General features: G+C 49.0%; 3 protein-coding genes across 3 annotated transcripts in view; 1 reads left to right on the top strand and 2 right to left on the bottom strand.

The window, feature by feature from the left end:
• Positions 1-4,643: 4,643 nt before the first annotated feature.
• On the bottom strand, positions 4,644-37,733 carry ZCCHC4 (zinc finger CCHC-type containing 4). Its single transcript, XM_060246214.1, has 12 exons — positions 37,610-37,733; positions 30,588-30,670; positions 26,321-26,596; positions 24,244-24,324; positions 21,690-21,762; positions 18,628-18,778; positions 18,011-18,111; positions 15,566-15,687; positions 13,299-13,374; positions 11,839-11,890; positions 9,472-9,616; positions 4,644-4,781 (listed from the first exon to the last, which is right to left on the bottom strand). Exons 3-12 carry the CDS (start codon positions 26,464-26,466, stop codon positions 4,697-4,699), a joined length of 1,032 nt encoding a protein of 343 aa, XP_060102197.1. The 5' UTR covers positions 26,467-26,596; positions 30,588-30,670; positions 37,610-37,733; the 3' UTR covers positions 4,644-4,696.
• A 7,107-nt stretch (positions 37,734-44,840) lies between these two features.
• On the bottom strand, positions 44,841-79,124 carry PI4K2B (phosphatidylinositol 4-kinase type 2 beta). Its single transcript, XM_060247280.1, has 10 exons — positions 78,872-79,124; positions 73,986-74,143; positions 63,493-63,693; positions 60,580-60,711; positions 57,781-57,934; positions 51,704-51,771; positions 50,734-50,833; positions 48,797-48,930; positions 48,254-48,313; positions 44,841-47,354 (listed from the first exon to the last, which is right to left on the bottom strand). Exons 1-10 carry the CDS (start codon positions 79,122-79,124, stop codon positions 47,181-47,183), a joined length of 1,434 nt encoding a protein of 477 aa, XP_060103263.1. The 3' UTR covers positions 44,841-47,180.
• A 10,097-nt stretch (positions 79,125-89,221) lies between these two features.
• The window catches only part of SEPSECS (Sep (O-phosphoserine) tRNA:Sec (selenocysteine) tRNA synthase), a 57,759-nt gene continuing 4,953 nt past the window's right edge, over positions 89,222-142,027 (top strand). The window contains exons 1-8 of the mRNA XM_060246217.1: positions 89,222-89,435; positions 94,362-94,516; positions 98,980-99,098; positions 99,597-99,755; positions 111,440-111,593; positions 120,316-120,418; positions 128,694-128,823; positions 128,975-129,066. Coding sequence (XP_060102200.1) covers positions 89,322-89,435; positions 94,362-94,516; positions 98,980-99,098; positions 99,597-99,755; positions 111,440-111,593; positions 120,316-120,418; positions 128,694-128,823; positions 128,975-129,066 — 1,026 coding nt within the window. The 5' untranslated portion in view covers positions 89,222-89,321. The remainder of the gene's footprint in view (positions 89,436-94,361; positions 94,517-98,979; positions 99,099-99,596; positions 99,756-111,439; positions 111,594-120,315; positions 120,419-128,693; positions 128,824-128,974; positions 129,067-142,027) is intronic.

Consider the following 142,027-nt stretch of genomic DNA (forward strand, 5'->3'; position numbering starts at 1 on the left):
TTAAGACCACCCAAGTTTTATTCAGAATAACAAAATAGGAGGCCACTTGCACCTTTAAGACCACCCAAGTTTTATTCGGAATAACAAAATAGGAGGCCACTTGCACCTTTAAGACCACCCAAGTTTTATTCGGAATAACAAAGTCGGAGTCCACTTGCACCTTTAAGACCAAAGAAAAAGAAGGGAAAGAAACTAACCCAGAAACTGGAGTAAGAAACCTAAAAGGTTAATATGCAATTAAAGGGCCGAACATTAAAAACAAAGTGTAAAAAAATCATAAATCAATGTACATGTATTTATTGTTGAAAGCTGAAACCATTTAAAGGCCCAACAAAGTTTTATTCAGAATAACAAAATAGGAGTCCAGTTGCACCTTTAAGACCAACTTAGGTTTATTCAGAACGTATGCTTGCTTAGAGCACACGAAAGCTGACGTTTCCTGAATAAAACTGAGTTGGTCTCAAAGGTGGCACTTGGCTCCTATTTTGTTCTACTACCAAAATGGCTGCCCACTTGGTTTTATTCAGAATGTCAGCTTTCGTGTGCTCCAAGCACACTTCATCAAACGAATCAGGTACAGTGCAGAGTTACATATAGCTGGTAGGCAGTGCCTCAGAATGCCAAATGGTACAAACGACAGAATAGTAAAATTAACAATTTGAGCAAACCTTTGATCTGGGCAGCATGAGTCTATGAAAACAATAAAACAGTAATATGCCAAAATGTGAGAATGTCTGCCCACCTAGATCGATCCTTTAAGCAAGGATCATTTTGTAGAAAAAGAGGTGCTGGTGCCCATTAACACAACTTATTTGCATCTGCCACACACCCGACATCACCGGAAGGTGGGCTCAATTAGATCAGCTCAGCATCTACCTGAAAATGCTTCTTGAATTATAATTGCCATAATAAAACCTGACTCCCAGCCAATGTTCCCTCTAAGCTGCAGAGTCTTGCGAGCAAAAATTCTACTTTGTGAGCTACTGGCATTAAAGCTGTGAGCTACTGCATAAATTATTCTGTGGGGTCATCCTTCCTAAGACAAAAATGTGTGAGCTGGAGGCTAAAAATCTCTGAGCTAGCTCACACTAACTCAGCATAGAGGGAACACTGCCCCCAGCAAACTTTTAAAATTACTTTCTCCTGTGTAGCCTATGAGAGTTGGACCATAAGGAAGGCCGAGTGCAGAAGAATAGATGCTTTCGAGCTGTGGTGCTGGAGAAGACTCTTGAGAGTCCCTTGGACTGCAAGAAGATCTAATCAGTCAATCCTAAGGGAAATCAACCCAGACTGTTCCCTGGAAGGTCAGATGCTGAAGCTGAAGCTCAAACACTTTGGCCACCAAATGAGAAGGGAGCACTCCCTGGAGAAGACCCCAATGCTGGGAAAGACAGAAGGCAAAAGAAGGGGACGGCAAAAGATGAGATGGCTGGACAGTGTTACTGATGTAATTAACACAAATTTGAGCAGACTTTGGAGAATGGTGTAAAACAGGAGGGACTGGCGTGACATTGTCCTTGGGGTCGCAAAGAGTCGGACTCAACTGTGCAACTGAACAGCATGTAGCCACAGTGGCATGAGGAAAAATTCCATCTGTCTGCTTTATATAGTTGGGTTATTTTCCCATTTTTTGTGGGGGAAAATAATATGTTTGTCAGATCTTAAGTTCAGCAAAATACTCACAGGGAGTTTGGAGCCCAGAAGCAAGTATTTGTTGGGGTGGTGGGGGGAGAAAGACGACAATAAAATTGAGAGGTTCTGGAGCTCAGCTCCTGCCCAATGAGGCCTGGTATCTATAAACCGGGACAGAGACTCCAAAACAGAACCTTTTGTAAAGACAGGATTTCCAGACTATGCGGTAAAGCAACAGTCTGCTCCACCGTTCTTCGGAGGGAAGCAAATGACCCTAACTTATCTCACATCTGTATGATTTCAAATAATTTACTTATTTACAAACCCCGTGGCAAGATCTGCAAGTGTTCGTTCTCTGTTGTGGCCTCTAACTTGTGGAATGGTCTGTCCAAAGCCATTTGGACTATGTTCTGACTCCCACAACAAACATGTAATTAATGGAACGTGATCTAGACAGCTTCCAGCCATATTAACAAAGACAGAGATGGACAGGTGGCCCTTATAGGATTGCCTACAAAATGTGTGAATGGACCACCTCTGCATCAACTCAAATTTATAGGTGGGCAAATGCTGGAACCAGTTTGGCGTAGTGGTTAAGTGTGTGGACTCTTATCTGAGAGAACTGCGTTTGATTCCCCACTTCTCCACTTGCAGCTGCTGGAATGCCCTTAAGAACATAAGAGAAGCCATGTTAGATCAGGCCAATGGCCCATCCAGTCCAACACTCTGTGTCACACAGTGGCAAAAATTTTTTGTGGCTAATAGCCACTGATGGACCTCTGCTCCATATTTTTATCTAAACCCCTCTTGAAGGTGGCAATGCTTGTGGCTGCTACCACCTCTTGTGGCAGTGAATTCCACATGTTGATCACCCTTTGGGTGAAGAAGTACTTCCTTTTATCCGTTTTAACCTGTCTGCTCAGCAATTTCATCGAATGCCCACGAGTTCTTGTATTGTGAGAAAGGGAGAAAAGTACTTCTTTCTCTACTTTCTCCATCCCATGCATTATCTTGTAAACCTCTATCATGTCACTCCGCAGTCGACGTTTCTCCAAGCTAAAGAGTCCCAAGCGTTTCAACCTTTCTTCATAGGGAAAGTGTTCCAACCCTTTAATCATTCTAGTTGCCCTTTTCTGGACTTTCTCCAATGATATAATATCCTTTTTGAGGTGCGGCGACCAGAACTGCACACAGTACTCCAAATGAGACCGCACCATCGATTTATACAGGGGCATTATGATACTGGCTGATTTGTTTTCAGTTCCCTTCCTAATAATTCCCAGCATGGCGTTGGCCTTTTTTATTGCAAACGCACACTGTCTTGACATTTTCAGTGAGTTATCTACCACGACCCCAAGATCTCTCTCTTGGTCAGTCTCTGCCAGTTCACACCCCATCAACTTGTATTTGTGGCTGGGATTCTTGGCCCCAATGTGCATTACTTTCACTTGGCCACATTGAACCGCATCTGCCACATTGACGCCCACTCACCCAGCCTCAACAGATCCCTTTGGAGTTCCTCACAATCCTCTCTGGTTCTCACCACCCTGAACAATTTAGTGTCATCCGCAAACTTGGCCACTTCACTGCTCACTCCCAACTCTAAATCATTTATGAACAAGTTAAAGAGCATGGGACCCAGTACTGAGCCCTGCGGCACCCCACTGCTTACGGTCCTCCACTGCGAAGACTGCCCATTTATACTCACTCTCTGCTTCCTATTACTCAGCCAGTTTTTGATCCACAAGAGGACCTGTCCTTTTACTCCATGTCTCAAGCTTTCTAAGGAGCCTTTGATGAGGAACTTTATCAAAAGCTTTCTGGAAGTCAAGGTAAACAACATCTATCGGGTCTCCTTTGTCCACATGTTTGTTCACCCCCTCAAAGAAATGTAACAGGTTAGTGAGGCGAGATCTTCCCTTACAGAACCCATGCTGAGTCTTCCTCGATAACCCGTGTTCATCAATGTGCCTACTCATTCTGTCCTTGAGAATGCTTTCTACCAACTTTCCGGATATTGAAGTCAGACTGACTGGCCTGTAATTTCCCGGATCTCCTCTGGAACCCTTTTTCAAGATGGGGGTGACATCTCTTGGGTCAGCCATAGCTCTTGCAGAGGTTGTCCTTGAAAGGGCAGCTGCTGTGAGCGCTCTCGCAGCCCCACCCACCTCACAGGGTGTCTGTTGTGGGGGAGGGGGAGGTAAAGGAGATTGTGAGCCGCTCTGAGACTCTTCGGAGTGGAGGGCGGGATATAAATCCAATATCTTCATCTACCTCACAGGGTGTCTGTGGTGGGGGAGGAAGGGAAAGGAGATTGTGAGTCGCTCTGAGACTCTTCGGAGTGGAGGGCGGGATATAAATCCAATATCTTCATCTACCTCACAGGGTGTCTGTTGTGGGGGAGGAAGGGAAAGAAGACTGTGAGCCACTCTGAGACTCAGAGTGGAGGGCGGGATATAAATCCAATATCCTTCTAATTGCAAAATGGATGGAAATCATCTAATGGGCATGCTTACAGGAGATATTCCTCTCTCTTAACCTGTCTTTCCCACCCATTTTCTGCCTTCTTTGCCCTGTCTTGATGGTACCCATGCAGTTCATGCTAAAAATCAGATTTTGGCTGGGATGGTATAGATTTATCCTTCTTGCTCTTCTTTGCACCCAACCTATTGCCTTTCCGGCTTGCTCTGCAATGCATTTCACCCTGCTATGGGGATGCCCTTTTTCAAAATCTCCCCCAAATCAAAATCCTCCAAAGAGATGAAAAGTTTTATTCAGTTACAGCGCTTTGCTTCTTAACAGCAAACCTGTCCTATGTGGAATAACAGACAGCATCCACCATTGCTTCACACATGTTCAGCCCTTCGCAAGAAGTCCAGCTGCTCTCTTTCGCTGACCCTAAATCTGGTGACATGTCCATTCTGTGCTGCAAAAGACAGGCTCACCTCAGTTGGATTCGGAATCTATATGTGAAGAAGACCAGAGGCCTCGGGTAAATACAACGACCAGTACTCTCCCAAAAAACCCATTTTATTTGAGAAGCTTTTTTTGATTTCTTCTTTCTTTATTTTGCAGCCTTAGCTTTCTTTCCATTTCTCATCAGGTTTCCTTTGAGCTTGTTCTTCTTCCGATTCAACTTCTGGCCACTGCTGCAAAACAAGAAGCACTTTGCTCAACCACCGCACTTGCTAATGTGCAAACTTTAGAAAAACATCAAAACGTATTCAACGGCGAATGGCTCCAGAAGCAGGAGGAGAACGCTTTGCAGAAACTGAAAGGGCGATCCATAAAAGCGCTTCCAAGGGTAGATCCTGATCCCCTCGTCTGATGAAATGTGCTTAGGGAGCACATGAAAGCTTACGTTCTGAATAAAACTTGGCTGGTCTTAAAGGTGAAACTGGACTCCTCCTTTTTTCAAGGGCAGAATCGCAGTACCAGCATCTGCTTGGGAGCAGTGAGGGCTGTAAAAACGGGAGGTGGAGATGGGAGTGGGTGTTTATCCTCACTTTTTGTCCTTGGCTACAATAACCAGATGCAGTCCCGGAGCTAGGGGTCACAGAGGGAGGGGGCCACAGCGGGGCCACTGGGGAGGGGCCCATGGGGGTGAGTGCAGAATGCTGAAGAGGCTGGGGGCCATCCCTCGCCCTCCAGCTGATTGGCGGTCCCTTTGAATGGCATGGGAGGGGCAGCGGCTGTACCTGCAAGCCCCTCCTATGCCATTAAAATCAGCAGCTCCCAACCTTTTTGGCACCAGGGACTGGTTTCCTGGAAGACCATTTTTCCAGGGACCGGTGGGGGGGGGGGCAGCGCCAGGGTTTTTGCTGCCCCCCAAGCCCCATCCCTTCCCCCCATGGGGGTCTTTAAATGGGGGGGGGAGACCGGGGCTGTTTCTGTCTCCTCCCCGCTAGGTGGCCAGGCAGCAGAAAGCCAATCTGCCTCCCTCTCCCATTTCAAGGTCCGCACTGATCGGCTGATTGGAGGGGGGTCTGTAAGTGAGGGGTAGGCTAAGGTTGCAGCAGCTGCCGCTTCCGCAGACCCGGGTTCCGGGCGGGTACCAGTCCACGGACCGGTGGTTGGGGACCCCTGATTTAAATCACACAGGAGGGGGTAGCCCTGGGATGGGGGTGAGCGACTCCCCTCCAAAACCTGTCGGGGCCCCTGCTTAGCTACAGGCCTGACCAGATAGAGGCAGTGGTTGCAGTCTTTAAATTAGGCCAGCCAAGGTTACAGAGCGCCTCCTTCAGCCTGCTTGGCTGCCTCTCCCTGGCCTCGATCTGCGAGTTCCACCCACGGGTTGAGACCACAGCCGGCCCTAGACTATACCCTGGTACCCTAGGCGAGGCTAACTGCTGGCACCCCCCCCCCCGCACTGATAACATCACTAAGTCATATGGGGGCACCCAATTTGATGCCCCCCAGAAGGCAGGCACCCTACGCGATTGCCTAGTTTGCCCAGTGGCAGGGCCGGCCTTGGTTGAGACTGCCTCCTCTTCTCACCTGCCTTGGGCTGCCCGATTGCCTGGCTGTTCATCTGCTTTCCCCTGCTCCAGAGGCTGGGTTAGCCCTTGAGGTTCTTTTGCTAACACAGGCTTCCATCCCACTGGTGAGTTCCTCTCTGGGGTTGCAGTGGCTTCCTTGCTGAGTGATCTCTTTCTCCCTAATTGGCCCACAAGGGACCCTCCTAGTGCACTGCTCTTAAGAACATAAGAGAAGCCATGTTGGATCAGGCCAATGGCCCATCCAGTCCAACACTGTGTCACACAGTGGCCAAAAATCTCAAGTGCCATCAGGAGGTCCACCAGTGGGGGCAGGACACTAGAAGACTTCCCACTGACCCCCCCCCCCCCCCTCAACACCAAGAATACAGAGCATCACTGCCCCAGGCATAAGAACATGAGAGAAACCATGTTGGATCAGGCCAATGGCCCCTCCAGTCCAACACTCTGGGTCACACATAAGAACATAAGAGAAGCCATGTTGGATCAGGCCAATGGCCCATTCAGTCCAACACTCTGTGTCACACAGTGGCCAAAAAACCCAAGTGCCATCAGGAGGTCCACCAGTGGAGCCAGGACACTAGAAGATTTCCCACTGTCCCCTCCCCCAAACACCAAGAATACAGAGCATCAGTGCACCAGACATAAGAACATAAGAGAAGCCATGTTGGATCGGGCCAATGGGCCCTCCAGTCCAACATTCTGGGCACCAAACCCAAGTGCCGTCAGGAGGTCCATCGGTGGGGCCAGGACACTAGAAGGCCTCCCACTGTTCCCCCTCCCAAAAAAAAAACCCCCACCAAGAATACAGAGCATCACTGCCCCAGACATAAGAACATAAGAGAAGCCATGTTGGATCAGGCCAATGACCCATCCAGTCCAACACTCTGTGTCACATAAGAGAAGCCATGTTGGATCAGGCCAATGGCCCATCCAGTCCAACACTGTGTCACATAAGAACATAAGAGAAGCCATGTTGGATCAGGTCAATGGCCCATCCAGTCTGTATCACACAGTGACAAAAAAAACAGGTGCTATCAGGAGGTCCACCAGTGGGGCCAGGGCACTAGAAGCCTTCCCACTGTCCCCTCCTCCAAACACCAAGAATACAGAGCATCAGTGCACCAGACATAAGAACATAAGAGAAGCCATGTTGGATCGGGCCAATGGGCCCTCCAGTCCAACATTCTGGGCACCAAACCCAAGTGCCGTCAGGAGGTCCATCAGTGGGGCCAGGACACTAGAAGGCCTCCCACTGTTCCCCCTCCCAAAAAAAAAAACCCCACCAAGAATACAGAGCATCACTGCCCCAGGCAAACAGATCCAGGTGGGCAGCTGTGTTGGTCTGAAGCAGTAGAACAAAGCAGAGTCCAGTCGCACCTTTAAGACCAACAAAGTTTTATTCAGAATGGAAGCTTTCATGTGCTCTAAGCACACTCCATCAGAAAGTAGGATGGAATGGCAAGCAGTCCTAAAGAGAGAGAAAGTGGGCAGTGATGCAAAATCATGAAAATGTCCCTTAGCAGATTAAAAGAGTCACAAGCCAGGGCCTAGCAACCGCCAGCCTGTGTCCACTGGGCTAAAAAAACAAAAACGGTAATAAACGCCAGAATAGCAGATTGCTGCCCATTAAGTATCCTGCAATAAATGAGAGTCTGCTCTAGGTTAAAAGCAGGGCATAAGATTCTCAGAGGCTTAATTTAAACATGTAACACACACATAAAAACATCATTCTAGTTTACCTTTTTTAAAAAAATGCATTAAAATAGTGGATTAGTACCTGTAATGAGATAAAAAGCCAATGTCCCTTATTTGAGTATGCAATACGAAAACATTTTTCTGATACACTATTCTAAAAGAAACTGTGGATATATAGCTATACTTGGTGAAAGTGTAATGAGTATATGTCATGAGGCAAGTTTTGCAACTGGGGAAGTTTCCATCTTCTCTTTTCTGTTCAGCAGGGATGAGTGGAACCTGTCTGCCTTTCCAGCTTGAAGCAATCTCGTGTCATGTGCCCAGTGCAAAAAAGGAGGTATGTGATTTCTGTGGAGTGGATCTCAGACTTACAATGTGCATGCTTCAAGAAACTGCAATTTATTCCCAAAGGGCTGCCATGTTAGATTCTTACAGCGACACACAAACGAGCTCCTTAAAGACTAACAGCTTTACAATGCAATTGTGTGCTGTGTTACACCAGTCTAACTCCATTCAAATCCACAGGCTATTATCACTGTGGCCTACAGCCCTACTTCATCGCATTCATTTGATGACATGGGCTCCAGGGCAGGAACTCCTCTGCATATAAGGCCACACACCCCTGCTGCAGCCAATCCTCCCGAAGCTTACAGTAGGCCCCGTACGAAGAGCCCTGTAAGCTCTTGGAGGATTGGCTACATCAGGGGGGTGTGGCCTAACAAGCAAAGGAGTTCCTGCTACTAAAAGAAGCCCTGCCTAACACTGTGAATAAACTTGTTAGTCTTTAAGGTGCAGCAAAGAAGCCTTTTGATGAATTGCACGTCACGGTTACTCAACCAACAGCAGAAATGGCAGGACAATAAGGATATGAATCCTTGCTGGACATGTCATTGGCCACTAATAATGATGCATTCATCTATTAGTCATAAACTGCAGAGTTTTTCTCCTTTAACTCCAACAAAAATAAAATACTCGTTGTCTGAGATGGCGGGCTTTTCTGCATTCTGATTTCCCTCGCTTCGGAGTTCCTGTTTCTTTGAGGTTCTTTTTTTCTTGTTGCACGTGTGTTTTGCTCCCTCTAGCGGTTGATATGATACAGAGGTCTATGACCAGCTTATTTCCCTACAGACGTAAACTGCAGGGTTTTATGCTGGACATAAACCTGTCTGATATTGAACTGACCGCAAGCGGGAGCAGGAGCTCCTTTGCATATTAGGCCACACACCCCTGATGTAGCCAATCCTCCTGGAGCTTACAGGGCTCTAAGTACACGTCCTACTGTAAGCTCTCAGAGGATTGGCTACATCAGGGGTATGTGGCCTAATATGTAAATGAGCGAGAATAAAACACACATAGAATAGAAACTCCCCCCTCCTCCAAAGAAACAGAAATTTACAAAGATGAAAATCAAAATGTGGAAAAGCCCATTGTTACAGTATATACAAGTAATAATGTGCACTTTTTACTTCAGGAGTGGGGAAACACCATCACACCCACCCCCAGTATGGAAACCAGATTAAGGACTCTATGGGATAATAAAATAGTATTACAAACATATCTGAAAGAAGTACAAAGTGTCTCTGTTTTGCATGAAGAAGCATCCGTTCTGTTTAAGCGAATGAACGCATCCACATGACCGACCTACCGGCAAACTCTCGTAGCTGCGTGCAGATTAGGACAGACGGTGCGCTTGTGATCTGCTGCTCCACAAACGAAACATCCGGTGTCCACGTTCTTACAAGAATGACTTGGAAGTGCACAGCGATCACAAACATGACAGTGAACCCAAGCTACAAAAGAAAAGATTGGAGGCATGCTGAAGAAGGCAATAATGAAGAAAAATACCTCAAAGAGAACTCCGAACATGGGGGGGAGCTACTTAAAAACACATTTGAAAGCTCTCTCGTTCATTCCTCTGTAGCACACAGGCTTTGAGACAAAACAATACAACAGTAACAGAGATGCATGAGCAAACAGGTAGCTAATGAATACATAATTTAAAATATTGATTTAAAATAAGCCACAAGATCACTGTATATTTAATTAGGCACTGAATTAATGGCAGTACCAGGGCTTTTTTGGTAGAAAAAAACCAGCAGGATCTCATTTGCACATTAGGCCACACACCCCTGATGTCACTATAGTTTCACAAAGGGCTTTTTTGTAGGAAAAGCCCAGCAGAAGTTCATTTGCATATTAGGCCACGCCCCCTACTGCCAAGCCAGCCGGGACTGCGTTCCTGTGTGTTCCTGCTCAAAAAAAATAGCCCTGGCAGTAACTCAGATTTTTAGCGTTACTCAGATATGTTTGACAACTGCCAGAGAGATGCAATTTCCACTTCTGGACTCCAAACTTGAAAGCAGAAAGGAGGAGGCATGGAAGCCAGCGTTCCATCTAAGGTGAGTTAGCGTGAGCTCGCTCACAGATTTTTAGCCTCCAGCTCACACATTTTTGTCTTAGCTCAGGAAGGATGGCCCCAGAGCACAATAATTTACGCCGTAGCTCACAACTTTAATGCCAGCAGCTCACAACTTTATTGCCAGTAGCTCACAAAGTAAAATTTTTGCTCACAAGACTCCGCAGCTTAGAGGGAACATTGATGGAGGCATGAACAATTCTTTACCCATAAGAAGAACGGACATGTGAGCACTACGAACACTTTCTATTACCACCACTTTCTAATTTGGAGTTTGGACTGTATACATTTCTATGGGCATTTGAGCCTGAGTTCGTTTAAAAATGTATTTATGAATTGTTGGATGTTGAGTTGAAATTTTGGTCACAGAGAAGCCCGGAGCATTAATATATATGAGATTCATATTTAAGAACATAAGAGAAGCCATGTTGGATCAGGCCAATGGCCCATCCAGTCCAACGCTCTGCATCATAGTGGCCAAAAAACCCAGGTGCCATCAGGAGGTCCATCAGTGGGGCCAGGACACCAAAAGCCCTCCCACTGTGGCCCCTCCCAAGCACCAAGAAGACAGAGTATCAATTGCCCTAGTCAGAGAGTTCCATCTATACTCTGTGGCTAAGAGTCACTGATGGACCTCTGCTCCGTAAGAACTTCAGAGAAGCCATGTTGGATCAGGCCAATGGCCCATCCAGTCCAACACTCTGTGTCACACAGTGGCCAAAAACCCATGTGCTATCAGGAGGTCTATCAGTGGGGCCAGGACACCAGAAGCCCTACCACTGTGGCCCCTCCCAAGCACCAAGAAGACAGAGCATCACTGCCCCAGACAGAGAGTTCCAACAATAAGCTGTGGCTAATAGCCACTGATGGACCTCTGCTCCATAAGAACTTAAGAGAAGCCATGTTGGATCAGGCCAATGGCCCATCCAGTCCAACACTCTGCATCATAATGGCCAAAAAACCCAAGCGCAATCAGGAGGTCCATCAGTGGGGCCAGGACACTAGAAGCCCTCCCACTGTTGCCCCTCCCAAGCACCAAGAAGACAGAGTACCACTTGCCCTAGACAGAGAGCTCCATCTATACCCTGTGGCTAAGAGCCACTGATGGACCTCTGCTCCATAAGAACTTCAGAGAAGCCATGTTGGATCAGGCCAATGGCCCATCCAGTCCAACACTCTGTGTCACACAGTGGCCAAAAAACCCAGGTGCCATCAGGAGGTCCATCAGCGGGGCCAGGACACCAGAAGCCCTCCCACTGTGGCCCCTCCCAAGCACCAAGAATACAGAGCAACACTTGCCCCAGACAGAGAGTTCCAACATTATGCTGTGGCTAACAGCCATATTTCTCAGTAAGTGGCATTTTCCATAATCTCCAGGTGGTGCTGGTGATCCCAGATAATTATAACTGTTCTTCAGGCAACAGAGATCCTTTCCCCTGGGAAAAATGGCCTCTTTGTCATTCCACTCTACTGAAGCCCCTCCCCTCCCCAAACCCCGCCCTCCTCAGGCTCCGCCCCCCAAGTACTTCCCAACCTGCAACACGGAAGAGCGGTCTCGGCTGCTTAATCGAGCAGAATGCAGAAGAAAATACTTACAAGGTTTTACACATGTCTTGCAAAGGAAACAATGCCTCCATCGCCTCCCATCCTATTCAAAAGAAGAAGTCAGGCACACATTTTAAGCAACAGGATTATTGGAGATGTTGCTCAGGGTTGCCAGCCTCCAGGTGGCACCTGGAGATTTCCCAGAATAACAATTGGTCTCCAGACTGCAGAGACCAGTTCCCCTGGAGGAAGTGGCAGCGTTGGAGGGAGGATTCTATGGCTTTGAAGCCTGTTGAGGTCACGTCCCTCCCCAAACCCTGCTCGCCCCATTCTTCCCTCCCCCCAATCTCCAGGTATTTCCCAACCCACAGCTGGCAATCCTACTGGTGATCTAGTTTTCACTATATTCACCCACAGGCAGTCCCTCAGATACATGGCCAGAGTGAAGGCTTGAAGGAAAAAGAAGAAGACCATAGATTTATACCCCCGCTTGTCTCTCTGAATCAGAGTCTCAGAGCGGCTTACAATCTCTTTTATCTTCTCCCCCCACAACAGACACCCTGTGAGGTAGGTGGGGCTGAGAGTGCTTTTACAGCAGCCGCCCTTTCAAGGACAACTCCTACAAGAGCTCTGGCTTACCCAAGGCCATTCCAAGAGATGCAAGTGGAGGAGTGGGGAATCAAGCCTGGTTCTCCCAGATAAGAGTCCCTACACTTAACCATTACAATCAAACTGACTCACCAACAACCCTCTACACTGGGCCAAGAAACAAGGGAAAGTTTACCACCAATCCTGTTCATTACTTGCTCAGAAACAAGTTCCAGAATGTGCTCAGGACTGCAGCCTACACTTCCCACCGGGGAGCTGCCTTTCACTCACCCCGTCTTGAAGTGACTCACATACAGTAGAGCAGGGGTGTCAAACTCATTTATGAGGGCCGGATCGGACATAAATGAGATATTGTTCGGATGGGCCCTGTGTGTCAGAAAATGTAATGCCAGGTAGCGGATATATAAACTTTATAAAGAACAAAGACAAACACAAAGATTTTTTTTAAAAAACTTAAAAGATGCTTAAAAGATAAGCATTCTTTGCAATATTTGGTTTATTTAACGGTCTCTGATTCCTGATACCTCTTGCTCTGAACTATTGCATCAAAATCCGGAGACAATGCCTGTGCTGTAGAAATCTCATGGTTAATGCTTTGAGCCTAAGACCCAGGGGAAAGAATGATATGGCTGGGCATTGTGAGCTTTTGCACATAAATTGCTCCATGCGCTGGTCAGCCAATGGAGAAAATAGAGGCTTTGCTCCGTAGCTCCTGTACAATTGAGCAAGTCTGGCAAAGTAAGCTGTGATGCAGAAAGAAGCAAAAGAGAGAAAAGGAAGCAGACGACAGGCTCATGAGCCTAGTAAGAGCCCTCCAGGTGCCTGATCCGGCCCTCGGGCCGCATGTTTGACACCCCTGCGGACAGTTATTTGTGCTCAACCTCTTTTCAAGATCCACTCACCTTGGATGTACATGAATTGCATGTTTCACAGTGTTGGTTCTCTGAGCTCACATATCGCTGACAAATGCAGCAAAACCTGGCCGAGAGGGAGAAAGTCGTTGAGATAATCAGGTAGATCCAAGAGATTCGTCACCAGACCCGGAGTCCCCAATCTTCTTGAGCCTATGGGCACCTTTGGAATTCTGACAGGGCACGGTGGCTGCAGCGGCAAAATGGCTGCCACAGAATGGCTGCTGCAGGAGGTGGAGCTGGCCACAAAACTGGCCACAAAATGGTTGCCAGTGCCACAGCAATATTTAAAAAAAATGCAGCCAGCCAATCAAATCTCCAATAATCAGTCACCTTGCTGGGCAAAAGCCTTACCTGGCCTCACCCGCTTCCTGGAAACACCTGGTAGGCGCCAGAAAATGCACCAGGTTGGGGACCCCTGCACTAGATACTCTTACAAACTGAGTTAACCCCCATAGCCAGGGCCGGCTCACCCACTAGGCAAACTAGGCAGTTGCCTAGGGCATCGGGAGGCAGGGGGCAGCAAATTGGGTTCCCCCCGGTGCCCCAGGGAAGCGTTTAGTTTGCCTTCCTCTCCCCCCGCCCTCAGCCGCCACGGCAGCCATCATGGCCACTAGCCCCCTCTGGCCCACCACCGCCCGCGTACTAAGGAATGGTGCTGCTGAAGTGCAACATTGGCCTAGCCCTATAGCGCTCAACTTAGAATGTGTCAAGAAAGGGTTTCTTGCCAATGAGAAGGAGGGAAGGACGGTGGCTCAGTGGTAGAGCATCTGCTTGGTAAGCAGAAGGTCCCAGGTTCAATCCCCGGCATCTGCAACTAAAAAGGGTCCAGGCAAATAGGCGTGAAAGACCTTCCCCTGAGACCCTGGAGAGCCGCTAAAGAGGAGTGATGGTGGCTCAGTGGAAGAGCATCTGCTTGGTAAGCAGAAGGTCCCAGGTTCAATCCCCGGCATCTCCAACTAAAAAGGGTCCAGGCAAATAGGCGTGAAAGACCTTCCCCTGAGACCCTGGAGAGCCGCTAAAGAGGAGTGATGGTGGCTCAGTGGAAGAGCATCTGCTTGGTAAGCAGAAGGTCCCAGGTTCAATCCCCGGCATCTCCAACTAAAAAGGGTCCAGCCAAATAGGCGTGGAAAACCTTCCCCTGAGACCCTGGAGAGCCGCTAAAGGGGAGGGACGGTGGCTCAGTGGTAGAGCATCTGCTTGGGAAGCAGAAGGTCCCAGGTTCAATCCCCGACATCTCCAAAAAAAGGGTCCAGGCAAATAGGTATGAAAAACCTCAGCTTGAGACCCTGGAGAGCGGCTGTCAGAATGAGTAGACAAGACTGACTTTGATGGACCCAGGGTCTGATTCAGTAGAAGGCAGCTCCATATATTCATGTGATCTTATGTCCAATGTTATATTCATATATATTCAATATTCATATGATCTTATCTCCAATGTTGATCTTTGATTCTGGCTACATATAGAATGATTTTGCCTTTTATAATGCATCTTGCTGACCAGATATGATTTTGCTTTGCTCTGCTCATTGTTTAACACATGTAATCTTATAATGGAACAGAGCACACAGCAGATTTGTAAGAGAGCCGCTTTCTCCCTTTTTCTTTGACCTTGGGAAACAGGTGAGTGTCCGAACTGCTCGAAAGAACGGTTTGGAGTTTCATTTCCAAAGAAAAGACATTTAACAACTGGGGGGGGGGGGGCGAATTGGACATATATATTTCAAATACTTTGCTGCTGCTTTTTTTGCACCTTGGATTGATTATGTCATGAACTGCCATGCCTAGTGTATAAGTACCTGGCCCTATCCTATGAGGTCAGTTCTAACAAGGAATGTCTTGCTGTGAACATGCATCTCTTCAATAAACTCCTTATTTGATTCAAATCAAAGAGGCTGAGTTGATGACAGAGTAGCACAGAACCCGGCAGAATGTTAAAAAAAAGAAGTTTGAGAAAGACCGCGTGGTGATAAAACGGCAAGGGGGGAAGTGTGGCACTACTGGAAGTGCTGCAGACATTTTTAACAGAACACGACAGCAATTCAGAAGCACAGAGAAGAAGTGAAAATGGAAGTCAGCAGTTTGCCTCAAGAACAGCTGCTAACTGGGTGCAAGTGGGCTTTGTGTGGAAAGGGAAATAAAACCCATAGTGACCGGCTACCAAAACAGATTGCAACTGCTGTCTGAATGGGGCCCAAGCGTCGACATGACATCACAGCACTCAATTATGATTACAGACAGGTGAACAAAAGATTTACCTATACCCTTCTTCCACAGGAAGCACTATCAGATGAGGTGAAAGATTAGTAAAAATACGAACAGGGGACTGTTTTCGGCCTGTCTTCCCATGCTTGTAGAGGGCATGGTTATCATAGTCCACCTAGAAAACAAAAGCACAGCACAGGGGTGAAAATATTAGCATTAGTTATCATCCTTCTGTTCTTAATGTACAGCCTGGCATTCTCGCAGAGACTCAAGGCAGGGGACAAGTGTGAGGAAATCTAGTCAGCCAATCAGCAAGCCAATCGTAAAATATAACAACATTTGACTCTAGCAGCAAAGATTTGTCGTAAAACAAAATAATGCAGCGGTGCTGGGACTGAAGAACTGGGGGTGGGGTGGAAATAGATATCGAGGATGAAGATGATATTGGATTTATATCCCGCCCTCCACTCTGAAGAGTCTCAGAGCGGCTCACAATCTCCTTTCCCTTCCTCCCCCACAACAGACACCCTGTGAGGTAGATGAAGATATTGGATTTATATCCCACCCTCCACTCCGAAGAGTCTCAGAGCGGCTCACAATCTCCTTTACCTTCTTCCCCCACAACAGACACCCTGTGAGGTGGGTGGGGCTGGAGAGGGCTCTGACAGCAGCTGCCCTTTCAAGGACAACCTCTGTCAGAGCTATGGCTGACCCAAGGCCATGCTAGCAGGTGCAAGTGGAGGAGTGGGGAATCAAACCCGGCTTTCCCAGATAAGAGTCCGCACACTTAACCACTACACCAAACTGCAAGCAAAAATATCTCGCTGCACACAATGATCGATGTACGGAAACTTTATCCCTGACAGAAGTCACCTCCTGAGCTGATCCACTGTGCCTCACATCTGTTCTACAAGAATACCTCCTAAATAACTCTGCTTTGCACATTTTACTGGGAGACCACATGCATTTGCCATCTACGTACACTATTTTTAGACGTGCCTGCTTTTTGTTACACTGATCTATATTTCTGAGGGACACAGCAACAGGGCTTTTTTTGTAGCTGGAACTCCTTCGCATATCAGGCCACACACCCCTGATGCAGCCAATCCTCCAAGAGCTTACAGTAGGCCCTGTAAGAAGAGCCCTGTAAGCTCTTGGAGGATTGGCTACATCGGGGGGGGGGGGTGGCCTAATATGCGAAGGAGTTCCTGCTACAAAAAAAGCCCTGCACAGCAACATTATGGTACACATTTGTCTGCTTTTACACAGGGCGTTTTCGCACTTACCTTAAGCCGGAGCGACGTCCCTCTTCACCACGCAGCGTCTGCACGGTTTTCGCACTAATTGCTCCGCAGAACCTGGAAGAGCCGCAAAGTCCTGCGGCTTTTGTGTCGCAAATGTAAACTGGTTTTTGGCGGTTTACATTTGCGACGCAAAAGCCGCGGGACTTTGCGGCTCTGCCAGGTTCTGCGGAGCAATTAGTGCGAAAACCGTGCAGACGCTGCGCGGTGAAGAGGGACGTCGCTCCGGCTTAAGGTAAGTGCGAAAACGCTCACAGGGTAAGAGAGGCCCAAATCCCATGTTTAAATCAACAGACTGGAGTCATACAGAACTCCTGTTGTGAAGATCCTGGGATCTCCTAGTCTGCTACTCCAGAAAGGCTGTGTGCGTGCTTGGAAAGAAGACTCTCTGTCTCCCCTGGCACCTTCCTTTGCAGCACGAGAAACTGCCATTAGCAAACCCAGACGCATACACAGGATGGTTTGGACTCATCGGATGATATAAAGCAGGCGTGTCGACCTCATTTGTTATGAGGGCCGGATCGGACATAAATGAGACCTTGTCAGGCCAGGCATGTGTATTATAAAATGTAATGTCATGTAGTGGAGATATACACTTTTATAAGGGGCAAAGACAAAAGCAAAGATTTTTTTTAAAAAATTAAAAGACGCTTAAAAGATAAACACTCTTGCAATATTTTATTTAACATTCTCTGATACCTGACACCTCTTGCTCTGAATTATTGCATCAAAATCTGGAGACAATGTCTGTGCTGTAGAAATCTCACGGTTAATGCTTTGAGCCTAAGACCCGGGGGGAAACATGAAACGGCTGGGCATTGTGAGCTTTTGTACATAAGGTGCTTCATGTTCTGGTTAGCCAATGGAGAAAAATAGAGGCTTTGCTCTGTAGCTCCTGTGCGATTGAGCAAGCCTGGCAAAGCAAGCTATGATGCGGAAGGAAATAAAATAGAGAGAAGGAAGCAGATGACAGTGAGTTGCTCGCAGGCCCGATAAGAGCCCTCCATCTGGCCCTTGGGTCGCATGTTTGACACCCCTGAATAAAGGAAAAGAACTAGCACCAGCATCAACACATAAACAAAATTAATGCTATTGCTTGCTTAACTCACAGAACAGACTCCCAAAGCTTGACAAAGCTTGTACTTCCTCCCCACCCAAGTTCACTACACTTCTACTGCGCTTTGTCCTGCCCCTTACCTGGTAATCCAGCATCCTGAAACTCGGGAAAAATTCAAGGATGCGTGATTCAAAAAAGTAAGGGAAAATCCAAAATATGGGTAACTCTTTACGGGTAGCATCTAGTAAGCAAAAGACAAACAAGGAGAAAATGATTTTTAAAACCGTCAGGACAAATGGATAATAAAAACCGGCAAACAACCTAACAGCATAGCACCTCACAAGCTGTTCGACCATGGATGCTGGCCCCAGCGCCCCCTGAATCTTCAATTGAAACTCCATGCAGTTAAAAGCTTGCAGCACTGTTAAACAGTCTGTTTAGAGCAGGAATGGCTAAACTGTGGCCAGCTTGGAGAAGGCATTTCTTCCTTTAAATCCCTTATCCAAGCCAAGCCAGCCAGCGGCTTGGAAAATGCATTTAAAGTTGTTTTCTGTCCACCTCTCTCCCCCTCCCCCATCTATTTTCCTTCCTTGCAGTTCTCAAATAGCTGCTGTTCATGTCTTGCGGCTCTCGAGCAACTCTGACCTCCCCTGGTTTGGAGTATTGTAAAGTATCTGAAGACAGAGTTGCGCTCATTGCTTAAAAGCAGACGATCGTCTGAAAAACCTGCTTTACCAGCTGCTGCCCCGACAATCACCTGGGCACTCTGTTTGTTTCCACGTGGCCATCAGCCGTCTGAAAGTAAAAGCCAGGGCTTCGACCAAGCCCCCGAACGGAGGATCAGCCACCATGATGACTCCTTGGCCTTCGTCTCGCTGCAAGAATTTCTGACATTGATCCTGGGCAGCCTGCAAAAGATCAAGGGTCCGTCTCAAACTTGGACTGTGTTCCGATGTCAGCCTGAGCCAAAGTTCAGTTAAAAATGTGCATGAGCCGGCTTGCTGCTGGGCTTCCACACATGCCTCCTCCCACCCCCCCTTCCTTACACAGAGAACTGTGGTTAAAATCCAATCCCCCGTTACCCAGGATGCACAAAGGCAGGTGAGTGGATTAAGCAGAGTGAGTTCCCACCCCACGAAACAGCTAAAAGGGGACAGGAGCAGGCCTGTAGCCACAGGGGGGGGGGCTGTGAGGGCTCCGCCCCCTGACACCCTGGCAGGGCCCCCCCAACATCCAGGGGGCCTCCAGCGCACAGTCTGCTCTTTTCATTTTCTTTTTCCAATGGCTGAGCTGGCGAAGCATCATCAGCGGCAGCCAGAGCCAGGAGAGCTGAGCAGGGCATAGTTCATTGTGGCAGCGAAAGCGACAGGTAGAGAGGAGGGCGGCAGAGGAAGCCATACGGAACGGGCTGGGGATGGATGGAGCTGCTAGCTGCAAAGTGCCAGAGTGGGAGAGAGGGAGTGGAAGGAAACACACACACACACCCCACTAGCACGCAAGGTGCAGATATTGGATTTTTTGGTATTGGCTGCCTCAATTTGGCCACATCCAGAGCCTCCAGCTTTTGCCCCGACCCCAGAAAGCTTCTGAGAAGCGGCAAGCCCTGCAGCGGATGGGAAACGATGCCCCCTGACTTTTTAAAAAGCCCCCCAACTTGTAAAATCCCGGCTACGGCCCTGGACAGGAGAGAGCTTTATAAAATTATGCCTGGGGGGGGGGGAGACAACAAAGAGAACCTTTTCTCTCTCTCCCAAAATACTAGAAGCGGAGGGCATCTAGTCAAGCTGACAGGCAGCAAATTCGGGAGAGACAAAAGAGAAATTCAGGACAGACAAAAGGAAATACGACTTGACGCAGAGAGCGATTAAAATGTGGAATATGTTGTCAGAGGATGTAGCGATGGCCACAGGGGTAGACAGAGAAATTCATGGAGGATAACTCCATCACTGGCAACAAGTCATAGTGAATGAAGGGAGCTTCCATGTTCAAAGGCAGTCAACCTCTGCATATCAGTGCTAAAAGCCGGGCTTTTTTTCTGGAGGAACACTGCAGAAGAGTTCCAGAACCTCTTTTGTGGAAACAAAATTCTCAAAAAATGTTTAAATGTTCATGAGGGGCATCCGTGTGTTCTCCATTTCCCTCTTGAGAGTCCCGGCACCTCTTTTTCCAGAAAAATAGCCTTGGCTACAAGGCAACATTGGGGGAAGGCCTGGGCTTCTGTGCTCTGATGTTGGCTGTCCAGAGGAACTGGTTGGCCACTGTGTGAGACAGGATGCTGGACTAGGTGAACCACTGGTCTGATCCAGCAGGGCTCTTCTGATGTTCTTCTGAAGGCCTCAGTCTCTCTGCCCTGTTGTTGGCCCTCCAGAGGAACTGGTTGGCCACTGTGTGAGACAGGATGCTGGACTAGGTGAACCACTGGTCTGATTCAGCAGGGCTCTTCTTATGCTCTTATGAAGGCCTCAGCCTTTCTGCCCTGTTGTAGGCCATCAGAGGAACTGGTTGGCCACTGTGTGAGACAGGAGGCTGGACTAGGTGAACCACTGGTCTGATCCAGCAAGGCTCTTCTGATGTTTTTATGAAGGCCTCAGCCTTTCTGCCCTGTTGTTGGCCATCAGAGGAACTAGTTGGCCACTGTGTGAGACAAGATGATGGACTAGATAGACCACTAATCTGATCCAGCAGGGCTCTTCTTATGCTCTTATGAAGGCCTCAGCCTTTCTGCCGTTGTAGGCCATCAGAGGAACTGGTTGACCACTGTGTGAGACAGGATGCTGGACTAGGTGAACCACTGGTCTGATCCAGCAGGGCTCTTCTGATGTTCTTCTGAAGGCCTCAGTCTCTCTGCCCTGTTGTTGGCCCTCCAGAGGAACTGGTTGGCCACTGAATGAGACAGGATGCTGGACTAGATGGACCACTGGTCTGATCCAGCAGGGCTCTTATGTCCTTAAAGAGGATTCTAAACAAGGACTTAGAACTCCAGTGGTGGCAGGAGAGTGTGTGGGGGGGACTAACTCCAGACAAAGTGCATGCATCCACTCATAGAATAGCTGGAATTAATTTTTAATCACTATTCTCTGCAGCAGAAGAGAAAAGGAGGAGCAAGACAACATGTTGGCTTTATACACATTTTGACTTTACTGTGGATCGAGTTGCCAGGAACCCCTGGGAGTAATTTGGGGGGTGGGGCTTGGAAAACCAATGCCACCAGGACCACAATAACACTTCTGGTTTTGGGTCAAGAAGTTACGTTACATCACCATTCTAGGAAGTTTCTTAATCTTTACGGTGAAGTGTCGTTAAGCATGAGATCTGAAGGTAGCTTCACAGTCCAGGAGCCAAAGGGCTGTTTCGATCCCAAGTACATGCTTGGTAGAATTTCTGGGTTTATTCCTAACTACCCCCCCCCCCAATTTTATATCACAAATAAAGTAACTCTAAGAACTCCTGGAAACTCTATGATTTCATCCAGAGGTGTTGTAGGAAAGCAGCCAGCCTTGCCACTTAAAAAAAATTATCCCGTCACTCCTTGGAGTGGTGATGGCTTTTACCATGGAGTTTCTGGTGATTCCTAGACCTAACCTATGCCACTCCCTGCGTGTATAAAAAGATCCAACCGAGGGACTAGACAGTGAAAGCCTGTTTGTACCTATTAAAGAGAACTCAAAACCACACTCTGAAGTCATAACTAGCTTTAACTTATGTGCCTCAGCCAGGTTTCACCTTTGACTACCTGGAGACCACAACATTACAATATGATCAAAATGCCAATACACCACAAGACTCTACACGTCGCAGAACTTGACGGGTGCTGCTTACCTCTCCGCCAAAGAAATAATTGTTAAACATATTGTAGTGGCAGAATTCCTCCTCCGTATAAAACTGAGAGTACCTGTGAAGACATTACTTCCATTACTAGGAAAGCCTCCGGTAAAAGAACTGACTGATCAGCTGAAGTCAATGTTGCTCACAGATTCAAGTCAAGAAATGGCTCCAGTTGCTGTGTTGTCTTATTCAGCCCTTTACCCTCTGCTTCTCTTTGATTCCTATATCATAATCTTTTGCCTGCTATTTTTCCTTCAGCCAGCTTGCTGTCTCTGACTATCCTCCTCACGAATTAGCTTACCAGGCCCACCTGGGATCTCTTCCAACCCTCAACCTGCCTCAACCAGGCTAATCCTGCTCCTAGGACCTGTGAGAAGAAGAAGAAGATGAGGATGATTAGGGGAGGAACAGTGGCTCAGTGGTAGAGCATCTGCTTGGTAAGCAGAAGGTCCCAGGTTCTATCCCCGGCATCTCCAACTAAAAAGGGTCCAGGCAAATAGGTGTGAATGGAAAGCTTGAGACCCTGGAGAGCCGCTGCCAGTCTGAGTAGACAATACTGACTTCGATGGACCGAGGGTCTGATTCAGTATAAGGCAGCTTCATATGTTCATGATGATGATATTGGATTTATACCCCGCCCTCCACTCCGAATCTCAGAGCGGCTCACAATCTCCTTTATCTCCCTCCCCCACAACAGACACCCTGTGAGGTGGGTGGGGCTGGAGAGGACTCTCCCAGCAGCTGCCCTTTCAAGGACAACCTCTGACAGAGCTATGGCTGACCCAAGGCCATTCCAGCAGCTGCAAGTGCAGGAGTGGGGAATCAAACCCTGGTTCTCCCAGATAAGAGAGCTATGGCTGACCCGAGGCCGTTCCAGCAGCTGCAAGTGGAGGAGTGGGGAATCAAACCCGGTTCTCCCAGATAAGAGTCCGCACACTTAACCCCTACACCAAACTGGGTGTTCATCCTAGAAAAAAATTCCCTTCTCTCACACACATTCAAAAAAGGGTGTTCACTCAGCCAACAGAATGTTCAAAAATTTTGGGGGCCAAGCTGGGACTTAACTGACAGAAGAGTAATATACATGACTTACATTTTTGACTGGCTACCAAACAAGTTAGGGCAACAGTTCACAACTTCCACAAATTTCTTCTGAAAAATCCCCCCCCCCCCCGGTTTAAAAACATCCACCCATTTGGCACAGGAGACTATGTTTTGAGGATATCTGGCCTCTCCTGTTTATGAAGGAATCGTCTTATCCACCTGACACAGAGAACCCTCACAGATTGGTCATACAATAACTAAGCTTTGGAACAAAGTGAATTCTGACCAGAGAAGAAAACTCTGAATCTCTTGATTCATAATACAGCCCAGACACTTCCCTCTCAGGACAACCTCTACGCCCTCAGGAAACTCACAACTTTTGGGGGCAACAGCAGAGATTTTAGACAACCTCATTTTCCCACTTCCAGAGGCTTCTATTAGCCAAGGGAGGAGAGAGAACCTAAATGCCTCACCATTCATTAAAGAGTCAAATTCTGAAATTCTCCTCAAGCCTTAAAAATGGGGCACAGAGCATTATCAGTTGCCTGATGACCCTCAGGCGCCAGGGTTTCCTTGAACAGGCCAAGAGATGTACTGTGTGAATAGCCATCATAAATATACCTAACTAAAGTTGTCCTGTCAGGAGCACAGTTTTTACATCTAATTTCCCCTTGTTATAAGCCCATCCTTTGAGCTTTCTCTTTGGCCACCACGATTTCCGCCCACTAGTGGCCCCAGAGTTATGGAACGTCTTTCCTGAAGAGCCTACACTCCCTGCCTTCCAGAACACATTCAAAGCCATTCTTTGTAGGCAGTCTATTTCATTAGGATACTACTTTGAGGGAAAATTGCATAGATGAGTTATAACTGTGTCAGGTAGCCGGCTCGAAGCTGACTCAGCCTTCCATCCTTCCGAGGTCAGTCAAATGAGTACGCAGCTCACTGGGGGGGAAGTGTAGATGACTGGGGAAGGCAATGGCAAACCACCCCGTAAAAAGTCTGCCGTTGCGAAAATGCTGTGAAAGCAACGTCACCCCAGAGTTGGAAAATGGTGCTTGCACAAGGGACTACCTTTATCTTTTTAACCTACAGAGCAGGCTTTCTGTAAGCCACCTCAAGCTTCCGTTGGTGGAAAAGACAGCATATAAATAAATTTGGGGCATTTAATGATAATGTTGGTATGGAGCAGAGGTCCATCAGTGGCTATTAGCCACAGCGTATTGTTGGAACTTTCTATCTGGGGCAAGCTATGCTCTGTATTCTTGGTGCTTGGGGGGTGGGGGGAACACTGGGAGGGCTTCTAGTGCCCTGGCCCCACTGGTGGATCTCCTGATGGCACCTGATTTTTTGGCCACTGTGTGACTTGGACTGGATAGGCCATTGGCCTGATCCAACATGGCTTCTCTTATATTCTTATGTACTTGAGGGAGGCTTGAGTGGATTAGCGGTTAAGAAGCGTTGCACTAAAATGAAGAGAGCAATCCAATGCTTAGAAATGGCCTACCTGAAATCAATATCTAACAAAAGGCTCCTAATGGGGGTCTTCTGTTCCTGTGATGATCGTAACTTGATCAGTTCATGGAGCCTGAAAAAAAAATATATTAAGCCATTTCAATGAACAACACAAGAGCTTTAGACAACAACAAGAAGAAGATATTGGATTTACATCCCACCCTCCACTCCGAAGAGTCTCAGAGTGGCTCACAATCTCCTTTATCTTCCTCCCCCCCACAACAGACACCCTGTGAGGTAGATGAAGATATTGGATTTATACCCCGCCCTCCACTCCGAAGAGTCGCAGAGCGGCTCACGATCTCCTTTACCTTCCCCCCCCCCCCCACAACCAGACACCCTGTGAGGTAGATGAAGATATTGGATTTACATCCCGCCCTCCACTCCGAAGAGTCGCAGAGAGGCTCACAATCTCCTTTACCTTCCTCCCCCACAACAAACACCCTGTGAGGTGGGTGGGGCTGGAAAGGGCTCTCACAGCAGCTGCCCTTTCAAGGACAACCTCTGCCAGAGCTATGACTGACCCAAGGCCATGCCAGCAGGTGCAAGTGGAGGAGTGGGGAATCAAACCCGGTTCTCCCAGATAAGAGATCGCACACTTAAACACTACACCAAACTGGCTCTCCATGCAATGCAATGTTCTTTGCAAGGGGGGGGAAAGGGAAGTTTTCTTCCTTTTCACAGCTGGGAGTCACATGAAAAGCTCCTGCTCAGTGTCCTATCTTGAAACAGTATACACCAGGGGTGGCCAAACTGTGGCTTGGGAGCCACATGTGGCTCTTTCACACATACTGTGTGACTCTTGAAGCCCCCACCAACCCACTGGCAGGTTTGGAGAAGGCATTTGCCTCTTTAAATCACTTGGCTTGGAGAAGGCATTTAAAGTTAAAGTTGCTTTCTTTCCACCTCTCCCCCATCTATCTTCCTTCCTTCCTTCCTGCTCTCAAACATCTGCCATTCATGTCTTGCGGCTCTCAGTCATCTGAGGTTCATGTCTTGCTGCTCCCAAACACCTGACATTTATTCTACACAGCTCTTAAGTTACGCAAGTTTGGCCACCCCTGGTATACACACAAACTTGTTGGGTTGTATCCCAGGGACGATTTCCACAAATAGAAAGGACTTCCTCCCATGGAAAGTATTATTTTTAATTTTAAAAAATAAGGCACTGCCTTTATTGTGTGAGCATCACCTAGGACAGGAGTCCCAAACTCCCGGGCCATGGACCGGTCCCGGGCAGTGGCCTGTTAGCAACCGGGCCGTGAGTTGTATAATTATTTCATTATATATTACAATGTAGTGATAACAATAAGATTACATTGGATTTATATCCTGTCCTATACACTGAATCTCAGAGTGGCCTACAGTCTCCTTTAGCTTCCTCCCTCATAACAGACACCCTGTGAGGTGGGTGGAGCTGAGAGCTCTCCCCAGAAGTTGCCCTTTCAAGGAGAACTCTACGAGAGCTGTGGCTGACCCAAGGCCATTCCAGCAGCTGCAAGTGGAGGAGTGGGGAATCAAACCTGGTTCTCCCAGATAAGAGAGCTCTGGCTGACCCAAGGCCATTCCAGCAGCTGTAAGTGGAGGAGTGGGGAATCAAACCCGGTTCTCCCAGATAAGAGAGCTCTGGCTGACCCAAGGCCATTCCAGCAGGTGCAAGTGGAGGAGTGGGGAATCAAACCCGGTTCTCCCAGATAAGAGAGCTATGGCTGACCCAAGGCCATTCCAGCAGCTGCAAGTGGAGGAGTGGGGAATCATACCCGGTTCTCCCAGATAAGAGAGCTATGGTTGACCCAAGGCCATTCCAGCAGGTGCAAGTGGAGGAGTGGGGGAATCAAACGCAGTTCTCCCGGGGAAGAGTCCGCACACTTAACCACCACACCAAACTAATAGAAATAAAGTGCACAACTGTATCACCCAGAAACCATTCCAACCCCCAACCCCGGTCCATGGAAAAATTGTCTTCCACAAAAACAGTCCCTGGTGCCAAAAAGGTTGGGGACTGCTGACCTAGGGCGCCAACCATTTTCCAGAATGACCAATGGGAGGGAAGGCAGTCCGTGACTGACCTCGGGGTGCCGACGCAAAGCACTCTCGTGAACCCGAGCGCGACAATGAGGTCCAGCAGGAACCGGCCACTCCGGTCAGCAAACAGATACTGCGCGTTGGTCTTCTTGTTCTCTAGAGGCCTGAGGAGCTGGCTGGGTCTCCTCATCTGGGCAACGGAGACATCGCCAAGTATTTGGTGGCCAGAATGTCTGCTCCACTCAGGTGGCAAGAGAAGCTGTTGGCATTCCTGACAGAACTTCCTTTTCGATAACGGCAAGATGACGAACTCCTTGTACCTTACATCATACAGCAAATGAGACAGCTGTCTTAGAATAACAGATGCACTGGAAAAGACAACAATACTAGGAAAAGCTACAGGATGCAAGAAAAGAAGAAGACCCAACGTGAGATAGACCAGGGGGGGTGTCAAACATGCACTCCGGGGTCCAAATCAGGCCCACAATCGGCACTCCTAGCAGGCCCACAATCAAGTCTGCTTCCTTCTCCCTCTCTCTCGCTTCCTTCTGCATCACAGCTTACTTTGCCAGGCTTGCTAAATCGCACAAGAACTACAGAGCAAACCCTCTATTTTCTCCATTGGTTGAGGCTCCTCCCTTGGGGAGGAAGGGGGGAGGACAAGAGCTTGCTTAGCCAGGCTCTCTCAATTGCACAGCAGAGCAACTGAGCCAAGCCTCTCTTCCTTCTATTGGCTGAGGCTCCTCCCTTTCCTCGTTCCCTGGGGAGGGAGGGAAAGAGCCAAGCTTCCTTTGCCCAGTTCCCTGGATCCTACAGGAGACATACAAAGAAAGCACCTTTAGAAAAAGAAAAGAAACAAAGCACCTCTGTGTCCTTTCTAAAGTTTGTATCTCTGCTTCTTGGCATTACATTTTATGATACACATGGCCCAGCCCGACAAGGTCTCATTTATGTCAGATCCGGCCTTCATAACAAATGAGTTTGACACGCCTGAGATAGACAATAAAGGAAGCTACGCCTTTCAGTTTGCACATCCTGAGCGGTTAACAATAGGACATTTCAGGTTAATGACAGGTGATTAATTCATAGGGTTTGATTCAGTAAATAAAACAGCTTCATGTACGTGACCTCTTCATCAAAATCTGATGAGGGCAGGGGTCGTTTTGTAGGGGAAAGGTGGTGGAGCTCATTAGCATAACTCATTAGCATATACCACCACCACCCTAGCCAAAAGCAACTTGATGCAAGAAAGGAGAGCCCCGGGCGAGCGAGGCTTACTTGGGCTGGCTAGAGATCCAGCCAGCCCAAGCAGGCCTCACTCGCCTGGGGCTCTCCTGGGCCGTTCCCCCCCCCCCCGGTCAAAAGGCCGCCCCAAATCACATAAGAAATGGCAGCGTGGGCTTCTCCAGGGGTTAAAGAGGGCTGTTGGGGGCATGGCACAGCCCCTGGTGGCTGCCTGCTCTCCTAATCCAAAGATTGTTATGCAGCTGCACCTCCTATTCCATGGACAAGGTAGGTGGGGAGGAAGAGGGGGAAAGGTTCAGGAGCTGTGCTCCTGTGAGCTGCTGCTGAATCTGAGGCTTGGATGGGGGTCAGGAGCAGATAGATCTGCTGGGTGGGCTGGATCCTGCGCCCTCCTCTGGGCCACCGTTCACCAAATCCCGTATTTGAGTTTAAATCCTAGAATCATAGAGTCGGAAGGGACCTCCAGGGTCGTCTAATCCAACCCCCTGCACAATGCAGGGAAAATGTACATAGGCCACTTGGAGTTGTTCAGGAGAAGAGAAGGATCTAAATGTTTTAAATAAATACATGCAATAAATGAAACAGAGCATCAAACCTTAGGCTACGATGACAAAGCAAGCCTATGCGGGATCTGTTTGGGGCCAAGAAGAAAGGCAGAGTACAACTATTTTAATAAAGAAATAAGGTTGCCTTATTTCCGGGTTGGGAAATGCCTGGAGATTTTGAGGGTGGAGCCTGAAGAGGGCGGAGTTTGGAGGCGGGAGGAACTCCAACGGGGCATAATGCCAGAGTCCACCTTCCGTTGCTTCTATTTCCATCAGGTGAACTTATCTCTGTTGGCCGGAGACCAGTTCGGGGGGATTTTTTAGCAGGAACACACAGGGACGCAGTGTGAGCCAGAGGGGCGTGGCTTAATATGCAAACGCGGTCCTGCTGGGCTTTTTCAACAAAAAAAGCCCTGTGTGAAACAACGGTGCTGTGAGGAGGTGTGGCCTAATATGCAAATGAGTTCCTGCTGGGCTTTTTCTACCTAAAAAAAAAGGCCCGGCCTTGTAATCCCAGATCTCCAGCCACCAACTGGCTGTTGGCTGCTCTACAGATATATAAAATTCATCGGTGATCGTCAGGGCTCTTTTTCTAGCAGGAGCTCCTCTGCGTATTAGGCCACACCCCCTGATGTAGCCAATCTTCTTGGAACTTACGGTGGGCCCTGGACAAAGAGCCCTCTAAGCTCTCGGAGGATTGGCTACATCAGGGAGGTGTGGCCTAATATGCAGAGGAGCTCCTGCTAGAAAAAGATGGTGCCCTGGTGATGGTGGTGGAAAGGGCCATCAAGTCACAGCTGATTTATGACAATCCCGTGGAGTTTTCAGAAGTGGTCTGCCCTTGCCTGCCTCCACGTACCCGGAAGTTGCAGTTAGTGCAGAATGCCGCTGCCCGGCTGTTATTAGGGCTCCCAAGATGGGAGCACATTCGGCCGGGGCTCCAGGGTCTGCACTGGCTGCCAATAATGTACCGAGTCCGGTACAAGGTGCTGGTTATTACCTTTAAAGCCCTATATGGCCTAGGACCTGCCTACCTTAGGGACCGTCTCTCCCCACATGTTCCCCAGAGAGTACTGAGATCGGGCTCCCAAAATCTGCTTGTTATCCCCGGGCCAAAGGAGGCCCGTCTGAAACCCACCAGGGACAGGGCCTTTTCTGTAACGGCTCCTTACTGGTGGAACCAGCTGCCGGAAGAGGTGAGGGACCTGCGGGACCTTGGCCAGTTCCGCAGGGCCCGTAAGACAGCCCTCTTCCGGCTGGCCTATAACTAACTGGCATTGGAAACTCTATAGAAGGTTGTAGTGTAGTATTCTGATAGATCGCTTGTTTTACATGTTTTATTATTTCACTGTCTTAACTGCTGTAACTTGATGTATTTTAAATCTAAAATTTATGTTAGATCTTATATGCTGTGAGCTGCCCTGAGCCACTTCGGTGGGAAGGGCGGGATATAAATTGAAATAAACTGAAACTGAAACGTAGCAACCCGAGACTTCCTTGGCCGTCTCCCGTCCAAGTACTCATCAGAGCTGGCGCTGCTTCGCTTCTGAGATCTGACAAGATCGGGCTAGCCAGGCCCGTCCAGGTGAGGGCACTGAGATTAGACTGGAGCTGGGGTGGCCAAACCGTGGCTTGCTGCCACAAGCGGCTCTTTCACACATATCGTGCGGCTCTCGAAGCCCCCACTGCCAGCGTTCCCTCTAAGCTGACTTAATGTGAGCTAGCTCACAATTGTTTAGCCTCCGGCTCACACATTTTTGTCTCAGCTCAGGGAAAATAGCCCCAGAGCACACTCATCGATGCAGGAGCTCACAACTTTAATGCCAGGAGCTCACAAAGTAGAATCTTTGCTCACAAGACTCTGCAGCTCAGAGGGAACATTGGCCCACCACTCTGTTGCTGGCTTGCAGAAGGCATTTCTCTTTTTTAAATCATTGCCAAACCAGCTAATGGCTTGCAGAAAGCATTTAAAACTGAGGTTGCTTTCTTTCCACCTCTCCTCCCTCCCCCATCTATTTTCCTTCCTTCCTTCCCATCTGACGTTAATGTCCTGTAGCTCTCAAACATGAACATGAACATATGAAGCTGCCTTATACTGAATCAGACCCTTGGTCCATCAAAGTCAGTATTGTCTTCTCAGACTGGCAGCGGCTCTCCAGGGTCTCAGCTGAGGTTTTTCACACTTACTTGCCTGGACCCTTTTTTGGAGATGCCGGGGATTGAACCTGGGACCTTCTGCTTACCAAGCAGATGCTCTACCACTGAGCCACCGTCCCTCCCCATCTGACATTTATTCTATGTAGCTCTTACGTTAAGCAAGTTTGGCCATACCTGGACTGGAGTAACTCTGCATAGGACTGCACTGTAAATGGAATTTTTAAAAGCGCTTTCAAGGAGAACTCTGCAAGGTTTTTTTGGGTTTCTTTTGAGATGAAAAGATACCCTTTCAGATGCTTCAGGTTTTAGCAAACTGTTCACAGGCCAGCCCGCAACATCAATTCATTACAGGGATAAGCTATACCTTTCCACATTTTGTGCGTGAGAGAAAGAGGGCTGCCGACTTTGGTTGTACTTCTCCTGGGCTAAAAGCCTCGCTTCAGACACCTGAAAAAGGCAGACATGAGAGAAATGTCTAAATCAACAGTGAAAATGTTCCCAACCATAGAGTTTCAAAGGCACTGTCAAGTGAAATTTCAAAGTTTCCTTTGAAAATGACCTTCCCAGCTAAAGATAAATAAATCACAAACATACATATATAATCATTTCCTGGAAGAATGGGAATTTGAACCCAGGTCTCTCAGTCCTAGTCCAGGCCAAACTGTGGCTCAGGAGCCACATGTGGCTCTTTCACATGTATTGTGTGGCTCTCAAAGCCCCCACCACCCTGCCAGCTGGCTTGGAGAAGGCATTTGTCTCTTTAAATCACTACTCCAAGCCAAGCCAGCTCATGGCTTGGAGAATGCATTTTAAAGTGAAAGTTGCTTTCTTTCTGCTTCTCCCTCCCATATCTATTTCCTTCCTTCTAGCTCTCAAACATCTGACGTTCATCTCTTGTGGCTCTCAAACATCTGGCATTTATTCTATAGGGCTCTGGATCCCATGGGAGAGATACAAAGAAAGCACCTTTATGACCAATGAGGGCTGATGTTTTAAGCATGTTGTAAGTTTAAAAAAATAAATAACTCTTTAATTGTGTTTGTCTGCGTCCTTTATAAAGTTTATATCTCTGCTACCTATAGGGTGGCCAGACCGTCCCGGTCTCCCGGGACATTCCCGGATCTGGCCACCCAATCCCGGATCCCGGGCTCCCTATACCGGGACCATTAAAGGTCCCGGTTTAGGCAGCCCAGGAGCCGGTGGGCCGCGGGCGCGGGCGGGGAAGGCGGGGAGTGAGGGAGGGAGCGTCCCTGCGCCTGCGCAGGGCCCCTGCGCACGCGCAGGGACGCTCCCTCCCTCACTCCCCGCCTTCCCCGCCCGCGCGCGGGGCCGGCAGCGGTGGGGGAGGCCTCTCCGCGGCCTCCGCTGGTCGCTGGGGGCCTTCCAGAGTGTCTGGAAGGCCCCCAGCGACCAGCGGAGGCCGCGGGGAGGCCGCGGAGCACCCGGCGCTGGTCCGGGAAGGCCTTCCAGAGCCTCTGGAAGGCCTTCCCGGACCAGCGCCGGCCAGCGAAGGCCTCCCCGCGGCCTCCGCTGGTCGCTGGGGGCCTTCCAGAGTGTCTGGAAGGCCCCCAGCGACCAGCGGAGGCCGCGGGGAGGCCGCGGAGCACCCGGCGCTGGTCCGGGAAGGCCTTCCAGAGCCTCTGGAAGGCCTTCCCGGGCCAGCGCCGGCCAGCGAAGGCCTCCCCGCGGCCTCCGCTGGTCGCTGGGGGCCTTCCAGAGTGTCTGGAAGGCCCCCAGCGACCAGCGGAGGCCGCGGGGAGGCCGCGGAGCACCCGGCGCTGGTCCGGGAAGGCCTTCCAGAGCCTCTGGAAGGCCTTCCCGGGCCAGCGCCGGCCAGCGAAGGCCTCCCCGCGGCCTCCGCTGGTCGCTGGGGGCCTTCCAGAGTGTCTGGAAGGCCCCCAGCGACCAGCGGAGGCCGCGGGGAGGCCGCGGAGCACCCGGCGCTGGTCCGGGAAGGCCTTCCAGAGCCTCTGGAAGGCCTTCCCGGACCAGCGCCGGCCAGCGAAGGCCTCCCCGCGGCCTCCGCTGGTCGCTGGGGGCCTTCCAGAGTGTCTGGAAGGCCCCCAGCGACCAGCGGAGGCCGCGGGGAGGCCGCGGAGCACCCGGCGCTGGTCCGGGAAGGCCTTCCAGAGGCTCTGGAAGGCCTTCCCGGGCCAGCGCCGGCCAGCGAAGGCCTCCCCGCGGCCTCCGCTGGTCGCTGGGGGCCTTCCAGAGTGTCTGGAAGGCCCCCAGCGACCAGCGGAGGCCGCGGGGAGGCCGCGGAGCACCCGGCGCTGGTCCGGGAAGGCCTTCCAGAGCCTCTGGAAGGCCTTCCCGGGCCAGCGCCGGCCAGCGAAGGCCTCCCCGCGGCCTCCGCTGGTCGCTGGGGGCCTTCCAGAGTGTCTGGAAGGCCCCCAGCGACCAGCGGAGGCCGCGGGGAGGCCGCGGAGCACCCGGCGCTGGTCCGGGAAGGCCTTCCAGAGCCTCTGGAAGGCCTTCCCGGACCAGCGCCGGCCAGCGAAGGCCTCCCCGCGGCCTCCGCTGGTCGCTGGGGGCCTTCCAGAGTGTCTGGAAGGCCCCCAGCGACCAGCGGAGGCCGCGGGGAGGCCGCGGAGCACCCGGCGCTGGTCCGGGAAGGCCTTCCAGAGCCTCTGGAAGGCCTTCCCGGGCCAGCGCCGGCCAGCGAAGGCCTCCCCGCGGCCTCCGCTGGTCGCTGGGGGCCTTCCAGAGTGTCTGGAAGGCCCCCAGCGACCAGCGGAGGCCGCGGGGAGGCCGCGGAGCACCCGGCGCTGGTCCGGGAAGGCCTTCCAGAGCCTCTGGAAGGCCTTCCCGGACCAGCGCCGGCCAGCGAAGGCCTCCCCGCGGCCTCCGCTGGTCGCTGGGGGCCTTCCAGAGTGTCTGGAAGGCCCCCAGCGACCAGCGGAGGCCGCGGGGAGGCCGCGGAGCACCCGGCGCTGGTCCGGGAAGGCCTTCCAGAGCCTCTGGAAGGCCTTCCCGGACCAGCGCCGGCCAGCGAAGGCCTCCCCGCGGCCTCCGCTGGTCGCTGGGGGCCTTCCAGAGTGTCTGGAAGGCCCCCAGCGACCAGCGGAGGCCGCGGGGAGGCCGCGGAGCACCCGGCGCTGGTCCGGGAAGGCCTTCCAGAGCCTCTGGAAGGCCTTCCCGGGCCAGCGCCGGCCAGCGAAGGCCTCCCCGCGGCCTCCGCTGGTCGCTGGGGGCCTTCCAGAGTGTCTGGAAGGCCCCCAGCGACCAGCGGAGGCCGCGGGGAGGCCGCGGAGCACCCGGCGCTGGTCCGGGAAGGCCTTCCAGAGCCTCTGGAAGGCCTTCCCGGGCCAGCGCCGGCCAGCGAAGGCCTCCCCGCGGCCTCCGCTGGTCGCTGGGGGCCTTCCAGAGTGTCTGGAAGGCCCCCAGCGACCAGCGGAGGCCGCGGGGAGGCCGCGGAGCACCCGGCGCTGGTCCGGGAAGGCCTTCCAGAGCCTCTGGAAGCCCTTCCCGGACCAGCGCCGGCCAGCGAAGGCCTCCCCGCGGCCTCCGCTGGTCGCTGGGGGCCTTCCAGAGTGTCTGGAAGGCCCCCAGCGACCAGCGGAGGCCGCGGGGAGGCCGCGGAGCACCCGGCGCTGGTCCGGGAAGGCCTTCCAGAGCCTCTGGAAGGCCTTCCCGGGCCAGCGCCGGCCAGCGAAGGCCTCCCCGCGGCCTCCGCTGGTCGCTGGGGGCCTTCCAGAGTGTCTGGAAGGCCCCCAGCGACCAGCGGAGGCCGCGGGGAGGCCGCGGAGCACCCGGCGCTGGTCCAGGAAGGCCTTCCAGAGCCTCTGGAAGGCCTTCCCGGACCAGCGCCGGCCAGCGAAGGCCTCCCCGCGGCCTCCGCTGGTCGCTGGGGGCCTTCCAGAGTGTCTGGAAGGCCCCCAGCGACCAGCGGAGGCCGCGGGGAGGCCGCGGAGCACCCGGCGCTGGTCCGGGAAGGCCTTCCAGAGGCTCTGGAAGGCCTTCCCGGGCCAGCGCCGGCCAAGGAAGGCCTCTCCGACGCCTCCCTGGCCTCGCCGCCGCCCCCGCCGCTGGACTCGCCGCCGCCGGACCCGCCGCCGCCGCCCGACTCGCCGCCGACCGCCACCGCAGGTAAGGGGGCCGAAAGCGGGGGGGGGGGGCGGCCTTCCTTTCTTCCCTCCCTCTTCCCTTCTTTCCTTTCTTCCTCCCTTCCTTCCCTCCCTTCCTTCCCTCCCTCCCTTCCCTTCCTTCCTTCCCTCCCTCCCTCCTCCCTTCCTTCCTTTCTTTCTTCCTTCCCTCCCTCCCTTCCTTCCTTCCTTCCTTCCTTCCTTCCTTCCTCCCTTCCCTTCCCTCCTCCCTTCCCTCCTCCCTTCCCTCCTCCCTTCCCTCCTCCCTTCCTTCCCTCCCTCCTCCCCTCCCTCCTCCCTCCCTTCCTTTCTTTCTTCCTTCCCTCCCTTCCCTCCCTTCCTTCCTTCCTTCCTTCCTTCCTTCCTTCCTTCCTTCCTTCCTTCCTTCCTTCCTTCCTTCCTTCCTTCCTTCCTTCCTCCCTTCCCTTCCCTTCCCTTCCCTTCCCTTCCCTTCCCTTCCCTTCCCTTCCCTCCTCCCTTCCCTCCTCCCTTCCTTCCCTCCTTATGTTCTTATGTGGCGCAGAGTGTTGGACTGGAGGGGCCACTGGCCTGATGCAACAGGGCTTCTCTTATGTGACACAGAGTGTTGGACTGGATGGGCCACTGGCCTGATCCAACAGGGCTTCTGTTATGTTCTTATGTGACGCAGAGTGTTGGACTGGATGGGCGCAGAGTGTTGGACTGGCCTGATCCAACAGGTCTTCTGTTATGTTCTTATGTGACGCAGAGTGTTGGACTGGATGGGCCACTGGCCTGATCCAACAGGGCTTCTGTTATGTTCTTATGTGACGCAGAGTGTTGGACTGGATGGGCCACTGGCCTGATCCAACAGGGCTTCTCTTATGTTCTTATGTGACGCAGAGTGTTGGACTGGATGGGCCACTGGCCTGATCCAACAGGGCTTCTGTTATGTTCTTATGTGACGCAGAGTGTTGGACTGGATGGGCCACTGGCCTGATCCAACAGGGCTTCTGTTATGTTCTTATGTGACGCAGAGTGTTGGACTGGATGGGCCACTGGCCTGATCCAACAGGGCTTCTCTTATGTTCTTATGTGACGCAGAGTGTTGGACTGGATGGGCCACTGGCCTGATCCAACAGGGCTTCTCTTATGTTCTTATGTGACGCAGAGTGTTGGACTGGATGGGCCACTGGCCTGATCCAACAGGGCTTCTGTTATGTTCTTATGTGACAATACTGACTTTGGTGGACCCAAGCACTGATTCAGTGTAAGGGAGCTTTGTGTTTGTGACTGGAGTGGACAATACTGACTTTGGTGGACCCAAGCACTGATTCAGTGTAAGGGAGCTTTGTGTTTGTGTCTTCTGGTGCAATTTTGTTCTCAGATCCTGTATTTACTTCATCAGTATATGGGATAAGGCACTTTCTCAACTGTGCTGCATAATGCAGCCTATTTATTTTGTCCTGTTGGCTCTGTTGGCTCTATCTGCGCCACCTTCATCACTTTCGGGGTGTGGATCCCCCAGTGGGGTGGGCTCCCGACTCCCTCTGCCGGCTGTTTCTGATAGCCCTGCGCCCCCTCTTTCATTTGATATGTGTCCCGTGCGGGTGCCACCCTCCTGCCGGGAGATGCCGCAAAATGAGCCCCCTTGAGGCTTATGGCGGCAGGGCTCGGGGGAAGCAAGCTAGACTGCTGTTCTTTTGAGGGGTTATAGAGTGTTTCGAGCCCCTCCCTGTGGCATCGGTCCCATCGTTGTGGGACCCAGGGGGCCGGCGCAGCGGCCCGCTGAAGCAGCCTGTCAGTCACTTCCGCATCTCGACCTGTGTTATTAGTGACAGGCTGCTTCGGCAGGCTGCTGCGCCGGCCCCCTGGGTCCCACGACGATGGGACCAATGCCACAGGGAGGGGCTCGAAACACTCTATAACCCCTCAAAAGAACAGCAGTCTAGCTTGCTTCCCCCGAGCCCTGCCGCCATAAGCCTCAAGGGGGCTCATTTTGCGGCATCTCCCGGCAGGAGGGTGGCACCCGCACGGGACACATATCAAATGAAAGAGGGGGCGCAGGGCTATCAGAAACAGCTGGCGGAGGGAGTCGGGAGCCCACCCCACTGGGGATCCACACCCCGAAAGTGATGAAGGTGGCGCAGATAGAGCCAACAGAGCCAACAGGACAAAATAAATAGGCTGCATTATGCAGCACAGTTGAGAAAGTGCCTTATCCCATATACTGATGAAGTATATACAGGATTTGAGAACAAAATTGTTTCCGGCGGTGATATTTGGGGGATTTTTGGGGACGTCACAGGAAGTGCTGTGAAGTCACTTCCTGTTTCCGGCAGTGGCATTTGGGGGAAATGATGCCATTTGGGGGAAATGATGTCACAGGAAGTGATGTCACTTCCTGCTTCCGGCAGGTGGCGCGGGGGAAATGATGTCACAGGAAGTGATGTCACTTCCCGTTTCCGGCAGGTGGCGCGGGGGAAATGATGTCACAGGAAGTGATGTCACTTCCTGTTTCCGGCGGTGGTATGACGTCGCCGGAAGTGACGTCGCCGGAAGTGACGTCACTTCCTGTTTCCGGCGGCGCGAGCGCTTCGCGCGCGCGCACTCCTGCCTTCCCCCCCCCCAAGGTGTCCCTGGCTGGCCTTCAGACATTATGGCCACCCTAGCTACCTAATCTTAAATAGGTACGCACACAGCCCGGCCTGACAAAGTCTCATTTATGTCAGATCTGGCCCTCACAACAAATGAGTTCAACACCCCCGACCTAGAGGATGGCAAACATACCCTTGATTTGTCTCATCCACAAATGCCTTTAGTCAATTCCAGAGATTTCAGGAGCCCTGAGGTTGCACAAGAGTCTATGCACCGGCAGTCCCTTCACTTTCAGAAGCCCTTCTTGATTTCGGTGGGAGAGATTTAAGCACAGTCTTTGCATTGGGAAGAACCCCGTGGCGCAGAGTGTTAAAGCTGCAGTCCTAAGCTCTGCTCACGACCTGAGTTCGATCCCTGGTGGAAGCTGGCTTTTCAGGTAGCCGGCTCGAGGTTGACTCAGCCTTCCATCCTTCCGAGGTTGGTAAAATGAGTCCCCAGCTTGCTGGGGGGAAAAGTGTAGATGAATGGGGAAGGCAATGGCAAACCACCCCGTAAAAAGTCTGCCGTGAAAACTTTGTGGAAGCAACGTCACCCCAGAGTCGGAAACGACTGGTGCTTGCACAAGGGAGCTTTCCTTTCCTTTTTCCTTTGCATTGTGGTGAATTAGAGGGAAACACTCTCCCTGAGATTAAATAGATTGGGATTTGTAATTAATTTGACCCATAAATACTGCTTTTCTGCTTACCTTTTCATCTTCCCACTGGAAAAAGCTACAGTCTTTTCTTTCTCTACAGGCAGAACAAGCATAAAATCTTCTCCCTTCCTCCTTCCCTTGACGAACCTTTGCGAACAAAAGCGTGGGCCCTGGAAGAGAGGGTTACTTGGAAGCTTTTCCAGGCAACTTGAAGAGAAGGGGAGTCCACATCCTAACTACAATGGAAGAGGCCACTTAAGATGGACATCAAAACTACCCCTGCCTTCCAAGTGAGAGCAATCCAGAGAAAAGAAAAGCACAGGCACGATCCCACTGAATCCCATGGAACAGAAGCGATCCCTGCACAAAAGCCAGGAAATATTGAGAAGGTTCAGGAAATCCCATTTGATCTGTTTATAACCAGGGTGGCCACATGTGGCTCTTTCACACATACCGTGTGGCTCTTGAAGCCCCCAAAGCCCCATTAGCTGGCTTGGAAGAAGGCATTTGTCTCTTTAAATCAATTGGCTTGGAGAATGCCTTTAAAGTTAAAGTTGCTTTCTTTCCACCTCCCCCATCTCTCTTCCTTCCTGGTCTCAAACATCTGACATTCATCAGACATCTGATGCTTACTCTACCTGGCTCTTGCATGAAGCAAGTTTGCTGGAGGAGCTGAGGGTAGCATTACAGAGGGAAAAAGCATTGATCTGATAGATCTTTTACAAAATATTAGCAAAAATGAGGTTCATCCGTTGTGGCTTCTGTGCAGTCCTTTAAGCTGATTAAAAATTTAAATAATAAAATGGGACTTGGAAGTAAGGGGGCCAGCAGTAGGGTTGTCAAGTCCAATTCAAGAAATATCTGGGGACTTTGGGGGTGGAGCCAGGAGACATTGAGGGTGGAGCCAGGAGTAAGGTTGTGACAAGCACAATTGAACTCCAAAGGGAGTTCTGACCATCACATTTAAAGGGACCGCACACCTTTTAAATGCCTTCCCTCCATTGGAAATAATGAAGGATAGGGGCACCTTCTTTGGGGGCTCATAGAATTGGACCCCCTGGTCTAATCTTTTGAAACTTGGGGGGTATTTTGGGGAGAGGCACTAGATGCTATACTGAAAATTTGGTGCCTCTACCCCAAATAACAGCCCCTCCAGAGCCCCAGATACCCACGGATGAATTCTCCATTATTATACCCTATGGGAATCGGTCTCCATAGGGAATAATGGAACGCCCAGCAGACATTTCCCTCCCCTGCTCGCTTTCTGAGGACCCTGAAGAGTGGGAAGGCCTCCAAACGAGGGGATCCCCTGCCCCCACCTGGGGATCGGCAACCCTAGCTCCAGCAGCGGACTCACCGTGCGGGCAGCGTGGGGCAGGAGCTCCTCCGCAGGGGTCTCGCCCCAGCAGCAGCGCCACCCCGAAGCGCGGCCCCCCCTCCGCCATGGCCCTCCACCCGCGACGCACACTTCGGGCTCCCAAGCGACCCGCTTCCCTTCCGCAGCGCCGCCCACGGAACCCGGAAGTGAGGGCTGCTGCGGCTGGCGGCTCCGTCTCTATGCTCTCGCGGCCGCAGGGAGCCTGAAAGTCTCCGCGGGACAGGCGAGCAGAGCCCGGGAAGGGCGCGGGGTGGAGCCGCGGCTTTGGGCAGCTCATTGCTATGGTTCTGAAGCCGCAGTGTTCCAACTCCAAGTTTCTTAACAGAATTGTGTATCAGTCTAATTATTTCTTTAAGTTTAAAAGAGCCCCGTGGCGCAGAGCGGTGAAGCTGCAGTGCTGCAGTTGGAGCTCTCTGCTCACGACCTGAGTTCGATCCCGGCGGAAGCTGGTTCAGGTAGCCGACTCCAGGTTGGCTCAGCCTTCCATCTATCCGAGGTCGGTCAAATGAGGACCCAGCTTGCTGGGGGGAAAGCCTAGATGTTTGGGGAAGGCACCCCAGAGTCGAAAACGACTGGTGCTTGCACAGGGGACTACCTTTACCTTTTACCTTTAATGCAATAAAGGAAGAGCCCCATGGCACAGAGTGGTAAAGCTGCAGTACTGCAGTCTGAGCTCTCTGCTCACGACCTGAGTTCGATCCCGGCGGAAGCTGGTTCAGGTAGCCGGCTCCAGGTTGACTCAGCCTTCCATCCTTCCGAGGACCCAGCTTGCTGGGTGGAAAGTGTAGATGACTGGGGAAGGCAATGGCAAACCACCCCGTAAAACAGTCTGCAGTGAAAACGTTGTGAAAGCAGCGTCACTCCAGAGTCGAAAACGACTGGTGCTTGCACAGGGGACAACCTTTTCCTTTACCGTTTTAATGTTTTATTAATAAGAGCCCCGTGGCGCAGAGTGGTAAAGCTGCAGTACTGCAGTCCAAGCTCCCTGCTCACGACCTGAGTTCTATCCCGGCAGAGGCTGGTTCAGGTAGCCGGCTCCAGGTTGACTCAGCCTCCCATCCTTCCGAGGTCGGTCAAATGAGGACCCAGCTTGCTGGGGGGAAAGCCTAGATGACTGGGGAAGGCAATGGCAAACCATGCCGTAAAACAGTCTGCCGTGAAAACGTTGTGAAAGCAACGTCACCCCAGAGTCAAAAACGACTGGTGCTTGCACAGGGGACAACCTTTTCCTTGACCTTTTTAATGTTTTATTAATAAGAGCCCCGTGGCACAGAGTGGTAAACCTGCAGTACTGCAGTCGGAGCTCCCTGCTCACGACCTGAGTTCCATCCCGGCAGAAGCTGGTTCAGGTAGCCGGCTCCAGGTTGACTCAGCCTTCCATCTTTCCGAGGTCGGTCAAATGAGGACCCAGCTCGCTGGGGGGAAAGCCTAGATGTCTGGGGAAGGCACCCCAGAGTCGAAAACAACTGGTGCTTGCACAGGGGACTAACTTTACCTTAATGCAATAAAGGAAGAGCCCCGTGGCGCAGAGCGGTAAAGCTGCAGTACTGCAGTCCAAGCTCCCTGCTCACGACTTGAGTTTGATCCCAGCGGAAGCGGGGTTCAAGTAGCTGGCTCCAGGTTGACTCAGCCTTCCATCCTTCCAAGGACCCAGCTTGCTGGGTGGAAAGTGTAGATGACTGGGGAAGGCAATGGCAAACCACCCCGTAAAACAGTCTGCAGTGAAAACGTTGTGAAAGCAGCGTCACTCCAGAGTCGAAAACGACTGGTGCTTGCACAGGGGACAACCTTTTCCTTTACCGTTTTAATGTTAATTATTGATAAGAGCCCTGTGGCGCAGAGTGGTAAAGCTGCAGTACTGCAGTCGGAGCTCCCTGCTCACGACCTGAGTTCGATCCCGGCGGAAGCTGGTTCAGGTAGCCAGCTCCAGGTTGACTCAGCCTTCCATCCTTCCGAGGTCGGTCAAATGAGGACCTAGCTTTCTGGGGGGAAAGCGTAGATGACTGGGGAAGGCAATGGCAAACCACCCCGTAAAACAGTCTGCCGTGAAAACATGAATGCAATGTCACCCCAGAGTCAGAAACGACAGGTGCTTGCACAGAGGACCTTTCCTTTTCCTTCCTCTTTTGGACTCTTTTTTAAAAACCTGATGAATTTGTCCTTTTGGGGTTGGAAAGTTAGGAATATTTTTAGTTAGTAGCAATTATCACCAGTTAAATCGTAGGGCTATTTAAAATGAGACTTGTCATAGTGATCACTACCTTTACCTTTATAATTATTTGTATTGACAACTCAAAATAGGGATATCGGCTGTATATCTCATTACATATGCTTTACCCATTTTCACTATATTTTATTGTATTCCTTTTTCCTATGGCAAACTAAAGTTATGTTTCCATGTTAAAAAGTAAATTAGGTGGGCAAGAACATCACTATCCAATGTATTTCTCTTTTAGCTGTATTGACACACTCAAACAGGGACTTCGGTTGCTTATCCCATTACATATATTGAACCCATCTCCCGTTGTCATTGACAGACAATCTCACATTTTGACATGCTACTGTTTTGTTGCTTTTGCATGCTCATGCTACTCAGATCAAAGGTTTGCTCAATTTGTTATTTTGACTATTCTGTCATTGTACCATTTTACATTCTAAACCACTGCCTACCAGATCATTTTACTTCACTGTCATTGGTTCTTAAATCTGTACCATGTTGCATTCTGGGCCACTGCCTACCAGCTATGTATGGCTCTGCTCAACTGTGCCGGATTCCTCGTCTGATGACGTGTGCTTAAGAGCACACGAAAGCTTACGTTCTAAATAAAAATTGGTTGGTCTTAAAGGTGCCACTTGACTCCTCCTTTGTTCAGCTCCTTTAGACCAACATGGCTACCCGCTTGGATCTATCTACTAGAAATAAACCACTGCGTTTTTATGTTGCAAATAAATGTTTAAGCAATTTCTTTCATAATGATGCAATTATATTATTATCACCACAAACCAAAATTCATTAAATACCCATAGAAAAATCAAAAAGTTATTTCAAATCAGAATGTTATTTCACATCACTCTTGTAAGGTGGTACTTTACATCCACTGTCTCCGTTCTCCTTTGCTTGAAAGACGTCGACAGAACCACGCGTATATGATTCCTCCTATGGGTAGCAGGCCGAAGTCTGACAGGTGCAGCGGCTACACAGGTCCTCGGTTCAGTTCTGTGTTTCGTTCACCTTCCACTGGCTGCTTTTCTTTTAGCTTTGGAGGCAATTGCTCACACATTACAATACGTTACTTTGCAGCTTGCACGAATGTGAAATCCCATTCTGATTTTGAAAGTACTACCTTACAAGAGTGGTGTGAAATAACTTTTTTTCTATGGACATGTCATGAATTTTGATTTGTGATGATAATATAATTGCATCGTTATGAAAGAAGCCGCTTAAGCATTTGCAACATTAAAATGCAGTGGTTTATTTCTAGTTCCCTAGAAATATGCATCTACAGCTGAGTCGTTTCTCTGCTCAACTGACAAGCACTCAGGCCTTAAGTTTCCAATTAGAGAGAACACGATGGAGGATCATGATACTCTGAATACTCTGAATTCTCATGATACTCTGGATACTCTGAATTCCCAGGGACGTGAGCAGGCCAATTTCCCCAGCTCCCCACACTCCACTTCTCTCAACATTAGTTCATTCAGAAGTGGAAGCTGCCTCCCCTTCTCTGCGTGAGCCATCTAGGGTTGCCTTTTCCTGGATAATCCAGGGTGGGGGACGGAGGCCTTTGCATGGGTTTCCTCCTTCCTGTCAGTCAGCATCTTTATAGATCCAGGTGGGCAGCCGTGTTGGTCTGAAGCAACAGAACAAAGTAGGAGCCCAGTTGCACCTTTAAGACCAACCAAGTTTTATTCAGAAGGTAAGCTTTCGTGTGCTCTAAGCACACTTCATCAGACAAGGGCTGGAACACTTTCCCTATGAAGAAAGGTTGAAACGCTTGGGACTCTTTAGCTTGGAGAAACGTCGACTGCGGGGTGACGTGATAGAGGTTTACAAGATAATGCATGGGATGGAGAAAGTAGAGAAAGAAGTACTTTTCTCCCTTTCTCACAATACAAGAACTCGTGGGCATTCGATGAAATTGCTGAGCAGTCGGGTTAGAGCGGATAAAAGGAGGTACTTCTTCACCCAAAGGGTGATTAACATGTGGAATTCACTGCCACGGGAGGTGGTGGCGGCCACAAGCATGGCCACCTTCAAGAGGGGTTTAGATAAAAATATGGAGCAGAGGTCCATCAGTGGCTATTAGCCACAGTGTGTGTGTGTGTATATATATATATATATAAAAAATTGGCCATATATATATAAATTTTTTTTGGCCATATATATATATATAAAAAAATTTTTGTGTGACACAGAGTGTTAGACTAGATGGGTCATTGGTCTGATCCAACATGGCTTCTCTTATGTTCTTAAGGAATCAGGTACAGAATTCCGCATCTGATGAGGTGTGCTTAGAGCACACGAAAGCTTACATTCTGAATAAGACTTTGGTCTTAAAGGTACCGCTTGACTCCTACTTCGTTTTATTCAGAATGTCAGCTTTCGTGTGCATTCTTCAGCCGAGGAAAGAGGTGCGGTGAGCAGAGCTACATATAGCTGGTGGGCAGTGGTTTAGAATGCAAAGCGGCACAAAGTTAAAATCCAATTGACAAACGGAGAAAGCCTTTGATCTGGGTAGCGCTAAGGGTGGGAAACCAATAAAACAGGAACATGTCAGAATGCGAGAAGGCCTGTGAAATTATTCTCTTGCTAGTAAGCCTGGGACAAAATGAAGGCAAACGTGATCGCTGTATTCAGAACTGGCACTGCTGTTCCTGCTGATTTTGTTTCCTATGGATAAAGGTGCTTTTCCAGACTGAAGCATTACAGCTTCATCCATGCAAAACATCACTGCCATTGTTGTCAGCCTGATTTGGGACTACAGCCGGGTTCCCACCTCCACTCTGTCACTATGAAGCTTGCTGTTGTCGGCCTCCCCCTTCCCAGGGCTGTTGGGATGGAGGAGGTCCACACCAGTCTTCCCTCTAAGCCAGGGGTGGCTAAACTGTGGGTCAGGAGCCACATGTGGCTCTTTCACACATATCGTGTGGCTCTTGAAGCCCCCACTGCCCTGTAGGCCAGCTTGGAGAAGGCATTTGTCTCTTTAAATCACTTGTCCAAGCCAAGCCAGCTGGCAGCCTGGAGAATGCAGTTAAAGTTGCTTTCATACTGCCTCTCCCACTCCATCTATTTGCTTTCCTCCCTCCCTCTTCCTTCCTGTCTTGTGGCTCTCAGACATCTGATGTTCATGTCTCGCAGCTCTCAAACATCTGACGTTCATGTCTTGTGGCTCTCAGACATCTGGCGTTTATTCTGTGTGGCTCTGACATTAAAGCAAGTTTGGCCACCCCCTGCTCTAAGCTGAATTAGAGTGAGCTAGCTCACAGATTTTCAGCCTCCAGCTCACACACCGTTTTTGTCTTAGCTCAGCTCAGGAAGGATGGCCCCCAAAGCACAATAATTTATGTAGTAGCTCACAACTTTTAATACTGGCAGGGGTCATTTTGTAGAACAGGTGGTGGAGCTCATCCAGGGAATGTTATGCAGCTGCACCTACTATTCAATGGAGAAGGGAGGTGGTGGGGGAGGAGGGGGAACTCTCAGAAAGGTTCAGGAGCTGCCCTCCTGTGAGCTCCTGCTGAATCTGAGGCCTGCCAATGGCTCACAAAGTAAAATTTTTGCTCACAAGACTCTGCAGCTTAGAGGTCCCCCCCCCCACACCTCCTGACCACATCCAAGGAGGAAGGAAGCGGGATAATAAAAACCAGAATGGGTTTGCATCAAAAGAACGGCAGGAAGGAAAGCTTCTTCAAATGACACATTTTAATAGATGTATATCATTAACTTGTTGGCATAAAATCCATTTCTGAGGAAAACCTCAGGGGAAAGAAGAGAAGCAGCAAATCAGTAAGACACTTGGAACTAAAAAAACTTACATCACAGACCAGGACGTTTATTGTGTGAGCAGAGTGTGAGAATACCTTCTTCTTCAAAAAAAAAAAAAAAAAAAAATTAAAGAGCACTGATAAAAACAGAAACCACAGTAAATGTATAAAGTTGACAACTCTGTTTTCTCAAGCCACAGTACAATGAATTTGATATTTTTAAGGCTTCGACATTCCAGTATATCAAGTATATCGTCCCGACATGCTGCGTTAATTAGTTTACCATCTCCCAAATCACATGAAACCAGGAAGTGACCGCTTTGAGTAGTTCGGAAGTATTGCTCAGCAGCGGAAGATACAACATTGCTAGAAACACTTAACAGAGAACTTTCATCTTCGCTGCAGGCACCACTTAGGCCCTGACATTCAAGTATAACACTGAATTTTTTTTTTTAAAAAAAGTACAACTAACGAAGGTGCCTAAATTATTAGCTCCGGAACTGACATTTCAGAATCGAGTTATATTCAGCAGCAGAGGCCCCAGACGGCTGAGGGCTTTTGTGATGAGAAATGGATGGGAACCCAGAAAGCGAGCCAATCTGCAAACCTTTCTGGTGAGATCCGGCAGCAGTTAGGAGAGAGGGATGTGCCAATCCAGGGCAAGGGCTCTCGCAGACTGGCAGCGGATACGGTTCAGCTTTGGTGTTCAGCTAAAGAACGGGCATTGACCGTCATTAAAAAAGGAAAGGGGGGGGGGGAGCTATAAAACAATGCAAAGAAACAGAGTTGACATCTTGTCCCAAATGGAGAAAAATTCAATATACCAGTCATAAACAACAACTCACAAAGGGCGTTTTCGCACTGACCTCACTCCGGAGCGACGTCCCTCTTCACCGCGCAGCGTCTGCGCGGATTTCGCACCAACTGCTCCGCAGAATCCGGAAGAGCCACAAAGTCCCGTGGCTTTTGCGTCGCAAATGTAAACCGCCAAAAAACAGTTTACATTTGCGACGCAAAAGCCGCGGGACTTTGCAGCTCTTCCGGGTTCTGTGGAGCAGTTGGTGCGAAATCCGTGCAGACGCTGCGCGGTGAAGAGGGACGTCGCTCCGGAGTAAGGTCAGTGCGAAAACGCCCAAAATCTCAGGACCAAAAAGTACTGTAGCGCAAAGGCATACAGCTCTAAATGGAGACCAGCTTTAACGTGCAGCCTTTAAGCATGAAAAAAACCCCACCTGAATAACTTGGTCTGCAGCAAGAAAAACAAAAGGCATTATTGTGCTTTTATCTTCTCTTCCCCTAGTGGTACCTTTAAGCATTAGGTTGGCTCAACTGCAAGGAAAATACCTGGAACTGAGCTTACAGCAGGTTCTTAACCCCGCCTCCCCCCACCCGCCCAATTCTATCTACAGACGGTAGGATGCAGGGACAAGTCTCCAATTCATATTCACATCGATGTCCCACACGAATATGCCCGCAGGTCCCACTGATAATCTTATCACTAAGTTGAGGCACGTATCTGAATGTGCGGGCTCCAGTCACACAATATGCTCAGTGCATTGAGTGTGGTCAGGCAGGACACGTGTGTGATTAAAAGGCTCGCCTCCGTTTCTCAACGCAAGCAGGGAAATGCCACTTGGGCACACCTGGGAGCTACACTGCAGAGGTCTGTGAATTCAGTAAAAACATAACATAAATCTCCCCTCCTGTATTTCTGTGGGATTTATTTCATTACCTTCATGCCCTTTGTTTCCAAATGTGCAAGCAGTGATACTGGACCCACTGAGAGACAACTCTCCGACGTCTGACTATATGGAGCTCTAAGAACTAACGGAGAAATCTGGTATCATTAAGGAAGAATGTAGGGCAGGACTCTTACAGACAAGGAATGAAAAGGCTCTGCTCCGTTTTGAACAAAGATAATTAGGCTATTGATTTCTGACGTTTCCAACGGAACGGTTTCTTAACATTGTAGTCAAAAGTAGTCTTTGGCATTGTAAACTTCTTCTCCACCTTTTAATATTAAGTACGGAAAACATCAACTCCGCCTACAAAAATATAGCATCGGACAAGTTCCTCATTTTTTCCCTGATGCAGAATTTCGCAATTTTAAACAAACTGTAAACTTATTACATTCAAAATGCAACTCTCAAAAGGTTCTGAGGTTTTGGCAGTCCAGCGCTCTGTGTCCAGCAGAATTCCGTCCGTGTGAAACCTTCACACAGCAGAGTTTTGCTAAAACAAAAGCCTTTTGTCCGGCTCCTACCAGGAAGAAAAAAAAGGCTTCCGGCTGTGAAACGTCTGAGTGAAGGCGTTGCTCAGATGAACAATCCGTCCTTGCGTCCCACCATGGCTTCTCTCCACAACCACACGAGGCATCTGCACCAGCTGCAGGGAACTTTTCCCATCCTTTAGTGCCTGAGTAAGATTAAGTATCTGTAATGGCAGGAGGATAGATGATAGTAAGAAGTTTGCTCTTTCAAAAACAGCTCATAAAACAGGGGTGTCAAACATGTGGCCTGGGGGCCAAACCAGGCCCTTGGAGGGCTCCCATCAGGCCCCCGAGCAACTGTCTCTTGTCTGCTTCCTTCTCCCTCTCTCTTGCTTCCTTCTGTATCTCAGCTTGCTTTGCAAGGCTTGCTCAACCACGCAGGAGCTACAGAGCAAAGCCTCTATTTTCTCCACTGGCTGAGGCTCCTTCCCCTTCTGGTCTCCTGGGGAGGGAGGGAAAGAGCCAGAGCTTCCTTTGCCCAGTTCCTGGGATCCCATGGGAAAAATACAAAGAAAGCACCTTTAAGACCACAACTGCTAACGTTTTAAGCATGTTTAAAGTTTTTTTTTCTAAAAAAAAACTTTAGTCGTGTTTGTCTTGCCGTTTAAAAAAGTTTATATTCTCTGCTACGTAATTTTAAATAGGCACACAAATGGCCTGGTCTGACAAGGTCTCATCTATGTCAGATTCAGCCCTCATAACAAATAAGTTCAACACCCCTGTCCTAAAACCAACTGGCTTCACTTTCTAGATTACCCCACCCAGCCCCCTTTTGGGCACTAGGGCCAAATTTGCACTGACCCTCAACAGCTCGCTAAGACTGTTAGCCTGAACTTTTTGTATCAGCCACCCCTCCCTCTGTACACCCCTTCGTTGCTTTGAGTGCCGCAGTTTCAGGGCACCGCGCAGGAGGAGGATGAAGTCAGTGGTGAGATGGCTCAATGCCATTAACAGCAGTTCAAGGCTGAGCTAACACGAACTGCTGAACGTCAGCATCTTCAGCAACGACGTTATGTGGAAACCCATCTAAAAAGCTTTATGATGTAATATAAGGTGTTCTTACCTGCCCTCTCATGACAGACATTTGATTTTCAAAGGTAGCCTTGTCAAAGCCTTTATCGGTCTGCAGTCAAAAAGACAAAGTGTGCTCAGAAAAGTTCACAACTCACGTCAGACCTACATATATGTAACCAGTTTTAAGAGAGCTCAAAAATAATACACTCTTATTCATATATTCTGGAAAGGTATCCAATCAAGTGTGTTTCTCAGCCAATGCAAACAATGTGTAATGCTTTATAGGTTGTGAACTGTCTGAAGTTTTAATGGAAATACTTTGCTCTGCCATTGTGGGTATGTTTCTTGTCTCCTAAAGGATATATTTATTCATTCTCATTCTCACACTCACTCTCTCACACTCTCTCCCCCCCCCTCCTCCCCCCCCCCCCTCTCTATATATACACACATACACACAGAGCAAGAAAATCCTAGACAAATTTACTGTAAGAATTGAACTTCTGTGTCTTTAATTGTTTAGTTTTCCACACAGCCAACTGAGAAAGGAGAAAGCCCTCTCCACCAGGTAGTTCTAACCACTTACAAAAGTTACCTTGAACAGTTCATAAAGATCTTCACAAAGATCCTGTACAAAGTTCATGTCAGAGATACGAGGAAGAACCAAATCTATCGTCTCTTGAGAAAAAGGGACCTTTGCTTGTGGTAGCCAAGCCCAGTGGAACGGATCTAAAGGGAACGGCCGGAGGAAGGAAGCAAAGTTAGCAGACGAAAGGAACAAATCTCCCATTTAACATCTTGAACATAATAAAACTTTCATTTCTCTGTGTGCGGACTTCAGGAAGCACAACTTCAAACATGTAATTCTGCTTATAGTCCTTGATTAAAATTAAACTTTGCAACTATCATTTTTCAGTGTGTTAAACACTGCCTTGAAGACAGTATGATTTACAATAAGAACGAGTTAAGCCACGTTAGTTAAACAGCATTCTCTTATTACAATGCCTGAAAAAGCTATCAAAGATTTCAGGTTTTCACAGCTGGTAACATCATTAGGGTTTGTAGAATCTTTCGGGCTCAAGTGCTGTGTTCTACTGGAGAAAGTTTTTCTTCCAGATGTTTCGTTCTCAGCTGCGGAGAACATCCTCAGTGGCGTTGCAGCCGGAGCAGGCGCTCTGACCTTCTTGGCTGCTGTGCATTGAGCGAGGCCAGGGCTGCTGGAGAGCTGCTATTTCTAGGCTGGAGGGGGTGTGTTGAGAGGGCAATTGGTTTGTGGATGTGCCCATTGTATGGTGGGGCTTTCTGGAAGGGAAGTGATAAGGAAACTGGCTGTTGAATGTGACCATTGTTCTGTGTTAATTGCTGGGAGGGTTGGAAGGGGTGTGAAGCAATTAACACAGAACAATGGTCACATTCAACAGCCAGTTTCCTTATCACTTCCCTTCCAGGAAGCCCCACCAAACAATGGGCACATCTACAAACCAATTGCCCTCTCAACACACCCCCTCCAGCCTAGAAATAGCAGCTCTCCAGCAGCCCTGGCCTCACTCAATGCACAGCAGCCAAGAAGGTCAGAGCGCCTGCTCCGGCTGCAACGCCACTGAGGATGTTCTCCGCAGCTGAGAATGAAACGTCTGTAAGGAAAACTTTTTCCAGTAGAACACGGCACTTGAGCCCGAAAGAGTCTACAAACCCTGAAAAAGCTGTCAATTGTAAAGTTGAGATAATTCTTATTTCACTTAGAGCACCTTAGGTGAGTACACCCAACAGGGCCTTGCTGTCAGAAACCCAACAGTTGTGAGCACAAGCTGTGAACATGACCATTCATTCAGGGACAGCATCTACTCTGGGATCCAGACACAATACAGCGACATGGGAGAGGGATTCGTAGGGGGTGCAGGGGAAGAGATCCCATTCAATCTGTGTTGTCGAAAAGCTTTTATATTGCCACATTTCAAAGGACTGCTGCTGGAGGGCTAAAGGATAGAGATCCATAAAGATGGGTCTCAACTAGCAAATAAAAAAATTTCACTTAAAGCTTTTTAGGCGTGCTCTGTCCCTCACAGCCTCTCTGGAAGGTATTCCTCCCTTACCTTTATGTGTGTGGTTTATGTTATGTGTGGTTGCACCATTTCCAAATAGTATGCAAAGATGCCCATCCAAGCAACAAGCTGCAGACCTCTTCCGAAATGGAGGGAGGGAGGAAGGATTTCTTATGAATCCAGAAAACCATTCAACTTGGCTTCAAGGCAAATAAGAAAATTCACTTTAACAAAATTAGGCGTGCTGTGTCCCTCAGTCTCTCTGGAAGGTATCCCTCCCTTATGTGCTGACTTATCAGTATGTGAAATAAGCAGTGGTGCAGATTTTTAATATGCCACAGCTGAAGAAAGGATGCACAGAGCACCTCCGACCGATCTAAAGTCACATTTCTTTACAAGGGAAGCTCCCACATGAAGTCTCTGCTATTCCTGCATTTATTCCAGCTCTCGGTGAACAACGTCAGAGATTAGCATTAATCAAACCACTCACACGCTCTCCATTCATCAGGATGCTTGAAGGGAAAAGCTAAACCATTGTCAATTGCGGCAATTTGAATAACAGGCTCCTTTTCGTTAATCCACTGGATATCCTGGGATGGGGCGGGGGGGAGAACACAATTTAGATAGCAAGTTTAGAATTTAGGCGCATAAGGCTCATGCTGACAGTTCTATTTGGTACAGTGCAAATGAATGCATTTGATACGTTATAGCAATACAGCAACGAAATGGAAGCCGTAAAAATACTGAAGCAAAGCGGCACAGAGTCACTGCAGAAGTACACGTTAGAATACATTGTTGTAAGGCAAAAACATCATTTTTAGCGCAAATATTCAACTTGTCTACTTTAATGTGACCCAGCTTATAATAGAATCATAGAGTTGGAAGGGACCTCCAGGGTCATCTAGTCCAACCCCCTGCACAATGCAGGAAACTCACAAACACCGCCCCCTAAGTTCACAGGATCTTCATTGCTGTCAGATGGCCACTGAGCCTCTGTTGAAAAACCTCCAAGGAAGGAGAGCCCACCACCTCCCGAGGAAGCCTGTTTCACTGAGGAACCGCTCTAACGGTCAGGAAGTTCTTCTCAATGTTGAGCCGGAAACTCTTTTGATTTAATTTCAACCCACTGGTTCTGGTCCTGCCTTCTGGGGCCACAGAAAACAATTCCACCCCATCCTCTATATGACAGCCCTTCAAGTCCTTGAAGATGGTGATCCTATCACCTCTCAGCCGCCTCCTCTCCAGGCTAAACATCCCCAGCTCCCTCAACTTCTCTTCATAGGACTTGGTCTCCAGACCCCTCACCATCTTCGTCGCCCTCCTCTGGATCCGTTCCAGCTTGAGCAAATTGAATCAGAAACATGCAGGATTCTCCATTACCAACTCAAGCTCTGATTCCTGGCATAAACACTACACAACAAGTTCTAGGGGAAAATTTCAATAGGTGACATTTACTTTACCTTATCTGAACAGTCGGCCCCGTCACTCTGCTTTTCGTACCGGACTAGCCAATTGTCATTGCCTCTGTCTTCAATGGAATTAGGAGGAGGAAAAAACAGTATCAGAATATAAGCACATCTTTACAAAGCTTCAAGGTCTCATTATTAAAGGAGAATTATACAAGTTCTGTAAGTTAATGTTGCATCGGAATGGCAATAAACTGGGCCTGCCCCCAGGTTCAAATCCGCCCCCTGCCAAGGAAGCTTGCTGGGCGACTTTGGGCCAGTCACAGCCTTGCAGCCTAACCTACCTCGCAGGGTTGTGATGATGCTAAAATGTAGATGAGGAGAACCAGGGGTGGAATTCTAGCAGGAGCTCCTTTGCATATTAGGCCACACACCCCTGATGTAGCCAATCCTCCGAGAGCTTACAAGGCTCTTTTTTGTAAGCTCTTGGAGGATTGGCTACATCAGTGGGGTGTGGCCTAATATGCAAAGGAACTCCAGCTAGAATGCCACCCTTGAGGAGAACAATGGAAGCTGCCTTGGGTCCGGAGTATCAATAATGTAGAATAAAATAAAGCAGCTGTATTAACATTTGCATTTGGAGCCCCAGGGCACCGCAGATGCTAGGTTTGCCTTCTTCTACCTTCAGCAGGTCAGGCAATTGGCTCCCTACTTCTCCTCCCAGGACTTGGTCATGCAATGGTCACTTCCAGACTTGATTACTCACTCTGCATGGGCTTGCCCTCCAGACCAATCCAGAAGGCTCCAGGTTGTAGAGAATGCGGCGGCATGCCTGCTGATGGCATCACCCATGTGGGCATGCATTTGGCTGGTATTGTGCCACCTACACTGGCTACCAATTGAGTACCGGATCCACCTTTAAAGCCTTGCGCAGCCTTGGACTGGCATATGAACATCTGAAGCTGCCTTATACTGAATCAGACCCTTGGTCCATCAAAGTCAGTATTGTCTTCTCAGACTGGCAGCGGCTCTCCAGGGTCTCAAGCTGAGGTTTTTCACACCTATTTGCCTGGACCCTTTTTTAGTGGAGATACCAGGGATCGAACCTGGGACCTTCTGCTTCCCAAGCAGGTGCTCTACCACTGAGCCACAGCCCCATTCATGGCTCTCCAGGGTCTCAAGCTGAGGTTTTTCACACCTGTTTGCCTGGACCCTTTTTTGGAGATGCCGGGGATCGAACCTGGGAGCTTCTGCTTCCCAAGCAGATGCTCTACCACTGAGCCACCGTCCCTCCCCACCTCTCAGCATACGTGCTCAGTGCATCAACACCTACTGGTTCCCCCCGGCCCAAAGGATCTCCACCTCGCCTTGACCAGGGCCAGGGCTTTCTCCGCCCTGGTGGTCTCAGCTCCCACTGGAGATCAGGGCCCCACAGGACCTGTTATTATTCCGCAGGGCCTATAAAATGGAGCTGTTCCGCCAGGCCTTTCGGTGAGGCGGTGGGCACCCATCTCAGCTGGTCTTCTTGCTCCAGCCCCCAAATTCACTGAAGCATCCACTGACTCCATCTACCTGGCCTTGTTGCGGAAAAAATTAGAACTGGTCCCCTTATGACAATAACCCAGGTTGCTTTACGCTGTTTGAAGGATTTGAAAGCTACTGGATGCCTATAAGCTTGTAGATCCAGCTGTTAGGATTTAGATAAATGAGAGAGAGTTTATCTGAGGACAATCTTAGATGTGAAAAAGTATTCTGGCTAGAAAGATGGTTTAGTAGATAAGAATCAGATAAGTTCTCATGGCCTTGGGTCAGCCACAGCTCTGGCAGAGGTTGTCCTTGAAAGGGCAGCTGCTGTGAGAGCCCTCTCCAGCCCCACCCACCTCACAGGGTGTCTGTTGTGGGGGAGGAAGGTAAAGGAGATTGTGAGCCGCTCTGAGACTCTTCGGAGTGGAGGGCGGGATATAAATCCAATATCTTCATCTACCTCACAGGGTGTCTGTTGTGGGGGAGGAAGGGAAAGGAGATTGTGAGCTGCTCTGAGACTCTTCGGAGTGGAGGGCGGGATATAAATCCAATATCTTCATCTACCTCACAGGGTGTCTGTTGTGGGGGAGGAAGGGAAAGGAGATTGTGAGCTGCTCTGAGACTCTTCGGAGTGGAGGGCGGGATATAAATCCAATATCTTCATCTACCTCACAGGGTGTCTGTTGTGGTGGGGGAAGGGAAAGGAGATTGTGAGCCGCTCTGAGACTCTTCGGAGTGGACGGCGGGATATAAATCCAATATCATCTTCTTCTTCATCATCGGACAGTGTCTGAGATCTAAAGACAGATGGGCATTGGCCAGAGTGTGAGAGCCCATCTGCGGTTGCAAATGGTGAGAAAAGTGTTAGCCTGACCTGGGAGACAGATACTATCAGTGATTCTCAGGCTGGAATCTATAAAAGCCTTAGAATTTTCCCACCACCTTGCTGCTTGCATCAGAGAGCCAAAGCTGGGTTAAAGATCTTTAACCGGCCTTAATAAGTATTTTTTCTGTAATGGCTGCTACCTCTGAAGTTTACTGTTTTGATGTTTTTTAATCTACTGTAACTTATTGTTAATGAATCTTTTGACTCTGCTTTGCTGTGATCCACCCCGAACCCATTTGGAGAAGGCGGAATAAAAATCCCAAAAAATAAATAAATTCTGACCAATGCTTCACATTACTATTAATCTTTTGGACCACACTGCTGTTTTTGGGGTGCCCCTCCCTGCCAACTAGCTGGTTTCCCCTGTACTGAACAGATGCCTGGAACAAGAAGTCGCCTTTTGAGATGAGTAAACCACTGCCCAGTTCACGTTGTCCTTCTGATGGAAGAATCCTCGCATCGATGCCCTCCTCGGCTCGCTAAGGATTCGAAGAAAGGCCGGTCCTTGCCCCGAGCAACAGCCAGAACAGATCGAGACTAGCTTACCATCTCTCCGTTCTGTCCTTTCAGAGACACGGGCAAGGAGGCAGGTACTGAAGCTGCTGCCAAACCACCAGACCAGAGCAGCTGCACTTCGGGACAAGGCACATCAGAAATGCTTGCCTTAAACAGATACGGTGGCCTGCAGACAGTAGGACGCTTGAACCGACAGCCCAGGTCCAGCTTCTCTGCAAATATCCAGCCGTGCAGGGAATCCCAGGGGTGCCAATGGACGTTGTTTTAATGCCACCACACAGAAACCACAAAGTGCTTTGAAACCAGGAGACCAAGCTGTGACTGCTGCGTGTTTTGGGGCCGGCTGCAGCTTTTCATGGGGCATCACTTGCTGATGGGCCCCTACTCAGAAAGCACTTTTGCACGTGCACGTGGGAGATCTCCCTCGAAGAGTCATTCAGCGCATTTTAATTTTCTGGACAACACGTACCTGAAAATGCCTCATGATAAACGAGGAAGGGTTTTTAACTCGAAAGGAGGCACCCAGCAGTCTCAGGAACCAACAGCAACGCAAGCGTGAGCAAACCCTCTCCTCCTGCCGGTACCAGGAGTACGGAAAGAGGCAAAGAAACCCTCCGCGAAAACCGGCCCCCACAAATAAGAATGCAGAAAAGCTGCAAAGGCATCAAACACAGTGTGTTCCGATGTAAGTATGAGAATCAATACAAAGTTCTGACTCCGTACAGCAAGGAACGAGGAAACGAATGCGACGCGGCAGTGCTCGATCCGTCGTTTCGCTATCGCTTCTGCGAGCTGTAAGGATTTTCTGTAGGGAATATAAATTTTAACTTTGCTTTTGAACCCTGAAAATTGTATTCGTTTAAATGTAGCTATACCAGGGAGGAGAAACTGTATTGCAAACACTGTGTTGTATCTAAGAAATTTCAAGATGGCTTACACCTGCGGGTCTTGAGAGCAGTTCCGCAGGGCCTGGAAGACAGTCCTCTTCCAGCTGGCCTACAACAACTAACTGACACTGAGAATCTTTGGATGGAGCGAGAATGCATTTGATAGACCGCTGCTTTTTTTTATGTTTGACGTTTTACTAAATTATTGTTTTAACTGTTGTTATTTAACTGTTTTTAAGCCAAACCTATGTAAGTTTTATATGTTGTAAGCCACCCTGAGCCACCTCAGTGGGAAGGGCGGGATATAAATCGAAATATATATAAATGAATGAATGAATGAATGAATGAATGATGTAGCAGGTTAAGAAACTGACCATACTGGATAGTAACGACTGCAAGCATATTGGATACAAGTGTTTGTTAGCACCAGCATGTAAATTTCGTTTGTGCTTAAAACAACTCATTATAATGTAATATATTGTAATAATATGTTATCATTTGTCATTAAATGTTAATACACATATATAACATTTTCTCCACCCCCCCCCTTTTGGTGGCCCCCAGCAATGCCTACCCCCTTAACAAACATCTCCATATTACTATTTAATTTAGTTTGCTATAAGGTAATAAACTCTATCTATTAAAGAATCTTTCTCCAAAAAACCCAAAGGTTGTAATTATAATCCATCTTCATGGTAGTTCTTCTTAGTCATTAGGAAGTAAATGAAAAAGTTATAATCCGATAATCTTATTTTTTTAATACTGTAATCCATATATAGTTTCTTTAAAGATTAACCATTGTCAAATATCACCAAATGCCCTTTAACGTTCCATTGTTTTTCAATGTATTTTTGAAACTTTCCCCCCTCGTTTTTAAACTTCTCCAGATCGTGTTCTTTTAAGATTCTTGTAAGTTTTGTCCATTTCACTCCAATGCATAACTTTCAAAGCCCATTCCCACATTTCTGGTATTTTGTCTTGTTTCCGCATTTGCGCATAGAATGTCCGTGCAGCTGAAAGCACATACCAAATTATTGTTCTATCTTGCTTTTGAAATTTTTCCATTTGTAATCCCAACAAGAAGATATCTGGTGCCTTCTTGATGTTATATCCCAAAACTTTTGAAATCTCTTGCTGAATCACTTGCCAAAATTGTTTCGCCTTTCCACATGCACGAGCACGTAAATTTCATGAGACTGTCTGTAGGGTATGGTTTCGCCCTGCTTCTGATTATGACAATTTCCATTTGTGTGATGCTTTATATTTTGTGGATGCTTCAATTGCTTATGTACAGCTCATAGAAGCTACAGCGAAACGACAGATCAAGTACTGCCACGTCGCGTTCCTCTCATCGGGCCTTGCTGTACGGAGTTAGAACTTTTGGAAGCCTTGTGCTCCGTGGATGACTTTACTATGGGAACTGCTAGCTGCACCTCTTCGAAAGTTTGGACATTTATTTGTATTCAAGTGACTCTGGGTGTGGGTTTGTGGCCCTTATGTATTGATTCTCATACTTATATCGGAACAAATTGTTTTTGATACCTTTGCAACTTTTCTGCATTATTATTTGTGGAGGCTGGTTTTCGCGGAGGGTTTCTTTGTCTCTTTCCCTGCTCCATTATCCGCGTGGCTCTTTGTTGGTTGGTACCAGGAGTACAGCGACGGGCAAGCTACAGATCCTCAATGCAGAGCTGGTCAACCCAAGCTGTCTCATTACTACTCTCAAGAGTCAACTGCCAAATTCCTCTCCTACGTAACAGATGCATTGCATACATACGATCTCAGCCCACGTGCTACAGTCAGAACAGATGCCTCAAGCCCATATGACTTTTTCATCTTGGAGGGTTTTTTAGAAGAAGAAGAACGCAAATTTATACCCTGCCCTGCTCTCTGAATCAGAGTCTCAGAGCAGCTTACAATCTCCTATACCTTCTTCCCCCACAACAGACACCCTGTGAGTTGGGTGGGGCTGAGAGAGCTCTCACAGCAGCTTTCAAGGACAACCTCTGCCAGAGTTATGGCTGACCTAAGGCTATTCCAGCGGACGCAGGTGGAGGAGTGGGGAATCAAACCCAGTTTTCCCAGAGAAGAGTCCGCACACTTAACCACTACACCAAACTGGCTCTTTCAACCACCCTTTCAAGTACAACCTCTGCCAGAGCTATGGCTGACCCAAGGCCATTCCAGCAGGTGCAAGTGGAGGAGTGGGGAATCAAACCCGGTTCTCCCAGAGAAGAGTCCGCACACTTCACCACTACACCAAACTCTCTCTCTTTGCTGTCTCTTACTTAGCACAAATGATAGGAATGGTTAAATACCGGTGTTCCTGATGACATAATCAAGCACAACCAATCTTTCAAACTGCGACTGAAACTGCTTCCTGGTATTTTCAGGCAAAGGCTCCGTTTCAAATTTCCTGAGCCAGAAGTCGGCCTCTTTGTAGCCTTCAACAAACAACTGAAAGGAGCCAACCTGCAATTTAAAATAAACCCCGCATTTAGGGCAAAAAGAACACAATTGTGTTTAAGCATACCTAGTGGAAAGGAAAGGTCCCCTGTACAAGCCCCAGTCGTTCCCGACTCTGGGGTGACGTTGCACCACGACGTTTTCACAGCAGACTTTTTTATGAGGTGGTTTGCCTTTGCCTTCCCCAGTCATCTGCACTTTCCCCCCAGCAAGCTGGGTACTCATTTTACTGACCTCAGAAAGATGGAAGGCTGAGTCAACCTGGAGCTGGCTACCTGAATCCAGCTTCCGCTGGAATCAAACTCAGGTCACGAGCCGAGTTCAGACCACAGTACTGCAGCTTTACCACTCTGCACCATGGAGCCCATAAGCATACCTAATAGGCAGCTAGTATTCTGAATTTTTAAATTCACACCATAACCCTCCCCACTAATAGATGGCTGGAGATGGATTCAGTCTCACAAAAGGGGGGGGGGCAAGGAGATGAAATGACAATAGTCTTAAGCATAACAGTTCACAGGATACTAGACCTTTCACGGCTAACAAAGCCCTTCTGGGCAGACTGAAGCTGCCATATTGTTTATCACTGAAGAGAGGACAGAAGAGATTGGATTTATACTAGTTTGGTGTAGTGGTTAAGTGTGCGGACTCTTTTCTGGCAGAACCGGGCTTGATTGCATTGCATACATACGATCTCAGCCCATGTGCTACAGTCAGAACAGATGCCTCAAGCCCATATGACTTTTTCATCTTGGAGGTTTTGGAATGGCCTTGGGTTAGCCATAGCTCTCTTGCAGTTGTCCTTGAAAGGGCAGCTGCTGTGAGGGCCCTCTCAGCTCCACCCACCTCACAGGGTGTCTGTTGTGGGGGGAGAAGATATAGGAGATTGCAAGACGCTCTGAGTCTCTGATTCAGACAGAAAGGTTGGGTATAAATCTGCAGCCTCCTTCTTCTTCCTTTTACTAACCAAAGGAGTCTCAGAGTGGCTTACAATCTCCTTTCCCTTCCCCTCCCCACAACAGACACCCTGTGAGGTAGGTGGGGCAGAGAGAGCTCTTCCACAACTGCTCTTAAGCGGAACAGCTCTGTGAGAATTTGTGGCTGACCCAAGGTCACATCAGCAGGTGCATGTGGAGAAGTGGGGAATCAAACCCGGTTCTCCTAGATAAGAGACTGTGCACTTAACCACTACCCCAAACTGGCTGCTTTACATTGCTAAAGTCACTGATGTGCATTGCTTCATACTTAAAATTCTGCACACACTCAGAGCTCTATGCTAAAAGTGATAGCTCGTATAGATTATGCAAACTGAACCAATTTAATTTGCATAATCTCTTCTAGTTTTGCCAGTAAACAGCATTCATGCGTCTCTGTCTATTAAGGGAGGCCTCACCTGACAAAAAGGTTGCAACGAATTATAGGTCAGCTTCAAATTTACCTTTCCTAAGTGAAAGCATAGTGGTAGGGGGTAAAACCAGGACCTGCCCTTGACTCTCTCAGTCTGGCTCCAGGCCTAGCTGGGGTGCAGAGAAAACTCACTTTTTGTTTATGTACAGATAAGAAATATGTCTCTGGATACCTTTGACAGAGCTTTCGGCAGCCTTTGACTTGACTGGCCATTCAACTGAAATGTTTAACACTTGGAGTAGGGATCAGAGGGCTGGCCTAGCCCTTGACGGATTGAAATTTTCCTCTGGACAGTGTTGCAGCCTAAGAGTGAGAAGCCTGGTCCCAGGAAATTACAGTTATTACATCAATTCGACTTCAGCGCATGGATTTGGGACAAAACTTCTTCTGCTGAATAGTGGTGTGCAATGTTACCACCAGCCGGAGTTGATCCATTACAAAGATTTCAGGTTTTCACGGCTGGCATCATCATTAGGGTTTGTAGAATCTTTCGGGCTCAAGTGCCGTGTTCTACTGGAGAAAGTTTTTCTTCCAGACGTTTCGTTCTCAGGATGTTCTCCGCAGCTGAGGACGAAACGTCTGGAAGAAAAACTTTCTCCAGTAGAACACGGCACTTGAGCCCGAAAGATTCTACAAACCTGAATGACCCATTACGTCTTTACACATGGATTACAGTTTGTTTGTTTTTAGGAAGACATTCTTCAAAATGGAGATTACCTAACTTTCTTTCATTATAAATATTTTCCGTTCATGAATATGCTGCTGACGCTCCATTATACAATAGTTATTTGAGAACATACAACCCAAAGCGGCAATCCGCACTCTAGGCCAGTGGCTGTTTGCCATGGCTAAGTGCCTGAGAAATCCAGCTGACGCTGAATCCAGACAAGACAGAGGCAATACTGCTCAGCAAGGCTGAGTTTCTGGAAGGTGCTGTCCTTTCCCACCCTTGATTTCAGAAGTGGTCTGTCATACAGCACAAGGGACTGCTACTCAAGAAACTGAAGCCCAATGTTACCTTGGATATGTGGAACTAATTCTGTGATGATTTTTATCCTGGTAAAAAGATATCAAAAACTACTGCCGTTCCATCTACTGGTGGGATGGAGAGAAACCCTGAACTTCTAAGCTGGTCTAGCTTCAGAGGCTCCTAAAGGAATTCCTGTATTTTATACCTGGAAAAGAATGATCCTGCTAGATACAATATTCTAACAATCTGAAGTCTACTGGAAGGGCTTACTTACCTTTGGAGGTAGTCCTATCCGATGGAATTTTTTCCCCACCTTTGGCACTTTTTCTAAAGCATACTTCTTGCCTCTTGATTTTGCGCGATCTATTGCACTATAGTTAAAGGTCTCGCTGACAATCCACACAACCTGAAAATACACAAGGCAAAACATAAGCCGCATTGAGCCACCTGGTGGGAAGGGCGGGATATAAATTACAAATAAATAAATAAATAAAAATAAATAATCCATAGTTATGGTACGCTTACTTTGGCTACATTTTCATGTGAAGGTTGTATATATACTTTCAGAAGTGACTATACATGAACACTGCTGAGTAGCTCCATCATCCTCTGGGGCAAACGCAAAAGGCCACAAACCCAATCTATTCAGGCTATACCTTAAATTCTTTAAAACAAATTTAAACACACTCAACAAAATATTTCTATGGCACCAGAAGCTTTGCTACTGAATTTTAGACCACAGAACAACGCTCCCAGAGTTGTGCAATAAAGAATTACCTTATTACTATATGCAGCTAGATCAACAATAGCCAGCACATGGAAAATTGACAAAACTCCATCCTTAAAAACCTGGTACAATAAACTCTGGAATTCATATATCCTAGCAAAACTTAACAGCAAATTGAAACCATTAAGGGACTCTTAACTACCATTCTGATATAGTGACTGTCTGGTTTCCAATTTTAGAATTCCTATAAGAAAGATCTGAGACACCTACTGTTATAGAAGCTTTTCATTTATGGTAAATGGGATTTATTTACTTGTAACAACAAGTCTGACAACAGTGACGTGGAAAAGTATTTGTTTGTTAATACTCTTAAATAATACATAAGTTTGTATTGCTACATAACAAAACGACCCATAAAACTTATTGGGGGGAAAAAACAAATTTATACACATTAGCCTGAGATTCCCAGTCATACACTGAATGTTGTGGAGAATTTTAATGGATATTACCATTTCAGATATATCACCTAGGTTGACTCCCTCACAACCACCAATCTGCTTCATTAAACACTGACGGCATCACACTTTTAAAATATACGTCTACACGAGCCACAGCCTCCCACTTCATAGAGTTTCCTTAAAGCCACAAGGGCCGAGGTTTGCACATCAAAGAAGAACGCTGTGAAATTAAAGTTTAAGATGGAGAAACTGATGAGGGCTGGAGGGTGCTGATGGGAAGCTAGTGTCTTTGTGTTTAACTTTTTTTTTTAGTTCTAAGGGGAGGGACCGTGGCTCAGTGGCAGAACCTCTGCTTGGCATACAGAAGGTCCCAGGTTCAATCTCTGGCATCGACAGTTAAAGAATCTGACCTCTACCCAACATGCTGAAGAGCTGCTACCAGTCGAAGTAGACAATGCTGACAGGATGGATCAATGGTCTTATTCCGTATAAAGCAGATTCACACGTACGTGTTTCTCTGAACTGGGTGGGATCATATTCCCTTGGAAGGATCCACATGTAGCCAGGGGGTACTGCTGGATCCAACCTTCATCAGCTTAAGCAGGTAGACCAGGTGTGGACATTCCTAGAAAAACTTATCTAGCAAACATGGTATTTTTCTTGGTCCTACTCTACACCTGCATCCGATTGGCTCTGAAGATTGCCCAGGCATTAAAATTAGAAGAAGAAGAAGAAGATATTGGATTTATATCCCGCCCTCCACTCCGAAGAGTCTCAGAGCGGCTCACAATCTCCTTTACCTTCCTCCCCCACAACAGTCACCCTGTGAGGTAGATGAAGATATTGGATTTATATCCCGCCCTCTACTCCAAAGAGTCTCAGAGCGGCTCACAATCTCCTTTACCTTCCTCCCCCACAACAGACACCCTGTGAGGTGGGTGGGGCTGGAGAGGGCTCTCACAGCAGCTGCCCTTTCAAGGACAACCTCTGCCAGAGCTATGGCTGACCCAAGGCCATGCTAGCAGGTGCAAGTGGAGGAGTGGGGAATCAAACCCGGTTCTCCCAGATAAGAGTCCGCACACTTCACCACTACACCAAACCGGCTCTCAAAAACTCAAGCCAACTATTTAATCACTGAACTGAGGCAAAGAGAGCATTCTGCACCTATGTTGGAAGCCACAAATACAAACAGAGCCCTAGCTCTGATGACCTGGGCCATTTACTTTAGGGAATTTACCCTCCATTTCCACCTTTCCTGTGCACTGAAATGTATGGGAAACGGGAGGCTGACGGAGACAAGTCACAGCAGTCTTAACTGATTTGATGGTTATTTTTCAGCTGTTGCAATGTCTATGGTTTTGAATGAGTTGCAACAAGCAACCTAATTGGGCAGTTTTTGCATTGAAATTCATGGTGGGGGAGGGGGGGGTTTCGTGCTTTGTAAGTCACTGTGTGGGCAGGAAAACAACATGCCTGAATACCTGAGATGGAAAAGTTCGTCCCAGCTCAACCTGTCAAAAGGAACAAGCCACCTGTGGGACACTGGCGGAGGAGGAGGAGGAGGAGGAGATGATGATGATACTGGATTTATATTCCATCCTATACTCTGAATCTCAGAGTCTCAGAGCGGTCACAATCTCCTTTACCTCCCACTACCAACAACAAACACCCTGTAAGGTAGGTGGGGCTGAGAGAGCTCTTACAGCAGCTGCCCTTTCAAGGACAACTCCTGTGATAGCTATGGCTGACCCAAGGCCATTGGCTAGGCTGACCCAAGGCCAGTGGGGAATCAAACCCGGTTCGCCCAGATAAGAGTCTGCACATTTAACCACTACACTGAACTGGCTGAAAACTCTCAAAGCATAATATGCTCAATATGCAGGAAACGGAAAGCACACATAACCTAGGATTTGGGCCTCACTCTAGTGACAATACACAATTAAACTTTAATATATACAACCATCTGATTTCTGCTAGGCCAACTGCTGTTAGCTCTTTTTACCTTGGTTTTAGGGACCACTCCTAATCCCAGTTTGCTGTCCACGAGATAGGCACCAGCTTCAGAGAGGTATCCCTGATTAGGAACAAGGCAGCCTCGGCCAAAACAGCAAGGGCAACAAATCTTGTGGAAGTATTTGGTCCATTTTGGGTTTAGGTGACCGTAAGGCTCTTCAGATTTTGGTTTAAACACCCCAATGGTTTTCTAAAAAGCAAAAAAAAGGAAGAGAGTTACCAAGCGGCTCATATTTCTTTACAGTTTTTATTCTTTACAGCAGGGCTTTTGAACTCATCGTTATGAAGGCCGGATCTGACCTAAATGAGACCCTGTTGCACCAAGCCATGTCGCGCCGGGCCATGTGCGTACCTATTTAAGATCAGGTAGCAAAGATATAAATTTTATAAAGAACACAGGCAAACACATATTTTTAAAAAACTTAAAACGTTAGCATTCATTGGTCTTAAAGATCCTTTCTTTGTATCTCTCCCATGGGATCCAGGGAACTGGGCGAAGGAAGCTCTGGCTCTTTCCTTCCTTCCCCAGGGGACTGGGGGGGGGGGGGAGCCTCAGCCAATAAACGGAAGAGAGGCTTGGCTCAGTAGCTCTGCTGTGCAATTGAGAGAGCCTGGCAAAGCAAGCTCTTCCTCCCCCCTTTCTTCCCAAGGGAGGAGCCTCAGCCAACAGAGAAAATAAGTTTTGCTCTACAGCTCCAATGCAATTAAGCAAGTCTTGCCAAGCAAGCTGTGATGCAGAAGGAAGCAAGAGAGAGGGAGAAGGACGCAGATGACAGCCAGTTGCCCAGGGGCCTGATAGGAGCCCTCCAGGAGCCTGACTCGGCCTCCGAACTGCATGTTTGACACCCCTGCTTTACAGAGTCAGAAAAGCGTATGTTTGTCTGGTGTTGTGTCATTAGCAGTGCAATCCTAATGACACTTTCCTGGGAGTAAGACCCATTAAATAAACTGTAGTAGAATTCAGAGTACACCTGCTTAGGATTGCTCTCTTAGGGATAGCTTTGCTCCTAAGCATTTCCCTCTTCTGTGCCACCCCGTGGCATCCAGTGGACACTGCCCAGAGCACCAGCCAAATGCATCCCGAGCAGGGCTATGCCTCCTGGAATCTCACTGACACTGTGTGATACAACCGAGTGCCACAAAAGCCAGCGAGAGAGCAACCAGGCATTAGGCAGCCAGTGCCCCCCCCCCACCCCCAAAGCCACCACACAACCAACCTCCTTTTTATTCATGCTGAATTTCAAAGTACAGCAGAGGAGAAAAAAGACACCTCACGGGCAGACTGCAAAGTACAATGGAAAGTGCGTCAGAACTAAATCAAAAACGGTGACAAACTGAACTCCAGCCGGTCTACACATCTGCAAATCATCACCTGAAAAAACTCTCTCAAAAACAATGAGCACAGAATGAATGCACGGACTAGCACAGGGCTGGCCAAACTGCCGCTTGGGAGCCACATGTGGCTCTTTCACACACAGTGTGTGGCTCTTGAAGCCCCCACCTTCCCGTCAGCCGTCTTGGAGAAGCACTTCACTAAGCCAAGCCAGCTGGCAACTTAGAGAATGCATTTAAAGTTAAAAGTTGCTTTCTTTCCACCGCTCCCTCCCTCCTCCACCCCCATCTATTTGCCTTCCTTCCTTCCTTCCTTCCTTCCTCCCTCCCTCCCTCCCTCCCTCCCTCCCTGTCTTGTGGCTCTCAAACATCTAACATTCATGTTTTCTGGCTCTCAGATATATGACATTTATTCTATAGGGCCCTTAAGTTAAGCAAGTTTGGCCAACTAGCACAAAGTCAGGCTTGGTCCATTACTTCTAGAGATGTTGCATTTTATTAAGAAGAGGAGGAGGAGGAGGAGACTGGATTTATAACCCCACCCTTCGCTACCCAAAGGAGTCTCAAGAGTGGCTTACAATCTCTTTTGCCTTCCCTTCCTCACAACACCCTGTGAGGTACATGGAGCTGAGAGAGCTCTAACAGAAGCTGCTCTTAAGAACAGCTCTGCGAGAACTTGTGATTGACTCAAGGTCACATCAGCAGGTGCATGTGGAGGGAGCAGGGAATCAAACCCGGTTCTTCCAGGTAAGAGCCCACACACTTAACCACTACACCAAGCTGGCACTCACACCGAGCTTCATTAACACTCCATCTTTCTCCCCAATGGAGACCCAGAGCAGTTTACATCAGTCTCCACTCCTCCTTGTTATCCTCATGACAGCCCTGCGAGGAAGATTAGGTTGACTGTGTCACCCAGCAAGCTTGCATGGCAGAGTGGAGATTCAAAGCTGGGTCTTCCAGCTCCTAAATCCAACACCACTACCCCCTCATTACAATCACACTCAACTTTAAAAACAAAACAAAACAAAAATTAGAGGATGCGTCACAAAGAAATATACCATTGCATAATCCATGCTCTCCAGAATCTGCTCAAAACAGCAAATGAATTCATAGACTTGCACCCTAGGTTAACTTTAACCAACCATTGGTTTTGTCTGAGGACAGGGGATAACTGAATTACTCCAATGTGAACATATATGAACATATGAAGCTGCCTTATACTGAATCAGACCCTCGGTCCATCAAAGTCAGTATTGTCTGCTCAGACTGGCAGCGGCTCTCCAGGGTCTCAAGCTGAGGTTTTTCACACCTATTTGCCTGGACCCTTTTTTGGAGATGCCAAGGATTGAACCTGGGACCTTCTGCTTTCCAAGCAGATGCTCTACCACTGAGCCACCGTCCCTCCCTTTTTTCATTTTTTCACCAGTTACCTGCCTGTACTGTGTTTCCAACCTGACTATGGCACTACTTGAAACACTTTAGACATGTAGACACTTGGTGAAACCAGTTCTTCTTCTGAAATATCAGCATAACTAATATTAGCTTTACCATCTACATTGAGATAATGCATATCCTCTAACACTGTACTGGAAACTAGTGATGCTGAGTTTCTCCAACATAGCAGACTTTCCCCCACCTTTATTCTTCATGTTAAAAAGCTTAAAAATTATTTTCATATACAAGACAAGAAAACTTTGAAAGAGCATAAGTTTATTTAAAAAGTAAAGGCAGTCCCCTGTGCAAACACCAGTAGTTTTCAACTCTGGGGTGATGCCGCTTTCGCAACGTTTTCACAGCAGACTTTTTACGGGGTGGTTTGCCATTGCCTTCCCCAGTCGTCTACACTCCCACCCCTCAGCAAGCTGGGTACTCATTTGACCAACCTTGGAAGGATGGAAGGCTGAGTCAACCTTGAGCCAGATACCTGAACCCAGCTTCCGCCAGCGATCGAACTCAGGTTGTGAGCAGAGTTTAGGACTGCAGTACTGCAGCTTTACCACTGCGCAACGGGGCTCTTAGCCACCCCCAAAACAGATAAGGAGCCCAAAAGTGCCTGGAAAACGCTGCCTTTGGAACTCTCAGTAAGAGATGGCAAGGCCAAGGGCAGCTGGAGCAAGAACCTGTGCAGATCTGAACTAGAAGAAGAAATTAGATTTATATCCTGCCCTCCACTCCAAATCTCAGAGTGGCTCACCATCTCCTTTCCCTTCCTCCCCCACAACAGATACCCTGTGAGGTAGGTGGGGCTGAGAGAGCTCTCCCAGAAGCTGCCCTTTCAAGGACATTTCTGCGAGAGATATGGCTGACCCAAGGCCATTCCAGCAGCTACAAGTGGGGGAGTAGGGAATCAAACCTGGTTCTCCCAGATAAGAGAGCTATGGCTGACCCAAGTCCATTCCAGCAGCTGCAAGTGGGGGAGAAGGGAATCAAACCTGGTTCTCCCAGATAAGAGACTGCGCACTTAACCACTACACCAAACTCGATCTAATTACACTTTTCCCAGAATCTGACTACATATAGTTTTCCAATCATTGCTAATTTCGCTGCATTGTCTATTATCATTATCTTCTGCTGTGAGCTTGTTAACATGCTTAGTCTCCAGTATATTTACAACTGACCTTTTAGGTTCAAAGGCACTCCCTGCATATAATCAGTACATTGCTCCTTTACGAGTGTGTTTGCCCAGGAGGTAACACAAGAATACGTGATTGGAAGGCATGACAAATACTGAAGCCCAAAAGGTGTGACACTGGAAGCAATCTGGGTATGCAACCTCCTTTCGAGTCACAGGGAAGAAGGATGCATAACAATATTGCGTGGCATTGTGTCTTTTGCATTTTCATACATGGCCAAGACAACCGTTTTGACCCCTGTACTTCCTCTGGCAAAGCTCCAGGGTTTTTTTGTTTTGTTTCTTACACACCTTCGCACCAATGACAGAACAAAAATAAATGTTAACAGCAACATTTCTACTGTACTTAGATCGCATGGTGGTGTGGGGGGGGGGGATCACTGCACTTTTAGCCACCAAGTGACTGGCATGAGTGTCTGAATTACTGGGGGACTTGAGTGTCTGAACTACTGGGGGAGAAACCATAAAAGAAATGTGAATTTCCCAAACAAAACAGAGTTGCAAAGTTGCAAAGCTCAGTAACATTCCCAGTCATAAGTGAAGAAATGATATTGGATTTATATCCCGCCCTCCACTCCGAATCTCGGTGTCTTAGAGCAGCTCACAATCTCCTTTATCTTCTTCCCCCACAACAGACATCCTGTGAGGTGGGTGGGGCTGAGAGGACTCTCACAGCAGCTGCCCTTTCAAGGACAACCTCTGCCAGAGCTGTGGCTAACCCAAGGCCATGCTAGCAGGTGCAAGTGGAGGAGTGGGGAATTAAACCCAGTTCTCCCAGATAAGAGTCCGCACACTTCACCACTACACCAAACTGGCTTCTCAGAAGAAGAAGATGAAGATGATTATGATGATGATACTGGATTTATATCCTGCCTTCCACTCTGAATCTCACAGAATGGCTCATAATCTCCTTTACCTTCCTCCCCCACAACAGACACCCTGTGAGGAAGGTAGGACTGAGAGAGCTCTGATAGAAGGTGCCCTTTCAAGAACAGTTCTGTGAGAACTATGGCTGACCCAAGGCCATTCCAGCAAGTGGAGGAGTGGGGAATCAAACCCGGTTCTCCCAGATAAGAGTCCGCGCACTTCACCACTACACCAAAGTCGCTCTCTGAAACAAATACATATCTTCCTTCAGGCAGGAACAACAATGTACAGGGAACCCTACACTGACATCCCTTCTCCAATGGTGTAATGCTGCTCCGGTTACCTTTGCTGCACACAGACAGGGAAATGTGAGCATTGCTGACTTCATATGCAACTAGGACAAGGCGAAGGAAAGGAAAGGTCCCCTGTGCAAGAACCAGTCGTTTCCGACTCTGAGGTGACGCTGCTTTCACAACGTTTTCACGGCAGACCTTTTTACAGGGCGCAGAGTGGTAAAGCTGCAGTACTGCAGTAGGAGCCCTCTGCTCACGACCTGAGTTCGATCCCAGCGGAAGCTGGTTCTGGTAGCCAGCTCGAGGTTGACTCAGCCTTCCATCCTTCCGAGGTCGATCAAATGAGTCCCCAGCTTGATGGGGGGGAAATGTAGATGACTGAGGAAGGCAAGGGCAAACCACCCCGTAAAAAGGTCTGCCGTGAAACCGTGAAAGCAGCGTCACCCCAGAGTCGAAAACGACTGGTGCTTGCCCAGGGGACCTTTCCTTTCCTTGCTGATGCTAAAACAAACCAGCTAGTCCCTTAAAGTGCTATTAGTCTTTCTGCCTTCTTGCTTCTACAGAACATTATGTGTCTCTGAGGAGTTCAGGATCCATTAGCCTCCGCTGAGAATGTTCACTTTACTTGCTTAGTTTGCCTGTGAGCAAGAAACATTAACCGCATAAAACACATTTAAAGGGCTACAAAATGCTGAGTCAGTACCTGGACGTTCTGTTTTGTACACAGATGACGCTGTACTCCCTAGAACAAATAATGGCTGCATCTTGCTGCTCTGAGAAAACAAGTTTCTGCCCCCACATACACAACACTGAATACTGACTCTGGAACTCTTATAACCTGAATTTAGCCTAACGTGATGTGTGGCTTCTTCTGCACTGATGTTTTGTTTGTTCACCTGAGTATTCCATGCTCGGCTGCTAAGATATGTTTTCCCTATACCAGGGGTGGCCAAACTGTGGCTCGGGAGCCACATGCGGTTCTTTTACACATATTGTGTGGCTCTCCAAGCCCCCATCAGCCTGTCAGCCAGCTTGGAGAAGGCATTTCTCTCTTTAGATCACTCCTCCAAGCCAAGTCAGCTAGTGGCTTGGAGAATGCATTTAAAGTTGCTTTCTTCCCACCTCCGCCTCCCTCCTCCCGTCTATTTGCTTTCCTTCCTTCCTTAGAGCTCTCAAGCATCCGCCATTCATGTCTTGCAACTCTCAAACAGCTAACATTTATTCTGTGTGGTTATGTTAAGCAAGTTTGGCCACCCCTGCCCTATACTGTAATTAGGTTATCTTGTTTCTATGCTTTAGCATGGGAAAACTATTTATCACCACTGGTTTTTAATAGATTGTGCTTGACACACAAAGTGGTACAACCCTGATAGTATGGGGGGGGCGTTTTTGAGGGTAGGACTGCTTGTTTTGAGTCAATACACAGATTCCTGATATGCAGCCTTGCACCGGTACAAAAGAGGGTTCTGTCCCCCTCCAATCCTCTGGACAGGATGTTAACTGATCTAAACACTCCCACATCGCTGATGCGCTGCATCCGTGTCATTTCGCAAAGCCAGCCTGGCAAGGTTCCTTGTTCTGCAGCAGGGGACAGGATAATTGGAATCTATTTGTCATTTCAAGCTGGGAGCTGGCAGGGAGTATGTCTGTACAGTATAAAAGAACGGCTCCAGAAAGGTACTTTTTATAGAGGCAGCAGGACTGAGATCTGCACCACAGTTTATGGCAGACTATCTGTTTATTGTATACATTATGCTGCGATTGCTGCCTGTGCTCTAATTCCGTAATTCCATTTCCTGCATTGTTTGACGCATCTCATCTGACACTTTCCCCCATTTCATTGTTTCTAATTTCTGCAACCCTGATCCTATTGCACTGTACCTTAGATACCTGATGCTATCACGCTACAAATCAAGTAAAACGTCTTTGCACAAGTATTTATTTTGTAGGCTTGAGAACAGAAAGACTGCACTCCTGTCAGTGAGGAATTCTATGTGTAAGTATTGCAGGTTGCCCTGAAGCGGATGGCGTGGAGCACAGTCTCTAGTTCCACCCTCCAGTCATCCCAGAAAATCCCTGCCTACCGTGGGAGCAGGCAGAGACTAAGTGGCATCAGCCAAATACAGGCTGCGGAACCCTTGAAGGTAGAAAGCTGAGAGGAGGGAAGTTTGTCATTGCCCCAGATAGAGCCTGGGGAAGCTACCAAGAGAACAGTTCAGTGGGAGCCAGTTTGGTGTAGTGGTTAAGTGTGCGGACTCTTATCTGGGAGAACCGGGTTTGATTCCCCACTCCTCCACTTGCACCTGCTGGAATGGCCTTGGGCCAGCCAGAGCTCTCTTCTGGGAGAGCCGGGTTTGATTCCCCACTCCTCCACTTGCACCTGCTGGAATGGCCTTGGGTCAGCCAGAGCTCTCTTATCTGGGAGAACCGGGTTTGATTCCCCACTCCCTCAGTTGCACCTACTGGAATGGCCTTGGGTCAGCCAGAGCTCTCTTATCTGGGAGAACCGGGTTTGATTCCCCACTCCTCCACTTGCAGCTGCTGGAATGGCCTTGGGTCAGCCAGAGCTCTTATCTGGGAGTACCGGGTTTGATTCCCCACTCCTCCACTTGCACCTACTGGAATGGCCTTGGGTCAGCCATAGCTCTGGCAGAGGTTGCCCTTGAAAGGGCAGCTGCTGTGAGAGCCCTCTCAGCCCCACCCACCTCACAGGGTGTCTTTTGTGGGGGAGGATCTCAGAGCGGCTCACAATCTCCTTTATCTTCCTCCCCCACAACAGACACCCTGTGAGGTGGATGGGGCTAAGAGGGCTCTCCCAGAAGCTGCCCTTTTAAGGACAACTCCTACGAGAGCTCTGGCTGACCCAAGGCCATTCCAGCAGGTGCAAGTGGAGGAGTGGGGAATCAAACCCGGTTCTCCTAGATAAGAGTCCGCACACTTCACCACTACACCAAACTGGCTCTCAGGGGTCAACAAAGAAGTAGGAATAGAACATGTATCCTGTGTTACCCTAGGAAAATAGTGGGTTAGTAACTTGTGAGTGGCAGAGGAAGAGACAAGCTAGCCCTATTCCTGAGATTCTTTGGTTTATGGAGGAGTTCCAAATAAAATCATTCACTGTCTCTCTCTGACAGAAACACCCTGGGCCAGATCAGTAAAGCTGTGGGTGTGGGAAACTATAATTGTTTTAAAGCAGAGTTCTGCAGGCCCATGCTGTAAGAGCCAACAGCTTGTTACATTCCTTGTCTTAACCACCAAATCACTAAGCTTTGAGTCCTTCTAAAGCTGTATTTTTGTGTTGTGAAAGAAAGGCTTTGGTGTGGCTCAAAGACGAAGCAGAGGGGGGAAGTAGCAGAATTTACCTCACATTCCTGTTCCAGCTCCCCAGGCTTCCTTTAGAATAGCAGCACATAATCCCGCACAATTCTTAGTTAAACTTACCATACTGATGATGATATTTGATTTATACCCCGCCCTATACTCTGAATCTCAGAGTCTCAGAGCGGCTCACAATCTCCTTTATTCTCCTCCCCCACAAAAGACACCCTGTGAGGTGGGTGGGGCTGAGAGAGCTCTCCCAGAAGCTGCCCTTTCAAGAACAACTGCTGCGAGAGCTATGGCTGACCCAAGGCCATGCTAGCAGGTGCAAGTGGAGGAGTGGGGAATCAAACCTGGTTCTCCCAGATAGCACTTCACCACTACACCAAACTGGACACTTACAACTATGCCATAATTAGAATCGAGGGCTCGATCAATTACCCTGGACAGCAAGGGTAGGAAGCTGAGAAAGCACCTGGCCATTATAGATGGAAATTGGCAGAAAGGAAGGAAGTATCTCTTTAGCAAGGACTAATATTCAAGGGCATAAACATATGCATAAAGCCCTGATTATCCCTCCCACCAGAGCTTTTTTGGGGTAGAAAAAGCCCAGCAGGGACTCATTTGCATACTAGGCCACACCCCCTGATGGCACCAGCACAGGGGGGGTTTTGGTAGAAAAAGACAAACCGGGACTTATTTGCATATTAGGCTACACCCCCTGACACCAAGCCAGCCGGAATTGCGTTCTTGCTCAAAAAAAAAGGCCCTGCTTCCCATTGCCGGTGTGGTCTAGTCATAGCTAGGAAAGAAAACTTTTGCTGGCATTACCTTTAAGCATTACATGAGGAAAGGGACTGTGAAGACAACCAAAGGACCTCCTTGGCCTAAACGACAAGTTACAGAACTGGTCTGAAACCGTTTGCTACACTGCAAAATGTTGAAGTCTTAAATGCTCCTAACCCACATGCAAGAACACAAAAGGTCCAAGATGTACGCCACAGGATTATAATCCACTATCCCTCGTTACTGCCTCAACATTGTTTTTTTTTGGGGGGGGGGGGGGGGTAGGGGGTTTGTTGAACCTTATTTTACTTTTCAACTACTTCACATTTCTCAACGTTTGCTAGGATGACACCCCGTGACCTCAGACCTTCCTGAAGTCCAAGTAAAAGCAGCCCTGCTTCTTCTTGTCCACCAAACAATTCATTCTACAAGAATTTTTAGTCAGTGGTTCTTCATATAGCCACTTGAATAGAACTTTTTTTTGCCTACAGGAAGGCTATGCAAAAAACAGTCAACAGAATCGCACAGAAGCAGTCTTCAGAATCCCATTTCCCACTAAAGGCAGAACTCAACGACTCTGCAGGTCCATAAACACGTGAGGCAAAGATGTCATTTCTGGGTTTAAAAATACTATTTATTACTCTCTAAGCCTGAAGATTCTGATCGTGTCCAAGGCAGCCTTACCAAATCAAGAAATGAATGTTTCATACCACTGCCTTCACGAGCAATTTTGATTAAGCAATTGAGAATCAGATGGTGCTCCCTGTTAATTGATTTAATTAATGACAGGTCACCAGCATTTCAATCAGATAAGAACGTCCTGTACAACCATGTGCATTTGTTACACAATATATTACAAGGCCAACTGAAAAGACAAGCTGCCTAACTACATTTTTCAGCAGTGTTTCAAAATAAATGGAGAGGTTTCTTGAAAACTCACCATGAATACTAAGAAGCCACTAACCCACATTGTACTGGATAAACAAAAATGCATACATGAGTATTCTCACTAGTCTGATCACATAAACCAGTGCTTGTAGCTGTTCTACCGTCTACAAGACCTCTCATGTTATGAAAAATAATTTTTTTTAAAAAGACTTGCCTTTTCAGAAACTACAGCATGAACCTAACAAAAGAACTTTAACATGAGAAATACTTGACCAAGGCCAACCTTGGGAAGAACATTTCAGTACTTATTACACATTTATTACATAATCAAGTATACAAATATCCAGGCAATGAAGTACAAACCCGCTTTGCGTCTTTAACAAAGTAGCTCCCGCTTGATCCCTGGGATATTCTGTCTGGAAAGACTCCACATTCTATGGCTTGCTCAGCTCGCTGCACAATTTCTGCAAATTCAGGATCATCCAAAAATAAATTCATCTCTGCAGTACTTCCAACATTTCCTGCAATGTAATAAAACAATTAGGATTGTCAACCGATGGAAAAAAATATTTAAATTAAAATTTAATAGATTTGCCATATGCCACTTAACTGACTAATCAATTAACAATTCTTCAAACTGGTCAGAGTTCCATATAGGAACCTTTTTGAGATACCGAGGGAAATCTGAGTTAATGTACAGTTCAATAAAGAAAAACTGTAGGAAAGGGAAAAAATCCATAATGGACATATGAAGCTGCCTTATACTGAATCAGACCCTTGGTCCATCAAAGTCGGTATTGTTTACTCAGACTGGCAGCGGCTCTCCAGGGTCTCAAGCTGAGGTTTTTCACGCCTATTTGCCTGGACCCTTTTGGGGGGATGCCAGGGATTGAACCTGGGACCTTCTGCGTCCCAAGCAGATGCTCTACCACTGAGCCACCGTCCCTCCCCAGATAATACTTTGTTATCTGTTGCAGTAATATACCAGGACCGGTATGACTGAAATAAAGCATGCACTTCACTTGCAGCCAAACTTTAAATGCTTCCGTTAAAACTGGAAAACCAAAAGTAGCACAAACCAGGCAGAATCCAACGGAAAAACTGTTCATACTTTAGCTTTGCCTTGGCGGTGCCCAAATGTAATGTGTCCATTCGAGCAAGACAAAAGCATCCACATATATATCCTCTTCTGCACTCACCAGTTTTAGTTATATGCAGATACGAAGCAGGAAGTATACTTCCTACCTGTATAGTTTACATGTAGTTCTCTTCAAAATTTTGTTTTGGCTTGCTTTGTAAAAAAGAGAAACCTGAGCCTTCTATGTAACCCAGGAGGGCAAATAATTATAAAGTAGCCTGAGACACGCATACCACCCCAACTATTCTGAAGTAAGGATTGGAATACTAATTTGGTAATTACAAATAGGGGACTCTATTGGTAACAGACACTAGCCTTTGTGGCATTATAAAATATCAGAAATTATCTTCATGGAGGACAGATCAGTTAACTGCGATTAACATGGATAACTACTCGTTCTTGTGGGTCCCCCTGGCTAACTTTATATCACCTGTAAATACGTGTCATGTTAACACTTCTCTCAGTTGCTGTTTTCTGGATTTCTGGTTGGTTCTACAACCCAAGTTCTGCTTCATTGTTTACTGAATGTCCCATCCTCTTATTGACTCACTCTGTGTAATTTGCCTTGAGTCCCAGTGAGAAAAATGGACAAAAAAAAATAACTTTTTAAATAAATGAATACCTCCATTTACAAAAGCAGGGTATGTCTCTGATAACTAGGTACTGAGAATAGAGGATGGCTTTTGCCTTCTTGCTTTGCTTGTGAGTATCTGGCTGGTGGTTGTTGGAAAATGGTAGTAATGTTTACCTACCTTACAGAGTGATCTGTCAAAACTACTAAGGATGGGAACAGAAAGAAAATACCATTTCAGGCTGTAGATGGTCCCCTAGATTCTAAAAAAATCCCCAATACGTATAAAAAAAACCCAACCCACCTTTGTAAATTTAAGTATCTGTCGAGCTAGATGTGTGGTTGTCTGGAGTTTTAGCAGGCAGAAGCATTCAAGAAATTAAAGATCTCTTGTTCTGGGAAGAAGGAGCTACAGAAGACACAGAATCTAAGCAACCGCCGTTTCGAACTGACCAATGGAATTCAGAAGCAACTCTGCTGGTGGGTTTGAAATGACAGTTGCTTAAGAATGTCTGTGCGTTCCAGAAAGAAAAGAACTTGGCCCCTCCCCACTTTAGACGCTGTCTCCTAGTCACAGGAGAAAGGGGCTAAAAGGGCACACCATCAAAGCAGCTGGTATTTCATATGGGGAAAGGGGGAGGGGGAGAAATAAGGCAAAAATGCACATTAGAATACTGCAAGCTGCTTTGAGAACCAGATGGTCAAAGTATGGTTTGCAGACCTAATGTTCCAAAACGCAATTCCTCCACAACCGTGTCAATGTTACTATGTCAAGATGTCACAACCTGATTACATTGCACATACAGAACCAGGCGTAAGGTGGAGCAACAAGCATTTGACGTGTTTAGAAATGCTATATAAATGCTAAACAAGGAGATGAGATAAAATGGGCTAGCAAAACATGTATGGGGCCTTCAGAAGGTGTGTTGGCGAGATGAGCATCAAGGTGGCTGAAGGCTGGACTAGCAAGGGACAAACCCAACAAAAATGGTACATGGGCAACAGTGCAGGGTAGAGGAGTCCTGAGGTGAGAGAATGGACTGTGCAGTACCAGACAGCAAAAGAAGGTAAGGGGTGTGTGTATGGCATATTCTTGGGTGTGTAACATCCCCCCCCCCCCAAATAAAGCGATGCAACAGAGAGAAAAGGTCCAGCCTGGTTGGACCATCAGAACATAACCTGGGAGTTTTGGGGATAAATCTCCACACAGCCATGAAGTCTGCTGAGTGACCATTGGCCAACCACTCTCTCCATCAGCCTCACCACCTCTTTTCCTCCAAAGAGCTCCAAGTTGAGGTCCCTCATTCCCTGCTCTTCCTATATATATATATATATATATATATCACCCTTAAACACTGACAGCTACCTACCTGCAGTAGCCTCTCACTGCATGACTTCACCACCTGGTCTTGCTCCATCAGTAATGCACCTTGGAGACTCGAACTCAAGTCTCCCAGAGCTGAGCCCTAACACCACACTGCGTCAGCTCTCACTGGCGCACCACTTCCCTGCACTACATAGTGGTGAGAACGTCAGATCAAACTCCAGGTTCGAATCCACGGAAGCTCAATAGGCATCCCTGGGCCAAGCTGTTTACAGCCCTGTCGGCCAGAAGACACCCACCAAGTCAAAGAACCACCCTGCTCTGTTGCCTCAGAGGACGCTGCTCTCCCTGTAGGGTTGCCAATCCCCAGGTGGGGGCAGGGGATCCCCTGGTTTGAAGGCCCTCCCCCAGCTTCAAGGTCATCAGAAAGTGGGCAGAGGAGAGGGAAATGTCTGCCAGACATGCCATTATTCCCTATGGAGACTGATTCCCATAGGAGAACGGATGCATGGGTATCTGAGGCAATGTTCCCTCTAAGCTGCAGAGTCTTGTGAGCAAAAATTCTACTTAGTGAGCTACTGGCGTTAAAGTTGTGAGCTCCTGCATCTATTAGTGTGCTCTGGGGACATCCTTCCTGAGCCGGGACAAAAAAATATGAGCCAGAGGCTAAAAATCTGTGAGCAGCTAGCTCACGTTAACTCAGTTTAAGAGGGAACACTGATCTGGGGCTGGGGGGGGGCAGCTTTTTGAGGCAGAGGCACCACATTTGCAGCCTAGCATCCGATGCCTCTCCTCAAAACACCCTCCGAGTTTCAGAAAGATTGGGCCAGGGGGTCCAATTCTGCCAGCCCGCAAAAGAGGTGCCCCTATCCTTCATTACTTCCAGTGGAGAGAAGGCATTTAAAAGGTGTGCGGTCCCTTTAAATCTGGTGGCCAGAACTCCCCTTGGAGTTCAGTCATGCTTGTACCACCCTTGCTCCCAGCTCGTACCACCCTTGCTCCCGGCTCCACCCCCCCAAGTCCCCCGGCTCCACCCCCAAGTCCCCTGGCTCCACCCCCCAACTCCCCTGGCTCCACCCCCCAAGTCTCCCGGCTTCACCCCTAAAGTCTCTTGGCTCCACCCCCAAAGTGTCCTGGCTCCACCCCCCAACTCCCCTGGCTTCACCCCTAAAGTCTCTTGGCTCCACCCCAAAGTGCCCTGGCTCCACTCCAAGTCTCCTTGCTCCACCCCTCAACTCCCCCGGCTCCACCCCCCAAGTCTCCCGGCTTCACCCCTAAAGTCTCTTGGCTCCACCCCCAAAGTGCCCTGGCTCCACCCCCAAAGTGTCTTGGCTCCACTCCAAGTCTCCTTGCTCCACCCCCAAAGTCTCCTGGCTCCGCCCCAAAGTCTCCTGGCTCCGCCCCAAAGTCTCCTGGGTCCGCCCCCAAATCTGGCTCCGCCCAAGTCTCCTGGCCCCACCCCAAAGTGTCCTGGCTCCACTCCAAGTCTCCTTGCTCCACCCCAAGTCCCCCGGCTCCACCCCCCCAAGTCTCCCGGCTTCACCCCTAAAGTCTCTTGGCTCCACCTCAAAGTGCCCTAGCTCCACCCCCAAAGTGTCCTGGCTCCACCCCAAGTCTCCTGGCTCCACCCCCAAAGTCTCCTGGCTCCGCCCCCAAAGTGTCCTGGCTCCGCCCCCGAATCTGGCTCCGCCGAAGTCTCCTGGCCCCACCCCAAAGTGTCCTGGCCCCACCCCCCAACTCCACCCCCCAACTCCCCCGGCTTCACCCCCCAACTCCCCCGGCTTCACCCCTAAAGTCTCTTGGCTCCACCCCAAAGTGCCCTGGCTCCACCCCCAAAGTGTCCTGGCTCCACTCCAAGTCTCCTTGCTCCACCCCCAAGTCCCCCGGCTCCACCCCCCAACTCCCCTGGCTCCACCCCCCAAGTCTCCCGGCTTCACCCCTAAAGTCTCTTGGCTCCACCCCAAAGTGCCCTAGCTCCACCCCCAAAGTGCCCTGGCTCCACCCCAAAGTGCCCTGGCTCCACCCCAAAGTGTCCTGGCTCCACTCCAAGTCTCCTGGCCCCACCCCCAAAGTCTCCTGGCTCCGCCCAAGTCTCCTGGCCCCACCCCAAAGTGTCCTGGCCCCGCCCCCCAAGTCCCCAGGTATGTCTTGAGTCGGACTTGGCAACCCCAGGCCCCAGCATCAGGCGCGCCCCTCTCCCTCGCTCTTCCCGTCACCTGGCAGGCGCCGCCTCCCGCGCTTCTTGCGGCTCCGTCCGGGGGGCGCGGCGGGGCCGAGCAGGGGCTCCTCTTCCTCGTCGCCGTCTTCGGAGTCGGAGGCGGGCGCGATGCCGCCGTCGTCGTCGCTGCCGAGGCTCACCCGCACGGCGCCTCCCGGCGTGGCCTTCACGCACACGGCCACCGGCGGCGGCTCCGTGTCGAGCACCAGCAGCTCCTCGTCGGGCTCCTCCTCAGGGCCGGGCGCCGCCATGGAGGGAGCCACGGGGCTTCCCAGCGCCCCGCCGACCACCACCGCCAACCGCCGGCTGAGGCGCCCTGAGAGGCCCCGCGCATGCGCGGGAGGGGGAGGAGGAGGCGGCCCGGGGGGAGGGAGGGAGAGGCCGCGCGCCTCTTTACCTGCCTTAAAGGGCCAGCGCTCACCAGGCGTCTGCCGACGTCACGGCAGGGGGCGGGGTCTCAGGGCGGGGGGAACTCAAGGGGAGGGGTGCCTTGAAGGGGCCGGTTGGGTGGACTCTTATCTGGGAGCACCGCGTTCGATTCCCCACTCCTGCACCTGCTGGAATGGCCTTGGGTCAGCCAGAGCTCTGGCAGAGGTTGTCCTTGAAAGGGCAGCTGCTGTGAGAGCCCTCTCAGCCCCAACCACCTCACAGGGTTTGATTCCCCACCACTCCGCTTGCACCTTCTGGAATGGCCTTGGGTCAGCCGTAGCTCTGGCAGAGCTGTCCTTGAAAAGGCAGCTGCTGTGAGAGCCCTCTCAGCCCCACCCACCTCACAGGGTTTGATTCCCCACTCCTCCACCTGCTGGAATGGCCTTTGGTCAGCCATAGCTCTGGCAGAGGTAGTCCTTGAAAGGGCAGCTGCTGTGAGAGCCCTCTCCAGCCCCACCCACCTCACAGGGTTTGATTCCCCACCACTCCGCTTGCACCTTCTGGAATGGCCTTGGGTCAGCCGTAGCTCTGGCAGAGCTGTCCTTGAAAAGGCAGCTGCTGGGAGAGCCCTCTCAGCCCCACCCACCTCACAGGGTGTCTTTTGTTGGGGTGGGAGGTAAAGGAGATTAATGACCAGACTGAGGTTCAGAGTATAGGGCAGGCTATAAAGGCAATGTCGTCATCATCATCACCCACCAACTGAATTGAATTCTGGTGTTCTACCTTCTGAAGAAGCACAGTTCTGCAAACTTCATCCTCACAACTGTTTGTGAACTCTTGTCTTTGTATGCACAGATTTTACCAACCACCTGAATCTCATCTCAGCAGCAATCGCCCAGTTACTTATGCATCTTGACTCTAACTGGGCCAGAGGTGGAGCAAAACTGTGGCTTGGAAGCCACATGTCGTTCTTTCACGCATATTATGTGCCTCTTGAAGTCCCCGCCACCCTAGAAAATATCCTAAAGTGTAAGGATGTGTTGCTGAAGACCAAGTGCCAATTCTTGACATTGTATTCCCTATTACCAGGGCTTTTTTGTAGAAAAAGCACAGCAGGAACTCATTTGCATCTTAGGCCACGCCCCCTGATGACACCACTGTTTTGCGCAGGGCTTTTTTTTGTAAGACTGCAAGACTTGAATAACCTTTATTGGCATGATATCGAACGTAACAAGGAACCCATCCATCCGTCAAAAGGCAATTTGCAAATACATTAAGTGCCTCCTAGATGCTAAACATCGAAATTTTGCAACAGTTTCAGTTACCAATTGGTTCCGAGCTGACAACAGGAAGACGATTTTGTATTTGTTGGGCTTGGACTTTTTTGTAGATGGAACTCATTTACATATTGGGCCACACCCGCTGATGCCAAGCCAGCCAGAACTGCACTCCTGTGCCTTCCTGCTAAAAAAAAAAACCCTGCACAGGACATTTTTTGTAGCAGGAGCTCCTTTGCATATTAGGCCACACACCCCTTGATGTGGCCAATCCTCCAAGAGCTTGCAGGGCTTTCGGTGCAGGGCCTACTGTAAGCTCCAGGAGGACTGGCTACATTAGAGCTGTGCAGCTTAAACTGCAAAGGAGTTCCTGCTACGAAAAAAGCCCTGCGTGTGTCTGAGCGTGGCAGTTGGATCATGAAGAAAGCAGACAGGAAGAAAGTTGACCCTTTTGAAAAGGAGAAGAGTTTTATGGATGCTGTGGACGTGGACCGCCTGAAAGACAAATCGGTGGGTTGTAGATCAGATCGAGACCGAACTCTCCCTAGAAACTAAAAGGACTAAACTGAGTCTCTCGTACTTGGGTCATATTACGAGTAGGCAAGAAGCACAGGGAACGACAGTAACGCTAGGAAAAGTTGAAGGCAGAATGTTATGGCAAATTTACAAGAGCTTAGAGATTCATCAGAGCTCTCGAAACCGTACAACGTGACACAAATTCGGTGGGGAAGGCAGTGATTGCCGTTTTAGGGGGTGGGACCAGATTCCCTGAAAGGGTGATTTCCCCTGTCTCGTGTGGCTGAGGGGAAATTGGGGGTGTGCTCTCAGTTCCTCGCGGGGTGATGGTCATCTGGTCTGCATGGGCAGAGGGCGACACTGCAAACGGGCCTCGGGACCCTCTGCAGAGCACGGCAGGCCAGTCGTCATGGAAGGAGTCCCTCCACAGAAAGGGTGGCCAAACTTGCTTAAGGTAAGAGCCACACAGAATAAATGTCAGATGTTTGAGAGCCACAAGACAGGAAGGAAGGAAGGAAGATGGACGGGGAGAGAGAGGTGTAAGGAAAGCAACTTTAACATTAAATGCCTTCTCCAAGCTGGCCAACGGGGTGTTGGGGGCTTTGAGTGCCACACGATATGTGTGAAAGAGCCACATGTGGCTTCCGAGCCGCAGTTTTGGCACCCCTGCTCCACCACATAGTTCCATCAGACCCTAATAATCTCTTGATCATTTACGTAACTTATCATTAAAGTCAGTGAGGCTTCACCGGATACTGCCTGGCTTGCATCCAAGCGACTTCACCTGCCCAGATCCTTGTCGCAGTATTTTGGCCGCTGACTTTTTGAACCAGGAAAGGTATCCTTAGTTTCTGGAGGCTGCGGTATGCTTTCCCCTTTTAGCTTGATACAGCCCAGGAATTAAAAAAAGGTAAAGGCAGTCCCCTGTGCAAGCACCAGTCGTTTCCGACTCTGGGGTGACGTTGCTTTCACAACGTTTTCACGGCAGACTTTTGACGGGGTGGTTTGCCATTGCCTTCCCCAGTCAGCTACGCTTTCCCCTCAGCAAGCGGGGCACTCATTTTGCCTACCTCGGAAGGCTGAGTCAACCTGGAGCCGGCTCTCTGAACCATCTTCCGCTGGGATCAAACTCAGGTCGTGAGCAGAGGGCTCGGACTGCAGTACTGCAGCTTTACCACTCTGCCCCACGGGGCTCTTATTGTTTGAGAACCAGCAATACCAAACGTTGTAATGGGAGGTGCATGGCCCAAGCTAGTCTTGTGTCAGAAGCCGAGCGGGGTCAACCCTGGTAAGCGTTGGAATGGGATGCTACCGAGGCATACCAGGGTCACTGCACAGAGGCAGGCAGGCGCAAACCAGCTCTGAGGCTAAGCAAGGGTCTGCTCTGGTTATTACTCGGGTGGAAGACCACCTAGGACACGAACGTCAAACTCATCCGTTATGAGGGGCAGATCTGACATAAATGAGACCTTGTCGGATCGAGCCATCTCAGGCCAGGCCATGTATGTACCTATTTAAGATTAGGTAGCAGAGATATAAGAGCCCCGTGGCACAGAGTGGTAAAGCTGCAGTACTGCTGTCGGAGCCCCCTGCTCGTGAGTCGTGACCTGAGTCCGATCCCGGCGGAAGCTGGTTCAGGGAGCTGGCGCCAGGTTGACTCAGCCTTCCATCCTTCCGAGGTCAATAAAATGAGTCCCCAGCTTGCTGGGGGGAAAGCGTAGATGACTGGGGAAGGCAATGGCAAACCGCCCTGTAAAAAGTCTGCCGTGAAAACGTTGTGAAAGCAATGTCACCCCAGAGTTGGAAATGACTGGTGCTTGCACAGGGGACTACCTTTACCTTTACTTTAGCAGAGATGTAAACTTTATAAAGGACACAGACACACCATTAAAGATTTTTTTTTTAAACGTGAAAATAAAACATGCTTAAAACATTAGCACTTGTTGGTCTTTTAAGGTGCTTTCTTTATATATCTCCCATGCAAACCAGGGGACTCAGCAAAGGAAACTCTGTCTCTTTCCTTCCTTCCCCAAGGGACCAGGAAGGGGAGGAGCCTAAGCCAATAGAAGGAAGAGAGGCTTGGCTCAGTAACTCTACTGACAAAGCAAGCTCTCCCTCCCCCTTCTTCCCCAGCCAATGGAGAAAATAGAGGTTTTGCTCTGCAGCTCCTGTGCGATTGAGCAAGCCTGGCAAAGCAAGCTGTGAGGCAGAAGGAAGAAAGAGAGAGGGAGAAGGAAGCAGATGACAGCCAATTGCTCAGGTGCCTCATAGGAGCCCTCCGAGGGCCTGATTCAGCCCCTGGGCTGCAGGTTTGACACCCCTGACCTAGGAAGTCTAGGGTCGCTGTGCAGGGGTCACTAGAAGACAGATGTGCCTCATTGGGCACAAAAGTGGTTTGGGGGAACAAACCCCCCTACCCCTCGCAGTTCACAACTGACTGAAGCAAATCCTGTTCACTGCCTTGAAGGCGAGTTCCTTTTTTTATTTTAAACGATCCTCTGGAATCTTGGGAGTCTAACGAGCCCCTTTTAAAAATGCTCCCCATTGAGGAAATGGATTTTAAAAATAAGATCGGCGTCGTGTCCCAGGAGTTTCTCATAATCGTCGTCATCTTTATGAACATCAGATCAGTTTCATTCTCCCTGCATTTACAGAAGCTGAAAGGAGGAAGAGCTTGCTTGCTTAATGTTTTATTAATAAGAGCCCTGTGGGGCAGAGTGGTAAAGCTGCAGTACTCCAGTCCGAGCTCCCTGCTCATGACTTAAGTTCGATCCCTTGGCCATGGTAAGACAGCCTGGCGGCTCTTTCCCATGATCCCACGTCAGCGGGGCCCGCCTGTACGCTGTTAATGTGCTCAGTAAGCTGTATTCACATGATCGCATGAAGCTGCCTGGTGGATGTATACCTTGGTCCATCAAGATCCATATTGTCTATTCACTGGCAGAGCCAGTTTAGTGTAGTGGTTAAGTGTGCGGACTCTTCTCTGTGTCAAGCATGGTGAAATTCCATTGATAATTGATTGTTTTAGGGTCCTTCGTAACACTGGTCTGTGAAGTATCATGGAGGACCAAGGTCTGTTAGCTCTGTTATTCTTTCCTCCTCCCCCTTCCTTCTTTATTGCTTGCAAAGTAGAAGTAGTGAGAAACAAAACTAACTTGAGAAGAAGTAATCGGCACCTTCCCATACATTCCTATTAGGGAGTGCAACACATCTGGGGAAAGCAAGGACAGAGTCCTGATAACGCTATGGGAATGTAGACATTTATGATAGTCTATGTGTGAGAGCTATCCCTCGCCCCCACCTATTGGAATCCTTTTGAAGTAAGCCTTAAAAGTATTGTATCAATGTACTTGCAGCATCACTCTCGAGAATCTGTTACACTGAAAGTATCAGCTTATCAATAAAGGTAGTTTTGTATCAACTTTGACTTGTCATTGAAACCGCATGCTTGACACTCTGGGAGAACCGGGTTTGATTCCCCACTTCTCTACTTGTACCTGCTGGAATGGCCTTGGGTCAGCCATAGGTATCGCAGGAGTTGTCCTTGAAAGAGCAGCTTCTGGGAGAGACCTCTCAGCCCCACCCACCTCACAGGGTGTCTGTTGTGGGGGGAGAAGATAAAGGAGATTGTAAGCTGCTCTGAGACTTTGATTCAGAGAGAAGCGCAGGCTATAAGTCTATGATCTTCTTTTTCTTCTTCTCTCCAAGGTCTCAGGCAGACTGGTTTTTCACATCTCCTACTAGAGTTGCCAAGTTCCTCTGCCGTTCTGTTGGGGGACTGTTCACTCACCACGAGTGGCACGACGACGTCACCCATTAGTGATGTCATCATGAGGGGGACGTCGCTCTAGGGACTCTCTGGGACTCGCAATAAAACTCTATGGTACCATAGAGTTTTACCACGATTCGTAGAGTGTCATGCCAGGGACGCTTTAGGATTCGTGATAAAACCCTACGGTATCAGAGAGTTTTACCACGATTGCTAGTGTGTCCCCAGCACTACGTCCCTGGCATAATGACATCACTTCCAGGTGACGTCATCGTGCAGGGCACCTCTTTGGGGGCAGGGATCCCCCCGCCATGCCCTGCTCCCTGCCGGCAGGTTGAGGCCCTCCAGGCCCTGGTGGGAGCTTGGCAGCCCTATCTCGTACTGCCTGGTCCTTTTATCTGGAGATGTCGGGGGCTGAACCTGGGACTTTCCATGTGCCAAGCAGAGGCTGTACCACTGAGCCACATCCTCTCCCCTTTTGAATCTTCATGCGTAGTAGGAGATATATTTATCTCAAATGATAAAGGCAAGGACTCAAAGATGCTGTAAGATTCATTGTCGGCTCCTAAGCAGTAGAGCAATTTTGCAATCCAAAAAGCCAAGCACACAACCCATGGAATCCTAGAATCATAGAGTTGGAAGGGACCTCCAGGGTCTTTTAGTCTAACCCCCTGCACAATGCAGGAAACTCACAAACACTTCCCCCCAAATTCACAGGATCCTCATGGCTGTCAGATGGCCATCTAGCCTCTGCTGAAAAACCTCCAAGGAAGGAGAGCCCACCACCTCCCGAGGAAGCCTGTTCCACTGAGGAATCGCTCCAACGGTCAGGAAGTTCTTCCGAATGTTGAGCTGGAAACTCTTTTGATTTAATTTCAGCCCTTTGGTTCCCATGAAATACCCTTTGTTAGGACCAGGCCTCGAATTCAGCAGGAGCTCACAGGAGCGCAGCTCCTGAACCTTTCTGAGGGTTCCACCTCTTCCTTCCCACCTACCAGTAGGTGCAGCTGCATAACAATCCCTGGATTAGGAAAACAGGCAGCCAGCCAGCCAGCCACCAGGGGCTTTGCCACGCCCCCAGCAGCCCTCACTAACCCCTGGAGAAGCCCACACCACCCTTTCTCCACTTGGTATGTGATTTTGGGCAACGGGTGGCTTGCTGCCCTTTTGACTGAGGGGCCGCGACCCAGGAGAACTCCAGGAGAGCAAGGCGTGCTTGGCCCGGCTGGATCTCTAGCCAGCCCAAGCAGGCCTCACTTGCCCGGGGCTCTCCTTTCTTGTGTCAAGTTGCTTTTGACTGTGGGGGGCATATGCTAATGAATTATGCTAATGAGCTCCACCACCTATTTTTCGACCAAATGACCCCTGGTTAGGACCAACCCAGTGACATGCAGCAATGCGCAAGCTTTAGCGTTCTCTCAGGCGCTTCTTCAGGCCGGATGTTATGAAATACAAAGCGAGGGGGGGGGAGGAGAGTAGATTTTTCCGTGCGCGATTCCTGCCAGGAGGTGACGGATCTTCCCAGAAGCAGAGGAGAGTCAGGTTTCCAAGCGCTGTAGGCAGGCTGCGGCCGTAAAAAGAAGGTAATAATTAAACTCCACGGCAGCAGGTTCCCTCACCGTCTCCTGTTTTTTTCTTCACCAGTGGAAGTCAAAGTCCCTTTTCAGAAGAAAAGCTACGGGGAAAGGTTATTCCACAGTGGCACGCCTGTACGACTGAACGAAGCAGGAGTCAAGTGGCACCTTTAAGACCCACCAAGTTTTATTCAGAACGCCAGCTTTTGTGCGCTCTCTAGGTTGCTGGGCAAGCATGCCGTTGGTTCATTCAAACAAGCAGGGGGGCTGGGATTGGTAGTAGCTCTCCAGATGTGTTTTGCCTACAACTCCCATCAGCCCCAGCCAGCATGGCCAATGGCTGGGGCTGATGGGAGTCGTAGTCCAAAGAACATCTGGAGAGCTACCGTTGGCCACCCCTGGTGTAGGGCAGCAGGTATTAGGATTCTACTGCCCACTGTCCCCAACTTCCCAAGTCCCCAAGCTCTGCTCTCCTGGTTCCAATGAGCCCAGCAGTCATCGTATATTATAAACCATATACATAACAGGCTTTTGTTGTTGTTGTTCAGTCGCAGAGTCGAGTCTGACTCTTTGCGGCCCCCTGGACAAAGTCACGCCAGGCCCTCCTGTCTTCCACCCTCCTCCGAAGTCTGCTCAAATTCGTGTTTGTTACATCAGTAACACTGTCCAGCCATCTCATCTTTTGCCGACCCCTTCTTCTTTTGCCTTCTGTCTTTCCCAGCATCAGGGTCTTCTCCAGTGAGTGCTCCCTTCTCATTGGGTGGCCAAAGTCTTTGAGCTTCAGCTTCAGCATCTGACCTTCCAAGGAACAGTCTGGGTTGATTTCCCTTAGGACTGACTGATTGGATCTTCTTGCAGTCCAAGGGACTCTCGAGATTCTTCTCCAGCACCACAGCTCAAAAGCATCTGTACTTCTGCACTCGGCCTTCCTTATGATCCAGCTCTCACAGCCATACATTAGAACTGGGAATACCATCGCTTTGACTATATGGACTTTTGTTGGCAGGGTGATGTGTCTACTTTTTCTTATACTGCCCAGGTTCGCCATAGCTGTCCTCCCAAGGAGCAAACGTCTTTTAATTTCATGGCTATAGTCACCATCTGCAGTGATCTTGGATCCCAGAAATGTGAAGTCTGTCACTACTTCCACGTCTTCCCCTTCTATTTGCCAAGGTGTGATGGGGCCAGAAGCTGTGATCTTAGTTTTTTTGATGTTGAGTTTCAAGCCTACTTTTGTGCTCTCCTCTTTCACCCTCATCAAGAGGTTCTTTAGGTCCTCCTCACTTTCTGCCATTAAGGTGGTGTCATCTGCATATCTGAGATTGTTGATGTTTTTCCCGGCAATCTTAATTCCTGTTTCTGAATAGGAGCGTGTGGTAGATGGTCCAGGTTGCGCACAATTCTGCCAGCAGCCGATATGTGTTTTGAGTTGTACTCTGGCGCCCTCTTGTGACATTTTAAGCGTAGAATATGTTATTTTCCCCCCAGGTCGTTTATCATACCAGTTTGATGAAACGAAGCGTAGTTAATTTTCATGGAGAAATCGGGTTTCAACTTTGGGCCCCTTCAAGTATAGCCGAAAGGTGGGGGAGGGGGTTGCTGGAATAGACTCGAAATAAAAGAACAGAAAGCCCCACAGAGAGTGCAGGGATACGTTTTTTAATGTTTCCATCCAGCCAATAAATCCCTGGAACAACTGCACACTACATTATCGAAGTAACTTTGTGAATCATTTAGTAGAGTGCAACTCTATTGCATGCACAGAAAAGCCCCTTTAAGGGGTGGCCAAACTGCGGCTCAGAAGTCACCTGTGGCTCTTTCACACATATTGCGTGGCTCTTGAAGGCCCCAACCCTGTCAGCTGCCTAGGAGAAGGCCTTTCTCTCTTGAAATTAGTTCTCCAAGGCAAGCCAGCGGCTTGAAGGATGCATGAAAGGTTGAAGTTGCTTTCTTTCCACCTCTCCCTCTCTCCTCCCTCCCCCATCTATTTCCTTCCTTCCTTCCTTCCTTCCTTCCTTCCTTCCTTCCTTCCTTCCTTCCTTCCTTCCATCTCTCAAACATCTGACGTTCGTGTCTTGTGGCTCTTGAACATCTGGCATTTATTCTATGTGGCGCTTGTGTTAAGCAAGGTCTAGGATGGAAAACCACCGCCTTCCCAAGATTGCCCTGTATGGCGAACTCTCCACCGGCCATCGAAATAGAGGGGCACCAAAGAAGAGGTACAAGGACTCCTTGAAGAAATCCCTTGGCACCTGTCGCATCAACCATCACCAGTGGTCTGACCTAGCCTCAGATCGCAAAGCATGGAGGCACACCATCCACCAGGCTGTCTCTTCCTTTGAGAACGCACGCATAGCTGGTCTTGAGGACAAAAGGAGATTGAGGAAGAATCGCACTGCTACAGCACCAACCCCAAATCAGACTTTTCCCTGCAGCCACTGTGGCCGGACCTGCCTGTCCCGCATTGGTCTTGTCAGCCACCAGCGAGCCTGCAGCAGACGTGGACTATTGCACCCTTCTTAAATCTTCGTTCGCGAAGCCAAGCCGAGAGAGAGAGAGAGTTAAGCAAGGTTGGCCACCCCTGCAATATAACATACCCTACAGATGTCATATAATGTGCCAATATTCCCCAAAAGGTATACAAGCTTATGATGTGTGAAAAAAAACTAGCATTTATGCATCTCGGGGTTCTTAAGGCTTTCCTTCTGTAATAAAGCCCACGATCCAAGAATCCCAGCGCACCCCCTGGGGCGACAGCAGCCTTTCCTTCCTCCTTCTTCTCCTCTCCCCTAGAGGGCGCTGTTTGCCCGTTTCCCCCGCCTCTCTGGGCCACCGTCGTCCCTTGCCGGGTCAGGGGGCGTGGCTCGTGCGGGCGTCTCGAGTGCGCAGGCGCGTCCCGGAGCGGCCGTTGCCCGGGAGGTCTCTCACTCCGTCTCCGCCGCCATGAACGCGGAGAACTTGGAGGCCAGCGAGAGGCTGGTGAACGCCGCCTACGTCCGGCAGGGAGCGCAAGGCCGCCGCGCCCACGAGCTCCGCCTAAGGACGCTGCTGGAGCAGGTAGCGCCGCCGCGGGGCGCCTCTGACAGGCGCGGGAGGGGCCGTGGGCGTGGCTTGCGAGGCCCCGCCCATGGGAGTGGGTCAGGCCACGCCCCCAAGCTCAGGGCTCTCTCCATGTGGTGCTCAAAGCAACCCTGAGAAATGTGCCAGTGCTTTTAAAATTTAAATTATTTTTCAGGTTTTTCTCAAATAATATGTCCATTATATCTAATAATAATAATTGAGGATAGTCCGGCTTGAAGCAGCAACATAACTGATGCTTAGGGTTGCCAAGAAATATCTGGGGACTTTGGGGGGGTGGAGTCAGGAGCAAGGTTGTGGCAAGCTTCACTGAACTCCAAAGGGAGTTCTGAGCATCACATTTCAAGGGACCGTGCTCTTTTTAAATGCCTTCCCTCCTTTGGAAATAATGAAGGGTAGGGGGCGCCTTTGCGGGGGGGCGGGGAGTCTTTTGAGGATTTGGGACCTCTGCCTCAAAAGACAGAGCCCCAGATAACAGTGGATCAATTCTCAGTTCCCTATGGGAATCGGTCTCCATAGGGAATGATGGAGTGCCCAGCAGACATTTCCCTCCCCCGCTTTCTGATGTCCCTGGGGGAGGGCCTCCAAGCCGGGGGATCCTCTGCTCCCCCCCCCCCATCTGGGGATTGGAACCCTAGTTATGTTGTTATACAGATTAAGAATCCACACTAAGAAAATCACGTTCTTATAAATTCAGTTTCAAAAACGCAGTATGGATTTTTCTAGCGATAACCTCTTTTTCTGGTGCCTGGGCACGTCGGAAAGGGCCGTGAGAACGAAGCACTGATGCAGCCCTTCCTGCCTATGATTTGCCTAAGTTCACAGGATCAGCATTGCTGCCAGATGGCCGTCTAGCCTCTGTTTGAAAACCTCCAAGGAAGGAGAGCCCACCACCTCCCGAGGAAGCCTGTTCCACTGAGGAACCACTCTAAACTCACAAACCTCTCCCCCTAAATTCACAGCATCCTCATCGCTGTCAGAGGGCCATCTAGCCTCTGTTGAAAAGCCTCCAAGGAAGGAGAGCCCACCACCTCCCGAGGAAGCCTGTTCCACTGAGGAACCGCTCTAAACAAACAAACACCTCCCCCTAAATTCACAGGATCTTCATTGCTGTCAGATGGCCGTCTAGCCTCTGTTTGAAAACCTCCAAGGAAGGAGAGCCCACACCACCTCCCAAGGAAGCCTGTTCCACTCAGGAACCGCTCTAACGGTCAGGAAGTTCTTCCTAATGTTGAGCCGGAAACTCTCATGATTTAATTTCAACCCACAGGTCCAGCCTTCTGTTACGTGTTATTCTATTACTTTTCCAGGCTGTAGGTGGGGAACTCTGTTGGTCTGAAGGAGCAGAACAAAATTTCAGTCCGGAGGCACCTTGAAGGCCGAGTTGTATTCTTACAAGCTTTTGTGTATATGCACACTTCTGGTATCTGAAGATGTGTGCATGCGTACAAAAGCTGAAACCCAGAATTGAACTTGGCTGGGTTTAAAGGCGCCACTGGACTCAAACTTTTTCCAGGCTTTTGTTTCTAAACACTTGCAGAGCTACACTAAAGGCAATGGCTTACAAAATCACGGTGAGTCATGGTTTCCAGTTCTGGTTTGGGGCGGTTTCAAAAACCTCTAACTCAGATTGTTCCCAATACAGACGTAATGTTAATCATAGGGTGGAATTCAGATATAAGAGGGAGAGCGCGTGAGCAAGCTGTGTGTTGGTGATATCCAGACTGCAATGAGTCCGTGGCTGCTGTAAAGGTAGTCCCCTGTGCAAGCACCAGTCACTTCCGACTCTGGGGTGACGTCGCATACCACGTTTTCACGGCAGACTTTATAATGGGGTGGTTTGCCATTGCCTTCCCCAGTCATCTACACTTTCCCCCCAGCAAGCTGGGGACTCATTTTAACGACCTTGAAAGGATGGAAGGCTGAGTCAACCTTGAGCCGGCTACCTGAACCCAGCTTCCTCCGGGATCGAACTCAGGTCATGAAGAGAGTTTGGACTGCAGTACTGCAGCTTTAGCACTCTGCACCATGGGGCTGCCTGTAGAGGAAGGAAAACACTGTGGGTGTGAACACCTAGTGATACAGCAACCCTTTTGTTATTAAAAGGCAGATTATATGGTTGGCCCTGTAGCGCAGAGTGTTAAAGCTGCAGTACTGCAGTCCAAGCTCTGATCACAACCTGAGTTTGATCCCCGGCGGAAGCTGGGTTTTCAGGTAGCTGGCTCAAGGTTGACTCAGCCTTCCATCCTTCCGAGGTCAGTAAAAGGAGTCCCCAGCTTGCTGGGGGGAAAGCGTAGATGACTGGGGAAGGCAATGGCAAACCACCCCGTAAAAAGTCTGCAGTGAAAACGTTGTGAAAGCAACGTCACCTCAGAGTCGGAAACGTCTGGTGCTTGTACAGGGGACCTTTCCTTTCCTTATATGGTTGGGGAGTGAGTGGAGGGAGAGATGTAAAGATACAGGTAATAGAGTTTGTGTAGCATAATCTTCCCTGGATTGCATCCACACTTCATTTGAAGATCTGCGTCCTTATCCAGGGAAAATAAAAATGGGCATGTGTACTACAGAGGTGAAGTTCTCCAGTGACATTTTCACTTTACTGGACTCTGTTTTTTCTAAATGAGATGACTTTACATTGTTTCTTCCTTCCCAGAGTGCAATAATGCAATAAAGTCACAAGCCTGTCAGCCTCTAACTCCAGATGAGAGCCAGTTTGGGTGTGGTGGTTAAGTGTGCGACTCTTATCTGGGAGAACCGGGTTTGATTCCCCACTCCTTCACTTGCACCTGCTGGAATGGCCTCGGGTCAGCCATAGGTCTTGCACAGTTGTCCTTGAAAGGGCAGCTGCTGTAAGAGCTCTCTCAGCCCCACCCACCTCACAAGGTGTCTGTTGTGGGGGAAGGAGATAAAGGAGATTGTAAGCCACTCTGAGACTCTGATTCAGAGAGAAGGGCGGGGTATACATCTATGGCGATGCTCCCTCTAAGCTGTGGAGTCTTGTGAGCAAAAAAATCTGCCTTGTGAGCTACTGGCATTAAAATTGTGAGTGAGTGATTTGGCAGCTGCATAAATTAGTTTGCTCTGGGGTTATGCTTCCTGAGCCAAGACAAAAATGTGCGAGCCCGGCGCTAAAAAACTGTGAGCTAGCTCACACTAACTCAGCTTAGAGGGAACACTGATCTGTGGTCTTCTTCAAATGCTGAACCAGGCCTCAAAATCTTGTCCTGAGAAATCTTGCTTTTCCTCCTCCTCCTCTTCTTCTTCTTCATATTGCAACATCTTACCTGATGAAGAGTTCTGTTGAGTTCAAAAGCTGGCAAGTTTATCGTTTGCTTGCTTCAGTATTAGGCGTGTTTGAAATTTTGCTTGTGGGTTGCTTGTGCTGTCTTCAGTGCTGCATCCACACGCCTGAAGATGGTGTCATTACAGCTAGCTCACATGGTGTCAGTGGGCTGCTGGAAGCAAAGATGGAGAACTAGGGAGGCCGGCCTCCGAGTGGGGCCTGGGAATCTTCTGGAGTTCCAGGTCATCTCCAGATGACAGAGATCAGTTCCTGTGGATGCTTTGGAGGGCGGGCTCTTTGGCATTATAGCCCACTGAAGTCCCTGTCCTCCCCAGGCTCCACCCCTAAATCTCTCAGAATTCCTCTCCCCTCAGTTGCCAAGGGAGACCTAGCAACCCTAACAGAAGCTGGACTTGGTTCCGCTGCCGATTGCAGTTCGGATGGGTGGAGGAGAGTTTCCAGCTTAACATTCCTTTCAGAAATCTCATGGTCGGTGCTTTGAGCCTGAGACCCAGAGGAAAACATGAAATGGCTGGGCATTGCGAGCTTTGGGACATAACTTGCTTCGTGGGCTGGTCCGCCAATGGAGCAAATAGAGGCTTTGCTCTGTAGCTCCTGCGCGACTGAGCAAGCCTAGCAAAGCAAAGGAAGTAAGGGAGAGAGAAGGAAGCAGATGACAGTGAGATGCTCATGGGCCTGATAGGAGCGCTCCTGGGGCCAGATTTGGCCCTTGGACCTCACTTTTGACATCCCTGGTCTAAAGGTTATTTTTCATTTCATTTTGTTTGTACCCCATTTTTCTCCCCAGTGGGACCCCAAAATGGTTTACATAACAGAGGTGTCAAACATGTGGCCTGGGGGCCAAATCAGGCCCTCGGAGGGCTCCTATCAGGCCCGTGAGCAACTCACTGTTGTCTGCTTCCTTCTCCCTCTCTTTGCTTCCTTCTGCATCACAACTTGCTTTGCCAGGCTTGCTCAATCGCACAGGAGCTACAGAGCAAAGCTCCTCCCTTGGGAAGGAAGTAGGGGAAGGAGAGCTAGATTTTCCTGGCTCTCTCAATTGCACAGCAGAGCTACTGAGCCAAGCCTCTCTTCCTTCTGTTGGCTGAGGCTCAGCAAATCAGTGAAGTGGATTAGGCTGAGTGCGTGTCTGTGTCCTTTATAAAGTTTATATCTCCCTGACCTGGCATTACATTTTATGACACACACGACCCGGCCCGACAAGGTCACGATCTGGCCCTGAGAGCAAATGAGTTCGACACCCCTGTTTTACAACATTCTCCCCCTTCTCAGTTTCAAACTGCATCTCTCTAGCTTTACAGGCACCAAGACTGGTCAACTTTACTTTCATTGGAGTGGCAGTATTGGTGAAGCTCTCTCCCCCCACCCCCCTGCGACTGCAATACAGAAAATGTTTTATTGGAGGTTTGCGGAAGTAAAAAGAATTACCATATAGATTGCTTTGGAATTTGAGATTCACCATACAGTTTTTCAACACCCTTCATTGGTGTTTTGGGATGACCTGCTGTTTCCCTCATCCTAGCCTCATCTTATCTTAACAAAGAAACACAAATAGAATTTGCAGTAACGGTGCTGCTTTTAATTCTGCTGTTTTCCTGAAGGGCAAATGTCCTGAAGATGGGTGGGATGAAAGCACCATCGAGCTCTTCCTTCATGAACTCGCCGTCATGGACAGCAACAACTTTCTAGGCAACTGTGGTGTGGGCGAGAGGGAAGGAAGAGTGGCGTCGGGGCTGGTGGCCCGCCGGCATTTCAGGTAAATGCTGCTTTTACTGACGGTGTAGCTTCTTCTTCTCCTCCTTCTCCTCCTCCTCAGATGTTGTGGCCCTCACATGAATAAATGTCTTGTGTGAACAGATCTGTGCACTTAGTGAACCTTGGTGCACAACAGGGGTGGGCAAACTGTGACTTGGGAGCCACATGTGGCTCTTTCGCACACATTGTGTGGCTCTCGAAGTCCCCAGTGCCCTGTTGGTTGACTTGGGAAAGGCATTTCTTGCTTTAAATCATTTCCCAAAGCCAAGCCAGCTGGAGGCTTGGAGAATGCATTTAAAGTTAAAGTTGCTCTCTTTTCTCCTCCCTCTCCCATCTGTTTTCCTTCCTTCCTTCCTTCCTTCCTTCCTTCCTTCCTTCCTTCCTTCCTTCCTTCCTTCCTTCCTTCCTTCCTTCCTTCCTTCCTTCCTTCCTTCCTTCCTTCCTTCCTTCCTTCCTTCCTTCCTTCCTTCCTTCCTTCCTTCCTTCCTTCCTTCCTTCCTTCCTTCTTCCCTTTCCCAGATGGGCTCAGGGTGGATAATAACATTTTAAAACAGCAATTAAAACCAGTAAAAGTAAACAGTATAATTTGGCAGCTTGGTTGGGCACATCATAATATACTGAACATCGGATGGTATAAAATCCTTCCTTCTGTCTTGTGGCTCTCAAACATCTGACATTTATTCTGTGTGGCTCTTAGGTTAAGCAAGTTTGGCCACCCTTGGCGTACAAAAAGGTCACATTACAAGCTTGTAGCTTAGTGCAGTTGAATATTGAGTTGGAGAAATAAGTTATGTTTTTTTCTCTCCATTTCTCAAGTTAATTTTGTAGCAGAACATGTGTCCTTCACTACTAGCACACTAGTCAAAAATTCTCCTCCCATGCATTAAAAACAAAAGCACAGAGAGCATCGGTTATGTCCCGATATAGAGTTATGGCAGTTGCCTTTTTAAATGAGCCTTACGACAGGTTACTTGCCGGCAGCCTGAACAAATCCCTGCTAATATTGATTTTATTCAAATGATGCTGAGCTTACGGGCGAGCCGAGCTGCTAATCGCCCTGAGTCGTGGGTCATCTGACGCTTGACTGGTTATCTGATATTTTAGAGATGACACAGACACTGTGCTTCCAAAGAGATACTCATGTGGCTGTTCCAGAGTGAGCGTACTTGGTGCACTGTCATTCAAGCTTTTATGTCTGCAAAGGCAGTAATGACTGGAGTCCTAGTTCTTGAAACGTTGGCACTGCTGCATGCAACGGATTGGTGTAGCAATTCACAGAGGTTGCCTTTGCTTACCAGCCAGCTGTTATTCGGTGTTGCTCCCAGGGGGCTCTCTCTACCCTTGCAGCAGCTTGGCAGAGGGCCGGCTTAGGGCAAGAGGCTCAGGTGACTTCTGCAGGAAGGCTTGTTCCCTTACGCTCAGGTGAGCTTAACATGAATCTGGTCCAGCTTCGTACGTGGGAGCCCTTGGTGCGGGGAGAGCGTGTGCCTTTTGGAAATTGAACGTGTCTTAGTTTGACGTCATTGCTGGGTGGGTACAGGATGGCTCTTGGATGGAACTCATTTGTGAAACGTGGTATAATAATAATAATAAATTTATTTTTATATCCCGCCCTCCCCTGCCGAAGGCAGGCTCAGGGCGGCTCACAGGACATGGTGTATACCATGAATACAGTAAAATACAATCATTACTATAAAAACAGATTAAAATATAGTTGAATTGCATTTATAAATTAAGTTAAAAGTTAGATAAAAGAGTTAAACCATTGTAAATTATTAATTAAGGTGCTACAATTCAGAATATTTATAGGATGGCTAGATGTCAATTAACCATCTTAAAAGCGAGCTGGAAGAGGGCGGTTTTGCAAGCCCTGCGAAACTGCTTCAGGGCTCGCACCTCCTCTGGTAGTTGATTCCACCATTGGGGAGCCATTGTCGAGAAGGCTCGCTCCCTCGTTGTTTTCAGTCTAGCCTCCCTTGGTCCAGGGATTTTTGAAAGATTTTGGGAACTAGATCTCAGTGCTCTCTGAGGAACATATGGAGAGAGGCGGTCCCTAAGGTAGGCAGGTCCTCGGCCGTATACGAAGTCGACGAACGCGTAAGGGAACACAGTGCCTTTGGAGCCTTTGTTTTGGGAGATTGGACCAACCACAGCTTACGGAACTGACTGCGTTTGAATTTCCAGGGAAGCTTTTTTTTGAATGGGGTCTTTGCATTCTCCTTGGGACCTTCTTGAAATTCATTGTGGAACCCATCCCCTCATAGGAACTTCCTGTATATTTGTGGTATCTTTATAAATAATTTGGACACTGTACTCACCTAGTAATTGCTTATTTATTTCTGTGTGCACAGTAGTTTTGCCTTGGATCAGTTTTACCGTGCGGCCACTTCGTTTTCTTTCCCATTTGGATTTCTGTGTAACCTTGCAGCAGCTTGGCAGAGGGCCAGCTTAGGGCAAGAGACTCATGTGACTTCTGCAGGGAGGCTTGTTCCCTTATGCTCGGGCGAGCTTAGCATGAATCTGGTCCAGATTTGTACGTGGGAGCCCTTGGTGCGGGGAGAGCGTCTCAATCTTAGCATTGGCGAAAGGAGACAGCGAGATCCCTTCGCCACTGTTCTCAGACCCAGGGGTGCAGTCGTCTGTACAGGTGAGCACATGGGGTCGGGTTCAGTCATCTGCAGCTTACGGTCCTCTAGCTGAATGTGACGCACCAGTTATGTATTGTGGCCTTTCTAGACCACTCGCCTTTCCCTTTTATATCTGCAAAGGAAACCGTGGAGTATTGTGTTCAATTTCAGGCACCACATTTTAAGAAGGATGTAGACAAGCTGGAATGGGTCCAGAGGAGGGCGACAAAGATGGTGAGGGGTCTGGAGACCAAGTCCTATGAAGAAAGGTTGAAGGAGCTGGGCATGTTTAGCTGGAGAGGAGGCAGCTGAGAGGTGATAGGATCACCATCTTCAAGTACTTGAAGGGCTGTCATATAGAGAATGGTGCGGAATTGTTTTCTGTGGCCCCGGAAGGTAGGACCAGAACCAATGGGTTGACATTCAATCAAAAGAGTTTCCAGCTTAACATTAGGAAGAACTTCCTGACGATTAGAGCGGTTCCTCAGTGGAACAGGCTTCCTCGAGAGGTGGTGGGCTCTCTTTCCTTGGAGGTTTTTAAACAGAGGCTAGATGGCCATCTGACAGCAATGAAGATCCTGTGAATTTAGGGAGAGGTATTTGTGAATTGCCTGTATTGTGCAGGGGGTTGGACTAGATGACCCTGGAGGTTCCTTCCAAACTCTATGATTTTATGAAATAATCACTGGTTCTTAAAATGGTGGCAGTTTCATGCAGTGGATTGGTATCCACTGTTCACAGATTTTGCCTATTGTTTGTCCCGCACCTGCTGCCCGTCAGCTTCGTTGGAGGCCCTCGAATTGTAGTATTTGGAGGGAAGGTTTACTGTCAACTCTCTCTACCCCATGCATAATTTTTTTAATTAACCTTTATAACGTCCCCCTTTCAGTACTCTCTTTTCTAAACTCCGGCCTTTCTTCATAGGGAAGGTGTCGGCTGCACGTTAGTTAAACGTTAATGTCATTGATGAAGCTGGGTTTCCTTAACCAGGCCGTAGGGCAGAATTCAGGATCTTGCAAAATATTTTTGAAAACTTTATATAGTATTGGATCCCATATTCCCATGTACTTATGTGGAACTTTGTGCTGTGAGCCGCCCTGAGCCACTTGTTGGGAAGGGCGGGATAAAAAATCATAAAATAAATTAATAAAATAAATAAATAAATAAATATCCCATCCTGCTAATCGTGGAGCCTTCTGCTAGTGGAAGAGGCATATTCCACTGGCGGAAGGTCTGTCTTGCTGATGGAACAGATTTTGTCAGCTCCAACCCACCGTTTACTGCAGGGGTGGCCAAACTATGGCTCGGGAGCCACATGTGGCTCTTTCACACATATTGTGTGGCTTTCGAAGCCCCCACCACCCTGTCGGCTGGCTTGGAGAAAGCGTTTCTCTCTTGAAATTAGTTTGCCAAGCCAGCCAGCAGCTCAGAGAATGCATTTGAAGTTAAAGTTGCTTTTTTCCATCTCTCCCTCCCCCTCCCTCCCCCCTCCCTCCCCCCTTCCTTCCTTCCTTCCTTCCTTCCTTCCTTCCTTCCTTCCTTCCTTCCTTCCTTCCTTCCTTCCTTCCTTCCTTCCTTCCTTCCTTCCTTCCTTCCTTCCTTCCTTCCTTCCTTCCTTCCTTCCTCCCTCCCTCCCTCCCTCCCTCCCTCCCTCCCTCCTTCCTTCCTTCCTTCCTTCCTTCCTTCCTTCCTTCCCTCCCTCCCTCCCTCCCTCCCTCCTTGTCTTGTTGCTCTCAAACATCTGACATTTATTCTATGTGGCTCTTATGTTAAGCAAATCTGGCCACCCCTGGTTTAGCATGTGTGTGTATAAAATGCTTTTCTGTTTGATTTTCAGGTTGATCCATGGGATTGGGAGGTCAGGTGATATTTCTGCCGTCCAACCCAAAGCCGCAGGCTCCAGCCTCTTGAACAAGCTGACAAACTCCATCGTCTTGGATATTATAAGACTTGCCGGTAAGCTGGGAACAAAGTGCACGTTCAAGTACGGATGCTTCAGAAGAGCCTGTGTGTCAAGTTCCCAGTTCTCCTTCAATAATTATGACTCTCCATGTGTTTGGATAAGTATTTATTGTAAGGTAGGATGAGCTACATTGATACTGACACCGCGGCCGGTGTCAAAAGTGGCACACAGCAATACAGGTTCAGGTTATACACTCTTGCAGGGGTCGTTAGAAGTGCGCCTGAATTGGAGGGCGCAAGACGGTTTAAACTTTGTGGCTACAAATCATGCACACGCTCACTACCAGGCATTCTACAAAACAACCCGGGAGGGAAGCCGTGACCTTGGAACCAAGTAGGTTCCCAGCTCCTAGGAGGCCAGCACTTAACTTTCGTTTCCTCAGCAGACTGAGCATTCTAACCATGCATTCCTCAAGCTGCGTCAAACAGAAACAGATAATGGCACAAAACTTGACACTGTAACTCCCCCTTCAATTTGCCTTTTCCTTGCAGGAGTCCGGACTGTGAGCAGCTGCTTTGTGGTCCCCATGGCAACGGGCATGAGCCTGACCTTGTGTTTCTTGACCCTCCGGCACAAGAGACCCAAAGCCAAATACATCATCTGGCCGCGCATTGACCAGAAGTCCTGCTTCAAGTCTATGATTACTGCAGGTAAAGACAGTGTCTTCTTTCTTCTGAAACAAAGTGCTTCGTAGTTGAAATGCTGTAAAAGTGGGCAGCAGTTTCTCTGTATGCTCTAAATAGTTAAATTTATTGAAACCTTAGAATCAAACAATCGTAGAGTTGGAAGGGACCTCCAGGGTCATCTAGTCCAGCCCCCTAAATTCACAGGATCTTCATTGCTGTCAGACGGCCATGTAGCCTCTGTTTAAAAACCTCCAAGGAAGGAGAGCCCACCACCTCCCGAGGAAGCCTGTTCCACTGAGGAACCACTCAAACTGTCAGGAAGTTCTTCCTAATGTTGAGTCGGAAACTCTTTTGATTTAATTTCAACCCACTGGTTCTGGTCCTACCTTCTGGGGCCACAGAAGACAATTCCACACCATCCTCTATATGACAGTCCTTCAAGTACTTGAAGATGGTGATCATATCACCTCTCAGCCACCTCCTCTCCAGGCTAAACATCCCCAGCTCCTTCAACCTTTCCTCATAGGACTTGGTCTCCAGACCCCTCACCATCTTTGTCGCCCTCCTCTGGACCCGTTCTAGCTTGTCTATATCCTTCTTAAAAGAAACCTTCTGTTGATGTAGCAGCCTGGGCCCAAACGAACAGAGGGATTCTTTGAGTAGCTGGCACCTCATGAGGCGTGGCTGATGGTGGGTGCTGTTGGCTTGGTAGCTCATCATTTATAATGGGCCTTCAGTGGGGTACGATGCCCTAGAGTCCACTCTCTAAAGCAGGGGTGTCAAACATGCAGTATGGGGGCCGAATCAGGGGCCCCTGAGCAGCTGTCTGTCATCTGCTTCCTTCTCTCTCTCTCTTGCTTCCTTCTGCATAACAGCTTGCCTTGCAAGACTTGCTCAATTGCACAGGAGCTACGGAGCAAAACCTCTGTTTTCTGCATTGGCTCCCCCTTGGGAGAAAGAAGGGGGGGGAGGCAGAGCTTGTTTTTCCAGACTCTCTCAGTCGCACAGCAGAGATACTGAGCGAAGCCTCTCTTCCTTCTATTGGCTGAGGCTTCCCCCCCAGTCCCCTGGGGAAGGAAGGAAAGAGCCAGAGCTTCCTTTGCCCAGTTCCCTGGATCCCGTGGGAGAGATACAAAGAAAGCACCCTTAAGACCGAGTGCTAACATTTTAAGCAGGTTTTAAGTTTTTTAAAAAATGTATATTTAATTGTGTCTGTGTCTTTTATAATTCTGCTACCTAATCTTAAGTAGGTACACATACGGCCTGGCCCAGCCTGACACGGCCTGGCCTAATAAGGTCTCATTTATGTCAGATCTGGCCCTCGTAAAAAAATGAGTTCAACAACACCTCTGCTGTAAAGCATCTGTTTTCCCCAGGGGAGATGAGCAGTAATTCCAGGGGATCCCCAGGTCCCACCTGGTGCCTAGCAGCCCTAGTTCCTAGCTATGCTTTTTTCTTTTTTAATATTCTCTGCTACTTCATCGGTCTCTCATTTCCCCTCCTTTCCATCCTCTGCCTTCTTGATCTATCATTCCTCCAGCAAAACAGCTTCTGCAGGTTTGTCCATTTTCTTCTACCCATCTGTCCCTTTCCATCAGTTCCTTCCATATTTTTGTCACCTCTTTTGTTTTCTTAGCGACAAGTATGCCTTCGTAACTTTTCACCATTTTCTGGCCATCACCCCTTTAGACGTTTCACTTGTCCCTGGAACCGCTCCTTCTCTGTGTATAGCACAGTGCTTTAAAGCAGGGGTGGCCAACGGTAGCTCTCCAGATGTTTTTTGCCTACAACAAGCTGATGGCTGGGGCTGATGGGAGTTGTAGGCAAAAAGCATCTGGAGGGCTACCCTTGTAGCCAGTGTAGCTGCAGTTCCTTGGAAGCGGCACTGCTTTCCAGTGTTCCGTGGTGCTGTCTTTGCTTCTCATGAGTTAGAATGTTCGTGAACAGTCCGTAGCACCTTGGGAACTCAGCCAATAGCTGAGTGGCATATAGTTTGTTTGGCTTCATTACAAACATCAGGGCTTTTTTTGTAGTAGGAACTCCTTTGCATATTTGACCACACACCCCTGATGTAGCCTGTGGCGGAACCGGCCCGATTCTGCCTTCAGACCCGGTCCCGTCAGCTCCCTATGGAGTCGCCAACTCCTGGAGGGAGCTATGTCTCCTCCTGCCCCTTGGGCGCGCTGCCACCACCTGCTCAGTCCCGGGGTTCAGATTGAGAGGAACAGGACTCCCAATCCCCCTCTCCAGCTGTGAGGCTAGGCCTCCAGGTCCTCTGCCACCCTGCACTTGGGTTTCACAGAGACCTCAGCACTTCTTTGGGGCACCCCTGGAGGATTGGCACCTTATCCAACTGCATGCCTTCCCCCTTCCCCGGGGCCCCCTTCTCAAAAACAGCGTGGTCTAAAGCGGTCTGGGGATCTATGTGGTACAGAGTTTGACTGCCAGCATTTAAACAGTAAAAATATATTTATTTAAAAAGAGAAAGGGATAGGGAAAGAAAAACAAAACAAAAACAGTTGCATCTACAAAATTAGCACAGCACAGCACCGCACAGCAAAGCACAGCAAACAGCATAACAAAATAAAGGTGGTTTTTAAACGCATCGTACTGTCCCTGGTCTATACTTGATCTGCCTAAGAGAATGACTTACTTTGTCTTACTGCCTGGAGCCTCCCAGGCAGGAGCCCACAGGCAAGCAGCCTCCCTTCCCGAGCGCCTGCTGCAAACTGAGAAACTCTTCCTGCCTAGCACATGGCAAGAACAACAGCCCTTCCTGTCTCTCTAGGAGACTTTCCCCCTAGCGTTGTTGGTTTGGCTCTGGAAGGGAGGGGGGGAGTGAGGGGAAGGCTACAAAGCCTGCTGAATGGATTTACTGATCCCTGCCTTTTTGGATGAAGCACCAACACTCTCAGATGGCGTTTCTCCACACTTCCCCCTCCTTAAATTCTGAGCCGGAGGGGTTGCCTCCTACAGAGGTGACCCCGTAGCAGAATCCAAACAAACAAGGAGAAACCCATTAACCAAAATATTACACAAACATTCAGGTATTTCTCCAATAATACACAAAGTCCAGCACCCTAGGTGCCCATGTCCTTTCTGGACAAAACGTTGCATGGCTGCATGCAGCAGGAATGTCCAGTCTTTAAGATGTACTCCTCCATCTCCCAGGACCACCTCTGGAGTTTGGTGCTCTCCCTCCGTTGCTGCTGTTGCTGGGGTGAGTGGCCCATCACAGGAGGAAATTCCTGGCCCCACATATGAGGTTGGAAACTGCCCAGTTCCCACACAGTTGCTTCTTCTTTATCCCTCATTGGTGGAATGTTCCCTCTGTCCACTCTGTCCTCCCAGAAAACTACCTCTGGTGCTGCAAACAATTGCTGTCCCAGCTTCTTTTTGTCTCCTTCCTTCCTACCTATGTGCACCACCATGGACCTCGCAGAGAATGGCTGTGGTATATTCACCTGCACCACTTTAACTGCCTTTCCTGTCTTCTCCATAGCCACCACATAAGTAGCCTCGTCTAGGTCATCCACAATCATATGGGGTCCCTCCCATTCCACTTTCCGTTCACCAGTATGAAGTGGCAGGGAAACCATCACCCTATCCCCTGTCTCAACTTCTGAGAACTCCACTTCCTGGTCCCTTGCCAACTCACACAGTGGTTCCAGCCTCGGGTCACTTTGAACCTCAGACAGGAACATTTCTGGCTCCCCCAGACTTCCTACCATCTGTTCCTTCAAGCCACCCCTAGTCCCACTGTTTCCAGGACACTCAGCCAAAGTTTGATCTGGGTTCTCCGCCCCCTCAGTTGGTTTTTCAGTGTCAGCCAACTGAGCTTCTTCCTGCCTGGAAGGCCCCACAGCATCCTGCTGCCCTTGCGGAAATTGGCACCCCTCTTCCCATTGGGCACACCCTCCTGCAGGGCTTGAGACAGACTGGTCCTCCCCCTCCCTGGTTAGTGGTGAGGTGGCTTCCCTAAAGTTGCCTTCCTCCCCCCACCTTCCCCTGAGGGTTTGGCTTGGGTTCTCAGTCCCCTCGGTTGGTTTTTCAGCACTACCAAACTGACCCCTTTCCTGCCTGGAAGGTCCCACAGCTTCCCAGGATTCCTGTCTGCCCTGCTTCAAGACGACCTGTTTTGAGAGCGTCTCGGACGATCCCACTTCCTGATCCACAGCTACTTGGTGAACCGGTTCCAACCTAAGGCCGCTCCGGACCCCCTTCTGGAACCGCTCCCGTCCCCCCAAGCCTTCAGCTATGTGCTCCTCTGAGCCCACATTAGCCTTGCTGCTCTCAGAACCTCCTGTGAAATCTCCCCTCTCCACCTCGGTCTCTTCAGCTTGCACATCCTTTACGCTAGACAGGTTCCCTTCCTCGCTAGGAACATCCACAGCCTCTTGCTGCACTTGGGGAAAGCTACACCCCTCTTCCCCTTGGGAACACCCTACTCCAGGACTTGAGACAGGCTGGTCCTCCCCCTCCTGGGTGACTGCCCTCTCTTCGTCCTCAGTAACCTGGGCTATTTCCCCCTCCCTGGTTGGTGGTGAGGTGGCTTCCTTAAAGTTGCCTTCCTCCTCCCACTTCTCCCTGGGGGTTTGGCTGCGGGGTACAGCCTCGATAGAGTACTGGCCAACCACCAAATCCCGGCCCAATAACATTGGAACTGTCTGTTCCTTCATTACCCCACATTCAGCATAGGATTTACCTTCTTGTGGAGCCAAACCCCTGAACTGCTTTCGGGAGTGGTCTGGCCCCAGTTTAAACCTTTTAAATACAGTGGCTTTATAGCCTGCAAAAGTTATCCCCCCATCTTCCATAGGCATGTTGTAATAGATGGCTGAAAGTTCTCCAGTCAGGTTGCTACAGAGGTAAGACATATAGTCCTCCTCTGCAATCCCCCACTGTTTGGCTGCCCTCTCAAAGTTGGAGAGGTATATGGAGGGGTCTTCTCCCTCTTGGTACACTGCAAAGTCCTTGGGGGTGACTTGGATCTCTTTGCTTAGTTCAGCTTCCAGACGTAGCACCTCAAGCTCATGGCGACGTTGCTCCTCCTGCTCCCGTCTGCGGATATCAGCTCTCTCTTTTTCCTCCTGTCTGCGGAGCTCTGCTTCTTCCTGTCTGCGGATCGCATCCCTCTCTGCTTGTCTTTCCTCTCTCTCTCGTTCCTCCCGTCTGCGGACTGCATCCCTCTCTGCTTGTCGTTCCTCTCTCTCTCGTTCCGCCTCGATACGCATTCTCTCCAGTTCCATCTGTAGCCGCAAGGTTGCTTCTGACTGGGTGGGGGCCACTTTTGCAGGTGCCCCTGCATGCTCAAGATGCTCCAACAGGAGGACTTGCATATCTACTACAGTCAGGTTGTCACACTCCAGCTCTTGCTTTGCGCACTCTTCCTGGAGCTGTGGCTTTGTCATCTTCAGGATTTCCAGTTTCTTAGCACGCTCCATCCTAACTAGCTAAACTTTCCCTACTCCAGTTGACCCGAAAAGAAAACAAAACCGCTGTTGCTTCCTCTGGGTGCTTGCACGTATCAAAAAGCAAAAATGCCTGGCCATTCAAGTTCTCTGTTTGTTCTCATCCCACCGCTGCCACCAAGTGTGGCGGAACCGGCCCGATTCTGCCTTCAGACCCGGTCCCGTCAGCTCCCTATGGAGTCGCCAACTCCTGGAGGGAGCTATGTCTCCTCCTGCCCCTTGGGCGCGCTGCCACCACCTGCTCAGTCCCGGGGTTCAGATTGAGAGGAACAGGACTCCCAATCCCCCTCTCCAGCTGTGAGGCTAGGCCTCCAGGTCCTCTGCCACCCTGCACTTGGGTTTCACAGAGACCTCAGCACTTCTTTGGGGCACCCCTGGAGGATTGGCACCTTATCCAACTGCATGCCTTCCCCCTTCCCCGGGGCCCCCTTCTCAAAAACAGCGTGGTCTAAAGCGGTCTGGGGATCTATGTGGTACAGAGTTTGACTGCCAGCATTTAAACAGTAAAAATATATTTATTTAAAAAGAGAAAGGGATAGGGAAAGAAAAACAAAACAAAAACAGTTGCATCTACAAAATTAGCACAGCACAGCACCGCACAGCAAACAGCATAACAAAATAAAGGTGGTTTTTAAACGCATCGTACTGTCCCTGGTCTATACTTGATCTGCCTAAGAGAATGACTTACTTTGTCTTACTGCCTGGAGCCTCCCAGGCAGGAGCCCACAGGCAAGCAGCCTCCCTTCCCGAGCGCCTGCTGCAAACTGAGAAACTCTTCCTGCCTAGCACATGGCAAGAACAACAGCCCTTCCTGTCTCTCTAGGAGACTTTCCCCCTAGCGTTGTTGGTTTGGCTCTGGAAGGGAGGGGGGGAGTGAGGGGAAGGCTACAAAGCCTGCTGAATGGATTTACTGATCCCTGCCTTTTTGGATGAAGCACCAACACTCTCAGATGGCGTTTCTCCACATAGCCAATCCTCCTGGAGCTTACAGTAGGCCCCGTACTAAGAGTCCTGCAAGCTCTTGGAGGATTGGCTACATGATGGGGGTGTGGCCTAAAAAGCAAAGGCGTTTCTGGTACAAAAAAAAAGCTCTGACAAACATAATTATGATGGTTTTGAAAATATTAACTTGCTGCGGGTCAGAATATATTCGATTGCAGCATTTTGGGAAAGCAGAATTCTATTCTATAGAGAGCCAGTTTAGTGTAGGGGTTAAGTGTGCGGACTCTTATCTGGGAGAACCGGGTTTGATTCCCCACTCCTCCACTTGCAGCTGCTGGCATGGCCTTGGGTCAGCCAGAGCTCTCTTATCTGGGAGAACCGCGTTTGATTTTCCATTCCTCCACTTGCAGCTGCTGGAATGGCCTTGGGTCAGCCATAGCTCTCTTATCTGGGAGAACCGGGTTTGATTCCCCACTCCTCCACTTGCACCTGCTGGAATGGCTTTGGGTCAGCCACAGCTCTCTTATCTGGGAGAACCGGGTTTGATTCCCCACTCCTCCACTTGCACCTGCTGGAATGGCCTTGGGTCAGCCATAGCTCTGGCAGAGGTTGTCCTTGAAAGGGCAGCTGCTATGAGAGCCCTCTCGGCCCTACCCACCTCAGAGGGTGTCTGTTGTGGGGGGAAAAGATATAGGAGATTGTAAGCCGCTCTGAGTCTCTGATTCAGAGAGAAGGGCGGGGTATAGACCTGCAGTCTTTTTCTTCTATTTCAAACTCTGCGTATTTTGAAAAAAAAAATGGAAATTGAGTCCATTGCTTCAAAGGAATTGGAGTTTTTCATACTGACATACGAAAGCAGTCTTTCCCCTCTGGGCTACCAGTCAAAATCTAGTCCATTTGAATAGGAGCTTAGTTCATGCTTTGCTGGGTAGGCATATCAGTCTAGACTTTAGAGCAGCGGTCCCCAAACTTTTTGGCACCAGGGAGCGATTTTGTGGAAGACAGTTTTTCCACGGACCATTGGGGGTGAGGATGGTTTTGGGATGATACAATTGTGCACTTTATTTTGGTGTGGCGGTTAAGTGTGCGGACTCTTCCCTTGGAGAACCGGGTTTGATTCCCCACTCCTCCCCTTGCATCTGCTGGAATGACCTTGGGTCAGCCATCGCTCTCACGGAGTTGTCCTTGAAAGGGCAGCTTCTGGGAGAGCTCTCTTAGCCCCGCCCACCTCACAGGGTGTGTGTTACGGTGGAGGAAGATAAAGGAGATTGTGAGATTTGGAGTGGAGGGCAGGATATAAATCCAATGTCATCTTCTTCTTATTATTATTACATTGTAATATATAATGAAATAATTATACAACTCATGGCCCGGTTGCTAACAGGCCGCAGACCGGTCCCGGTCCACAGCCCAGGGGTTGGGGACGCCTACTTTAGAGTCTTGAGAGGTTGGGGGAGGAGGGGGAGGGAAGAAGCACAGCGGAGGCTGGTAAACTCAGGGGGATGTGCATATAGCTTATGTGCAATTATGTCTTAGCCAGCATTGCTTTCTATACCAAGTGCAGAAATGGAGATCGATGGACTGTGTTGTGTGTTTCAGAACATAAGGCGTGATTAAGCCGTCTGCATTTCAAATCATAAGGCATGACTAAGCCTTCTGCATTTTAAGTCCAGTGTCATTGGGTTTGAAGTTAATTTAATTTTTTTGGGGGGGGAGGGACGGTGGCTCAGTGGTAGAGCATCTGCTTGGGAAGCAGAAGGTCCCAGGTTCAATCCCTGGCATCTCCAAAAAAGGGTCCAGGCAAACAGGTGTGAAAAACCTCCGCTTGAGACCCTGGAGAGCCGCTGCCAGTCTGAGAAGACAGTACTGACTTTGATGGACCGAGGGTCTGATTCAGTAGAAGGCAGCTTCAGATGTGAGCTACTGCAGAAATTATTGTGCTCTGGGGCCATTTTTCCTGAGCTAAGACAGAAATGTGTGAGCTGGAGGCTAAAAAGCTGTGAGCTAGCTCACGCTAACTCAGCTTAGAGGGAACGCTGGCTGCCAGTGCTCGATTAGGGTTAAATCCTCATTCTAACATCCATGGTGAACCACCCACCCACACACACACCCCTACTTGATTTTTAAAATTTCAAGTTATTGCTGCTTCTCTGGGCTTTGCATTTTGCTTTGGATTATAAGGGCGGAAGAACTTAAGCAAGAGGCAAAGCACAGACATTTAACATTGACTCAGATCTAGCTGCTATGCAGAGGTAAAAATGATCTTTGTTGGGCTCCCCTGTGTAAGAGGAAAGGAAGTGCCTTATACCAAGACTTGATGACGGCCCTCTGCAGACTGAGGAGACATTCCTAGACTCATTACTCTGGAATCATAGAATCCTAGAGTGGGAAGGGGCCTCCAGGGTCATCTAGTCCAACCCGCTGCACAGTGCAGGAAACTCACAAACACCTCCCCCTACATTCACAGTATCCTCATTGCTGTCAGATGGCCATCCAGCGTCTGTTTAAAAACCTCCAAGGAAGGAGAGCCCACCACCACCCGAGAAAGCCTGTTCCACTGAGGATCCACTCTAACAGTCAGGAAGTTCTTCCTAATGTTGAGCCGGAAACTCTTTTGATTTAATCTCAACCCATTGGATCTGGTCCAACCTTCTGGGGCCACAGAAAACATTTCCACACACTCCTCTACATGAGAGCCCTTCAAGTCCTTGAAGATGGTGATCATATCACCTCTCAGCCGCCGCCTCTCCAGGCTATTACTTTCCCATCTCCTTCAACCTTTCCTCATAGGATTTGGTCTCCAGACCCCTCACCATCTTTGTCACCCTCCTCTGGACCCGTTCCAGCTTGTCTATATCCTTCTTGAAATGTGGTGCCCAAAACTGAATACAATATTCCAGGTGAGGTCTTACCAGAGCAGAGTAAAGCGATACCATCACATCACGTGATCTGGACACTATACTTCTGTTGATACAGCCCACAATTGCATTTGCTCTGCCTGTTTTTAAGTCAAGAAGCCAGAGCTGAACAGAACATTTTGTAAGAAAACTGCATGGCTCCAAGTTCTGTGTACCCCCGTACCACCACCATTACATAAATTAATAGGTGCTTACTTAGATGTGTTCCTAGCAAGCGAAATGAGCTGCAGTTCAAAACCAGACATGGACATCAGTCTGCTGAAGGAAAGGAAAGGTCCCCTGTGCAAGCACCAGTCGTTTCCGACTCTGGGGTGATGTTGCTTTCACAACGTTTTCACGGCAGACTTTTTACGGGGTGGTTTGCCATTGCCTTCCCCAGTCATCTACGCTTTCGCCCCAGCAAGCTGGGGACTCCTTTGACCGACCTTGGAAGGATGGAAGGCTGAGTCAACCTCGAGCCGGCTACCTGAAAAACCCAGCTTCTGCCGGGGATCGAACTCAGGTCGTGAGCAGAGCTTAGGACTGCAGGACTGCAGCTTTAACACTCTGCGCCATGGAGCTCTTATTCTGCTGAAGGAGAAATTAGCAAAAATAAGGGAGGGGAAGATTACTATGAGGAAAAAAGAATAAGGATTTCTGTTACAATCCAGCAAGAGATCTCATTTAGAACGCAGAGCTTTGATTGGGTAACCTGGAGGATGCTTAGCGTCGAATCCAAATTGGCGCAGTCTCTTTCATGGCAATTGTCTGCATTCGCCAACCGCATTCCCTACCAGTATCCCCTTTTTTTCTTGCTAAGCCAAAGGACAGCAAGAGGAGGCCTTCCTACCAGCCGGAGGCAGGGCTGTCCGTCATCTGTAGCTATGTGCAGGGATGCTGGGAACCCTGGGATATGTAGTTCTCATTGATTATGGTGGCCCTGTGTTCTGTGGCAAGCGTGCATGGCGACCAGAGGTGGGGGGGTGCATTTCTCATGGTCTCCAGTATCCCTACACGAGGCTGCAAGCATCTAAGACTTCTCTGTATCGTTTTCTTCTTATCTCCCGCCACTTTTGAGAACTTTAGAGACTGGCAGATCAGGCTCATGGGACGATTGCGGGCCTGAAACGGAACCCTTTCTGGTCGAGCCTTCAGAGAGGTTTGGATCTGACCAGGGGTCATTTTGTAGAAAAATAGGTGGCGGAGCTCATTAGCATAACTCATTAGCATACGTCACCCCTCCCAGCCAAAAGCAACCCGATGCAAGAAAGGAGAACCCCGGGCGAGTGAGGCCTGCTTGGGTTGGCTAGAGATCCAGCCAGTCCAAACAGGCCTCGCTCACCTGGGGCTCTGCTTGGCCACCCCTCCCCCCCACAGTCAAAAGGCCAGCAAGCCACCTGCCACTCAAAATCATATAAGAAGTGGGGAAAGGGTGGCGTGGGCTTCTCCAGGGGTTAATGAGGGCTGCTGGGGGCGTGGCAAAGCCCCTGGTGGCTGGCTGGCTGCCCGCTCTCCTAATCCAGGAATTGTTATGCAGCTGTACCTACTGTTCAGTGGACAAGGTAGGTGGGGAGGAAGAGGGGGAACCCTCAGAAAGGTTCAGGAGTTGCGCTTCTATGAGCTCCTGCTGAATCCGAGGCCTGGATCTGACCCAAAAGAGAAAATAATCTTTTTAAAATCCAACATTTACACTTTTTTGTTATTTGGCGCATCCATCACTAAATCCAACAGAGTGCTACGCGCGCTTAATTCACATTGAAAATTGAGTGACAGTAGCTCTGTGCTGGTTTGTATCCGTTGTGGGGGGAGAACCAAACACTTGTGTGTGCCATGTTTTTCATTCTCTTCTGCAAGGAACGTCATCATTTCCCAGGGGTTCTGCATTATATCTGTTCCCGTATTTTAGAAAAATCACCTGCTCTCCAGTGCTGCTGTGTTACAACCGGCAGTGCTTCTGCTGCAAACTAATAACGCCCTTGGACTCGTAGCTCTTCATGTTTTTTTCTGTTTGAGATCAAGGTCCATCACTAAAAAGTCTCTAACTGAAGGGTTAAGCGGCTGCACTCGGGAACTCCCTTAAATCTCTTGCTAGGTTGCCTTTAATTCCGTGGAGGTTTTCTTACCCCAAATATTGTTGCATGAAATTTGCCAGTATGGTAATTTGCTAAACATGATAACGTAATTTTAAAAAGAGAGAGAGAGAGATCGTTTTCCTGAAGTTCACAATAATCGCGATTGATTTGGAAAGTAATTGGTGGTTTGTTTTTTTAAAAAAAATGGTATTAAACGAGGGGGATCGAATTAAATGTAGGGCAGAAACCGTTACACAGTCTGACGGGGTTGAATTGTAGGCGATCCTGGATGCCCACTTACACATTGTTTTTGTTGGCTGGATTAGGTTTTGAGCCGGTGGTGATAGAAAATGTGTTAGAAGGTGATGAGCTCCGTACAGATCTCGTGGCAGTGGCAACTAAAATCCAGGATCTGGGGGCTGATAATGTTCTCTGTGTGCATTCTACCACATCATGTTTTGCTCCGAGGGTGCCCGACAGGTAAATAAAAATCCACGTCCGAATCTTTTGGTAGCTGTAATCTCGTACTGGGAGTTGGTGAAGCTTCTGGCGGTGATTGGCTGGGCTTCTGTGACGTCGCAGGAGGTGGGGAAGGAAGGAGAGTCCCTGGCTGCGGTTGGCTGAGCTGCTCAGATAAATAAGCAGAACTGAGGCAGGCGGGAAAACTGACGTCGCTGAGGGCAGGGAGGGAAACCATCGCCTCAGAAGAGCTGGGAGAGGGTCCTGAGGAGGCAGCCTGTCAGCGGAGACACACTGAAAGGCTGGCAGAAGGAGCTTCACTGGGAGAGGAAAAGGGAGAAAAGGAGCTCTACAACAGTGGCCTTCAACCTTTTTGGCACGAGGGACCGGTTTTGTGGAAGACAGTTTTTCCATGGACTGGTGCGGGGAGGGATGGCATTGGGGGTTTTGCTGCCAAAGGCTGCCCCCCCCAACTGCACTCCATCCCTTCCCCCCATGGGGGTCTTTAAACGGGGGGCAGAGGCTGGGGCTGTTTCTGCCACCTCCCCGCTAGGTGGCAGAAGACCAATCTGCCTCCCCCTCCCGTTTAAAGGCCCCTACCGATCAGCTGACGATTGGGGTCATCTTAATGAGGAGTAGGCTGAGGTCACAGCAGTGCTACCCCTTCTGCCAGCCCAGGACCCAGGTGGTCGAAAGAGGTGGTGCGGCCCGGTTGCTAGCAGGCCACGGACCGGTGGTTGAGGACTCCTGCAGAAGAGAAGCCATGTTGGATCAGGCCGTGGCCCATCCAGCCCAACACTCTGTGTCACATAAGAACATAAGAGAAGCCGTGTTGGATCAGGCCAATGGCCCATCCAGTCCAACACTCTGTGTCACATAAGAACATAAGAGAAGCCATGTTGGATCAGGCCAATGGCCCATCCAGTCCAACACTCTGTGTCACACAGTGGCCAAAAAAACCCAGGTGCCATCAGGAGGTGATGCTAAAGTTATAAGCACGCACATTGGGGTCCAAATACGAAGCCGACTAAAGAAGAAGAATTGCAGATTTCTACCCCACCCTTCTCTCTGAATCAGAGACTCAGAGCGGCTCACCATCTCCTTTATCTTCTCCCCTCACAACAGACACCCTGTGAGGTGGGTGGGGCTGAGAGGGCTCTCACAGCCGCTGCCCTTTCAAGGACAACCTCTGCCAGAGCTATGGCTGACCCAAGGCCATGCTAGCAGGTGCAAGTGGAGGAGTGGGGAATCAAACCCGGTTCTCCCAGATAAGTATCTGCACACTTAACCACTACACCAAACTGACATTCAGAGAGAAGGGTGGGGTATAAATCTGTCTTCTTCTTATGTTGCCTCCAGAATTCAGAGCTTTACTGTGGATGATGTGATTTCCTTTAGTCACCTTTGCTAGTAGCCGCAAATCTGGCTTTTAAAGCCCTTTAAGCTCATGGCTACGATTACGTCCACCGGCAGTGAATTCACTTACTTGCTGGTTTTGTGGTCTCTTTGTCCAGTTCCATCTTACGTTTCTCTGGCACCTGCCAGTTGCTGTGTTCCTCTTGGAAAAGGAAAGGTCCCCTGTGCAAAGCACCAGTCGTTTCTGACTCTGGGGTGACGTTGCTCTCACAACGTTTTCACGGCGGGGTGGTTTGCCATTGCCTTCCCCAGTCATCTACACTTTCCCCCCAGCAAGCCGGGTACTCATTTTACTGACCTCAGAAGGATGGAAGGCTGAGTCAACCTTGAACCGGCTACCTGAACCAGTTTCTGCCGGGATCGAACTCAGGTCGTGAGCAGAGGGCTCCAACTACAGTACTGCAGCTTTAACACTCTGCGCCATGGGGCTCTTGTGTTTCCCTTGACGTGTTTGTAATTAGAAATACAGTCACAAAGTTCAGATTCTGAGCAAGGATTATTTTTTTCTATTATTTACCGTAAGTTGGTTTTGGTTCGTCTAAATGGAATTTGAAATTTATTGCGAATAGATTGATTTGATATAAATTCTTGTCGGTACGTCATAAGAAAGTCTAAGGCAACGACTAATAATTCTGTCTTTATGCCGAAGTTGGGCTGGAGAATTTATTAATACAGATCACAGCATTGCAAATAGAAATGACCTCATCTCAGTCCACAGCCGTTTACCTCCCCTTCCTCTGCTGCTTTCTCCTTTTCCCTCCAATACGTTGTTGTGGCCGGTCGTATTCCCTAGACTATGAATTTAAAATATTCAATAGCGCGAGAAGGGCTTTTTTTATTAAAAAGTCTTCCGTCAAACCCAGAATGGCACACATTCGTCTTTTTTCAATGAGATTTGCAATACCCTTAGAAAATAACTTTTGATATGTTTTATTTTTCTTCCCAACTTTCTGCCTTATTTCCTTAGGCCGGGCTAGCCTGACCTCACCAGATCTCAGAAGCTAAGAAGGGCAGGCTCTGGACAGTTTTGGGGTGGAAGACCTCCAAGGGAGATCAGGGACGTGATGGCAAACCACCTCTGAATGCCTCTTGAAAACCCTACAAGCTCCCCATAACTCAGGGGTGGCCACACTTGCTTAAAGTAAGAGCCACACAGAATAAACGCCCGGCGTTTGAGAGCCGCAAGACGTGAACATCAGAGGTTTGAGAAACACAGGGAGGGAGGAAAATATACGGAGGAGGGAGAGGTGGAAATAAAGCAACTTTAACTTTGCATGCATTCTCCAAGCTGCTGGCTGGCTTGGAGAAGTGATTTAAAGAGAGAAATGCCTTCTCCAAGGTGGCCGATGAGGCAGTGAGGGTTTCAAGAGCCACACAATATGTCTGAAGAAGGAGAATTGCAGATTTCTACCCCGCCCTTCTCTCTGAATCAGAGACTCAGAGCAGCTCACAATCTCCTATATCTTCTCCCCCCCAACAGACACCCTGTGCGGTGGGTGGGGATGAGAGGGCTCTCACAGAAGCTGCCCTTTCAAGGACAACCTCTGCCAGAGCTATGGCTGACCCAAGGCCATTCCAGCAGGTGCAGGTGGAGGAGCGGGGAATCAAACCCGGTTCTCCCAGATAAGAGTCCGCGCAGCACTTCAGCACTACACCAAACTGAAAGAGCCGCATCTGGCTCCCAAGCCACAGTGTGGTCACCGCTGCCATGTCAACTGTGACTTGACCGCACTTTCCACCACTAAGATTTCCTTTAGCATGATTTCTTTCAGCAGGAAAGATGTTAAGCACACACTTTCCCCTCATCGCTTTAGTTCCCATTTTAATTATCAGTCAGGGGAATTATCAGGGGTGGCCAAACTGTGGCTCTTTAATACATACTGCTCGGCTCTCAAAGCCCCCGCTGCCCCATTGGCAGGCAGCTTGGGGAATGCAATTATAGTTCAAGTGGCTTTCTTTCCACCTCTCCCCCATCTATTTGCCTGACTGGCTGCCTGTCTTGTGGCTCTGACATGCATGCCTTGAGGCTCTCAAACTCCTGACATTTATTCTGTGTGGCTCTTACGTTAAACAAGATTGGCCACCCCTGATCTGTATCTTTGCCCAGTTTATGGGGTTTGTGCTTCATAGTTCTACAGAGTGTGCTGAAGCCTGTTTAGTTTGGTAGCTGTAAATGCATCTAGCACTTCTTTGGATTTTGACTTGCATTTGTAACTGTTGTACACCGGAGGTCGCTGGCTGTGTTCTCCAGATGGTAGGGTGCACAGCCGGAGCTATTAGACACCAGCGTGCATCCTCAGGTTCGGTACCGAAATTGATAGAGCTGAGCACTGGCAAACAAAAGTGAGTGGATTTATGATCAGGGCAAGGCTTGAGGAAGCCATGCAGTTCTCGGAAAAGCAAAAAGAGGTTTTGCTCTGTAGCTCTGCTGTGCGACTGAGCAAGCCTTGCAAAGCAAGCTGTGATGCAGAAGGAAGCAAGAGAGAGGGAGAAGGAAGCAGATGACAGCCAGTTGCTCGGGGGCCTGATAGGAACCCTCCGGGGGCCTGATTTGGCCCCCGGGCTGGACGTTTGACAAGCCTGAGCTAGTGTATATCAAATTAACCAGAGGGAGCAAAACATTTGTGCAACAGACCCCCCCCCCCCAAAAAAAAAAAAAAAAAAAAAAGGACTGCAAGCACCAGTCGTTTCCAACTCTGGGGTGACGTTGCTTTCACAGCGTTTTCACAGCAGACTTTTTATGGGGTGGTTTGCCATTGCCTTCCCCAGTCATCTGCACTCCCCCCCCCCCTCCCAGCAAGCTGGGTACTCATTTTACCGACCTCGGAAGGATGGAAGGCTGAGTCAACCTCAAGCCGCCTACCTGAACCCAGCTTTCCCTGGGGATTGAACTCAGGTCATGAGCAGAGCTCGGACTGCAGTACTGCAGCTTCACCACTCTGCACCGCGGGGACTTAACAAGTGAGGGAAATGAGAATGCAGAAAAGCCCTTTCTGAATTTTTTAGCAACATGTAATACACATTTATCTCTTTCCTTCCTACTAGTTCTTCATGTGCTATATTTTGATACTTTTATCTATGTATAAGTAGTTAGTTAATACAATATTACACTAAGGACCTTTGTGTGATTGGATAGTGGAGTAGTTCTTTTTATGAATAAGGTGCCTGTGGGTTCATTAAAGCTTAAGGAACTGTTTCAAGTGCAAATTGTGTGTGCTGCAGGTTCCCTCATCCCATAGTTTTCCTGGCATATCTCCAACATCCAGTTCTGTTATGCTACATAGCCTTTTTGGTGTAGTGAGCCAGTTTGGTGCAGTGGTGCAGCGCGCGGACTCTTTATCTGGAAGAACCGGGTTTGATTCTCCACTCCTCCACTTGCACCTGCTGGAATGGCCTTGGGTCAGCCATAGCTCTGGCAGAGGTTGTCCTTGAAAGGGCAGCTTCTGGGAGAGCCCTCTCAGCCCCACTCACCTCACAGGGTGTCTGTTGCGGGGGGAGAAGATATAGGAGATGGTAAGCCGCTCTGAGACTCTGATTCAGAGAGAAGGGCGGGGTAGAAATCTACAGTCATCTTCTTTTTGCCTATATGGTCCAGGGCAGTGTTCTTACTCCTCCTGCTTCCTTTTTGGGTCTCCTTAGCAAGGCCGACCGTATAAGCACGAGGCACTCTTCTGCCACTCTCACAGAAGTGAGAAACAACCCATACTCCACTGGGGTTAGTTTCCAGAATGTGTTTGAAGCCTGCTGGGTGACTTTAACTTAGGGGGAAGTGAGATTTTAAAAATTATTTTAGTTGCCATCTCACGCAGTTGGATTGAATTTACAGCTGGAAACATTAAAATCTGGTGCGAAGGAATTAAATGAACCGACCATAGAAAGCCTTTTGGCACTCAGTTGTAAATCCAAGCCAACGTTGACTGGAGGCGAAAAGATTAACCAAAACAGTTAGTCATCTGAAGCAGACTGAGGGCAAAGAGTGCTAGATCCTGACTCTTTGTTATTTCCCTGCAGACAGGATCGCTCAGTTACCTTGGCACGGGTACATATTTTCTGCAGATTTCTGTGATCAGACTGTGTTTTGTATGGCCATTTCCCCCTATTCTCATCGATAAACGGCTGCTCCATTATCTCTATCTAAATTCTAACCACTTTGCTGGGCAACTGTGGAGGCAAAACAGTCCATAGTCACAGTTCGTTTAATAAAAATACATATGCCATCCCAAGGAGAGTTAGAGATGGATTTAGAAAGGTCTAACTCTGCTTAGGACCTGGAATCCAGACTTGTTTGTGGATACTTCATATGAACATCTGAAGCTGCTTTCTACTGAATCAGACCCTTGGCCCATCAAAGTCAGTCTTGTCTACTCAGACTGGCAGTGGCTCTCCAGCTGAGGTTTTTCCACGCCTACTTGCCTGGACCCTTTTCAGTTGGATTGAACCTGGGATCTTCTGCTTACCAAGCAGATGCTCTACCATTGAGCCACCGTCTCTCCCCTAATAATACTTGAGCATATGTGAACATATGAAGCTGCCTTCTTCTGAATCAGACCCTGGATCCATCAAAGTCCGTTTTGTCTGCTCAGACTGGCAGCGGCTCTCCAGAGTCCCAAGCTGAGGTTTTTCACGCCTACTTGCCTGGACCCTTTTCAGTTGGAGATGCCGGGAATTGAACCTGGGACCTTCTGCTTACCAAGCGGAACTCACTGAAAATGTCAAGACAGTGTGCGATTGCAATAAAAAAGGCCAACGCCATGCTGGGAATTATTAGGAAGGGAATTGAAAACAAATCAGCCAGTATCATAATCCCCCTGTATAAATCGATGGTGCGGTCTCATTTGGAATACTGTGTGCAATTCTGGTCACCGCACCTCAAAAAGGATATTATAGCACTGGAAAAAGTGCAGAAAAGGGCAACTAGAATGATTAAAGGTTTGGAACACTTTCCCTATGAACATATGAAGCTGCCTTATACTGAATCAGACCCTTGGTCCATCAAAGTCAGTATTGTCTTCTAAGACTGGCAGCGGCTCTGCAGGGTCTCAAGCGGAGGTTTTTCACACCTATTTGCCTGGACCCTTTTTTGGAGTTGCCGGGGATTGAACCTGGGACCTTCTGCTTCCCAAGCAGATGCTCTACCATTGAGCCACCGTCCCTCCCCTGGGTATGTTAGCATAACAGAACTGAAGAAAGGTTAAAACGCTTGGGGCTCTTTAGCTTGGAGAAACGTCAACTGCGGGGTGACATGATAGAGGTTTACAAGATTATGCATGAGATGGAGAAAGTAGAGAAAGAAGTACTTTTCTCCCTTTCTCACTATACAAGAACTCGTGGGCGTTCGATGAAATTGCTGAGCAGTCGGGTTAGAACACATAAAAGGCAGTACTGTGGAATTCACTGCCACAGGAGGTGGTGGCGGCTACAAGCATAGCCAGCTTTAAGAGGGGATTGGATAAAAATATGGAGCAGAGGTCCATCAGTGGCTATTAGCCACAGAATATATATATATGTGTGTGTGTGTGTGTGACTATATGTATGTGTGTGTGTGTGTATGTGTATATACACACACACATATTGGCCACTGTGTGACACAGAGTATTGGACTGGATGGGCCATTGGCCTGATCCAACATGGCTTCTCTTATGTTCTTATGTGACACAGAGTGTTGGACTGGATGGGCCATTGGCCTGATCCAACATGGCTTCTCTTATGTTCTTATGTGACACAGAGCGTTGGACTGGATGGGCCATTGGCCTGATCCAACATGGCTTCTCTTATGTTCTTATGCTCCACCACTGAGGCACTGTCTCTCCTCTATTCACCGCTTCAATCCTGACAGAGACCAATCTTGTCAGATCTTGGAAGCTCCGTGGGGTTAGCCCTAGCCAGTATTTGAATGGGAGACCTCCAAGGAATACCAGGGTTGTAACGCTGAGGCAGGCCATGGCGAACTACCTCTGAAACATCTCTAGTCTTGAAACCCCCACTGGGATGCAGTAAGTCGGCTGCTGTGAGTTGAGGGCACTTCCCACCAGTCCTGAACTTGCTTGCGTGGGCGTTCCTTTAGATCGTCTGCTCTCTAGGGTTGCCAGGTCCAATTCAAGATATATCTGGGAACTTTGAGGGTGGAGCCAGGAGACTTTGGGGGTGGAGCCAGGAGCAAGGGTGTGGCAAGTATGATTGAATTCCAAAGGGAGTTCCGGTTATTACATTTAAAGGGACCGCACACCTTTTCAGTGCCTTCCCTCCATTGGAAATATTGAAGGATCGGGGCGCCTTCTTTTGGGGCTCATAGAATTGGACCCCCTGGTCCAATCTTTCTGAAACGTGGAGGGTGCTTTGAAGAAAGGCACCAGATGCTATGCTGAAAATATGGTGCCTCTACCTCAAAAAACAGCCCCCCCCAGATACCCGCAGATCAATTCTCCATGATACCCTATGGGAATCAGTCTCCATAGGGAATAATGGAGTGCTAGCTGACGCGCCCCCCCCCCTGCTTTCTGATGACCCTGAGACAGGTGGAGCACCTCCAAACTGGGGGATCCCCTGCCCCCACCTGGGGAGTGATGATACAATCAGGGAGAATTATGGGGAGACAGCAAACCAAACAAATACCGTGATACAATAACGAAAAAACCATCAAATTCACTTATACAAATTTATCAGAAAATACCATAAATATAGTGATCTCAATCACAATCACTTTGACTTTGTAGGGTGGTGTATTTGTATAAGTGCATTTGATGGTTTTTTCGTTACTGTATCATGGTATTTGTTTGGTTTGCTCCCGCCTGGGGATTGGCAACCCTATCAGCTCGGTGTATATTTCTTCAAAAGATATCTTCAGAGATATCCAGCACGTGCTCTTATGTGGTGAGGCGTCCTTGTGAGCATTCCGAAGAATCCACGACTTCTACAATACAGATTTGATAGCTATAGATGTTTCTTGTTAGCATGGCAAGCAATTAGGATTTTTTTTGGGGGGGGGGGTGTCTCTGCTTGTCATTTCACTTTCCCCTTTCCCGAACCAGCTCTTTTCCCTTTTCCATACCAGCTCTCCTGACTTTGTCAGTGCCAAAAAAGCTTTATATGCTCAGTTCATTTAATTTCTTTGTACCCACAACATACAGCGGATGACCTCAAAGAAGCTGTTTTATTGCAAAGGAACTTCAAGAACAGAATGGAAAGGGAAACGGCAGAATTGCAAATCAGTATAAAACGTGGACAGGGAATCCCGTGGACTCTTGCTTTCGTCTGTTTTTACTTTCTCCTGGGACACTGCTGTTGTCGATCCCCTGTACCCAAATGTCAATTTTTTCCCCCTTTGCAGACTAGAAGAACTGGCAGAAATTTGCATGAAGCACGACGTCCCTCACATTGTCAACAACGCGTACGGAGTCCAGTCTTCCAAATGCATGCACCTCATTCAGCAGGTAAAAGGTGTTTTTCGTCCAGGGCAGGCCTCATGCTTGAGTCCCTGCAGCAAACAGAAATCTCTGGGCATGCTGGCTTGTAGGGAAAGCCTGGCTTCCAAACAGCTTAGGAGAGCCTGTATATTCTCCTTCCCTCGTCCGTCTTGCAGCCAGGCTACGCCTCGCGTGAACAGAATTTTTTTTTAAAAAAAGTGGAGTACAGGAGAGAGAAAAAGGAAGGGGGAAATACAAATTCATCAGTAATTTTCAAACATTATGAAGATATTGGATTTATATCCTGCCCTCTGCTCCGAATCTCAGAGCGGCTCACAATCTCCTTTCCCTTCCTCCCCCACAACAGACACCCTGTGAGGTGGGTGGGGCTGAGAGGGCTCTCACAGCAGCTGCCCTTTCAAGGACAACCTCTGCCAGAGCTATGGCTGACCCAAGGCCATGCCAGCAGGTGCAAGCGGAGGAGTGGGGAATCAAACCCGGTTCTCCCAGATAAGAGTCCGCACACTTAACCACTACACCAAACTAGCTCTCTTTGAATAGTAAAAAAGGTAAAAGTAGTCCCCTGTGCAAGCACCACTCGTTTCCGACTCTGGGGTGCTGTCGCATCATGTCGTTTTCATGGCAGGTTTTTTTTTACGGGGTTGTTTGCCATTACCTTCCCCAGTTATCTACACTTTCCTCCCAGCAAGCTGAGTACTCATTTAACTAACCTTGGAAGGATGGAAGGCTGAGTCAACCTCGAGCCGGCTACCTGAACCCCTCTTCCGCCGGGATCGAACATGGGTCATGAGCAGAGAGCTCGGACTGCAGTACTGCAGCTTTCAGTACAATATTATAACTAGAACAAGTAAGGTTTACTGTTTTAGTAAAAATACATATCTCAAATGTGGGAGCAGATAGTGAAACATCGTTGTTGTGGTATTTTGAGGTGAATTATCTCTTGAAAGGAATAAAAACATTCGTAGCTGCAGTATTCTATTAATAATAGAGAGATTACATCCTATGCAGTTAGACAGATTCTTACTCTAAATTTCAATCATCCTAAGAAACTAAATAATATGTTAACCATTTAAGAATTTCTTACTTAATATTTAAATGCTAGTGGAATACTGAATAATAAAAAGAGTTATACCTGTGGTCAGTATTTTTGTCAACTCTGATATAATATACAAATTGTTTCAAGAATCTAGTTATTTAACAATTCTCATAATATGAGTAGTAGGTTTGCCATTTCTGCTGAAATTCTTTCAGTGGTCTTCCGTTTATATAATCCGTCATATCACCTCTCAGCCGCCTCCTCTCCAGGCTAAACATGCCCAGCTCCTTCAACCTTTCTACATAGGACTTGGTCTCCAATCCCCTCTATAGGACAGCCTTTCAAGGTCTTGAAGATGGGGATCCTATCACCTCTCAGCTGCCTCCTCTCCAGGCTAAACATCCCCAGCTCCTTCAGGCTTTCCTCATAGAACTTGGTCTCCAGACCCCTCTATAGGACAGCCCTTCAAGGACTTGAAGATGGTGATCCTATCACCTCTCAGCCGCCTCCTCTCCAGGCTAAACATGCCCAGCGCCTTCAACCTTTCCTCATAGGACTTGGTCTCCAGACCCCTCACCATCTTCATTGCCCTCCTCTGGACCCGTTCCAGCTTGTCTATATCCTTCTTAAAATGCGGTGCCCCAAACTGAACACAAGAGTCCAGGTGAGGTCTTACCAGAGCAGAGTAAAGCGATACCATCACATCACGTGATCTGGACACTATACTTCTGTTCATACAGCCCAAAATTGCATTTGCCTTTTTAGCCACCGCATCACACTGCTAACTCATGTTCAGCGTTTGGTCCACAAAGACCCCTAGATCGTTTTCTCACAGACTACTGCTTAGTGTCCAAATAAAAAGGCCGAATAAAAAGACAGGTCTTTAACTGATGCTTAATCTGAGATTTCTTTTAAACCTTGGCTTCGGAACCCTTCCCATCTGATCACTTCCGCTTCCGGTCTTTTGTGCAAATTTTCCTTGACCGTGTTTGTTGGAATAATTAGAGCCCCCCCCCCTCCCCGAAGAGTGTGCCGAGTGCTTTTCCAACCCAGGTCCTTGCACTACGAGGCAGACTGCCTCTCCTAGCCCCTCTGAGAGCCAGAAGCTGCCCCAAGACGGTCCTTTTGAGGCAGTGCTCGGGGGAGGAAGCATGGGTCCTCCACGCCGGTTCCTAGTTTTGCAAACCACCGTTTGCGGGGAGCAAGTGCGGTTTCTGTGCCAGGCTGGAGCCAGGGAAGTCTTCACACTGGGGAACGGTTCCATAGATAATGGAGCAGCCAGCACAAGGCACACAGAAGTGAGAGAAGATTCGGGCGCGTAGCCCTGTTGCTCTGAAGCAGCAAAACAAAGTTTGGGTCCAGGGGTACTTTTAGAAGAAGATGACTGCAGGTTTATACCCCGCCCTTCTCTCTGAATCAGAGACTCGGAGCGGCTTACAGTCTCCTCCATCTTCTCCCCCCACAACAGACACCCTGTGAGGTGGGTGGGGCTGAGAGGGCTCTCACAGCAGCTGCCCTTTCAAGGACAACTCCTGCAAGAGCTCTGGCTGACCCAAGGCCATCCCAGCAGGTGCAAGTGGAGGAGCAGGGAATCAAAGCCGGTTCTCCCAGATAAGTGACTGCACACTTAACCACTACACCAAACTGGCTCCAACAAAGTGTCTTTCTGGGTATAAGCTTTCATGTGCATGCAATCCAATACAGTCCTGTAAGCAGATACTTTGGGGAGGGACGGTGGCTCACTGGTAGAGCATCTGCTTGGGAAGCAGAAGGTCCCAGGTTCAATCCCTGGCATCTCCCAAAAAGGGTCCAGGCAAATAGGTGTGAAAAACCTCAGCTTGAGACCCTGGAGAGCCGCTGCCAGTCTGAGAAGACAAGACTGACTTTGATGGACCCAGGGTCTGATTCAGTATAAGGCAGCTTCATATGTTCATATGTACTTGCCCTGACCTGGGTAGCCCAGGCTAACCTGATCTCAGGCTTCGTTTGGGGCAGGAGCTCACAGGAGCGGAGCTCCAGAACCTCTACATTCTATTGTGCTCTTTCTTTCTTAAACCTCGCCCCCCCCAAAAAAACTTGCTTCTGGGCTCCATTGTGTCAAGCATGCGGGTTCAATGAGGAGTCAAAGTTGATACAAAGGCTATGTTTATTGATAGACCGATACTTTGGTGTAACAGGTTCTTGAGAGTAATACTGAACACACATTGATACAATACTTTTAATGCCTACTTCAAAGGGATTCCAAGGGATGGGGCTGCGGGGTCGCACTCACACATAAACTATCATAAATGTCTACATTCCCATAGCGTTATCAGGACCGTGTCCTTGCTTTCGCCAGATGTCTCTTACTCCCTTACAGGAATGTATGGGAAGGTGCTGATTACTTGGTTTCAGTCCTCACTACTTCTAATTATGAGCCATAAAGCAAGAAGGGGGGGTGAAGGGAAAGAATAACAAGCTAGCAAAGTCGGATCCTCCATGATACTTCACAGACCAGGTTAGGCAGGACCCCTAAACAATCAGTTATCAACGGAATTTCACCATGCTTGACACATTGTTCAAACTCCCTGGGATAATTTTGCTTACCCTTAAGATTTGACAAACTCCCTAATGTTTTCCCCCTCAAAGCATGGGGGAAATAACCAAAACATACGAAGCAGACGGATGGAAATTTTCCTCGTGCCACCGTGGCCACATAGGAGAAGGTCATTTTAAAAGTATGATGGCACTAAGGTTCCATTTTGACAGTTATCATTCCAGAAGCATTTTCAGGTAGATGCTGAGCTGATCACCTTCCGGTGGTGTCAGGGGTGTGTGGCGTATGCAAGCAAGTTGTGCAAATGTGTCATGCTAATGAGCTCCGGCACCTCTTTTTCTGCAAGATGACCCTGGCCTGATCTCATCGGATTTCGGAAGCTAAGCAGGCTCAGCCTTGGCTAGTAGATAGATGGGAGACCTCCTAGGAGTACCAGGGTTGCAAGGCAGAGGCAGGCAATGGCAAACCATCTCTGAACATCTCTTGCCTTGAAAACCCTATGGCAGGAATGTCAAACATGCGGCCCATGGGCCAAATCAGGCCCTCAGATGGCTCCTATCACGCCCCCGGGCAACTGGCTGTTGTCTTCTTCCTCCTCCTTATCTCTTGCTTCCTTCAGCATAACAGTTTACTTTGCAAGGTTTGCTAAATCACACAGGAGCTACAGAGCAGAGTCTCTATTTTCTCCATTGGCTGAGGCTCCTCCCTTGGGGAGGAAGGGGGGAGAGGCAGAGGTTGCTTTGCCAGGCTGTCTCAATCGCACAGCAGAACTACTGAATCAAGCCTCTCTTCCATCTATTGGCTGAGGTTCCTCTCCCCACCCCACCCCCCGGCTTCCTGGGGAAGGAAGAAAAGAGCCAGAGCTTTCTTTGCCCAGTCCCCTGGATCCCATGGGAGAGATACAAAATAAGCACCTTTAAGATCAATGACTGCTAATGTTTTGAGCGTGTTTTATTTTAAGGGTGTTTTTTAAAAAAAATAAAAATCTTTTAATTGTGTTGGTCTGCGTCCTTTATAAAGTGAATATTTATACACTTTATAAAGTGTATTCTTAATTATTAACTGGTTTTTATAATGTTTAAATGCTTTTATTGTTGAATTTAAAGTTTTTATCTATTATTGTACATGTATAAAAGGTTGTTAGCCGCCCTGAGCCGCCTAGGCGGGGAGGGCGGGATACAAATAAAATTTATTATTATTATTATTATATTTCTGCCACCTAATCTTAAATAGGTACACATGTGACCCAGCCCAGCCTGACACGGCCCATCCCGACAAGGCCTCATTTATGTCAGATCCGGCCCTCCTGACAAATGAGTTCGACACCCCTGCCCTGTGGGGTCACCATAAGTCAGCTGAAACCTGACAGCAAAAAAAAAAAGAAGATGGTTGGGAAGCTAGGTCCAAGTGGGCAGCCGTGGTGGTCTGAAGCAGTAGGACATAGTAGGAGCAGGCCTTGGATTCAGCAGGAGCTCACAGGAGCGCAGCCCCTGGACCTTTCTGAGGGTTCCCCCTCCTCCTCCTCCCCGCCTCCCTTGTCCATCGAAGAGGAGGTGCAGCTGCAGAACAATCCCTGGATGGGCTCCACCACCGGTTTTTCTACAAAACGACCCCTAAGTAGGAGTCCAGCTGCACCTTGAAGACCAACAATGCTTTATTCAGAACGTAAGCTTTTGTGTGCTCTCTAAGCACACTTCATCAGACGAGGAGTCAGGAGCAGTGAGCAGAGCTACATAGAGCTGGTAGGCTATATTTTATCACACACACACGGCTTTTTTTGTAGAAAAGCCCAGCAGGAACTCATTTGCATATTAGGCCACACACCCCTACTATCACCATTGTTTCACACTGGGCTTTTTTTGTAGAAAAAGCCCAGCAGGGGTTCATTTGCATATTAGGCCACACCCCCTGACACCAAGCTAGCCAGAACTGCATTCCTGCTTAAAAAAAAGCCACACACACACATATATATATATAAAGAGAGAGAGAGAGAGAGAGAGATAGATAGATAGATAGATAGATAGATAGATAGATAGATAGATAGATAGATAGATAGATATCAATGTTCCTTCTAAACTGTGGAGTCCTGTGATCAAAAATGCTACTTTGTGAGCTCCTGGCATTAAAGTTGCGAGCTCCTGCATCAATTAGCTTGCTCTGTGGCCATTTTTCCTAAGCTAGGACAAAAATGTGTGAGCCGGAGTCTAAAAAAACTGTGAGCTAGCTCACACTAACTCAGCTTAGAGGGACTATATATGCTATAATGAGGACCTACCAGCTCTCTGTAGCTCTGCTCACTGTACCCGATTCCTCATCTGATGGAGTGCGCTTAGAGCACACAAAAGCTGACATTCCGAATAAAACTTGGTGGGTTGCGACTTGACTCCTCCTTTGTTCTGCAGTTGGGAAGAGGGAGACTTGCCCCCCCCCCCCAGAGTGATGACAGGCAGTGTGCGTTCCCTGCGCGTGGTTTCTGTGCCCAACGCCACCCCTTTGGCCTCAGTGCTGGGGAGAGAGGCGCACCGACGCTTGTGAAGACGCACGAATTAGAGAAATGACTCACACACTTTCTCCCCTAGCCGCGGCCAAATTAACATTTTTATTGTAGATGAAAGCTTCATTATTAGAGCGAAAGTATCCCGGTCGAAATGGCGAAGGACAGTTTAACTCCCTGCGTCACTTATAATGGGAATCATAAATCATTTCTAATGATAGCCTTGTGGGGAAATACTACAGGAGCACTGCGGGTACAGTAGTCCGTTGGGCTGCGCACTGTTTTCAGGCTAGCTCCTGTGGTTTTTTTTTCCTTATGATGTATGTTTAAACATTCAGAGGGGTCACCTTTACTTTGAACTCCCTCACTTTGGGCTGGAGGAAATAGATTTATTCCGTTGACGAGGAAACTTTTTCACCCGGGCGTGTTTGTCTGTGCAGCTTTTTTTTTTAAAATAAAAAAGATCGCCCTCGCTACAGCGACGCCCTGTGGTTTCAAGCGAAGACGTGTTGCTACTGAAGAACTTAGATTTCCTAACGGATTGATGGGAACCCACCTTTGAGAATCGGGGAGATGGATATCGAATGATGTATGTCAGCCGGGGCTACACTGTGCGTCAGCAGTTAACCTCTCTTGGGGCTATAACATCTTAGCCCATGTCATGCGGTGGAATCACATTCGATGAGGCTGTGTGTTTGTCAAAAGGTCAAGGTGCGAGCGCCAGTCGTTTCCAAATCTGGGTCGCAAAGCCAGTTCCAAAGCCGGTTCTCCCAGATAAGAGAGCTCTGGCTCACCCAAGGCCATTCCAGCAGCTGCAAGTGGAGGAACAGGGAATCAAACCCAGTTCTCCCAGATAAGAGAGCTCTGGCTCACCCAAGGCCATTCCAGCAGCTGCAAGTGGAGGAACAGGGAATCAAACCTGGTTCTCCCAGATAAGAGAGCTCTGGCTCACCCAAGGCCATTCCAGCAGCTGCAAGTGGAGGAGCGGGGAATCAAACCCGGTTCTCCCAGATAAGAGAGCTATGACTGACCCAAGGCCATTCCAGCAGCTGCAAGTGGAGGAGCGGGGAATCAAACCCAGGTCGCATCACGGTGTTTTCACGGCAGACTTTTTTTGCGGGGCGGTTTGCCATCGCCTTCCCCACTCATCTACGCTTTCCCCCCCAGCAAGCTGGGGACTCAGTTGACCGACCTCAGAAGGATAGAAGGCTGAGTCAACCCTTTTTTTTAAAAAACAATTTTATTATACTGTAATATATTGTATCCGTGTATCATCCTTTATCATTAAATGTTAGTACACATATATAACTGAGTCACCCTTGAGCCGGCTACCTGAACCCAGCTTCCACCGCCATCGAACTCACGTCACGAGCAGAGAGCTCGGACTGCAGTACTGCAGCTTTACCAGAGTGTATGTTAAGTGCCATCAGGGTCCCCAAAAAACCTCCTATCGTTAATAGCCTTGCTGTGGTCTTGCGAAACGAGGGCTGCGGCTTCTTGGACGGAGTCAAATGTTTATGTTGTTTTAATTTTATGTTTAATTTTATTATATTTATATCCCGCCCTCCCCTAACAGGCTCAGGGCGGCTGGCACCAATTAAAATAGCATACAATTACATGATTGCAAAAAAATCACAATATTATTAAAACGTCTCAAACAGATACACTTTTAATCCCTAGATGGCGTTGTTATCACTTCGTGATTTGCGCTGTTTGCGGCGATGTTATCGGGTGTTATTGAGCGCATTGCGTTTCTATTTGGGTCGGATTAAGATATTAATGCTGTGGGGCGGTGAAATACTGGACGGCTCCGCTAGGTGTTAAAAACCCGTTTAAGCAGTTCTGTCTTGCAGGCCCTGTGGAATTGCGGCAAGTCCCGCAGGGCCCTGATGTTTTTAGGGAGAGCATTCCGGAGGGTAGGGGCAGCCACCGAAAAGGCTCTTGCTCTGGTAGTGGTTAGCTAACTGTTGTTAGCTGCTCTGGGCCCGTTTGCGGAGGGCGGGATATAAATATGATAAAATAAATAACATAAAAATAAGTATTTATTTCTTTATTGACACATTTATACTCTGCCTTTCCTCCTGACTCAAGGCAGCTTACAAAAAGATGTCTTCAAGTTAAAATCAATGTAAAATAGCACTGCAACCGGTTCATAACGCAGCTAGATAGACCGTGTCGCTCTTAAACTCAGTCGGGTTCTGTTCTGCCTTTTCAGGGAGCGCGAAGAGGCCGGATCGATGCTTTTGTGCAGAGCCTGGACAAGAATTTTATGGTTCCTGTAGGTGGCGCCATCATCGCTGGCTTCAATGACGCCTTTATTCAGGAGATCAGCAAAATGTACCCAGGTATGCACCGCTGCATTTTTTTATTTATTTGTTTTAATGGCTTTTTCTTCAGGGAGACGTCCCTAAAAGCAGAACCTCGGGTAGCTTATTCTTTTGTACAGGGAACGAGTCGTCGTTAGCAAACGATGCGTCCCTTCTTGTCTCCCCCCAGGAAGAGCGTCTGCCTCCCCTTCGTTAGACGTTCTCGTGACGTTGCTGGCCTTGGGAACAAAGGGGTACCAACAGCTGCTGAAAGAAAGAAAGGTAGAGTGCCGAAATTAACTGATGGCAAATTGTAACGTTGTCAGAAACAAGTGAGCTGTGAGATCCTCATAGGTTTGCAGAGCTCCAGTCGTGGGCTTGCTGCTTGCAGAGTTCTGTATCTCCCACTTATATGCGTGCGAGAGAGTGCGATTTTTTAATGGGTTACCCCAGCCAAAAAGAAGACCGTAGATTTGTACCCCGCCCTTCTCTCTGAATCAGAGTTTCAGAGTGGCTCCCAATCTCCTTTATCTTCTTTCGTCACAACAGACAGCCTGTGAGGTGGGTGGGGCTGAGAGAGCTCTGACAGAAGCCACTCTTTCAAGGACAACTCTGCAAGAGCTATGGCTGACCCAAGGCCATTCCAGCAGCTGCAAGTGGAGGAGTGGGGAATCAAAGCCGGTTCTCCCAGATAAGAGAGCTGTGGCTGACCCAAGGCCATTCCAGCAGGTGCAAGTGGAGGAGGGGGGAATCAAACCCGGTTCTCCCAGAGAAGAGAGCTATGGCTGACCCAAGGCCATTCCAGCAGCTGCAAGTGGAGGAGTGGGGAATCAAACCCAGTTCTCCCAGATAAGAGAGCTATGGCTGACCCAAGACCATTCCAGCAGCTGCAAGTGGAGGAGTGGGGAAGCAAACCCGGTTCTCCCAGATAAGAGAGCTATGACTGACCCAGGGCCATTCCAGCAGCTGCAAGTGGAGGAGTGGGGAATCAAACCCGGTTCTCCCAGATAAGAGAGCTCTGGCTGACCCAAGGCCATTCCAGCAGCTGCAAGTGGAGGAGCGGGGAATCAAACCCGGTTCCCCCAGAGAAGAGTCTGCACACTTAACCACCACACCAAGCTAATAGAAACAGAGTGCACAATGGTATCATTCCAAAACCATCCCCCACTCTTCCCCCCCGGTCTGTGGAAAAATTGTCTTCCACAAAACCGGTCCCTGGGTGCCAAAAAGGCTAGGGATCGCTGCTCTGGAGGATGGACTTGGTGGCGTACTCCAGGGGTGGCCAACAGTAGCTCTCCAGATGTTTTTTGCCTACAGCTCCCATCAGCCTGAGCCATGCTGGCTGGGGCTGAGGGGAGTTGTAGGCAAAAAACGTCTGGAGAGCTCCCATTGGCCACCCCTGGCATCCTCCAGTGAGCTCCCTGCCCTGTCCAGGCTCCATCCCCAAAGTTCCAGGAGTTCCCCAGCCAGGATCTGGCATTCCTGCTCTCCATCCCCCACCGGTGGCCAGGGGGCTCCTGGGAAGCCTTGGGGCTCAACGGCAGTCCGATAACGGGACTGTCAGGCCCTGAACTTCCAAAGCCACAATGCCCAGCACCAGAGAATCATAGAGTCGGAAGGGTCCTCCAGGGTCATCGAGACCCACTCCCTGCGCCATGCAGGAAACTCACAAATGAAAAGGTAAGGGTAGTCCCCTGTGCAACCACCAGTCGTTTCCGACCCTGGAGTGACGTCACATCATGACGTTTTCATCGCGGGCTTTTACGGGGTGGTTTGCCAGAGTGGTAAAGCTGCAGTATTGCAGTCGGAGCCCTCTGCTCACGACCTGTTCACGACCCTGCGGAGCCCTCTGCTCACGACCCTGCGGAAACTGGTTTCAGGTAGCTGGCTCCAGGTTGACTCAGCCTTCCATCTTCCGAGGTCGGTAAAATGAGTCCCCAGCTTGCTGGGGGGAAAGCGTAGATGACTGGGGAAGGCAATGGCAAACCACCCCGTCAAAAGTCTGCCGTGAAAACGTCGTGAAAGCAACGGCACCCCAGAGTCGGAAACAACTGGTGCTTGCACAGGGGTCCTTTCCTTGCCTTGCCATTGCCTTCCCCAGTCATCTACGCTTTCCCCCCAAGCAGACTGGGGGACTCATTTTACCGACCTCAGAAGTATGGAAGGCTGAGTCAACCTTGAGTCGGCTACCTGAACCCAGCTTCCGCCAGGATTGAACTCAGGTCGCGGGCAGAGCTTGGACTGCAGTACTGCAGCGTTACCACTCTGCGCCACGGGGCTCACAAAGACCTCCCGCTAAATTCACAGGATCTTCATTGCTATCAGATGGCCATCAAGCCTGTTTAAAAACCTGCAAGGAAGGAGAGCCCCCCCACCTCCAGTCCGTCTCATTTCAGTTAGTGCTGGAGCCAGATATCAAAGAATTGCTGATGCTGTGAGACGGGGGCAGCGAGCGAGAGAGAAAGAGCTAGATACGATCAGCAGTCCAGATAGTGTCGAATATCACACTGTACACAATGCAGTGATGGAAACCGGGGGAAAGGGGCAGAGAGTGGAACTCTGCAGGGACAGTCTTGCAAGCAACCTTTGGCAGGGCTTTTTTTTTTTTGGTAGAAAAAGCCCAGCAGGAACACATTTGCATATTATGCCACACCCTCTGATGTCACCATTGTTTCACACGGCTTTTTTTTTAAGTAAGTAACCGTTATTTTGTGCAGGGCTTTTTTGTAGGACAAAAGGCAGCAGGGTCTAATTTTCATATTAGGCCACACCCCCTGATACCAAGGCAGCTGGAACTTTGTTCCTGTGCATTCCTGCTCCAAAGAAAGCCCTGCCCTCTTGGCTCTCTCTGTCAGGACAAGTCCGGTCACTCCAACCCATTCCTGCAGGCGGTTCTGGAGAGCCAGTTTGGTGTAGTGGTGAAGTGCATGGACTCTTATCTGGGAGAACCGGGTTTGAGTCCCCACTCTTTCACTTGCAGCTGCTGGAATGGCCTTGGGTCAGCCGGAGCTCTCATAAGAGTTGTCCTTGAAAGGGCAGCTTCTGGGAGAGCCCTCTCAGCCCCACCCACCTCACAGGGTGTCTGTTGTGGGGGGAGAAGATAAAGGAGATTGTAAGTCGCTCTGAGACTCTGATTCAGAGAGAAGGGCGGGATATAAATCTGCATTATTTCTTCTTTTTCCTCTACCTCTTCTTCCTCCTCTTCTTCCTCTCCCTTTTCTTCTTCCTCTTCTTCTTCTTCTTCTCCCCCCCCCCCCCCCATCATTGAGATGCCAGCGCCTTGTGCTCATCCAGGCTGCTGCAAGACCTAGTAAAGTCTATAGGGAACGGCTTCTTGTCCTTATCCTTAGCTGAAGATCACCAGGTATGCCCCACCTGGGCAGTCTCAGTGCAGCATCCAGTTCTGCAGAGATGGTGGAAAAAACGTTCGCTTTGAGATACTCCCAAAGCTGCAAAAGGACCACTCGGTTAGCATCCCTTTAACCGCCTTGCCAAACCTTTAAACCCCTGGGTCATACAGGGACTACAGGTGGACGTCAGTTTTAGCTTAGTGTGTATGCTAAGCCCAGTCTTTAATGTCTTGTTCACACCTAATTATTGATTACTTTTGCAACGCACATTTGTGGTCCTGCCCTTGGCCCTTTTTGCTCCATGAAGTAGAATCAAGCGGTACATCTTTTGCTCATGCTGTACCCCATATTTGGGGGAGGTGGGGGCAGAGATGCCTAATTGTCCTGTCATTAAACACACACACACTCAGGGCTGTAGCCAGGATTTCAAATTTCGTGGGGCCACAGACAGGACTATTTTTCCTTTGGAGGGGGCAGGCTCTCAGTGCTGAAGCTGGATCCCCCAGGACCAAAGATGCCTGTGGGGGTCTACTTGGGAGTAAGCTCTCCCTGCAACTGCTGCTCTGCTTGGCAGGAACCTTCATTAGGAATCCGCTCAGGGGCTTCTTCCAGTGCCCCCCCGCTCCTCACAGTTCCCCTCCACCCACTGGCTTGGGCAGGCTCGGATCAGAGAGGGGCTGGGGGGGAAGTGGTGGGGCCGGGGGCTGTCCTCAGTTTTAAGTGGTGGGGCCAGACCCCAGCAGGCCCTGCCATAGCTACAGGTCTGGGAAAACACTCTGGATAGAGGAAACAGGAAGTATGTCATGTAGAAAGATAGCAAGAGTTGTTTTCTGCTGCTGGTTTGATGGGGAGTCGTTGGCAAGATAACTGCGGGAGCATTTCGACTTGCTGAACCTTCTCTCACCCCCACCTGGACTTCGTGGTACACTCCAGGAAAACGCCATCACTTGATTCTGCTGAACAATATAAACTGACTAGGGATAGGCACGAACTGGCTCACAAGCCGAAATTCAGCACAATCTCGGACCGGTTTTGGAGCTCAGGGAACAGTGCTCAAGAAAGGCACCTCCCTCAAACATTTACCCGAATTTTGGCCAGTTTGGTTCAGCAGTTTGGTGCGAGTTCTGCTGGTCAGCTGTTAGGTTTAAATGGCTGCGGTCCGTTTAACCCTTTGGTTTTGCTCCCCCCCCCCCTTTGAAAGGAGGGGAAGCAAAGCCAAAGAGTTAAATGCATCCCCTTCAAAGGGGCAGGGAGCAAAACCGCACAGTTAAATGGCTGCTGGCTATTTGACCTTGTGGAGAAACGCCATTTGAGTCAGTGGTGGGGCTTCATTGGCAGGGATCAGTAAATTCCTCAGCAGGCTTTGTAGCCTTCCCCTCACTCCCCCCCCTCCCTTCCAGAGCCAAACCAACAACACTAGGGGGGAAATCTCCTAGAGAGGCAGGAAGTGCTTTTGTTCTGGGCATGTGTGTTAGCAGGAAGAGAAGGCAGTTGGAAGCCAGCGCTCGAGCGAGCATGTGGTGAGCAATGGAGGCTCCTGCCTGGGAGGCCCCAGGCAGCCAGACCAAGTAAGTCATTCTCATAGACAGGGCAAGTGTAGACCAGGGACAATACGATGCGTTTAAAAACCACCTTTATTTTGTTAGGCTGTTTGCTGTGCGTGTGCTGTGCTGTGCTGTGCTAACTTTTTAAAGGCAACTGTTTTTGTTTTGTTTTTCTTTCCCTATCTTTTTCTCTTTTAAATAAATATTTTTTCTGTTTTAAATACTGGCAGTCAATCTCTGTACCACATAGATCCCCAGACCGCTTTAGACCACGCTGTGTTAAGAAGGGGGCCCCGGGGAAGGAGGAAGGCATGCAGTTGGATAAGGTGCCAATCCTCCAGGGGTGCCCCAAAGACGTGCTGAGGTCTCTGTGAAACCCAAGTACAGGGTGGCAGAGGACCTTGAGGCCTGGCCTCATAGCTGGAGAGGGGGATTGGGAGTCCTGTTCCTCTCAATCTGAACCCCGGGACTGAGCAGGTGGTGGCAGCGCGCCCAAGGGGCAGGAGGAGAAATAGCTCCCTCCAGGAGTTGGCGACTCAATAGGGAGCTGACGGGACCGGGTCTGAAGGCAGAATCGGGCCGGTTCCGCCACAGACCTGTTCCAGCCGAACCCCCCCCCCCCTCCCACCACACTTTTCTCCTGGCCCCGGCAAGCTGAAGCCGGGAGAAAGGTGGAAGGGAAGTCTCTTCCTGGGCAACACCCCCCCCCCCTTCTCGTGCCCCTGCTGGTTTGGTGTAGTGGTTAAGTGTGCGGACTCTTATCTGGGAGAACCGGGTTTGATTCCCCACTCCTCCACTGGCACCTGCTAGCATGGCCTTGGGTCAGCCATAGCTCTCTTATCTGTGAGAACCGGGTTTGATTCCCCACTCCTCCACTGGCACCTGCTAGCATGGCCTTGGGTCAGCCATAGCTCTCTTATCTGGGAGAACCGGGTTTGATTCCCCACTCCTCCACTGGCACCTGCTGGAATGGCCTTGGGTCAGCCATAGCTCTCTTATCTGGGAGAACCGGGTGTTGATTCCCCACTCCTCCACTTGCACCTGCTGGAATGGCCTTGGGTCAGCCATAGCTCTCTTATCTGGGAGAACCGGGTTTGATTCCCCACTCCTCCACTTGCAGCTGCTAGCATGGCCTTGGGTCAGCCAGAGCTCTCTTATCTGGGAGAACCGGGTTTGATTCCCCACTCCTCCACTGGCACCTGCTAGCATGGCCTTGGGTCAGCCAGAGCTCTCTTATCTGGGAGAACCGGGTTTGATTCCCCACTCCTCCACTTGCACCTGCTGGAATGGCCTTGGGTCAGCCATAGCTCTCTTATCTGGGAGAACCGGGTTTGATTCCCCACTCCTCCACTTGCACCTGCTGGAATGGCCTTGGGTCAGCCATAGCTCTCTTATCTGGGAGAACCGGGTTTGATTCCCCACTCTTCCACTTGCACCTGCTGGAACGGCCTTGGGTCAGCCAGAGCTCTCTTATCTGGGAGAACCGGGTTTGATTCCCCACTCCTCCACTTGCACCTGCTGGAATGGCCTTGGGTCAACCATAGCTCTGGCAGAGGTTGTCCTTGAAAGGGCAGCTTCTGGGAGAGCCCTCTCCAGCCCCACCCACCTCACAGGGTGTCTGTTGTGGGGGAGGAAGGTAAAGGAGATTGTGAGCCTCTCTGAGACTCTTCGGAGTGGAGGGCGGGATATAAATCCAATATCTTCTTCTGCAAGCCACGGCCAAGAGAAAGGAGGAACCAGACTTTCCGGACTGGTTTGGTTCCGCCTTGTTTGGGTCGCTTGGGTTTGAGGTTTGGTTTTTGGGCTGCTCCGAGGCGCCCTTTTGAGTTTCAAGCCCCTCTCTAAAACTGACCCTGAGAGATGGTGAGTGTGGGAATGGGGGGAGAAGCAAGAAAAGGAAGGCTGCTGGAGGAAAGTTCTAGTCTGCAGTCCAGAAAAGACGTGCCCTTTCTGCAAACCAGCCAAACGGGTTAGCGTTGCATCAATCCGCCTGCACAGCAGACAGAATGAAAAATGCAACACCAGCGCCCTTACGCATGCAACATTTTTCTGTTGTAATTTAAAAGGCCCTTTGTTTGATTCTATGCGCCCCTTGGTGCAGAGTGTTAAAGCTGCAGTACTGCATTCCTAAGCTCTGCTCGTGACCTGAGTTTGATCCCCAGCAGTAGCTGGGTTTTCAGGTAACCGGCTCGAGGTGGACTCAGCCTTCCATCCTTCCGAGGTTGGTAAAATGAGTCCTCAGCTTGCTGGGGGGAAAGCGTAGATGACTGGGGAAGGCAACGGCAAACCACTCCGTAAAAAAGTATGTCGTGAAAATGTCATGAAAGCAGCGTCACCCCAGAATCGGAAACGACTGGTGCTTGCACAGGGGACCTTTCCTTTCCTTGTTTGATTCTGCCTAGTTTCTGATAACTTGATGGTACGCGAGCAGACAACAATCTTGTAATGTATATCTTATTGGGGTTTTTTTTCCTGATGTATTGTTCGAAGACAGTCATTTGCCGAGACAGGAGATCTTATCATAGAAGCATAGAACCATAGAGTTGGAAGGGTCACCTCGTCCAACCCCCTGCGCAATGCAGGAAACTCACAAACACCTCCCCCTAAATTCACAGGATCCTCATTGCTGTCAGATGGCCATCTAGCCTCTGTTTAAAAACCTCCAAGGAAGGAGAGCCCACCGCCTCCCGAGGAAGCCTGTTCCACTGAGGAACCGCTATAACAGTCAGGAAGTTCTTCCTAGTGGTTAAATCCACGTTATCTTGGTTAAATCCGTGTCACTCTGAAGTCTCTAGTATTTGAAACTTTTTTTTTCTCCTGCAAGCTGTTTTTGTGTGCAATTAGATGGAAAGCAAGTGGCTCGTGTTACTCAGAATAGGAGCCTCCTCTTTAATGCATGGATGCCGTTGGATTGTTCCTTGCAGCGGCTTCCCAGTGGGAGGGGCGCTTCCTGCCGCTTTCCCCCCAGTTGTCATTACTGCCTTTGCAGCTTGATATACAGCACTGTGTGGCGCTGGCTTTGTTTTTAGGGCAGGGGCGTTGAACTCATTTGTTATGAGGGCCGGGTTTGACATAAAGGAGACCTTGTCATAAAATGTAACGCCAGATAGCAGAGAGGCTTGGCTCAGCAGCTCTGCTGTGCGATTGAGAGAGCCTGGCAAAGCAAACTTCGCAAAGGACAAAAACACGAATAAAGATTTTTTTAAAAAAAATATGCTTAAAACATTAGCACTTGTTAGTCTTAAAGGTGTTTTCTTTGTATCTCTCCTGTGCAATCCAGGGAACTGGGCAAAGGAAGCTCTGGCTCTTTCCTTCCTTCCCCAGGGGACCGAGAGGGGGAGGAGCCTCAGCCAATAGAAGGACGAGAGGCTTGGCTCAGCAGCTCCGCTGTGCGATTGAGAGAGCCTGGCAAAGCAAACTATTCTTCTCCCCCCTTCCTCCCCAAGGGAGGAGCCTCAGTCAATGGAGAAAATAGAGGCTTTGTTCTGTAGCTCCTGTGCGACTTAGCAAGCCTGGCAAAGCCAGCCATGATGCAGAAAGAAGCAAGAGAGAGGGAGAAGGAAGCAGAGGACAGCCAGTTGCTCAGGAGCTTTCTGGGGGCCTGATTCAGCCTCTGGGCCGCATGTTTAGCACCCCTGTTTTAGGGGGAGGGAGAGGGAGATCCGGAAGTGCAGAATTATTGCTGGCCGTTCAGGAGGAGGAGGAGGCCAGTTTCCTGGGGCTTCCTGAATTCCAACTGCTACAGAACTCCCAAGATCAACATCTCAGGTCAGTCATTCCTAAAATGCATACCGGGATATTTCCTTTGCCCTAAGAAATAAACAGAGGGCACCTGATGCAGGGGTGGAATTCTAGCAGGAGCTCCTTTGCATATTAGGCCGCACACCCCTGATGTCAAAAAAAGAGCCTTGTAAGCTCTTGGAGGATTGGCTATACCAGGGGGGTGCGGCCTAATATGCAAAGGAGCTCCTGCTAGAATTCCACCCCGACCTGAAGCATCCGTTTACGAGGGAAGGGCAGTGGCACAGTGGTAGGACATCCGCTTATAGGGTTGCCAATCCCCAGGTGGGGACAGGGGATCCCCCAGTTTGGAGACCCTCCCCCTGCTTCAGGGTCATCAGAAAGCAGCTGGGGGGGGGTTGTCTGCTGTGCACTCCATTATTCTCTACGGAGACTGATTCCCATAGGGTATAATGGAGAATCGAACTTTGGGTATCTGGGCGGGCTGTTTTTTGAGACTGGGGCACCATATTTCCAGCATAGCATCTGGTGCCCCTCTTCAAAGCACCCTCCATGTTTCAGAAATTCTATGAGCCCCAAAAGAAGGTGCCCCTATCCTTCATTATTTCCAATGGCGGGAAAGGCGTTTAAAAGGTTTGCGGTCCCTTTCAATGTGATGGCCGGAACTCCCTTGGGAGTTCAGTTGTGCTCATCACAACTTTGCTCCTGGCTCCACCCCCAATGTCTCCTGGCTCCACCCCCCAATGTCCCCTGGCTCCACCCCCAAAGTCTCCAGATATTTCTTGAATTGGACCTGGCAACCCTATCTGCTTAGCATGCAGAAGTTCCTAGGTTCAATCCCCGGCATCTCCGCTCCAAGAGGATCAGGTAGTAGTTGATGTGAAAGATCTTTAATGGAGACCTTGGGAGTGGCTTCCAATCTGAGTAGACAATATTAACTTTGATGGACCAGTGGTCTGATTCAGTATAGGGCGGCTTCATCTGTCCGTATGATTTACTGCCCTGGTTGTAACTTCCGCTAACCTGGAAAGTGCATGAGGGTTAGTTCTTCCGTGCTTCTGTTTTGGGTCATTCACTCATATCTTACGCAGACACAAGCAGAAATACCTATCCTGAAAGGAGGCGGCCCATTGCATCTCTGCATGAGTTGCTGCTCTCAGGCATTCCTTTTAATCAAGAGGCATGCCCAGTATAATAATACGGAGACATAGCAGCTAATGAATTCCTGTGAGGGCAGGTGGTTGTATGCTCTTAGGGGCTGGAATGAAACGAGCGTTCCGTTTAAATTCAGGGAGACGAAGTTGCGGCGGCTAATTAGAAACTTGGGAAATAAAGACCAAAGTGGAAGGAGCTGCCATAATTGCCGCAGGAGCATCCCAGCTCTGCTTGCGCAGGAGATGCTACAAAATGCCTAACGATTCCTCATGAAGGGCTCGTGGCCATTTTAAAACAAAATCGGCTTCATCGTGCCCATTCCCCCCCCCCCCCAAGGCAGCAGAGGGGGGAAAAAATCAATGGTCTATTTCGGTCTTCATCGGAGGGTTAGATTTACTGCGACGATAAATAGTACTGAGGATTATTCGGAGTCGTTGGGAACAACAAATAATTTGGCAGATAAAAGCCTTGATGAATTGCCGTATATCTGTAGAAAGTAATAAAATGTGTTCCTCTATAACAAGTTCCTTAGTGAACGAAGGGGTTGGATGTCTCTCAGTTTCATTCAAGGAGCAGAACTCTTCCCTTAAAAAAAATGCAGTTCCACTCCATAAACCCAGTTTCCTAATTGTCATAAATACATTTTGTGTTGTTTTAGAAATACGAGTCCCCCCCCTCCTCATTTTTATTATTGTGCCTCGGATGTGCGTCTTCCCGAACGGTAAGGTTTTCATCGTGACGCTTTATGGCTTTTTTTAGCTCTGCGCGGGCTGAGGCAGAACTATTACGCTCTCAGCAGGAGCTATTTATAGCTTGACATTGAGTGCTCCTTTCTATATCCGTTCCACTACACCTACTCAAAAAAAGAAAAAGAAAAAAAGGAGTTCAGGCTGTAAAAAAAAAAAATCAGAATAATTTCCTCTCTTTGCTTTCCTCAGCCTTGCCTGCAGTCTTATTGCAGGTTGTTTGGGGCTCTGGTTGACAGAAAGCCCAGCCGGCATCACGCAGGGGGGCGGCGGTGAATCTCTGCAGCTCAGCCAGACAGCCTGGGTCAGTGTCCCCTGTCCCCCCCCCCCCCCCCCGTGGTAGCTTTAGGTGCAAAGGATTTATGCTCCCCTTCCCAGCTTGTTATGATCGAGGTTTGTTATGCTAGAGCCCTGTGGAGGTTTATAAAATTATGCCTGGGGTGGAGAGAATTGACGGAGAGACATTTTTCTCCCTCTCCCAATGTACTAGAACTCAAGGGCATGCAATGAAGCCGTTGGGCAGTAGGTTCAGGACGGACAAAAGGAGATAAGTGCTTTACACCAGTGGTCCCCAACCTTTTTTGGCACCAGGGACCAGTTTTGTGGAAGACAATTTTTCCACAGACCAGGGGTGGGAGGATGGTTTCAGGATGATACACTTGTGCGCTTTATTTCTATTAGTTTGGTGTGGTGGTTAAGTGTGCGGACTCTTCTCTGGGAGAACCGGGTTTGATTCCCCACTCCTCCACTTGCACCTGCTGGCATGGCCTTGGGTCAGCCAGAGCTCCCATAGGAGTTGTCCTTGAAAGGGCAGCTTCTGGGGAGAGCTCTCTCGGCCCCACCCACCTCACAGGATGTCTTTTGCGGTGGAGGTAGTTAAAGGAGATTGTGAGCCGCTCTGGGACTCTTGAGATTCAGAGCGGAGGGCAGGATATAAATCAGATGCCTTCTTCTTATTACTACGTCGTAATATATAATGAAGTAGTTATACAACTTACGGCCCGGTTGCTAACAGGCCACGAACCGGAACCGGTCCACACCTGGGGGTTGGAGACCCCCCACTTTACACACAGAGGGATCAGAATGTGGAATTCTATGCCAGAGGATGCAGTGACGGCCACCAGAAGAAACAGCTTGAAAAGGAAGATATATACATATATGCAGCCCCGTGGCGCAGAGTGGGAAAGCTGCAGTCCTGCGGTCCGAGCCCTCTGCTCACGACCTGAGTTTGATCCCGGCGGAAGCTGGGTTCAGGTAGCCGGCTCAAGGTTGACTCTGTCAGGCGTGGGTTCATTGAAGCTCACAAGTAAGCAGACTTAGTATTTGAAACAAAGTTGCATTTATTGGATACTTCAGAGTTACTCCAGCTAGAAAGGCATTGGAACTGATGGAGATCAGCTCGAAGCATTGGTATTTAATATTCTACATCAAAGCAATCTTTACTACCCCTCACTTCCCAAGAAGGTTGCTTTTTGCGTGTGAGATTTTTCCCAACGCTCCCCCCCCCCCCCCCCCCCGCTTATCTCTTCAGTTGGTGGTTACATTTCCCGGAGGCGATGTCCTTGGCGCCTCTGGCGAGGATATATATATATATATATATGCACACACACATATATATACATTCATACACATACACATTCTCTCTCTCTCTCTCTCTTTCTCTCTCTCTCTCTCCCCCCCCCCCCCACTCTCGTCTTCCCTGACTGGAAAGGTAGCTGACATTTCGTATAAGTTGTTCAATACTCTTGTAGTATGATAGGATTCTTCTGCGTTTGAGTTAAATATAGTAGCGGCAACATGGGAAGAAATCAATGGCGTTCGGTTACCTTTCTTTTAACTAAGACTTGGGCTCAGAGTCCTCATAAATTCTGCACAAAAGAGCCGGATTTTCTAATAGAGGTTAGATATGGATTTGACCCGCCGCAAAAGGTATTGCCGGAGACGGGGCACGATGAATGGATTGTATGGTAAACTGCTTAGCTGGCTGCTTGTAACAATCCTAGAGGCTTGTGAAAGTAGGGGGGAAATAATTCTGAAATGCAGATTGCCTGATAAATCAGAGACATTGAACTACTTCATCCCCCTCGAGCGGCCCCGTGGCCGCACAGCCAGCTGCACACACAAAATGAACTGGTGGTTTGACAATCATACCTTTTGGATGCAGGTGGCTTTACCGCTGTAGGAAATGCCTGGCGGTTCACCCTTGCAGGCTGCTGTGTCTGGACTTCCTGGTGCCAGCCAGGCTCAGGATTAGTTCAGAATACATCCTGGGGAGCCTGTCCAAAAGATGCTCTGGCCGTTTTGGTTATTGTGTGTGTGCATTGGTTAGTTTTTGCACAGGTTGGACCCTGGGGCTTGCCTTCCCTTCTGGTCTCGCTAACCCATTTGATGAAGGTCTTCTAACCAGGCCTCATTTTGAGCAGGAGCTCACAGGAGCGGAGCTCTGAAACCTCCAAATTTTATTTTGCTCTTTCTTTTCTTACCCCCCCCCCCCCCAAAAAAAAATACTTGCTTCTGAGCTCTATTGTTCAAACCCCCTGGGAGAATTTTGCTGAACTCTTAAGATTTGACAGACTTTCTAATATTTTCCCCCACAAAAAATATCTGACATTCATGTGTTGTGGCTCTCAAACATCTGACATAATTTTATGCGGGTCTTACATTAAGAGCCCCGTGGCGCAGAGTGGTAAAGCTGCAGTCCTGCAGT

Source organism: Heteronotia binoei, chromosome 9, assembly GCF_032191835.1.
Source record: "Heteronotia binoei isolate CCM8104 ecotype False Entrance Well chromosome 9, APGP_CSIRO_Hbin_v1, whole genome shotgun sequence".
Classification (NCBI taxonomy): Eukaryota; Metazoa; Chordata; class Lepidosauria; order Squamata; family Gekkonidae; genus Heteronotia; species Heteronotia binoei.

Bases quoted from the DNA above. Each gene is read 5' to 3' on its own strand.
- ZCCHC4 (XM_060246214.1), bottom strand. From the start codon at position 26,466: ATGAGGAGACCCAGCCAGCTCCTCAGGCCTCTAGAGAACAAGAAGACC. The intron at 13,375-15,565 runs GTAAATCTTTTG...CCTCTCGGCCAG, and splicing joins CCTGTGGAAGAAGGGTATAG to GTTTTGCTGCATTTGTCAGC. The intron at 11,891-13,298 runs GTGAGTGGATCT...TCTTTTGAATAG, and splicing joins GCAATTCATGTACATCCAAG to GATGGGAGGCGATGGAGGCA.
- PI4K2B (XM_060247280.1), bottom strand. From the start codon at position 79,124: ATGGCGGCGCCCGGCCCTGAGGAGGAGCCCGACGAGGAGCTGCTGGTG. The intron at 63,694-73,985 runs GTTTGTACTTCA...TTTGCTTTTTAG, and splicing joins TTGTTAAAGACGCAAAGCGG to AAAACCATTGGGGTGTTTAA. The intron at 47,355-48,253 runs GTAAGAACACCT...CTGCCATTACAG, and splicing joins TGTCTGTCATGAGAGGGCAG to ATACTTAATCTTACTCAGGC.